This window comes from Rhineura floridana, chromosome 1, assembly GCF_030035675.1.
Source record: "Rhineura floridana isolate rRhiFlo1 chromosome 1, rRhiFlo1.hap2, whole genome shotgun sequence".
Classification (NCBI taxonomy): domain Eukaryota; kingdom Metazoa; phylum Chordata; class Lepidosauria; order Squamata; family Rhineuridae; genus Rhineura; species Rhineura floridana.
In genome coordinates, this window is record NC_084480.1 from 44632516 (window position 1) to 44754411 (window position 121896).

The window sequence follows — 121896 nt, forward strand, 5'->3', positions numbered from 1 at the left end:
TAGGCTGTGGTCAGAAGGCACATAAGGCCAGCTCCCTGCTGAAGCTAAGCAGGGTCAGGTCTGGTCAGTGCCTGGATGGGACACTGCCTGGGAACCATATATAAGCTGCCTTTCACCTATCATGAAAAGAAAGGCGGGGTACAAATGTAATAAATAAATAAAAATAAAATAAGAAACCTGCAAGTAGGGTAGAAGGAACATAAGAACCTGCCTTGTATCGAGTCAGAGCTTTGGTCCATCTAGCTCAGCACTGTCTACACTGACTGGCAGCAGCTCTCCAGGATAAGACAGTCCCAGCTGGAGAGGCCAGGGATTGAGCCTGGGACCCTCTGCATGAAAACAGTGCAGGACCTGAGTGCAATAGCTAATTGGTTAGTGTCACCAGGGACCTTTGCTGATGTCCACACACAAGTTATAACCCCAGTGAAGTTCAAGATGCTGGCTTGGTGTATAAAGCTTGGGAGCAGGATATCTGAAAGATCATCTCACCATTTATATGTACCCAACTGATCTCTGAATTCTGCAGGGGAGAGCCTCCTGCAGATGCCATCTCATCAGGAGGTCCGTTCCATGCAACATAGGAACTGGACCTTGAGTGTGGTGGTACCTACCCTTTGGAATTCCCTCCCCTTAAATATTAGACAGGCTCTATTATCTTTTCAGTACCTACTGAAGACCTACCTCTTCCAAAAAGCTTTTTAAGTAGAAACCTCTATCCCAGGCTGCCTCTGTATTGGAATTGTTTTTAAGATATTTTAAAAATGCTTTTATTGTTTTTATCGCTTGCTGTTTGCCACCCTGAGCACCCTTTGGGAGGAAGGGCAGGATATAAATTAAATAAATGAATAAATAAATTAATCAGAGGGGGAGTTACTCACATGTTGCTCAACAAACAAAGGGAAGGATGGTTCCTCCAACTGCATTCCTATCATCATCATCATCATCATGAATCCCATCCCATGGAGTATCCCAAAGAGATCTGCAATATAATAAAATATATATGAAAATGTTGGGTTGTATCCGACTCATATTTACTTAGAGTAGACTCATTGAAATTGATGTACATAAATTTGTCATGACCATCAGTGTCAATGAGTCTACTCTGAATAGAACTAGCATTGCATACACTCCAGGTAAAACAATTAAAAAACAATTATAAATATAAAAACAGTTGAAAACAACAACAGCACATATATAAAATCAATTTAGATGCAAGGCAGATGCCAACTGGGATAAAGATTGCGGAAGAGGGCCTTTTCAGCCATGGTCCCCAGGCTTTGGAATACCTCTCCCCAAGAAGCCAGCTCTGCTCCCTCCCTGATGGCATTTCAGAGACTTCTGAAAGCCATCTTGTTCCGGAGAGCCTTTGGGAGAGACTGAAGGTACAGCCTGAAACTGATTTCATTTTTCCCCCTTTTGAGATTTACTTCTTTTTAGTCCCCTTTTAATATAACTCCCCTTAAATTATTAACTGTATTTTATGTATTTTTGTCTATTTTAATGTTTTATTGTGTTTTTATTTACTGTGTATGATTGCATTGTGAGCCACCCTGAGTGCCCCATTGTGGGGTAGAAGGGCAGGATAGAAATATTTTAAATAAATAAAGAATTCAGAAGGCTTGTTGAATGAGAAACGTCTTTGGCAGGTGCTGAAAAGACAATAGAGATTGGCGCCAGTCTGATATGCGATGGCAGGGAGTCCCAAAGGGCAAGTGTCGCCAGACGGAAGGCCTGATTCCAAAATTGTGCACAGCGGACCTCCTGATAGGATTGTATCTGCAGGATGCCCTCTTCTGAAGAATTCAGTGATCAGCTGAATATGTAGGAGATGAGATTATCTTGATTGCCAACCTTTTATATTTTAGACACATTAATTACCATGTAAGAGAGCCAGTGTGGTGTAGTGGTTAAGGTGTTGGATTATGACCTGGGAGACCAGGGTTCGAATCCTCACAGAGCCATGAAGCTCACTGGGTGACCTTGGGCCAGTCATTGCCTCTCAGCCTCAGAGGAAGGCAATGGTAAACCACCTCTGAACACCGCTTACCATGAAAACCCTATTCATAGGGTCGCCATAAGTCGGAATCGACTTGAAGGCAGTCCATGTCATGTGTCAATTACCATGTAGAGAACCCAACATGAGCACCTTTCTGCTCATCTCTGTGCAGCATTTTGTGCAGCACCATGTCTCTTTAAATAAGGCATTCAAACATTGGTACTCTGCTCTTCAGCCAAAAAGGCTCCCAGATTGGCTCACATACAATCAACTAAGCAGATTTACAATCCAAGAAAACCACGACACACAAGGGAAAAGGGGGTGGGGTGGGCAAACTAAGGCACCAAATCTAAAATAGTTGTTCTTTTAATGGCCAGCAGTTCAAGGACCGGCAGTGCCTGATGAAGCTGGTCTTTCAGCAGAAATGATGGGATGACCCCTGCTTCCCATCTCTCCCACGGAGGTAGCCTGATGGGATAGCTGGTGCCATCTTGATTCATGTGCATCAGTGCACTCGGCAAACTTTGCAGCAATGGTGTGATGGCAACAGGTACAGAGTAGTGACTCACATCTCCTGACAGCATGAACCCTGAAAAAAATGATGCAGGGTGTGTAGAATGCAGAAAGAGAGAAGATTTCTCCCTCTCTCGTAGTATGAGTCATCCAATGAAGCTGATTATTAGATGACTCAAGACAGACCACATAGTTAAACTGTAGAATTTGCTGCCACAGGATGTAACAATAGGTACCAACTTGCATGGCTTTGAAAGCAAGTTAGACAAATTCATGGAGGATAAAGCTGTCAATGGCTACTAGCCACAATGGCTGTGTACTACCTCCAGTAGTGGTGGCATGCCTCTGAAATCCAGTGACTGGGGAAAGAGTGTGGCCCTCATGTCCTGCTTGTAGGCTTTCCAGAGATATCTAGATGGCCATTGAGAAGGTGGGGGATATCCTTCCTGAAGGCATGGAGGACAGCTGTCTAGTAGACTTCCGTCTCCTGGACAATGGGAGAGTCCAAGAGTGTGCCAGCTCTATTGTGCCAGGGAAAGAGAGAGAGAGAGAGAGAGAGAGAGAGAGATGAATGGTCCTGCCCACTTTTCAGCTCTACTCCCTCTCCCCGCGATAGAATGCAACCCTAGACAGAAAAAAGATGAACACTGCTGGATCAGACCAAAGGCCATAATCCCCTTCTCACAGTGGCCAGCCAGATGCCAATGGGAAGCCTGCACACAGAACCTGAGCGCAATAGCACTCTCCCTACCTGTGATTCCCAGCAACTGGGAATCCAACAGTGCCTCCAACTGTGGAGGTAGAGCATTAGAACATGATGGATCAGGCCAGGGGCCCATCTAGTCCACCATCTTGTTCTCACAGTAGCCAACCAGGTGGCTGAGCAAGCAGGACATGAGCGCAACAGCACTCTCCCATCCTGCGATTTCCAGCAACTGGCATTCTGAAGCATACTGCCTCTGACAGTGGAAGTAGAACATATCCATCGGGGTTAGTAGCCATTGATAGCCTTATCCTCCATGAGCAATGCTTGCTTTACTTTACAAGTAAGCAGGTGTCAGATCTGGTAATTTATGAACCTGCTAGGCTGGGCCAAGATCTTCTCGAAAGTGAAAAATGATGTTGGCAAATAATATGACATTCCCATAGATCCAGCTCTCTAATAATGCAGCTTAACAAAAGGTTTCCTTTCCTTAATATCCTATGACTTTGCAGGTATCAATTAACACACTGAACTCTTACCAAAGGTGGTTCAAGTGGCATTCTGAAGTCTTCATATATTTGATTCTTCTTCCTTTTAATAAGAAGTGGGGGGGGGGGAATTGGCACTTCCAGCCATCTGGCTTGCAAAAAGTTGCTCTGACCTCATTGACCCAAGGAAAACAGCGAATGGTTCAGTGCTTTAATAAAAAGAAAACTGTTGTGCCCAGAAGGTGGAGTAATCCATTTTTTTTCTTCAGTTGAGAATATTATTGTAATAAAGGAGGAAGATATGAAATCAGATATGAACTGTGGTAAGACAAATCAGCAGCGACTGCAAGGCACATCCTGAGGGGAAAGGACAGAAATAGCCTTCTGTTTCAGAGCTACCTTGTCATTCAAATCACATTACTCAGTCGCCCCCTCCAACACTTTGCAGATAAAAACAAAGGCACACTTGACAACCATATATTTGTGACAAAGATTGCTTCCTGAGATCCCTCCCATTATTAACACACTGCTGGAAGCTCCACTCTGCTCTCTTTACTGAGGCCACATCCGCACCACACATTTAAAGCACTATTATACCACTTAAACAGTCATGACTCCCCCACCCAAAGAATCCTGGGAACTGTTGTCTGTTAAGGGCACTGGCAGTTGTTAAGAGACTCCTTTTCCTCTGACAGAATGATTCCGAGAGTGGTTTAACTGTCAATTCCTCTTCCCAGGGAACTCTGGGAATTGTAACTCTGTGAGGGGAATAGGGTCTCCTAACATCTCTCAGCATCCTTAACAAACTATAGTTCTCAGTATGCTTTGAGGGAAGCCATGGCTGTTTTAAGTGGTATAATTGTACTTTAAATGTATGGTACAGATGTGGTCTGACTGGAGAAGAGCTTATCCTCCACTAGGGATGGGTGAGAATTTTGATTGTTTGCATTTCAAGCAGAATTTATCAAATTTGCACTTTCCAAAACAACATGAGAACCAAAACACAGCCATTGTTTGAACTTTGCATGTATTAGAATTTTGGGATGCAGTTCGCCAACTAAACAACATTTACAAAAATGCATAAGTTAGGGGAAATTGTGCATAAAAATGAATATATGAGTGAAAATAACATGCAAAAAGGCATGAAATTATGAGAAATGGCTTGCAAAAATGTGTACCTTTGTCACAACTGCCTACAAAAATGTGTATATTTGGAGAAATTTGCACTAAAATGGTGGAGAATTTTCATAAGGATTCTTTTAAAAAATTCGCAGATCAGTGTAGAAATGTAAAGAACTGAAGTTAACACTGGAAAAATGAGAAACTGAGAGAATCGAAACAGACAGATCTTTCCATCCCTATCCTCAGGCTGGGTGAATCTGTCAATTTTGTTTTCTCCCATTTTCTCATTTTTCCAGTCTCAAGTTCAGTTCTCCACATCAATTTGTGATTTTTTGTCCTCATGAAAATTTGTTGGCATTTTAGTGGGAATTTCTCATAATACACACAATTTGTATACAATTTTGCCTAACATACACATTTTTGCAAAGCCATTTCCCCTAATATAATGCATTTTGGTATGTCATTTCCCCCTGGAGAACTGCATTGAAAAATTCAGAGAAGTGTGAACGTGGAAGGATAGCTGCATTTCAGTTTGTACATTGTTTTAGAAAGTGCCAATTAGGCAGCTTCACTTTTAAATGTGATCTCAGTTAAATTCCCCTTTCATCCCTAGTGTTAACTAGCTGATTGTCTATGTGTTCCTGGATAGCCAAGAAGGGTTCATCCATTCATGCCTTAATGAACACTGAACATTTCATGTACTTGATGCCCATTGAGCCTCTCCTGTGAGTTGCCATTAATATTACTGGAAAGGCCCAGCTTGGAAAAGAAACCTGTTGCTGTGTGTATCCAACTGTGAACCAGAGCTCACTTCATCCCTGGAGCCTTTTTTATTCACAAGTTTCATTTATGACCCTTCAGCTGCATTTCCGAATGGCCAGTTATTAATGACCTTTGACAATGTGCTTCAGATCTTTCCTGAGAAATATACCACAGTAATGAACAGACTGTCATGACAAGACTTGAAAGATGCTGCTGTGCCCTGGAATTAAAATGACTCAGTCCATCATCACAAGCTTAAGATACCCTTCCATCATCTAATGAATACAATGAGGAAATGCTCAAAGCATCTCAACATACCTCCTGGGAATGTCCATAGGGTTTAGGGATGGGGGAGAAATTTGATCCAGTTCACATTTCAAGCTGAAATGCGCACTTTCTAAAACAAAATGATAAGTGAAACACAATCCATCCTTTGAACGCTGCACGTATCTGAATTTTGGGATGCAGTTCTCCAGCCAAAGAATGTTCACAAAAATGCATGAGGAAAGTGCGTATGAATATATTAGTGAAAAACAGCATAAAAAATGCATTATATTAAGAGAAATTGCTTGCCGGGATGTGTACATTCATCAAAACTGCATACAAAAATGTGTTTACAAGAAGACATTTACACTAAAATGCTGAAGAATTTTCATGAGGTTTTTTTTTTTTTTAAAGTAGTAATTGCAAAATCAGGGCCGGCTCCAGGAATGCGGGGGCCCTTGGGCATTAGCCTGCCCCGGGCCCCTCTGCTTCTCTTCCGCGATCCCGTGGATGGCAAGACGAGCTTCTGAACCGCCCGCCATCCCCCGCCATCCCCAGCGCTTCACCTACCTTTCTCTGCTGTTCGTGCAGGGTTGCCATCAATAAAGATGGCGGCTGAGGTTTCCGTAAGGGACTGAAGCCTTTGCTGCCATCCTGGTTGATGGGATGCAGCGCACGCATTGCTGCCATCAACCAAGATGGCGTCAGAGGCGTCAGTCCCTTACGGAAACCTCAGCAGCCATCTTTATTGATGGCAACCCAGCGCGAACAGCAGAGAACAGTAGGTGAAGCGCGGGGGATGGCGGGCGGCTCGGAAGCTCATCTTGCGATCCGTGGGATCATGGAAGGGGAGTGGAGGGCCCCTCAGGGGCCCCCCAGGGGCTCCTAGAGCTGCGGGGCCCTCAGGCCAGTGCCCAACCTGGCCACCCTTTGGAACCGGCCCTGTGCAAAATGCATTAGAAATGTGGAGAACTAAATTCAAGAATGGGAAAATGAGAAACGAAGATACCTGAAATGTACAGGTCCTTCCATCCCCAGTAGGGATCGGAAGGCATTCTGTGGTGAGAGACTCCTAGGCCGGGTGTGGCTACTTGTTTATGGGATTCCAATATCCAGTTAATAAGAAGACCCCTCCTGGATCAGGTTAAAGGCTGATCTAGTCCAGCATCATGTTCTCACAGTGGCCAACCAGATGCCCCAACAGGAAGCCCTCAAGCAGGACCTGAGTGCAACAGCCCTCTTCCCATTGGCAATTCCCAGTAGCTGGCATTCAGAGGTATACTGCTTCCAGCAGTGGATGTAGAACATGTCCATCATAGCAAGAAGCTGGTGATAGCTTTATCCTCCGTGCCCTTTTAATTTTCCACAATCCCCCAGAGTGATGCTATGCTAGGGTTGCCATATTCCAGTTCCACAAATCCGGGCAGGTTAATTTGCATATCATGCAAATTATTTGCAAATTATTTGCATATTATTTGCATATTATGCAAATATTTGCAGATTAATATTTGGATTGTCCAGTTGTTTTGTTTTTGTACCTAGGAATTACCACCAAAAACTGGGGAAAGATGTGAGAAATCTTTTTTTTAAGCAACATTTTCAGCCTTAAATGCCTAGACTCTAGTTTCCAACACTATGGAGTATTTATTGATTGATTAAGAGAATTTATATCCTGCCCTTTCGCTGTTAAAAACAGAGCTCAGCACAGCTTACAAATATAATAAAAACAATAAAAATACACAATCAATATAAAAACATAATAAAAACACAAAATAGTAACAAACATAAAGTAAGTCAGGGCAGCAGCACAGTTAACCATAACATATACAATATATTTCAGAGATGTGGTGGGTGGAGAAAAACAAGCCAAAATGTTAGGAAAAGGAGTCTTTCACACCACATGCTCAGTTCTAAATACTGTTGCAGCAAGTTTTACAAGTTCCTCCAGTATTCCACTGGTGCAGGCACTCAGACATTCAAAGTATCTGTATGTTTCTTAGGTTTTATAAAAGCAGAGCTTTGCTTAACTCAAAATTTTTCAACCACATCTACACAGGTTCCACCTCCATACTCAAAATGAAACTGGGCCTGGAAGTGTGCAACAACCCCACACATACCTTGCTAATTAGATTACCAATGCCAGGATGTCTGTCTTATCGACTACTCTCCTGCTCCCTGGGCACCATGAAAGACCCAGTCCTGGGCTCAGAAAGAAAATAAATATCTGGTCCTCTTCAAAGTATTGAGAAGCCTCTTGTTTTAATTGAAATAATAATTATAAATTCTTGTTCTTATCACTAATGGGACATCTTGCATATGCTGCTGTTGCTTCTATGGCTGTAACGGAGTGAGGTTAAAGATAAGTGAAATGCAAATAGGGGAAAAAAACACAGAAGGCAGTAACACTTTCCTAAATGTAATACCATACCAACCACAACAAGATTCCTATGAGTAAGGCAAAAAACTAAGCATCTCACAACCAGTCAGGATTCCTAACCAAAAACCAAAAATATGATAAATGAAGAAATATTTATATAAGCATGACTATCAAATATATTTATTATTTACACAAACTGTAAAGATATTTATAGTACAATCCTAAGTTTATTTATTCAGAAGCAAGTCCCAGCGTATTCAGTGGGGCTTACTCAAACAGGGACAGAACTGCAACCTCAAGTGATAAGCAACTTCATTCACACAACCCAAAATTCCGAATCATGCCACTTTACGCTGTTTTGCAACTGTTTATACTTGTTTTATGGTCATTGGATTTTAAATGGCTTTATTTCTTGTTGTGAGCTGCATTGGTTTCCAACCCTACCTCACAGGGGTGTTGGAAAGACTCCATACACGCACACGCACACACAGCAGATGTATAAATACATACAGCCCATATAATAGTTTATTGTCAAACCAGTTGGTCATTGCAGAAAAATCAGTATTAGTTTTTTAAAAATCAGTATTACTTTCCTACAGAATAAAAACTGTAATACCTAAGTAAGCCCTGCCTACTTGCTTTAAAATTGGACTGGAGACAGAAAGAGTTAGAACACAAACATAATTCTTTTTTACATTCACTCCAAAGTCCCATTGATTTTCAGCACATTCATAACCATGTCTACTCAAAGTAAGTCCTATTGAATTAAATGGGATTTACTTTGGGCATATGGGATTAGCATTGCTTTTACAAAAAGCAAGTACTATTGGGAAGGTTTTCAAAACACTGCCCAAGCTCTGACTCCTGCACACAAGAGGAAAAAAAACTGAAATGTATATACTTACCCAATTTATGAGATTTTCAGATAAACGGGGGGGGGGTTGAAACCACCATTTTGTTTTCTAGACACTGCCTGAGGTCAATGAAACTGAAACACAATCCCTGATTGGCTGCAATGCTGAATGGGCGGGGTTAAAGCTACAAAGTGCTATAGTACAGTACTGTTTAAAGAAAGATTTAACAGTCGAGGGGGGTGGCTGACGTTTTTATGTATATCTCGAGAACCAGACCACCTAGAAACTTAATTTTTTTTAAAATTAAAGCTGAGAATCCGGGCCACGTAAGGGGCTAGCCGGGTGCCGGGTGGCATGCATAGAATCCGGGTAAAACCCGGCTATCTGGGCAATATGGCAACCCTACCCACCTCAGGGTTGGTGTTGGACTAGCACCAGGGACATCCAGGTTCAAATCCCTGCTTAGCCACTTAGCTCACTGTGTGGAGACTTTGAGCCAATTGCTATCTCTCTGCCAAAACTCCCTCACAGGGTTGTTGTGCAGATCAAGAGTGCGTGCGTGCGTGCGTGAGTGGGCATGTGTATGTGCGCGCAGGTCCATATGCACTAACTTCAGTGCCTGGGAGGAAAGACAGAATAGAAATATAATTTAAAAATACAATAAACAAATTAAATAGAATTCATATTCAGAAAAGGGCCATTATTGCCTGCGTGGAAAATAAGACGAGCATGGCAGTAGCCACAGCTGCAAGGGGGGAGGAGTTTGTGGGGAACATTTTAAATCCACAGCCACATTCAGAGACAGAACAGTTCTTTCTTATTGTCTGATGTAAATTAGGTCACCTTACGGCTAGCATGTCACCGCCAGATTGAGAATGAGGACAATTGTTATCTACAATTTCAGATCTGAATTAGGTCATTTTATGGCTGAGAATTGTTACCTCCTCAGATCAAAGTAGGCCAGCCTGTACCTGTCCTGCCTTTGAACTAGAAGAAGAACTATAGGAGGGTAACGTTCTTATAGAAGCCAGAATGGGATAGAAAAAAATTCCCTATTCCCAGGGCCAGTCCCAAAGGGCGGCCAGGTCAGGCCCTGGCTGAAGGCCCCTGGAGCCACAGAGGCCCCTGAGGGGCTTCTCAATATGATAGGGGAGGAGTAGCGCTTCTTTTTCACAATCCGAGAGCAGGACTGCCATTAACCAAGATGGTGGCCGAGGTTTCCCTAAGGGGCTGAAGCCTCTGGCACCATCTTGGTTGATGGTAGCAATGAGCACGTGTAGCAGCCCATGCAGCTGCAAATGACAGGAGAGACGGAGCCAGGGAACAGGCGGGCAGAAGAAGCTCCCTCCCTGCGAGAGACAGGTAGGCGTGCATGTGTGTGTGTGTGAATGCGCACACACGCGCCGGCACCCAGGGCAAGCTGATGCCTAAGGGACCCAGCATGTCTGACCCTGGCCCTGCCTATTCCCCTCACAGAGCTACAGTTGCCTGAATGGTTTAACAGTCAGTCCCTCTTCCCAGGGAACTCTGGGAACTGTAGCCCTGAGATGGAAATAGGGGCCTCCTAACAGTTCTTAGCATTGTCAACAAACTACAGTTCCCAGAATTCTTTCGGAGAAGTCATGACTCTTCAAAGTGGTATGGTACTACTTTAAATGTCTACTCATCAGAGATGCAGGGGCCCTTGAGCCTGGGCCCCACATAGAATTACCAGATCTCCAGTTTTTGGCCAGAGTCTCCAGCTTTGGGGGTGTTTTCTGGCTCCCCGGCCAGACCACACCCCCTGTCCCTGGATCTCCGGTTTTTGGCGTGGTGTGGCATGTCCACCCAGCAGGGCTGGCCGCAGGGCAGGAGATCCCAAGCCCCCTGCCATTCCCCCGCTCTACTTACCTTTCTCTTTGCTGTTTTTTGTAGCACGCACAGGTTTGCCATCAATCAAGATGGTGGCTGAGGTTTCCCTAAGGGACTGAAGCCTTTGCTGCCATCTTAGTTGATGGCATGCATGTGTGCTACACGCTCGTATTGCTGCCATCAACCAAGATGGCGGCAGAGGCTTCAGCCCCTTAGGGAAACCTTGGCTGCCATCTTAATTGATGGCAAACCTGTGCGCGCTGCAAAAAACAGCAGAGAGAAAGGTAGGTGAAGCGGGAGAATGGTGGGCAGCTATGAAGCTTCTGCTCTGCTTTCCTGCTGCGGACTGTGGAAGGGGAGTGCAGGGGCCCCGCAGCTGGTCAGCCACTGTGAGAAGAGGATGTGCTGGACTGGATGAGCCCACGTTGGCCTGATCCCACACTGCAGGGTTCTTCTTAGGTTCTTAACCCACCATCCTCCATGAGGACTAGAGAGCCACCCTTGATCCCTGGTGCTGCTCCCTCCCCAGGACTGATAGGGCGCTGCCTGGATTAACCACCCTCTAATAGTCTTCCGGCCCCCCATCCCAAAAAACAAAACTGAACCAAACCCTACTCGCACACTTGGGTCAATGCAGGTGGGCACCCCTTCATGCCACACCTTCTTGCAGGTTGACTTCAGTTTGGGCTCCTGCCAAAAGAGCCCCCCTTTCCCCAGTTTCCCTTCTCCCTCAAACATGCCTTGAGCCACCCCTGGCATCCTCTCCCCCCTCCGGAACTCCCCACACTCCCTGGGGAAGGACTGTGGCTGAATGGACAGAGCACCTGCTTCGCATGTAGAAGGTCCCAGGTTCATCTCCAGGTAGGGCTTGGGAAGACACCCTGCCTGAAACGCAGGACAGCTGCTGCCAGTCAGTGTAGGCAGTACAGAGATAGATGTACCCAATGGTTTGACTTGGTGGCAGGCAGCTCCCTACGCCCCCCCTTCATTGACTGCACCTCATACACTGCATTGACTGCACCTCATACATGGCCCCTCCTTTTGCCTTAAGATGCCACTGGTGATGTGCACACACTAATTAATTAATTTCACATGGCATTGAGCTTGTTTTTATTTTTCCCATGTGGTGAACCACACTGTCGGGTACCAAATTTCTAGTAAATTTGTGTGTGATGTTTTCCAGTTTCTAGTTGTTATTCTGATAGCCAGTGGTGGCTGGTACCTATTGGGAAAGGTAGAGAGGAAGACAGAGAGCCCAAGAGTAGATAGAGCCAATGACAGAGCCAATTAATTTTTGTTCTGTCCCCATCCTCTTCCCTGCTACATTGGCAATGCTGACACTCAGGAGGAGTGGATGGACAGACAATGCCACCCCCTGGACTGGTTGTGGGTAAGAAAGGAGGCAGGCAGAAGCTGGCTGAGAGCAGATTGAGGTCGGTGCAGTAGTGTCCCTCTTCTCCAATAGAACCACTGCTTCTAGCCATCAACAGCATGGTCACCAAGTCCTGAAACATAATATTTCTACAGGTTTAATCTGGAATCATTAATAATGCTAATTGTAGACTTGGTTGTTGGGATTGTTTGGTGATCTTACTCATTTCAGGAGAGGTCCAGAATGAGAAGGTTTCAGGAGATGTTTTATTGCTATTTTTAATGAATATTTTATACCATTTTATGCAAAGCACTTAGTGATTTAGTAATGAAAGTATAAACTACATTTTCATCCCCCCAGCCCCAAGAACACGCATTTCAAGACAGCAAATACAGCTTTCGAGATCTACAGCGCTATATGCCACCAGGATAAAATATGCAGCAACAACTTAATAAAGTTTAAAAGGATAAGAGTTATCAGCCATCTGAAAAAACATTAATTTAAAATGCTGGGTCAAATAAAAATGGTATTATCCTGGTACCAAAAGGGATACAGCAGGAGCATCAGGCATATCTCCCTTGGCTACCACAGAGAAGGCCCATTCGTTTGTACATGGTGCATAATGTCAATAGATGGAACAGAGAGAAGGCCCTCCTTTGACTATCTTAATGCCCAGGCAGATTGATTTAGGACAGGAGAGGGGCCACATTCCCTTATAGGAAGCCTTCCAGGGGCCACATGCTATGGTGGGCAAGGTCAGAGGCAAAAGCAAGCAATGGGTGCAACTCCAGCCTTGGTATAGTGGCCAAGCAAGAGGGATTACCACAGTTCACAGACACATGACAGCTAGGAAAGCAGTGCTGGGGAAAGAGATGTCCTGAGGTGGCAACATGACCTGGGGGAGAGTCCCAAAGGTGGGCTTTAAAAGGCAAGTTTTCCTACTGTGCTGAAAGGAGAGCACAGCAAATGGTACCAAACAAATCTCTCTAGGGTAGCATTGGGGATCTTCCAGACTGCCACGTCACTCAACTCAGCTTGCCAAGTCTGTCCCAGTGAGCCCTGCCCACCTCCCAAGCATCATGCATAATTTTTTGGAGATTGGAGGTAAGACAATCTTATCTTGAATCTTAGCGTTAAACAGCACACTGCTAAGATTGGAGGTAAGGTCTCTGACTGCTCTTTAAGAGTAAAAGACAGAATTTCTACCCGCCTCATCTCTGGAGTGGGGCAAAAAGCAGCATTTTACTCTGAACTTAGCTCTGTGGTGCTTGCTGCTAAGCTTGGGAGATTGGGAGAGAAGAACAGGCCGAGCGATCTAAAGAGCAGGCAGAGCGATCTTTCCAATCACCCACCTCCCCCAAAGGAGAGGGCTGGAATTGCTGAATGTATGTATAACTATATGTGCTTGTGTACCTGCACATCTGGTGTGCAAGTCTATGTATAATGTAGGACTGCATGCGTGGGGGGAGGGGAAGGAGGGCTGTGTGCCTCCATATCTGGTGCGTGCATGTTTGTGAGAATGGGGGAGGAGGGAATAGGGGTATGTGCTTTTTTATTTTGTTTTTTTTATTTTGTTTTGCTCTGTTCATCATTTATAACTGAGCAAGTTCAAATCCAGCCCTTGGACTGAAATAAGTTTCTCACCCCTGCTCTATATACTGAGAAAGCTCAGTCACCACTCACCTTACCTGGGTTCTTTTGGGAGGAAGGACAGGATATGATGATGATGATGATACCTCCGTTGCTGAAGGGTCCAGAAATGAGGCCTCTGAAGCGGATCTTAATGGATACCCTTGTTCATGGAGGAGAAGGTACTCCTTAAGGTATCATAGTCCAGGGGTGAGGAACTCTGCCTTCAAGATGTTGTTGGACTACTACTCCCATCATCTCTGACCCATTGGCTATGATGTTTGGGGCTGATGGGAATTGGAGTCCACCAACAACTGGAGGACCACAGGTTTCCTCATTCCTGGATGAGTCTCAAAATTTTAAATTGCGCTTTTAGTCACTTTGAAGACTTTAAATCACAACGATTTAAAGGTGGGGTTAAAAATGAGGACACATAGTGGTGCTGGAAGAGAGAAGATTTAGTCTTTACCTAAGTTCCGGTTCTAATTTGTACACCTTTCCACACAAAGATCCAGCTGTCACTCAATTTTTTTTTAAAGTGATTTCTCCATTTGAAAGTCATTATTTCAGAGATTGTTTTCAAGGAGGATACATGCTATGTAAATACTATGGGAAATGGAACGCTTTGTTGGTTGGAAGGTCAACCTTCTGACTCCATCTGCTAAAGTTTGCATTCACAGTACCAATCCTCACAGCTGTTCTGAAAGAAAATCTGCATGCCATATGTTCTTCTCACACTTGGATGCAAAATGGAAGATTTGCAGGTTGTGTGGTCCTGGAAGGCCTTTGAGTCCTTTAAACTCAAAACTCTCAAAGGCCAAGGTCGCCACATTTAACATAGCAAGAGCTTAACAGTTTTGTACACAAATCCTCACAAGCCAATGGGTATTGTATCTGGAAGAGTATCTGCTCAGGCTCAACTCCAGATTTTCTTCAGCAAATGTCCACCATGCTGGGACCAGCCCTACCCTTAGGTATAATAAGGCAGGTGCTGTGGGTTGGGAATGATGGTGAGATGTTGGAGGACAGAACTGTGTGTATGATGTGGTCTGTGACGCGTCCTTCCCTGGCTCTCCCTGTCAGGTTCCTACCTGCGCATGGTTACTACCTGTCTCTAGGCACCACCAGGGACTCCACCAGTCCGGACCGCACTCTCTTATGGTTTACCTATCCGCTCTAGCACAGATCTCAACAGATCCCCCTGCTAGGCAACCACCAGTAACGTCCCAATACTAGTATTCCCAGAGACTCTGAATACTGGTATTGTTATTCTCTTCACCGCTGCCACCATTTGTTACAGTTCCCCTTCAGCCTTGGTCATTACCTTACCCTCCCTTCTGGTCTGTGAAACCCCAGCCAAGGATCAGGCCTTTGGTAAACCAAATTAAGTATTTATTAAAGATAACAAAGCTAACAAGATTAACAAGATTTCTTCTTAAGGCCCATAAGCATATGGTTTTACTCAATACTAATCCGAACTCCACCTCCCTCCTGGCAAACAACTCTCTCAAACCCCACCAAGCAACCCACTCTTTCTCTTCTCCCCCCCCGATTCCACTCTCACTCTTCCTTTTATACATTCAGCCATTTTAAACACTCAGCCAATCATCTCACATTCTACTGCCCATTCACTCCCCCTCTTTCACTCCACTTACCATGTATCTTCTAAAACAACAACACTTACCATATATACATTAATATAGGAACATCACATGGTCCTAAGCTAGCTTGCTGTCCTCAGTTATGACAGAGGGCCCTGTCCCATTGCCAGTGCTGAAAATTCAGCTGCCACTCCAGTCAGTTTCTGTATGTCAGGAACAGGAAATCTGAGGCCCAAAAGCTGAGTGTGGCTCTCCTGGCTTCTCTATTTGGCCCCTGAGACTGTCTCCAGGCCTTCTGAATAATGAGGGAGGCAGATGCACATTGCCAGGGAGTAGGGATGGAAAGATCTGTCATTTTCGGTTTTCTCCGTTTCTCATTTTTCCGATCTTAAATTCAGTTCTCCACATTTCTGCAGCAATTTGTGAATTTACTTTTTTAAATTCCTCTTGAAAATTCTCCAGTATTTTAGTGTGAATGTCTCCTAATAAACACATTTGTGTAGGCAGTTCTAACTAATGTACACATTCTTGCAAGCAATTTCTTGTCATATAATTCATTTGTACATGTTATTTTCATTCATATATTCCTTTTTGTACATACTTTTGGCTAACATATACATTTCTGTAAGCATTGGTTGGCGAACTGCATTGCAAAATTCAAAAAAGTTATAAACTTAAAATGTGAAGGCTGGCTGTGTTTCGGTTCTCGTATCGTTTCAGAAAGTGTGGATTTGATGCGTTCAGCTTGAAATGCTAACTGAATCAAATTTCTCACCCAGCCCTAAAGGGGGCATTTCACAAATGGGGAACCACCAGCAAAAAGGCCCTATCATGGGGCATCATCAGCGGGGCAGCACCCAGCGGCAGCACCACCGATAGAGCGTCCCCTACTGACTGTAGGGCCTGGGATGGTTTATATTGGGGGAGGTGCTCTTTTAGGTACTTGGGTCCCAAGCTGTGTAGGGCTTTGTACAGTGGTGCGTTGAATATTGACCTTGTCACGTATCTGATGCAGTGTCACATATCTGATGTTGGCTCTGGATCACTCTGACAATCTCGAAAATCATTACTTTAGGAATGCACAAGCTAAATTATTCTGAGAAACTGAGCTATTGTGAGGGAGTCAGACACATGTACCACCAGTTTCTATGCCATTTCGCTGATTTCCCATCTACTTCCTCTACTTTTTGCAAGAAAGTTCAGGGGATTGTTGCGCATACTTCAGCTTGCATGCCTGACTTCATTTGCATGCATTTCCAAGAATGTTTTGCCTTTTCAGAGTCGGCAGACTCATGATATCATCAGGCCCAGCCTCATGACATCATACCTTCACTTGGCCATCAAGTCAGTTGTCTGAGGGAAGAACTATGTGGCAGGGAATGCCCTGTCTTCTTGGCTGGGATGCTAGCACCAATGACACTCCTGGATCCGATCTGGGGGGGGGGAAGAGTTCTTTGAGGAAAGGAGTGCTCTTTATCAAGGGCAAGATGGCCAGAGCCACCACTGACACTGACTGTCACTTTAAGGACTATAACTTTAAGGCCTTGCACTTCCGCTTGCTTTCCCTCCTCTTCGCTTGACCTTGTCTGTCGTGTCTTTTTTAGATTGTGAGCCTGAGGAGAGGCGCTGACTTAGAACTGATTTTTATAAGCTGCTCTGAGAGCATTTTTGGCTAACTGACAACGTATAAATGCTGTAAGCAAGCAGGTAAATAGCGTCAGACTCTCATCTTCAGTTAGCGTACTGGTCTTCCACTGGGGAAGGGGATTAAGAACCTCGGGGGGAAGCTCTCATTTTCTTTCCAATAGAAAGATCAAGAGAGATTTATTTATTTATTATTTAATGTGTATCCTGCCCTTCCTCCCAGCAGGAGCCCAGGGTGACAAACAAGGCACTAAAAACACTTTAAAACATCATAAAACACAGATCTGAAAATACATTAAGACAAAACAGAGTTAAAAACATTTTAAAAACTTTTTTAAAAGGTTAAAAACATTATTAAAAACATATTAAGCAAATCTGACACAGAGACAGACTGGGATAGCTCTCAACTTAAAAGGCTTGTTGAAAAAGAAAAGTCTTCAAAAGGCACCGAAAAGATAGCAGAGATGGCGCCTGCCTAATATTCAAAGGGAGTGAGTTCCACAGGGTAGGTACTGCCACACTAAAGGTCCATTTCCTATATTGTACAGAATGAACCTCCTGATAAGATGGTATCTGCAGGAGGCCCTCACCTGCAGAGCGCAGTGATTGTAGATTAAATGCAAAGGAGGATAGGAGTCGTAACAGATAGCAGGGCTGGCATCAGCACCTGGTAGCCTTCTTTGACTGCTAGGGCCCTAATGCCCTGGCAGGGCCCACTGGTGATGCTTGCCTTGAACCCTCCCCTTTTAAAAAAAACTGGCTCAGTGCTGCACGTTGCTAGCTCTTGTATCTCCTATGATGTCCCCAGCATAGCATAGGGTTGCCATATTGCCCGGATAGCCGGGTTTTACCCGGATTCTACGCATGCCACCCGGCGCCCGGCTAGCCCCTTACGTGGCCCGGATTCTCAGCTTTAATTTAAAAAAAAATTAAGTTTCTAGGTGGTCTGGTTCTCGAGATATACATAAAAACGTCAGCCACCCCCCTCGACTGTTAAATCTTTCTTTAAACAGTACTGTACTATAGCACTTTGTAGCTTTAACCCTGCCCGTTCAGCATTGCAGCCAATCAGGGATTGTGTTTCAGTTTCATTGACCTCAGGCAGTGTCTAGAAAACAAAATGGTGGTTTCAACCCCCCCCTCCCGTTTATCTGAAAATCTCATAAATTGGGTAAGTATATACATTTCAGTTTTTTTTCCTCTTGTGTGCAGGAGTCAGAGCTTGGGCAGTGTTTTGAAAACCTTCCCAATACTTGCTTTTTGTAAAAGCAATACTAATCCCATATGCCCAAAGTAAATCCCATTTAATTCAATAGGACTTACTTTGAGTAGACATGGTTATGAATGTGCTGAAAATCAATGGGACTTTGGAGTGAATGTAAAAAAGAATTATGTTTGTGTTCTAACTCTTTCTGTCTCCAATCCAATTTTAAAGCAAGTAGGCAGGGCTTACTTAGGTATTACAGTTTTTATTCTGTAGGAAAGTAATACTGATTTTTTAAAAACTAATACTGATTTTTCTGCAATGACCAACTGGTTTGACAATAAACTATTATATGGGCTGTATGTATTTATACATCTGCTGTGTGTGCGTGTGCGTGTATGGAGTCTTTCCAACACCCCTGTGAGGTAGGGTTGGAAACCAATGCAGCTCACAACAAGAAATAAAGCCATTTAAAATCCAATGACCATAAAACAAGTATAAACAGTTGCAAAACAGCGTAAAGTGGCATGATTCGGAATTTTGGGTTGTGTGAATGAAGTTGCTTATCACTTGAGGTTGCAGTTCTGTCCCTGTTTGAGTAAGCCCCACTGAATACGCTGGGACTTGCTTCTGAATAAATAAACTTAGGATTGTACTATAAATATCTTTACAGTTTGTGTAAATAATAAATATATTTGATAGTCATGCTTATATAAATATTTCTTCATTTATCATATTTTTGGTTTTTGGTTAGGAATCCTGACTGGTTGTGAGATGCTTAGTTTTTTGCCTTACTCATAGGAATCTTGTTGTGGTTGGTATGGTATTACATTTAGGAAAGTGTTACTGCCTTCTGTGTTTTTTTTCCCTATTTGCATTTCACTTATCTTTAACCTCACTCCGTTACAGCCATAGAAGCAACAGCAGCATATGCAAGATGTCCCATTAGTGATAAGAACAAGAATTTATAATTATTATTTCAATTAAAACAAGAGGCTTCTCAATACTTTGAAGAGGACCAGATATTTATTTTCTTTCTGAGCCCAGGACTGGGTCTTTCATGATGCCCAGGGAGCAGGAGAGTAGTCGATAAGACAGACATCCTGGCATTGGTAATCTAATTAGCAAGGTATGTGTGGGGTTGTTGCACACTTCCAGGCCCAGTTTCATTTTGAGTATGGAGGTGGAACCTGTGTAGATGTGGTTGAAAAATTTTGAGTTAAGCAAAGCTCTGCTTTTATAAAACCTAAGAAACATACAGATACTTTGAATGTCTGAGTGCCTGCACCAGTGGAATACTGGAGGAACTTGTAAAACTTGCTGCAACAGTATTTAGAACTGAGCATGTGGTGTGAAAGACTCCTTTTCCTAACATTTTGGCTTGTTTTTCTCCACCCACCACATCTCTGAAATATATTGTATATGTTATGGTTAACCGTGCTGCTGCCCTGACTTACTTTATGTTTGTTACTATTTTGTGTTTTTATTATGTTTTTATATTGATTGTGTATTTTTATTGTTTTTATTATATTTGTAAGCTGTGCTGAGCTCTGTTTTTAACAGCGAAAGGGCAGGATATAAATTCTCTTAATCAATCAATAAATACTCCATAGTGTTGGAAACTAGAGTCTAGGCATTTAAGGCTGAAAATGTTGCTTAAAAAAAAAGATTTCTCACATCTTTCCCCAGTTTTTGGTGGTAATTCCTAGGCACAAAAACAAAACAACTGGACAATCCAAATATTAATCTGCAAATATTTGCATAATATGCAAATAATATGCAAATAATTTGCAAATAATTTGCATGATATGCAAATTAACCTGCCCGGATTTGTGGAACTGGAATATGGCAACCCTAGAGGTGGGGAACCTTCCAGATGATGCCGGACTATAACTCCCATCATCCCTAAGCATTAGCCATACTGGCTGAGCCTGGTGGGAGGAGCTGCAGTCCAACAGCATCTGGAAGGCCACAGGTTCCCCATCCCAGCTCAAACCGCTCTGACGTCGTATTGGCTGTCTTTTGGAAAGAAGGTTGATGACCGGCCCAAGGCCGCACGGCACAGTGAGGTTAGTTGTTGAATGGGAAAGCGGGTCTGGGTCTCCCCAGTCTTAGTCCCAACACTCTTCTACTAAGGATGGAAGAAGCTCAGTTTTAGTTTCTGTTTCTCATTTTTCCAGTCTTAAATTCAGTTCTCCACGTTTCTGCAGCAATCCGTGGATTTTTTTTCTCTTTCAAAATCCCCATGAAAATCCATTAGCCTTTGAGTGCTGATATCCAGCAGTATAGTGGCAAATTCAGAAGTGCAGGGTCCCTTCATGATAGTTACAGCCACCACCCTTTTTTTTTTTTTTTTTGCTACTGGGTTGATAATGAGATCCTTGTTAATGCATTGTCCCACAACATCCCTAGGAGCCCAATCAGCATGAGAGTGTTAGCTACTAAAAAGAGTCTTCTTAATGGCCGACTCACCTCCTTTCACTCTGATTGGCTCCAATCAGCAGGAAAGGACAAGGAAACATGTTAGAAGACTCTTCTCAGTGGCTAACACACTCTTTTTTCATGTTGATTGGCTCATAGGATGCTGGAGACAGGGGGACCCTGCTGGGACCCTGCTTACAAAAACATAAGGGGACTAAGACTCCCTGAGACCCTGGACAACTACACCCCTGCTAATATTGCCTTTAAAAGCACATTTTTGTATGCAGTTTTGGTTGATATACACGAGAGGTAGGGAACCTTTTTGGCCCGGTGGGCCAGATCTTTACCTCTCCACACCCCCACAGACTAACTTTGGCAGGTGGGCAGGGCCACCCATCTGTTAATCATCCAATGTTGCGGGGAGAGGTCACCCAATGACAGCTGATGGACAGGTGGGTGTGGTTCGGAGAAAATGGTCATGGGTCAAGACTGGCCCATAGGTTGGAGGTTTCCCACCCTTGACATACACATTTCCCCTAATATAATGTATTTTTTGTATCACATTTTCACTAATATATGCATTTTTGTACACATTGGTTGGAGAACTGCATTACAAAATTTGATGAAGTGAAAAGTTCAAAGGATAGCTGTGCTTTAAGAACATAAGAACATAAGAAGAGCCTGCTGGATCAGGCCAGTGGCCCATCTAGTCCAGCATCCTGTTCTCACAGTGGCCAACTAGGTGCCTGGGGGAAGCCCGCAAGCAGGACCCAAGTGCAAGAACACTCTCCCCTCCTGAGGCTTCCGGCAACTGGTTTTCAGAAGCATGCTGCCTCTGACTAGGGTGGCACAGCACAGCCATCAAGGCTAGTAGCCATTGATAGCCCCGTCCTCCATGAATTTGTCTAATCTTCTTTTAAAGCCATCCAAGCTGGTGGCCATTACTGCATCTTGTGGGAGCAAATTCCATAGTTTAACTATGCGCTGAGTAAAGAAGTACTTCCTTTTGTCTGTCCTGAATCTTCCAACATTCAGCTTCTTTGAATGTCCACGAGTTCTAGTATTATGAGAGAGGGAGAAGAACTTTTCTCTATCCACTTTCTCAATGCCATGCATAATTTTATACACTTCTATCATGTCTCCTCTGACCCGCCTTTTCTCTAAACTAAAAAGCCCCAAATGCTGCAACCTTTCCTCGTAAGGGAGTCGCTCCATCCCCTTGATCATTCTGGTTGCCCTCTTCTGAACCTTTTCCAACTCTAGAATATCCTTTTTGAGATGAGGCGACCAGAACTGTACACAGTATTCCAAATGCGGCCGCACCATAGATTTATACAACGGCATGATGATATCGGCTGTTTTATTTTCAATACCTTTCCTAATTATCGCTAGCATGGAATTTGCCTTTTTCACAGCTGCCGCACACTGGGTCGACATTTTCATCGTGCTGTCCACTACAACCCCGAGGTCTCTCTCCTGGTCGGTCACCGCCAGTTCAGACCCCATGAGCGTATATGTGAAATTCAGATTTTTTGCTCCAATATGCATAATTTTACACTTGTTTATATTGAATTGCATTTGCCATTTTTCCGCCCATTCACTCAGTTTGGAGAGGTCTTTTTGGAGCTCTTCGCAATCCCTTTTTGTTTTAACAACCCTGAACAATTTAGTGTCATCAGCAAACTTGGCCACTTCACTGCTCACTCCTAATTCTAGGTCATTAATGAACAAGTTGAAAAGTACAGGTCCCAATACCGATCCTTGAGGGACTCCACTTTCTACAGCCCTCCATTGGGAGAACTGTCCATTTATTCCTACTCTCTGCTTTCTGCTTCTTAACCAATTCCTTATCCACAAGAGGACCTCTCCTCTTATTCCATGACTGCTAAGCTTCCTCAGAAGCCTTTGGTGAGGTACCTTGTCAAACGCTTTTTGAAAGTCTAAGTACACTATGTCCACTGGATCACCTCTATCTATACGCTTGTTGACACTCTCAAAGAATTCTAATAGGTTACTGAGACAGGACTTTCCCTTGCAGAAGCCATGCTGGCTCTGCTTCAGCAAGGCTTGTTCTTCTATGTGCTTAGTTAATCTAGCTTTAATCATACTTTCTACCAGTTTTCCAGGGACAGAAGTTAAGCTAACTGGCCTGTAATTTCCGGGATCCCCTCTGGATCCCGTTTTGAAGATTGGCGTTACATTTGCCACTTTCCAGTCCTCAGGCACGGAGGAGGACCCAAGGGACAAGTTACATATTTTAGTTAGCAGATCAGCAATTTCACATTTGAGTTCTTTGAGAACTCTCGGGTGGATGCCATCCGGGCCCGGTGATTTGTCAGTTTTTATATTGTCCATTAAGCTTAGAACTTCCTCTCTCGTTACCACTATTTGTCTCAGTTCCTCAGAATCCCTTCCTGCAAATGTTAGTTCAGGTTCAGGGATCTGCCCTATATCTTCCACTGTGAAGACAGATGCAAAGAATTCATTTAGCTTCTCTGCAATCTCCTTATCGTTCTTTAGGACACCTTTGACTCCCTTATCATCCAAGGGTCCAATCGTCTCCCTAGATGGTCTCCTGCTTTGAATGTATTTATAGAATTTTTTGTTGTTGGTTTTTATGTTCTTAGCAATGTGCTCCTCAAATTCTTTTTTAGCATCCCTTATTGTCTTCTTGCATTTCTTTTGCCAGAGTTTGTGTTCTTTTTTATTTTCTTCATTCGGACAAGACTTCCATTTTTTGAAGGAAGACTTTTTGCCTCTAAGAGCTTCCTTGACTTTGCTCGTTAACCATGCTGGCATCTTCTTGGCCCTGGCGGTACCTTTTCTGATCTGCGGTATGCACTCCAGTTGAGCTTCTAATATAGTGTTTTTAAACAACTTCCAAGCATTTTCGAGTGATGTGACCCTCTGGACTTTGTTTTTCAGCTTTCTTTTGACCAATCCCCTCATTTTTGTGAAGTTTCCTCTTTTGAAGTCAAATGTGACCGTGTTGGATTTTCTTGGCAATTGGCCAGTTACATGTATGTTTAATTTAATAGCACTGTGGTCACTGCTCCCAATCGGTTCAACAACACTTACATCTCACACCAGGTCCCGGTCCCCACTGAGGATTAAGTCCAGGGTTGCCGTCCCTCTGGTCGGTTCCATGACCAACTGGTCTAGGGAATAGTCATTTAGAATATCTAGAAACTTTGCTTCTTTGTCATGACTGGAACACATATGCAGCCAGTCTATGTCCGGGTAGTTGAAGTCACCCATTACTACCACATTTCCTAGTTTGGATGCTTCCTCAATTTCATATCTCATCTCCAGGTCTCCCTGAGCATTTTGATCAGGGGGACGATAGATCGTTCCCAGTATTAAGTCCCTCCTGGGGCATGGTATCACCACCCACAACGATTCTGTGGAGGAGTCCACCTCTTTTGGGGTTTTGAGTTTGCTGGATTCAATGCCTTCTTTCACGTATAGAGCGACTCCGCCACCAATACGTCCTTCCCTGTCCTTCCGATATAGTTTATATGGGATAAACTATACCGTATCCCACTGGTTTTCTCCATTCCACCAGGTCTCCGTTATGCTCACTATATCAATGCTCTCCTCTAAGACCAAGCACTCCAGTTCTCCCATCTTGGTTCGCAGGCTCCTAGCATTAGGGTACAGGCACTTGTAAGCAGTGTCTCTCTTCAAGTGTCTTTGGCACTTGTGGTTAGGCCTGTGGTAATTTTGCTCTTCTGAATTTATATCCTGTGCCCCTGCTCTCACAATGCCTACTTCTAGGCCTACCCCTTTTAAAATTTCATCATTTCTTTGGTTTTTATCCCAGGGGGGAGGTTTATTCCGATCTGGACCTTCCTCAGCTCCTGTCGGGTTTCCCCCCTCAGTCAGTTTAAAAGCTGCTCTGCCACCTTTTTAATTTTAAGTGCCAGCAGTCTGGTTCCATTCTGGTTCAAAGTGGAGCCCGTCCCTTTTGTACAGGCCCGGCTTGTCCCAAAATGTTCCCCAGTGCCTAACAAATCCAAACCCTTCCACCCGACACCATCGTCTCATCCACGCATTGAGACTGCGAAGCTGGGCCTGTCTGGCTGGTCCTGCGCGTGGAACCGGTAGCATTTCAGAGAAAGCCACCTTGGAGGTCCTGGCTTTCAGCATCCTACCTAGCAACCTAAATTTTGCTTCCAGGACCTCACGGCTGCATTTCCCCATGTCGTTGGTGCCAACGTGCACCACGACCACTGACTCCTTCCCAGCACTGTCTACCAAACTATCTAAATGACGGGCGATATCCGCAACCTTCGCACCAGGCAGGCAAAACACCTTGCGGTCTACACGCCCATCACACACCCCACTGTCTATGTTCCTAATGATCGAATCACCCACTACAAGGATCCCTCCACCCCCTGGAGATATATCCTCGGCACGAGAGGATAGCTGCTCATGCCCCAAGGAATGGGTCCCTTCTAAGGGATCGTTTCCCTCTTCCTCAGCTGGATGCTCTCCTTCCCCGAGACCATCGTTGTCCATGATAGCAGGAGAGCTATCATCGTTGGAGTGGGACACAGCTATAACGTCCCTGAAGGCCTCCTCCACACACCTCTCTGCCTCTCTCAGCTTTTCCAGGTCCGCCACCTTGGCCTCAAGGAAATGAAGTCGTTCCCGGAGAGCCAGGAGCTCATTGCACCGAGAGCACACCCACGACTTCTGTCCAACAGGCAGATAGTCGTACATGCTGCAGGCGGTGCAAAACACTGGAAAGCCCCCACACCCCTGCTGGCTTCTTACCTGCATAGTTTTGTTTAAGGTTTATTACGTCAATGGGTTGGAGACTGCGGTTTAGTTGAGGTCAGGGAACCGACGGGCAGAGTGGGGGCCCTGGCCTCCTCGCCCTGCTGCCGAACTCGCTCTGCTGCTTAACTCGCCTTGACACTTTGTCAGCTGGGGCCTTGACGCTTCGTCAGCTGGGGCTCCCTCTAGCTCGTGGAGCAGGCTTGAGTTTGCATGTTGGTTTGGAAAGTGCAAATTTGGTTGTTTCTCATTAAAAGGCAGCCAAAACTCCTCCCCCATCTTTATACTCTACTGCAGCATGGTGGCTGTCTCCTCCTCTTCAGACACCAGCTGAAAGAGCAAGACCAGGGGTGCTCTGAACAGTGTCACAAAGGGCAGGGCAGGTGTTCCCAGGCCTGTATAACAACTGGCCTGTCCGCCAGAGCATACCATCTGTGGTCTGCCAAGTGCAGGACACGGAATAATGGGCTCAAGTCGCAGGAAGCCAGATTTTGACTGGACATCAGGAAAAACTTCCTGTTAGAGCCATACGACGATGGAACCAATTACCTAGAGAGTAAGTGGGCTCTCCGATACTGGAGGCATTCAAGAGGCAGCTGGACAGGCATCTGTCGGGAATGCTTTGATTTGGATTCCTGCATTGAGCAGGGGGTTGGACTCGCTGGCCTTATAGGCCCCTTCCACCTCTACTATTCTATGACTCTATGCTGGGCAATCCCCGAGTTTACATCCAGACAAGCGGCAAACCCCTTGTACCTTCCACATGTAGTGAGATGGACAGGCCAGCAGAACAGAAAAATTAGCACAGAAATGTCAGTTTCCCCCTCACGTGAAGCCCTTCCTTTATTTGTCTTTCCCAGCCATTTCCTGGTCTGAACCAGAGTTCTGATCAACCAACGTCTGCTTGGCTGGTGGGCCACAAGTTGTGCAGGCCAGCACTATCTGAGTGTCCATGTCCAGAAAAGGCAATGCAACACTTCTGGATGCGTTTTGCAACCAGTCCCTAGAGCTGAAGCCTTAGCGGTGGCCGCTGGGTTGATAAGCAGGAATGTAGGAAAAGGACCCTCTGGCCACATCTTCACCAAAAGGAAATGCATTACCTAGAGAGAGAGAGAGAGGGAGAGAGAGAGAGAGAGAGAGAGAGGAGGAGGACATAGATTTGCATAACATCTGCACACGCTATTTAGAAAGAATTACTACAATTTAAATAGAAATACATAGTGAGGAAAACTGTCCCCAGGTGCCCGCTCCATCCGTTGTCCAGGTGCGAACTGTCGATGGGTAACACAAGGCTGGTGAAGGCAGGTAAAAGCAAATGACTGTAGGTTATATATTGCTCATATAGACCAGAATACTTTCTTCAGTACCTTTCATTACATATTCAGGGGGGGGGGCTGGTTTCTTGAAGGCATTTCAGATAAGTAGCAGCCTACAGCCAAAGAATTTAATTTAATTAACTTTAATTTAATTTATTGGATTTCTTAGTTGCCCATCTGGCTGGCCATCCAGTCACTCTGGGCGACGTACAAAATGAACAAAATAACACAAAATGACACACCAATACAATAACTTTAAAATCTAAAAGCGATAATGGTAAAATCTAGCCCACCCCAAAGGCCTGCCTGAAGAGCCAGGTCTTCATGGCCTGGCGGAAACTCATTGTAGAGAGGGCCTGGCGGAGATCATTTGGAAGGGAGTTCCATAGGGTGGGGGCCACAATTGAAAAAGCCCTCTCTCTGGTCCTCACCAGTCTAGCTGTTTTGACTGGTGGGATAGAGAGAAGGTCCTTTGAGGCCGATCTTGTTAGGCGGCATAGCTGATGATGCTGGAGGCGCTCCTTCAGATAGACTGGGCCAAAACCATGTAGGGATTTAAAGGTCAAAACCAACACCTTGAATTGGGCCCGGCAAGCAACTGGTAGCCAGTGCAACTCTTTGAGCACTGGAGTTATGTGATCTCACCGGCTGCTGCCTTTAATCAGGCACGCCGCCGCGTTCTGAACCAGTTGCAGCTTCCGGACCATTTTCAAGGGTAACCCCACGTAGAGCGCATTACAGTAGTCAAGGCGAGAGGAGACCAGGGCATGTACCACAGATGGAAGCAGATGATTGGGAAGGTAAGGCATAGCCATATCAGATGGAGTTGATACAATGCTGCTAGGCTCACAGCCAAAACCTGAGCTTCCATGGACAGCTGGGAGTCAAGAATGACCCCGAGGCTGCAGACCTGGTCTTTTAGGGGCACATGTACCCCATTGAGCACCAGGTCCAAATCCCCTAACCTTCCCTAGTCTCCCACGAACAGTACCTCGGTTTTGTCAGGGTTCAGTTTCAGCTTATTCCTTCCCATCCAAGCACTCACCGACTCCAGGCACTTGGACATGGTTTCTACAGCCAACCTCGGTGAAGATTTAAATGAGAGATAGAGCTGTGTGTCATCCGCATATTGGTGACACTGCAGCCCAAATCTCCCGATGATAGCCCCCAGCGGCTTTATATAGATGTTAAATAGCATTGGGGAGAGGATGGAGCCCTGCGGCACCCCACAAGTGAGAGGCCAAGGATCCGAAACCTCATCCCCCAATGCCACTCTCTGGTACCTATCAGAGAGGAAGGAACAGAACCACTGCAGAACAGTGCCCCCTATGCCTAACCCCTCCAATCGGTACAAAAGGATACCGTGGTCAACGGTGTCAAAAGCCGCTGAGAGATCCAGGAGGACAAGGAAGGTGCCTTCACCCCTATCCAACGCTCTCCTCATATCATCCACCAAGGCGAACAAGGCTGTTTCAGTCCCATGTCCAGGCCTGAAGCCCGACTGAAATGGATCCAGATAATCCGCTTCCTCCAAGTGCGCTTGCAACTGCTTCGCCACCACCCGCTCAACCGCCTTGCCCAAGAATGGTAAGTTTGAGATTGGGCGAAAGTTGTTTAAATCTTGGGGATCCAAGGAGGGCTTCTTTAAAATTGGTTTTATTACTGCCTCCTTGAGAGCTGATGGCATCACGCCCTCTTCCAAGGACGCATTTACCACCGCCTTGACCCCCTCACCCAGTCTATTCTTGCAGTTCATGATGAACCATGATGGGCAGGGATCGAGTAAGCAGGTGGTTGGCCTTAAGGTTGCATGCACCTTGTCTACTTCATCAGAAGGAAGAAGCTGGAACCGATCCCACATCACCGGAAAACCACTGGCTGACTCTGGCTCACTCACTGTATCCACAGCGTGCGGAATTGCACTCTTTAGACGATCGATTTTATCTGCAAAGTGCTTTGCAAACTCATCACAGGAGGTTTTAGAATGTCCCATCGATTCCAAAGCAACTGGACCGACCATGCTTCAGTCCACTTGGAACAGCCTTCTGGGACAGCACTCTGCGGACACAATAGAGGCAGCATAGAAATCCTTCTTTGCTGCCCTTATCGCCACACGGTAGGCTGCTGCAGCTGCTCTAACCCGTGTCCTATCGTCCTTGGAGTGAGATTTCTGCCACCGGCGTTCTAGCCGTCTCACCTCCCGCCTCAGAATTCGCAGCTGTGGAGTATACCACGGTGCTGTCTGAGTCCTATTCTGGGGGAGAGGGCATTTTGGAGCCACCCGGTCTAATGCCCTGGTGATCGCCTCATTCCACTCCTTCACCAGGGAGTCGACCGAGTGCTCGTCTGCAGGCTCCATAAAATCCCCAAGCGCATTCAGGAATCCATCTGGATCCATCAAATGCCTGGGGCGGACCATCCTAATGGGTCCTTTACCTCCACGGAGGGTGTGTGGCATCGAAAGGTCTACTCTCACCAAATAGTGATCTGACCATGACAAGGGGGTAAGAGATGTAGCCCCCATTTTCAGATCACTCCCCTCCTCTCCCGAGGCAAATACAAGGTCAAGTGCATGACCAGCTACATGGGTGGGACCCATGGAAATAAGGCGCAGTTCCCAGGAAGCCATGGCTTCCATGAAATCCCGAGGTGCCCCTGTGAATTTAGACAACTATTGGTGTCCGTATGTGGAAGCCAGCACCTAGATACCTGATCTCAGCGGCTTCATGCTATGCGCCTTTCTTTTCTCTGCCCATTTCCTCCCTGCCCCTGGGTCCCTCATCACCTTAAGACCTCCCCTTGCTCATCTCCTCCATTTTTTCAGGGTCACCCCACACTTTCCCATCACTCACTTTCAGCTTCCTACCCAGCCTCTGGGTTTAATTTCTTCCTTTGCTTTTGTTTGTAAATAAATCATCAGGAAACATCAAGGTGGTGGTATTGCTCCATATACTACTTCTCTGTGCCATTTTTAAACGTCTGGCGTAACTTCAGCAAAACTGTCTGCAAGAGACAAAAGCACAATGCTCAGGCCATTTGGGCTGGTGCAGCTTGGTTTGAAACTCCTCATCCTCCTTTTTGCTGTCATGCTCTGTTGCAACTGGTGAACTGAATTCAGTATCTGTCATGCAGTGTGGTCCTGTGGAAATGCAAACATAACATACCAGGCCAGACTCTGTTCAGCTAGCCCACTGTTGTGCACCGCTCTGGCTGGCAGCTAGGGATGGATGGCTCTGTAAATTTCAGTGTCTCTCACTTTCTAATTTTTCCAATCTTAAATTCAGTTCATTCTTCTGCAGCAATCTGCAATTTTTTAAAACAAAAAATCCTCATGAAAATCCATCAGCATTTTAATGTGAATTATTGGTAAACCACCTCTGAATACCACTTACCATGAAAATCCTATGAATATATATGTAAAAAAACATTCATAGGGTCACCATAAGTCATAATCGACTTGAAGGCATATAACATTGTTGTGATCATTATTTTTATTTATTTATTATCCACTCTTTACCAAAAGGCCCCAGGGTGGGTTACAACAGTTTTAAAAGACATCATTAAAAACAGTTTCAAACGACCTAAAATCATATTTGGAATTACTCCTAATAAACAATTTTCCCTAATACAATGCATTTTGTATGGTATTTTCACAAATATATGTATTTTGATTTAACTCAGTATTGTCTACACTGACCGGCAGCAGCTCTCCAGGATTTCAAACAGGGAGTCTCTCCCAGCCCCACCTGGAGATGCCAGGGATTGAACCTGGTACCTTCTGCATGTAAGGCAGATGTTTTACCACTGCGCTATGGCCCTTCCCCAAGGAAGAAAAGCCTACAGCAACTGGTATTCTCAGGTGGGGTCCCATCCAAGTACTAACCAGGCTTGACCCTGCTTAGCTTCCGAGATCAGACAAGATCAGGTGTGCTCAGGATGGTGTTCAGGGCAGTACGACCAGTGACGTCGTAGCATTGCAGGAGCATCACAGAACAACAGATAAAGCAGAATAAATCCACCACTAGTGCACTATTATTGTGTCAAGAAAATGTCGCAGAATGCACCCGCGATAAAACATGTCTGGAAAGGCCCTAGGGTAAATGGAATCTTGCCTTGTTTCTTGGGGGATGGGGGGTGGGCTCCTCTGCCAGTTTCAAATCACTGATTGAGAGATGTTCCCAGTAATGACAGCTTCAGATGAGCATTTACCACTTTCATTTTCCTGTGCTTCCCTGGGCACCCATATTAAAACAGCAACGAATGTGGGGGAAATGATGCCAGTCTAGATGTATTGCCATACTGAGAGCTCCACACATTTAAAAAAAAAACCTCACCCACCAACAACTGGCATGGTGAATGGGCATCGAAAATTACCTAATGCAGCTGACTTGAGAGATGTTCCCTTTGGAACTTCCCCCATCTTTGTGTGACACCAGTGACCGCTTCTTACACACCCGCACTGAGGTTTTGGTTTCTTAGAATTCCCAGGCAATGCTGGTTGCGAAGCTGCTACTATGTTGCGCTGCAGCCAACTCAAAAGGGACAGGAAGGGGGGAGGCATGAGTTTCAGGCGCCTCCGCAGCCAGAAGAAGGAGAGTTGGGGATTGTTGTGTCTAAGCAGGATTGTGCGGGAGGGGGGCAGCCTGCTCTCCAGCCAGTTCCCACGAGTAACGCCCTTTCCGAGGAGCCGAGCGCACCGCCCCCAGTTGATGCAGAGGACTTGTGGAGGGAAGCTTCAGAGACAGTGCCAGCTCCTCCCTTGTCAAGCAGTTCCCAGGAGGATTCCAGTGTGGCACCGCCCCCTGACCTCTAGCCCGTCGCTCGGGAGCAGGTGTCTTCAGATGAGCCGTTGGATGTGCGTCCCCTGTCTCCTCGTTCCCGTCGCCGCGAGAAACGGACAGGGCAAAGACAGGAATTACGAAGGAGTCAGAGATTATGTTCGAAAACATTTCCTATATAAGCCTGCCGCTCCCAGTGGGGGGTCGTTGAGTCAACTTCCTTCACACACTGCAGAGCATGTCTAGAGTATAGTTAGGGACTCTAGTGAGTTAGCGTAGGGTTTCCTATGAAGCGCAATGCCTTTGATGTATCCATTACTCTAATAAAACGAGATTTACTTGCACACACACTCCAGCCTCATTCTTTCGGCTCTGGATGGGACATACTAACAAATAGAAAACAAATGTAGTGATACTGGAAATTTTTTGTTTGTTTCTTTGTTAATTTGAGCATAAAATTTGAGCTTTCACACGACATAACAGGTAGCTCTGGAATTCTGGTGGAATGTAGTGGAAGTTTTGCGCTAAATTCCGCAATAAATGATACCGGGAAAATTCCGATAGCAAGGCCGGGGACACAGAAGATTGCGGGAGTTTTGTGCTAGCTGCCGCTGCTCAGGTGACAGCCATCCCAGCAGGCAGTGCGTTCCGGCCCTTACCAACAGCCCTCCCAGCATGCAGTGCGTTCCCGCCCTTACCAACGGCCCTCGTCGTGCCTTCCAGCCGATCCCAGCTTCTCCTGAGAGAGGAGCCTGTGCTGCAGAGCCTGTGCTGCTGCACTGCTGCCCCTGTCAGCTGATCGTGTTCGTGCCTCTTTCAACCCCCACACGCACCGAAAGAACAGGCCTCAAACCAGTTCATCCGGTGTCACGTGAGGCCGAATGAGGGGGGGGGGGAGAAAAACTGTGCTCTGTGTGAACGACTGTTGCGCAAAATGCCGGTATAACAGGTACTGTAGTGTGAAAGGGATTTTTTAAATATGGAACGAAGTGCTACCTTCTTAATCTGAAAAACTAGCGCTATTAGCCCCATGTGTGAAAGCACTCAGAGTCACACTTCCCCTATCTCTCTCCTGACAAAGGTCATCATACAGGGCGACCGAGGCTGTTTCTGTGCCAAAACCAGGCCTGAACCCTGACTGAAATGGATCCAGATTATCGGTCTCATCCAAGAGTGTCTGGAGCTGGCCTGCAACCACTCGTTCCAGGACCTTGCCCAGGAATTATCATTTCAGACAGATTTAGTGGGCTAGGTCTGGAGCTCCTGAGTAATTTGTTGGTATTGCATTGGACTAGACTCCTCTCTTACTGGTCTAAGGCTGTAGTCCTATGCACACTTCCCTGGGATTAAGTCCCATTGAGTTCTGTGTATACTTCAGACTTGGATAGACACTGGATTGCACTGTGCACTATAATGCAGCACAGAAATGAAACATGGAAATTCACTGTCTTATCAGTGACTGCACTGACTGCATTGGGTCCTTTTTTGAATATAAGGTTTCTTATCAGTGCAAGGAGCTAGCACAGTGATGGGAAGACCTGTGGCCTTCCAGATGTTGCTGAACTACAGCTCCCATCATCCCTGTCCATTGGCCATACTGGCTGGGGGCCATGGCATACAATTCAACCCTGTCATAAGGTACTGTCGGCCACGGTGTTCCGCCCCCGCCAGCCGTACTTGCAATATGGGGCTATTGGACTTCATTGGCAAAGCACTTTCAAATGTTCACAAACTTTTGAAAACATTTCCCAGAAGAAATTAAAGCAGAAATTCCTCTTTTTGCGGCTGTTTCTGTTGGCGTGAGGGGGCCGGAAGAGAGAGGGGAGGAAGAAACATGCAGCAGCCCAATATAATTATATTAAAATCTCGGATTTCTCCATTGTATTTAGCTCTCACTTGCGCCCCAAAGGCATTGTACATTGTTTTCTATTCCGCACCTCTGCGATGGCATTTATTTACTCTACAATTTCTTATCTCTACGTTAGAGATTGTTGTCAGGGCAAGCGGAAGCCTTAGGAACAAGCGTCACTTGCTAGCGTATGGCGCATGCGTAGGAGGCCGCTGTAACGCTGGTGACGGGGTGGAGTTCCGCGGGGAGGGGGAAAGCAGGAAGCGGGGAGAGGGAAGTGGGAAGAGTTGTGTTGCCGGGGGTGCGGTGAGGTTTTAAAACTGCAGGACGGTTTAAATCGCCCTTTGTCGGGATGGACGCGCGAGCGCGTGCTAAGCGCTACGAAAAACTGGCTTTCTTGGGTGAAGGACAGGTAAGCAGGACCCGACTGAGGGAAGGTAAACGGGAATGACCAGCAGCTTCTGCAGGACTCGGGCAATGGATCATTTAATAAGGCGGAGGCGATGTGCTGCCTCTGAAAGTTTTCAGGGTGAACTGGTGGAGGAACTATTGATGCTGTTGTTCCCGTTGAATGATTTCTTGTGTCAGTTTAATTTGTGTGTGTGTTGAAACCACCCGATTAGGTATCTTCTGGACGCTTCACATTTTAAGATCAATAAAATACGCATACAAAACTAGTAATAAAACAATATTTCATTTATTTCTTTATAGGACGTCTTACTTGCCTTTCACCATAAGGTCCCACGGTGGGTTACAACAGAACAGTGAAACAGTTTAAAATACACTAATACTTAATTTGTTGTTGTCATGTGCCTCCAAGTCGACTACGACTTATGGCGACCCTATGAATCAGTGACCTCCAAGAGCATCTGTCATGAACCACCCTGTTCAGATCTTGTAAGTTCAGGTCTGTGGCTTCCTTTATGGAATCAATCCATCTCTTGTTTGCCCTTCCTCTCTTTCTACTTCCTTCTGTTTTTCCAAGCATTATTATATTTTCTAATGAATCATGTCTTCTCATTATGTGTCCAAAATATGATAACCTCAGTTTCATCATTTTAGCTTCTAGTGATAGTTCTGGTTTAATTTGTTCTAACACCCAATTATTTGTCTTTTTTGCAGGCGATGGTATCCGCAAAGCTCTCCTCCAACACCACATTTCAAATGTATTGATTTTCTCTTATCAGCTTTTTTCACTGTCCAACTTTCACATCCATACATAGAGATCGGGAATACCATGGTCTGAATGATCCTGACTTTAGTGTTCAGTGATACATCTTTACATTTGAGGACCTTTCCTAGTTCTCATAGCTGCCCTCCCCAGTCCTAGCCTTCTTCTGATTTCTTGACTATTGTCTCCATTTTGGTTAATTATTGTGCCAAGGTATTGATAATCCTTGACAAGTTCAATGTCCTCATTGTCAACTGTAAAGTTACATAAATCTTCTGCTGTCATTACTTTAGTCTTTTTGACGTTCAGCTGTAGTCCTGCTTTTGTGATTTCCTCTTTAACTTTCATCAGCATTCGTTTCAAATCATTACTGGTTTCTGCTAGTAGTATGGTATCATCTTAATATCTTAAATTATTTATATTTCTCCCTCCAATTTTCGTACCTCCTTCATCTTGGTCCAATCCTGCTTTCCGTATGATATGTTCTGCGTATAGATTAAATAAGGTGATAAAATACACCCCTGTCTCACACCCTTTCTGATGGGGAACCAATCGGTTTCTCTATATTCTGTCCTTACAGTAGCCTGTTGTGCAGAGTATAGGTTGCGCATCAGGACAATCAGATGCTGTGGCACCCCCATTTCTTTTAAAGCATTCCATAGTTTTTCATGATCTACACAGTCAAAGGCTGTGCTGTAATCTATAAAGCACAGGGTGATTTTCTTCTGAAATTCCTTGGTCCGTTCCATTATTCAGCGTATGTTTGCGATTGATCTCTGGTGCCTCTTCCCTTTCTAAATCCAGCTTGGACGTCTGGCATTTCTCGCTCCATATATGGCAACAGCCTTTGTTGTAGAATCTTGAGCATTACTTTACTTAATACAGCACCAAAAATACAGTTTAAAACAGAAAATAAAGGGCAAGTCTTATATCTCAGCTGTCAAAGGGTGAGTTAAAAGGTGTGACTTCAGCATACGATGAAAGCTATACAATGAAGTTGTGAGATGCATCTCTGTTGGGAAGGGAATTCCACCTTTTGAGGGCTGCCACAGATAATGTCCTCTCCTGGGCTCCCCCCCCCCCCACTGAGGGCAGTGGAACTACAAGGGGCACACCTCTGGGGATCTTAACATATGCTTAAAGCTGCAATTTAATTCCACTTGCCTGAGAGTAAGCCCCACTGAATTCAATAGAACTGAGCAGACATGGTAAGGCTAGTGCTGGAAGCATAATTTTTTAATAGGCAATAGAGGAAGTCTGGCACTGAGGGGAATAGATATTTTTTCAGAGACTTGAAGGCTGTGAGAGAGATTATGTTCATTGTGTGTATGCTCGTCTCAGTTTTCAGGTTTGTATTTTGAAAAGTAAAGCACCTGTTTGACCAGAGATGGTGATTGTTCAAAAGAAATATATCTTTACCATGAGAAGCCTCTGTCAAAACATTTTCAACCTGGGGTCAAGCGACATGTTTTCATGGTAGTTAAAGGTAGTTAAGGTGCTCTGTAAATAATGTAGTAATGGGTAGTTGGAGACTGCTCACAAATCTGTTTTTTGGGTATAATATAGGGTTTATGTTTTTTGGTATCTGACCTGTCCGTTGTTGTCATGAAACCTTAGGACAACCTCTTGAGAATCAGTAGCAAAATGTTCTTTTTAAAAGATCATGCTAGATATTTTTGTGTAAGCAGTTTGTTCTAACTGAAACTGCTTACAGTCAGACCTTTTTCTCGTCCAGCTTTGAACAAAGGAAATTGTTTTCCGTTGGTCAAACAAAATGCAACTGTCCATTGCTCATTTGTTATCCATTGGTCAAACCTGACTTGTAATGGAGAAAAAACTTTTTAAGGGCAAGCTGGTCACATATTTGGACTGTTACAGGATTGCAGGGTTGGACTAGATGATATCTGTGAGACCACTCCCAGCCTATAGTTCTGTAGTGGTGAAGTTTGCAATAGAAAGGACTGCTGAACTGATTGAGCCAGTTTCCTTTCATAAGCTAATAGGGCCACCCAAATCTGTCAAGTGCCCCCATTAACACATCTAGCCAAGAAAAGATGTGTTGCCATAATAGCCCCCCTGCACCTGTCTGGGGCAGAAGGTAGATTTGGGGTTAGTCTGGAGTGGAGCTGGGAGCTGGAAAGACCCTGAGGTTTGCTCTGTGTGCTGAACTCCAAGCAATAGCTTTGGGGATTTCCCTACAAACCTAATGGAGAAGCAAGATCTGTTAAGAGTGTTAAGGCTGAGAATCCCTTCATCCTATGCTCAGGTTGTATATATGTTCAAATAAACCATATATCATAAAGACACCACAGTCTCTGCTGACTTTCATTCCAAGGAAACCGAACCCTGGATAAGTGTAGGAACTTCTCACTGCTTGGAGATTGGGGTACGCACAACAATACTTTAGCAAGAAAATAGCATACTTTTGCAATTCATTTTGTCAGCTGAAATACTAGCCACCTCAGCTAATACAATTGCTCGCTGGTTAGGAAACTTTTCCAAAATGGAGTTCAGTGTTTGGTGGCTAGGGAAACAGTTGACAATTGCTAAGCAACCAAAAAGGAAGCAGCAGGTCTGCATTTTGCAGCTAGCTGGAAGGAGAAGTTGGTGGGGAGAGAGAGGCTCCAAGTAGTGGCTGCTTTTGTGGCTGCTGATGCTACAGGCTAGTGCAGACTGTGTGGATGGTTCCCTGCTCCCTCATACTCACAAGGTTAAATTTGAAATGAAATAGCTCCTGTAAGGCAACATAAAGTCTCCAGTCTCATTGCATCCAAATGGAAATTAAAATTCTATAGTTAAGCCCCTGGAACTTCTGATTGATCAGAAATATAATCATGCATTACTTTCCTGTATGTAGAAAGCCTTTCTTGTATGAAATGCACAATATGTGGATAGATTATTACATGTATGTCGGTCACTATTTGTGCTAATGTTTGAAACAGCTTTGCATTAGCAATTATGCTGTATCTCTTAAATTAATTGTTTAATTTGCCTTAGTTGCTAGTACTGACCAACTTAAAGAACAGCATTAGAAAGAATGCATAACACTTCATGAGATAAAACTTCAAAATTGTTTAATTATTTTACTGCTTTTATTATTGTATTGATAGTATACCCAGCATCAGAAACATTTTATAGAAAGTAAAGCTAAACGCTTTCTAAACAAATAGCAGAGATGCTACTATATTGTTAGAAAACTGACTTTTTAATATGAAGATGTTTTTTTTCTCTTTAGTTTGCTACAGTTTATAAAGCAAGAGACAAGAATACAAATCAAATAGTTGCTATTAAAAAGGTGAGTGTGTTACTTCGGCTCAATTGTGAAATCACACCGACCCATAATTTGTGCTTGCCATAGATTGGAACCCAAGCACTGTAACATATTCTAGAGAATATGTTTTATTAAGCAATTCATACATTGTTCATTTATTTATATTATTCAGGCATATTAACCATAGTCTAGAGTTGCTTATCTGCTTCCGTTCCCCATCCCTTCAGCATTTGTCCTAAGATACTGTGAATTTTGGAGGTCAAGCAACATAACTGTGGTTTTCAATACAGAAATCATGCCAAATCATATTTGGCAAAAATCAGGAGCCTCTCTGGACCAATTATGGCCTCCCATGGGGTCCAAAGAAGCAATTTTCCTCCAAACCACACCCATCAGCTGATGTCACTAGTGGTGTCAGCTGATGGGCAGGGGGGACAGGGCTTATTAGACAGCCAAGGAGGTAGGATTTAATCCCTGCTCATCAGAAGATGAGCAGGAATTAAAGCCCTGTGCAAAAAAACCCTTTTGAAGTAGCTTGCTACTTCAAAGAGGCATTTGCAAAGGCTTTAAAACTGTTCCTGGATCCCTTTGCTCGAATGGGGATGCAGGGACTAAAGGTTTACTGCAAGTCTCCCTAACACTCTGTCCCCAATCACTGAGACTTAAAAGGGAAAGACAAGTGATCCCGCCCATCTGTCAAATTTGGCCCTTGAAGTAGATCCTGATAAGGATCTGGCCTGTAGAGCCAAAAAGATTCCTCATCCCTGGCATAAATCATGGTATGCAAACCCACTTCAAACCATGGTTCTGATTTGCTGGTTGATGGCAAACCATGGTTTATCAGTTGGATTGGTCTGATGTCCAAACTGAGCCAGTTGTTTCATTCCTGTGCTATCATGGTATCTGACTAATAATTTCTGTTACCTTGAAACTCCAGAGCAGAGGCTTTCAAACTTGGTTTTAGAAAAATGCTGAGCTTCTTTATAAGTTTATTGGAGATTTCTCAGTGATGTCATTGGTAATGATGTATAGTCTTCCTCAGAAGACAGCTTGTCCACTGCTCCTGAACTTCTGCTATGCTCAAATTCTAAGTCACACCGCTGGTTCCACTGAGACCCAGTCAGCCTCAACTGTGCACACCCTTGGAACATACTTTAGAATTTTCTCTGACAGAAGTCCACAACTCCTCTACATTACTGCAGGCAAAGTAGATGTGAAATGGGTTCATTGAAAACATCCTGAAAACCACTACAGTAATGATGCATCTTCAGCCTGTATGTCTTGTTTTCTTCATAATGACAATAGCAATTTAATCAAACCTAGAACTTGGTGCTCTCCAGATGTTTTGGACTACCATTATCCCTGATGATTGCCTCCTCTGGTTGAGGCTGATGGGAGTTGGTGTCCATGAACATCTGAAAGGCACCAGATTTGGGAAGGCTGTTCAAGGCAAATCTCATTGTGCACCTTGGGTGATATTCAATTGTGCCCATCCGCTAGTGTAATGGACTTTCCCTTGTGCAGTGGGACTCCCCCTTCCTCTCCTCCCCTCTGCAGCCCTCACATTCCCATAAAATCATATTTGGAATGTTGGGCGACCCTCTGGAGCAGATGTGGGGGCTTCAGGGGAGAGGAAAAGAAGAAAATCTGCTGTACTGAATACCTTAAATAAGTTTTCAAGATATACCAGGTTTTTCTTAGCACTGCACAAGTGCAACAAGTCTTAAGTTCAGCAACATGCCAGATAAATGTTTATCTCCTCTGTGAAATTGTTATGGAAATATGCAGAGATACTCAGCATCTGAGCTGCGTATGTGCCAGTGTGTGTATTTACCTAAGTAGTACCTGCTGGGAGGAAGGGCGGGATATAAATCAAATGATAGCTAGCTAGCAAGCAAGCAAGTGAGTGAGCAAGCAAGCAAGCAGACTTTTACCCTGCATTTAGATCATGGAGACTTAAGACTTAGTAAAATAAGAAAAGCTATTTTACAGGAATACCCCGCTATACGGACCTGCACTTTAAGGACACTTGCGAGTACAGACATACTTACAGTAGCACCATTCCCGTTTACGTATGCTCGCTTCGCAAGAACGGACACTTAACCTTTGGTTGTGGCCTGTTCTTTTGGTGTGTGGGTGGTGGAAAGAGATGCGACCACGCGACCGTGGATCAGCTGAGAGGCGCAATCGCGATCAGCTGAGAGGCATGGCGGCGCAGCCGCAGAGGCTTTAGCGCGGGGCTTTGAGGCTCTGCGTGAAGGAGAGGTGGCACAGTGGCGGCGCAAGGAGAAAAGGTAGTGCTTCACTTTAAGTACATTTTCGGTTTATGTACTCGCTATGGACCCATTGCGTACGTTACTGCAGGGTATTCCTGTATTTATAGAAATACATAGTAGATAGAAAGCAGAGCTTGGAAAAGTTACTTTTTTGAACTACAACTCCCATCAGCCCCAGCCAACATGGCCACTGGATTGGGATGATGGGAGTTGTAGTTCAAAAAAGTAACTTTTCCAAGCTCTGAAAAGGCATACCTAGTTCTGACTAACTAAGTTGGAGGCGCAGTGCCCAAACTTTGGCATTGCCCTTATGGCTCAGGAGAGAGAGAGCAGAGACAAAGGTGTCTCCTCTCTCTCAGACAGTCAAAGAAGACGAAGGAGGGGCAAGTCAGCTTCTGTGAGCATATCAGCTTACAACGGAAGGAAGTTAGGTAGAGAACAGCACAGGTAAAGGTAGGCAAGCCTAGCTAGCTGGAGGACCCTAACTCGTATCTTTCTTCTGGAATACAAACAAAAGAACCCAAACAAGAGTTGCTCTTCCCCCACTTCCAACAGAAATTGGGGCTCAACCTACGCATCTGTTCTATGGGATATTTAAAATACTTCCAGGCCACAATGATTCCTGTGTGCTGATAAGTACCATATAAATAAAATGTAATAATAATTTCATGTGTTTGTGTATTGGGTTTGACCATATTTATGTAATTGTGCAGATTTTTTGTAACCTACTGAAGTTTTTAAAGCAACAAAGGCTGCAGTCCATAAACAAATCTGTCTGAAATTACTTTCAAGTAAAGATGCATTGACTGAATTGTTAATCTGTTGTTGTTGTTGTTGTTGTTTATAACGCACCCTTCCTCCCAAAGGAGCCCAAGATGGCAAACATGTCAACAAAACAATTTAACAACAACAATGCTTATAGAACTACTGAGGTCTGACCTGCATTTGGTAATGAGAGCTGTTGTCTTAATTAAACAAGATTCTTTTTTTAGATCAAACTTGGACATCGATCAGAAGCTAAAGATGGTAAGTACCAGAAATACACAGATATCAGCAAACTACTTTGCATATGGTAGAATATTGCTACCACAGAGGCAAATGAGTTGATGTTCTTTTCAGTTTTGAGTGGAAGAGATAACAACAGGTGCCTTCTGTACTAACTTTCAAATGTTTGCTGAAAATTTTTCTTTGCTGCCACGCTTATGCAGACAATTAAGAAAAATATTTTCCATAATAGGCTGGCGGTGATCTGTTTTAATATTTGTGTTTATTGTATTATAATTGTTGTAAATCACTTTGATATTTTTTGTGAAATTGTAGTATCCGAATATTTTTATAATAACGAATGAGATGCATGTAATTCCATTTCTTTTGTAGTAGACTAGTGGCATAATATCCTTACTCCACTGTTCCTTTGGTGATGTAGATAAAATTTACATTTATTTCTTTTTTATGCTCTGTTTCTTTGTGTGTGTTTTTTATAATTTTGAGCAGTAATATGGGTTTTCTGAAATATTTTGAATTGGAAAATTTTCTGATGTCTTAGTGAGGGATCTAATTTAGCATATTTATGTTACTTTTATTTAATTGACAGAAGTAAACATTTTGAAACTGCCAAGCTTGCCTAATATTTTATTTGCAGTTGGCATCCGTTCATTGTTACTAATGAAATGGATTTTTTTCTGCAGAAAAATAAAGCACTGAAAAATTTTCTGTGCTTCATCACTGATTTGAATGCACTTCTTCATGTGAATTGTGCATTCCATCAGTTAAACAAGCCTGTATTGAGTTTAATTTATTGTTTATAGCCTGCATTTTTATTACAATAACTAAGAATTAAAAATATTTATGTCCCTCCCTTGCTCCCATAGGAGCCAATATAATAAACAATAATAAAATAATACATCATTACAAGAACAATATGACCTCAATAGTAAAGTATCAGTTGCAAAAACATTAAGATAGCAGTACTATGATTTCATCATAAGAAACAGGTTACTGTTTAAAAGCTATCCTATTTTTAAAAAACTGCTTACAATCATGGAAAGACAGGAAGAGAGGGAGAATGACAATCTACACTGGGAAGGAGTTTCACAGTCAGCACTACTGCTGAGAAGCCTCTGTCTATTATTCCCATCCACCTGATCCCATGGATGGATGGAACAAAAAGCAGGGCTTCTGAGGTTGATCTCAAGGCTAGGTAGATTCATAGGAGAGTCAGCAGTTACTGAGGTAACCTGATACTAAACTGTTTAGGACTTTAAACATGAATACCAGCACTTTACATTGAGCCTGGAAATAAATAGGAAGCATGCTGAAATGAAATAAGATGGTAGTTATGTGCTCCAATCTTCGGATGCCAGACAGTAGTCTGGAAGCAGTATTTTGCGCTAGTTGAAGTTTCTGGACTTTCTGTTTAAAGGCTGATCCATGTAGAGAACATTGCAGTAATCTAGCAGCAAGTAGGGCAGGCACAACTGAAGCCTAGTCCATCTTTTCCAAGAGGAGTTGCAGCGGACAAACAACTGCATCTAGGAAGGCTAACAATCACTCCTACCACTCCTCATCACTCCTACCACCTGTATATCCAAGAAAAGCAAGGGATCAAGGAGTTCCCCAAGCTGCACTTCAAAAACAGCTTAGGCATGCAAAACTGTTAGATTATAGTAAGATGTTTGTGTAACTGTGGTGATACATAATGAGGAACAGTACATCCAATACATCACGGATTTAATCCAAAATAAACTCTTGCATATCTATTATTCAAGCAAGAAAGATGTGAATTAATCTTTTCTTCGTGCCACTGTTTCCCTCCCTATTATAGAAACATTGGTTTTAGGAAAAGTATGACTTCACAGGACACCTGCAAAGGCACCTTGATTTTGTTTGAACGGCAGCAGACTTATTGCAGGATGCAGGGAATGGAAATTATAGTGGCTTGGAATGCTTATCTTGACTACAATATTTGAAGCTTGGTCATGGAGCTAGGCTCTAATTAGAAATGTATATCAGAAATATTCATAAATTTGAAATAAACTTATCCACAAAAGGTACAGAGACCTGCTCACCTGAGTTAGGGGACTTCAGGATTTGAATCTATAATCTCATGGGTTTAAAACTAGCAAAGATATGTTGCATAAATCATTGGGGCAAAAGTACCAACCTTTGCTCCCTCTTATCCAGGATGGCTTTGAGACACTTAAAAGTACCACAGGCATTGTACATTGCTGAGGGTAGTTTACCTTCGTTGTTGTTTTCATGTGTTTTCTTTCAATTCAGGTATAAATAGAACAGCCCTTAGAGAAATAAAACTACTGCAGGAACTTAGCCATCCAAATATTATAGGGGTAAGTATGAAGCATTTCTTTATTAACAATATTTACACACCACCCAATAACAAAATTTTCTTAGCAGGTTACAATAAGTAAAGCAGAGAATAAAATCAATATACAAACTCTCAGCAATACCAAGATATAAATAAAAAGGATTTTAGATTTAAAAAAAATAAAATTATGGGTGGTATTCAGTGCTAGTCCTACTCAGATAAGACCCACTTAAGTTAATGGACATGGTAACTTAGGTTTATTCATTTCAGTGGATCTACTCTGGATAGGACTTAGTCGAAAACAACCCTATGAATATAAAGGGCCTGGGAAAAGAAAAAGGCTTTCGCATTGTCTCTGAGGATGATTTTGGGATCCATGTAGGTACAGGTGGGAGGAGGCGATCTTCAAGTAACCATGTCCTAAACTTGTTAGGGCTTTGTTAGTCAAAACCAAATTACACCTGAAAACAGACTGAAACCCAGTTCAGATGCCTAAGCGCTTCTGTAATATGATCAAACTTCCCAGTCCCAGTTAACTGTTTTGCATCTCTTCTCTGCGCTAACTATAATTTCCAGTCACAGTTTTCAAAGGAGCCCCATGTACAATGCATTGCAATAATCCAAACACTAGGTTTCCAGAGTATGGATAACTGAAGCAAGGTTAACTCCATCCAGATGGGGCTGCTGCTGGTATATCAGCTGAAGCAGATAAAAGACGCTCCAGGCCACAGAGGCCACTTGTGCCTCCAGCAACAATGCTGAATCAGTTGTCAATTTTTTGTTATCCAGTGTACTATTATGATTAAAATCAATTGGGAATAGCTTTCCTGAAAGCAAAGGTTCATAAAGGGTTCTTTTTACAGGGGTTTGCACTGAAAGTTCAAGCTGGGGCTGCAAAAGAAAAATCTTCCTTTCCAGCCCCAGCTCTTTCTTTGCAGCCAAGAAGATGCAAGGTGAGTTTTGAATTTGGTCCCTTTTTCTGTCACCATGCAGGATGATGAAAAAAAGTTGCCAAATTCAAAAAGTGCCAAATTTTCCCTGCAAAGGAAGGATCAGGAGCACAATTAGAGTGCACTTCTGATTTTTCCTCCTTTGCAGGGATGGGTTGAAGTTTCAAGCTATGACTTGAACTTTCCTGCACCTGACATCATATGATTTCAGGCTCAGAAAATGTGGGTGTGGTTTGCCCCCAAACGGCCTTGTGGACCTATTTAGGATATTGTAGGAAATCAAATGGATGGTGAGACTCAGTCACAGCATTGCTTGGAGTGCTGCCGCCGTAGCCAGGTAAGTCTGCCAGGGACCACCAGAGCGGATACTTTGCCCAGCACATACACACAGATCAGATTCAACCAGAGCTTGGAAAAGTTACTTTTTTGAACTACAACTACCATCAGCCCAATCCAGTGGCCATGCTGGCTGGGGCTGATGGGAGTTGTAGTTTAAAAAAGTAACTTTTCTAAGCTCTGGATTCAACTGTACTGTCACTTAAATAATTTGAGTATATTTTTCTTTCAGCTTCTTGATGCATTTGGACACAAATCTAACATTAGTCTAGTGTTTGATTTTATGGAAACTGATCTAGAGGTAAGATTGCCATAAACTGGCCACTGACTTAATTTATTTTCCCCCTGAGGCAAACTTGGTCTATAATTAAGCATTTACTTTATTATATATTGAAGGCAAAGGTCCTGCGGAAAAGTCATTGAGAGTTGAAGAAAAGACATGGGGAGGGCAATAGAGAAGGTAGAACAGTATTTCTCTCCAAAATCTGCAGTCATTGGCTCCCACATAAAATATTTGGGGGCAGTATTATGCCTGGAACTGCCTGTGTGGTAGTCTCCATGAAGACATCTCTTACACCCTTTAATTCCACATTCTTCTGTGAAGCCTTTAGAACAACTCCTAGTCCCAGTATTCTACTGTAGTAAGCCCAAGTACAGTATATGCAACTGAAATAATTACATACCCTTGTCTTCATTTGCCTCCCCTTCCTTCCATTGCCTGTTTTTAGTCTGTGAGCCCCTTGTGGTCAGGGTCTGTCCTCATTCTTGCCAAGGTGCCATGCACATAGATTGTGCTGTATCAATACTTGGTATTTTTTAACACAAGCAGACTGTATTACAGAGACCCAACTGGCCACCACTAGAAGTTGGGCATTTAGTGTTGCCGGTCCCATACTGTGGAACTCTCTTTCAGAACAGATTTGGCAGGCACCCCTGTATTTCTCAGTATACCAAATACATGACAATTTTTTCTCTTTGTTCATTACAAAGCCTGTTTGATAGGCCTGGATCAAAGAGAATGAATGTTCTGTTGTTGGACAATGTGCTAAAACATACATACATCTGTGTAATTTATCTGTATTTTAAAACCTTAACAATTTGTAAAATGCATTTTATATTTTACAGGTTATAATAAAGGACACTAGTCTTGTGTTGACACCTTCTCACATCAAAGCATACATGCTAATGACACTTCAAGGTTTGGAATATTTACATGAACATTGGATCCTTCATAGGGTAAGGGAGTCTAGAATGGTCTCTGAGCAAACAAGAAATTTCTCCCATTAAGGTTTTTGGGATTAAAATGTGATGATGCTCCACGTAAATGATCTTAGTCTTTAAAAAGCTTCTGGGTTTTTTTTTGTTGATTAGAAAAGTGCCTAAATCCTGAAATATCACATTGTTCTAAAAAAATAGAACAGTAAGCATGTAGGGATATTTTAGCTGTTAAAAATTCTTGTCAGTTTGTAGTGTAACATTTTAAAAGAAATCTAATCCATCTTTGTTAATAATTTGTAACTGGTCACAACGATAATAGTAAAAATTGAATCTTTTTGAAGGATAAAACCCAATGTTCTCCAAGGACCTATGTGTATAACAACTTGATCCTATGATTGTCTACTTAGAAGCAAATCCTGTTACATTTAATAGGACTTTTCTTCCAACAAAATGTATGTAGGATTGCATCCTAAACTGCTTAAATTGCATTGTATCACCTCATCATTGTGTTTAAGTAAACTCTAAATCCTAAACAGTAGTCTCAATCTGGTCACCTGTTGTAGTAAAAAACTTTATTGTGTTGCCAGCATATATAGGGCATGACATATTGATCAAGTGATAAAGTTTCTTCATCCTAAGCTCTTATTTGCTGACAGAGCAAATCTGAGGCCTTGCTTATTTTCAGAAGCACAAACAAGTATTAAGGGCACAGTCTAATTTGGCGTAGTCTGGTTTGCCATTGTTGTTTCTATTTAGCTTTATATGCTTTCAGAGGCATAGTAATCTTTGATCCCAAAGCTTGCTTCCTTTAAAAAAATATTTATTCTCAGTGATGACACATCCATATTTTCCCCTTTAAGGATCTTAAGCCAAACAACTTGCTGCTAGATGAAAATGGAGTTTTGAAGCTGGCTGACTTTGGTCTGGCAAAATCTTTTGGAAGTCCAAACAGAGTTTACACACACCAAGTAGTAACAAGGTAAGAGAGAGATCCCTCCTGGAATACATGTGGCCAGCTGCTTTGACAACTTCAGCTACTTGCCCAATCTCTAATTGCATACAGGGAGGCGAACTTGAATAAGAGAGTTGGTGTGGTATAGCATTTGGAATATCGGACTAGGACTGGGGAGGCTCAGGTTGAAATCTCCACTTTATCATGAAGCTCAGTGGTTCTAGGCCAGTCACCATCTCTACACTTACCTCACCTATCTATCTCATAGAGGAGTTGTGAGGATAAAGTGGGGAAGACTATGTATGCCTCCTTGAGCTCTTGAGAAGAAAGGCAACATATAAATGTGTTAAATAAATGTTCTGCAAGCAGTACCCATTTTAATCCCCTGGAACCAATTAACAAATATTAAAGATGACACACTACTGTATTTTAAAGAGCATGAATGCATATATACTGAAGCACAAGTCATGAAAGTATCTTGCTGCTTTAGAACTATCCCACATGTATGGGAATTTGAAGCTTATAGATGAGGCCACTCTTATGTAGGTTTTGTGATAGGTTTTCTGTATCATGTAATCTGCACAATGCATGATCTGAGGCCAAGAGCTGAGACTTGGAATGCTATCTCATTTCCCAGGAATGGGATATTGATAAATATTAGTATAGTCAACAAACAAAAATACACTGTCAAAATGCTATTATCCTTCAAAAGTATATGCTTTAGATTTGTGGGTTCTGGAACAGATAGGCATTCCAACTGTCATTTTGCCCCCCACCCATCCCAGCAATACAATTATGCTCTCTCAGAACATGTTTTCAGTCTTCATTACTGCATTGGAAGGCTTAGCTATCTGCCACATTGATTACAAAGAGATAATAAGAGATCAGGACTGGCATGTAGCTCAGCAGTGGAAGCAGAGCAATCACTCATTTTTCTTTTCTTCCAGTTAATATGTGTGAAAGAGGAGGGAAGTTCTGCCAGCATATTAATGACCACAGAGCTTCATGCTCTACCTGACAACCAGTCACTAGATCCCAGGCTATGGTCTGAAGGCACATAAGGCCAGCTCCCTGCTGAAGCTATGCAAGGTCTGGTCTGGTCAGTGTCTGGATGGGACACCGCCTGGGAACCATATGTAAGCCGCCTTGGGTTTCTATTATGAAAAGAAAGGCGGGATATAAATGTAATAAATACATAAATAATAGTTAGGAACAGAGCTTGGAAAAGTTACTTTTTTAAAACTACAACTCCCATCAGCCCCAGCCAGCATGGCCACTGGATTGGGCTGATGGGAGTTGTAGTTCAAAAAAGTAACTTTTCCAAGCTCTGGTGAGGAATTGCACAATGCAAACAAACTTCAGTGGCATATGTGAAATCAGAGCTGCCCAATATATTGCATTAATAGCTATTACTAGGATTCATTCAGCTGAGCAGTAAGATTGCTTGACTTTTGAAAGCAGTCAATCCCCCCCATTTCAAATCTTTATTTCACCCACTTTTGAAAACCAGTAAATTGTGCAATACTAACTTAGACTCGTATTTGCTTGCCTTTTTATGGAGGAAGAACAGATTATTTTGCAAATTTGGACCATCTTCTTACAGGACAAACGAGACACGGTGTAAATCTTTAGGCACAAAATAGGATAGAGTTTGTATTGAATGTACTGTGCACGTCTCATAAATGTAGCATATCTCCATTTGTTTTTCAGGTGGTATCGAGCTCCTGAGCTACTATTTGGTGCTAGAATGTATGGCGTAGGTGTAGATATGTGGGCAGTGGGCTGCATATTGGCTGAATTGCTTCTCAGGGTAAGAACTAAGTGCAGCTGACATATGAAATTATCTTCTGCTCTTGCACAAATGGTTAATCTTCTGGTATTTTACAAGTAACACCAATTTGATACCAGCAACCTCTGTCATCAGTTTTAAGATGAGGAACTTCCTTAGGACATACAAGCGTTAAACGTGGAGGATATATTGACCAGATTTGCACATAACCATGGCTTAGCACAAACAAACAAAAGTGTGGGTTCCCGGAGTGAAGGTCATGGTTACAGCATTCTTCCCCCAGTCCTGTTGCTGCCACACTTCCCAGGGCTGAGCTTAGTGTTGCATCCAAAGCTGGAATCATAGTTTGTCTGACTCCAGACAAACAATGAGATGTAACCATGGGCTCCTCCTGGGAGGAAAGGCATGATATAAATTTAATAAATAAATAAATAATAACCAGGATTTGTTCTTGGTTTACTGCTCACAGTTTGTCTGGTGAGACTAACCGTGAGCCCTAGTTCAGATATAATGCTAAGCCAAACTATGGCTTAGCCCCAGGAAGCTTGGGAACAGAAGGACCAAGGAGGAGTGCTATCACTGCAATCCTTGCTCCAGGAACCCGCATGTTTGCTCATTCACATTAAGCCATTAGTATTATATGTGAAATGGGCTAGTGCCATTCGTAGAATTTACTTACCAGAAAAGTTCAAGGATTCTAGGGCTGAACTTGGTTAGTTCTGAACTCTTACAGAGAACAATATTGAAAGCCGCTCTATTCATCTTACTATAGGTGCCATTTTTGCCAGGAGACTCTGACCTGGATCAACTCACAAAGATATTTGAAACCCTGGGTACTCCAACAGAGGAACAGTGGCCTGTAAGTTCTTGAGTTAATAGCCTTATAATAAAAACTGGCAAAGAGAGTTGATAGAAACTTAATTGTTTTCACTAGCTTTATACTTAATGTGTATTTGTAGATGAGGACTGTTGTCGACTGTAAACTATTCATTCTGTAGCTGCTGAATACTATTTGCTGTATCTGTTTCCTTTTTTTCTCAACAGGGTATGACCACTCTTCCAGATTATGTTACTTTTAAAAGTTTTCCTGGAATGCTGCTTCATCACATCTTCAGTGCTGCTGGTGATGATTTGCTAGAACTTCTGCAAGGCTTATTTACATTTAATCCTTCTACTAGGGTCACAGCTACTCAGGTACTTAAATTTTTCCCCATAAACTGAAAACCGTTACTGCCAGTATTTATCAAAAGTAGTTTCCACACAAGTCTCAAGTAAAACTGCCATATTTAAAAGTGCTGCAAAATACATAGTTTCTCTTTCATGCACACTTTTAACAGATTTTCAATATAACATCTTAGCAATGAGCCCCTAAAAAGGTTGGTATCCACACAACCATTTCAGTTCTGTTTCTGATGTTAATGGATCTTTCATTTTGCATTCTGATACCTGCTTCGGCTGTAGGAAAATGGATGGTGTGATTTGAGACAAAAAATACACCTGTTAGGGCGATGCCTCGAAAAGTTTGCACTCAGCTGGGCTGCTGGCCAAACTGTATTGCCCAGCTTAAGAGGGGAAGAGAAGAGACATCCCAGCCAGCTGACCAGTACTGCCAACCCAATCACATCAGTAACAGGCCAACCAAAGCAACTGAGCAGTAAAAAAGGGAAGAGATGGGGATCTCTCTCCTACCCGAGTTGGGTCTGTGTATTTTATTAGGGGCAAGAAGAGGCAGCCTGTTTGACTTGTCAGCATTAAGTGGCCAGGAAGTATTCTCCCATGGCTCAGAGAGCAAGCAAAGAAGAGGAACAGGTGCTGGGCCAATAGCCTTCACTGCTCTGAGTCCAAGGAACCAATATATCAACCAGCAAGATTGCCTGTGGCAGAATGCAGATAATCCACAGCAATTTTATCATTCTGATTGCCTGAACCTGTGCAAATTTATTTGGTAATGCCAGTGAATTCAGTGAGACTTAATCCCAAGTACACTGCAACTTAAGAAAACATGTACTTTGAGCTCTTAGTGTTTTTTTTAAAAGTGTGTCACTAAAACAAAGGACTGAAGCAGTCCTCTTTCCTGAGCCACAGACTGACAGCTGCTTATTAGAAATGTGTGCTACAGTGACACTGCTTGTGTATACAGCAATGAGAATGGCTGTATACTATATAGTCAGCATATGTTACCAAATTCTTCCAAGATACACAGGAAGTAATTGTGTTTGCATTTTTACAAATTTGTAGGGCACTACAATATCTCAGAGAGGAGGTCAGGTCTCCTGCTCCCCTGATGCATTCACTATAGCAGCTAAATCTCCCTGCTTCTTAAAGTTTGATAGAAATATCTGTTTGCTATAGGTACATTCTTAAACTGCAAGGTTTTTTGCCTATTAGTGAATTATTATTATGCAGTTGTGGTTATTCATTGTGGCTGTTCTTTGTAGTCTTCATTTCTCCTAGTTACTTACTACAACTATTTCTTGGCATAGACCAGTGATGTGGAAACCTGTTCAACACTTGAAACCAAATCAAAAAGTTAACCAAAACTTGGATACTTGCATATTAGTTGTGCATAATTAATATCTTGGCTATAATTTTACGAGCCCAGCAAAGCTGGAAATGGTGATCATATTGCACATCTTACAATATATTACTCGCCCCATAAAGTTAATCCTTGAACATTTTTACAGTACTTTGAAAGCTATTTGCAAGCACAAATACTAATGGAAGAGAGTGGGAAGGAGCAGGATGAGATGTCAAGGCTGCAAAACTTTATTTTGGAATATACATACAATCCAGATATTCTAGTGTTGTACATGTTGCTTTGCCAAAATAGTTTATTTAAGCATTAACTACACTATAAAATGTGTTTGCCTACATGCAACACACTGAAGTATTTGAGGATAATTATAAGAGACCAAAAATCCATCAACTGCAGTCAAGTGAGATACAAACTACACAAATATTGATTATATAAAATAATGTTCTTAAGTAAAAAACACTTAGCCCAGGGATATGTGTACTCCACATTAAAATAAAAAATGTAAAAGTGCACATTCAATCTAAATTCTGTTCCTACATTATACAACTTGAGCCATTTTGCAGTTGCTATTTTCATAATTTATTCTGGTTTTTTAATCATGAAAGAGAAAGGACAATGCATTCTGTTCTCAATCACTGAATATGTTATTCAGCCGTCTCTCTGGCTTTTAGATTTCAACACAACCCTGGCTCTGCCAACTTGTAAGAAAAAGTGTCCTTTATAAGAACATAATGTCATGCCCTATGCCACCCTGTAGGTGCCAGGTGCATGTTTAGGATCCAATTCCCCACTCTGGGTAATTGATCCTGACCAACCAATCCCCCTTGCCAAGGCTGTGCAAACCAACACCAACCCTGCAAGGTAGAAGATAGGCTGCCACACCCCTCAATCTGAACAACTACTCTGACTCAGGGGAAACTCATAGCCCAGGTATAGTTCTACCAGGGATTTCCAAGGACAAGAGCCAGACAGGCTCTCCTCGTCCAGAAGCCCCAGGCAAAGCCAAAACACAGTAGTTTGTGGTCTGTGGCCAAGGTACCAGGTTCAGAGCCAAACACGCCCTCCAGCAATGAACACACATGGGTAAATAGAAGTAGCTTTATTGAATAAAATATAAGTGCCCAATTAATAGCAGCAAAACAGTTCCTTAAGGCCTATACCCAAACGGGTTAAGGTAACACACATAAGAGTTCAGACACAACCAAAAATAACAAAACTAACTAGCCTATTCTACTTACTTGAAGAGGTAGTTGTTGTAAATCTCACTTCTCCCGCGAGAGGCATAAGTTGGGTAGTGAAGGCAGTGGAACCCCACTCAGGTAACCACCCATCTAGATGGAACCCAAGGGGAACAAAGGCTATAGGTTTCACCCCCTACACTTAAAGAAAAATCCCTAGCAGCAGTTCACAGTAATTTAGCCAATCGGGGCTTTCTAATGAGGTAATGCTTCCCGGAGCTTCTTTGGTTTTTGCACCTAGCAGGCCCCCTCCTTCCCCCATGATCTCAACTCTTCTCAGGCCTGTTTGACCTTGAGTACCAGGCTCCCAGCTGATAACAGAGATAACCGAGTGCTGCTCTTCAAGCCCATCTCCTCCCAAGATGAAATCCCCCCAAATCTCTGCATCAGAGCCATGTTACAGTAACCATTCTGAACCATGCTACAATTTCATGACATATAATACATTGAAAAAATCACTTCACAGAAAGATTGTACAGAACTGAAATTATGAAGCACCATAGACTGTCTCATCAACCATACGCTCGTCACCACCACCCCCTCACCCTCTTCTCTTCCTCCAGCACACATGCAATATCCCTAATTAAATAAGCTAAATATCATAACATATTAAGCACAGATTTTATAAAAATGACATAGAATCTCAGCTGTATCTGATTCTTTTCTTTTTAAGGCGCTGAAACACAAGTATTTTAGTAATCGACCAGCACCAACACCTGGAAGCCAGTTGCCAAGACCCAACTGCCCTGCAGAAGCCTTGAAAGAGCAACAAAATCCAGTAACAAATTTAAAAAGAAAAAGAATGGATGGAGCAGATCAAGGTAGCAACATTAATTTAATAGGTTGGCACTTTTTATGTCAAATGTAAAATTCAGACATTATCTTACGATTTGTCTAGATACAATGCAACATTGAATTTGCTAGTTTGGGCCCAGAATATCAAAATGCATCCACAAGCTGACTTTTAAGACTTTTTTTTAACCAAAGGGTTGTATCATTGTGGACAAGCTCACACCTGCTAAGGCTGCATTGTTGCAATAATTTTTCAGGAAAATAATTCATGTGGATAACTCTAATCATTTTGAGATCAGGTATGCTTCTCAGGGAGAAGCATTTGCTTCCCTTCACTTTTGTGTAGATTTTAGTTCCCCCCCGCCTTTGAAACTGACTAAGAACGTAAGAACCACCTGCTGTATCAGGCCAGTGACCCATCTAGTTCAGCATACTGTTTTCACAGTGGCCAATCAGATGCCCATGGAAAGCCCACAAGCAGGACCTGAGTGCAACAGCACTCTCCTCTCCTGCAGTTTCCATCAACTGGTATTGAGAAGCATGCTACAACTAACTATGGTTGGTGTTGGTACACATGTAACACTGACAGTTGTTGGCTCTGTAAAGGTGGAGGAGAAGGAACTTTTAATGTGCTCTTGATTTGCGTATCATGGTTTAGAATAGGTGTGGGGAATCGTTGGCCCTCCAGATGTTGAACTACAACCCCCATCATCCCTGACCATTAGCGATACTTGCTAGGCCTGTAGTTCAGCAACATCTGGATGGAAGATCACACAATGTTACATCTGCTTTGGACCCAAAGAGTGCTGCTGTTGTCATTAAGGCCCTGGTTTATGAAGACCAGGCCCAGCAAATCCTTGTGTACTGGAGCCAACAAAACCTTCTGGGCAGATGTCTAATTTGAGAACGTTAACTATGCTCTGTTCAAACTGATTTTTTTATGAGTGACTCTTCAAGAACTTGGCAAAAAGCTAGAGATTTCTTTTTGCATCTTCCAATCCCAAACCCTACAACCATCGGCAGCAGATGGCTGCAGTACTCGGAAGAGCAGAGAAGTATCATGGGAAGGAAGCAGACTATATTGGAGTCACGGTAGGGACACTGGGGACACAGCTAGCCTGATTTTGTACTTGTTGAAGCATTATTATCACCACTGCTACCACCCCAATTAGATTGGGAATAGATAGTAGAATTTGTTAATTAATTAAAGGTATTTAAGTATAATAAAACTGAAATGGGTCGGGCACAAGCAATCTTACTTTTTATCTTGCAGCAATAATGACTTAAACTGACTTATATTAAATTTACGTCTCTCCCCAGGGTTGCCAAAAAAATTGGTGTTTTGACTACCGTGGAAACAGGGATATCGACTATTTCTGCTGCTATGAAGTCTGAAAAGACCAAATAATGTGAAATTTCCAGTGTCACAGTTTGGATTAAAACATAATCTATAAATGTAAAATGTGTGTAATATTCAACTCTAAAAACCATGTATTTTTTATTACTGCTTTTAAAAAAATAAAAAAGTGTTAAAAGACTTTGTGATTAGTAATATGTACTAGATGAGATACAGAAGCTCAGCACAGAGCAATGCCAAATGACATCTTATGCTAGAAGTTTCCAAGGGGCTGAGAAATTGCAAATAAACCGAGATGCAGAGATTTGCATTCTGGGTACAGATTAATCCTTGCTTTCCTAGTACCTGCATTAGACAGAGAGCAGACCAAAATGTATAGTAATCTTGTTCCAATTACATGTGCCAATGCAGTTATGGGAGAGGAGGTCATCTAATAGCAGACGTGTATTTGGAAAGGCTTCATTGAATTTCAGTTTGAACTACAGTATTACTGATAGCTTAACTTCCCTTTCTCCCTGCTACAGATGAATGTAGATGAAAATGGATGTTCTGTGGTAGAGAAAGGTAGGTGTATTTGTATTTGGGTTCAATCTAGACTTGTTAGGTGGACTAGGGCAAGGCATATCTCTCAGCCCCAATTCCCCATTTATAAAATGGGAATATGTTCTGCTTCACAAGGGTTTTGTGACAGCAAATATTGAAAGTGGATGTGACAGTTCTCCAGGGACACTCAAGTGGGAGGACCTCAGGGGGGAGTGTGATGTTCCTATATTAATGTATATATGGTAAGTGTTGGTTGTTTAGAAGATACATGGTAAGTGGAGTGAAAGAGGAGGGGGAGTGAATGGGCAGTAGAATGCTAGATGATTGGCTGAGTGTTTAAAATGGCTGAACGTATAAAAGGAAGAGTGAGAGTGGAATCTGGGGGGAGAAGAGAAAGAGTGGGTTGTTTGGTGGGTTTGAGAGAGTGGTTTGCCAGGAGAGAGTGGAGAAGGAGGGGGGTGGAGTTCGGATTAGTATTGAGTAAAACCATATGCTTATGTGCCTTAAGAAGAAATCTTGTTAATCTTGTTAGCTTTGTTATCTTTAATAAATACTTAATTTGGTTTACCAAAGGCCTGATCCTTGGCTGGGGTTTCACAGACCAGAAGGGAGGGTAAGGTAATGACCAAGGCTGAAGGGGAACTGTAACAAGTGGTGGCAGCGGTGAAGAGAATAACAATACCAGTATTCAGAGTCTCTGGGAATACTAGGACGTGACTGGTGGTTGCCTAGCAGGGGGATCTGTTGAGATCTGTGCCAGAGCGGGGAGAGAAACAATAAAAAAGGACAGTCCGGACTGGTGGAGTCCCTGGTGGTGCCTAGTGACAGGCAGTAGCCACGCGCAGGTAGGAACCTGACAGAGAGAGCCAGGGAAGGGCGTCAGAGGTGGTGGCAGTAGCGGTGGGATACGAACAACAGAGAATCCAGATACGAACAAAGGAGACTACGTCACAGGTGTTGGCTGTAGCAGTGGTACGAATACTAGAGAATCCTTAACAGTGGTGTGGCAGACAGAAATAACAAGATTATTTGTGAGAGTGACTGGCAAAGAGTGTGTGGCAAAGAGTGAGTGAACTCAAACACCATGGCTGAATACATAAAAATGAAAAGAGAGGAGCTGGTGGAGAAGTGCATAACATTCAATTTACCTCACGAGGGTAAAGGGGTAGATGAATTGAGGGTAGCACTTATAGGATTTGCAACTGCCCAGCAAAAACAACCTGTCAGAGAAGAGACCCCAGAAGGATATTTAAGCAATCCCGCTTATATAGAGTACTTGAGAGAGAAGTTAAGATGGGAGGCTGAGGAAAAAGACAAGCAGAGGGAGTTGGAAACTGAGAAGTTGAAGATGGAAACTGAGAGAATGAGAATGGTGTTTGAGGAGAGGGAGAAGCAACGAGCAGTGGATGCCGAATTACAAGTAGAAAAGTTAAAATTTGAAAGAGAGAAGTTTCATTCTGATGAAACAAGAAAGGACAGAGATGGAGCAAAAATAAAAATTATTCCAAAGGACTTTGCTGTCTATGAGCCTGGTCAAGATCCTCAAATTTACCTCAGCACCTTTGAAAAAGCAGCTCAGTTGTGGGGGCTACCTGAAGATAAATACATGCAGTATTTATCAAACCTGATTAAAGGGGAATTGGCTGAGGTATACCAATATTTCCCCTTAGACAGGCCCGTCACCTATGCTGAATTCAAAGAAGCAGTGTTTAAAAGATTCAGACTGGGGCCTGATTATTTTAGAAAGCTTTTCAGAAACTGCCAGATACAGACAGGGAGGTCTTTCTTGGAGCTGGGGGCAAAACTGATGGACATATTTGGGAAATGGCTGACAAGTGCAAAAGCTCAGTCTGTGGAGGAGGTGAAAAACCTCATGATATTGGATCAATTATACCATCAGTTACCACCAGAAATAAGGCTCCTGGTCAAAGACCGTTCCCCTACATCGGTGCAGGAGGCCGCAGAGATGGCGGATCACTTCGCCTCCAACAGAACTGGCTGGGTGGGGAAAACATCAAGAGATTTTAAACCCAGACCATATAACGCTGGCAGAAGGGATGTGGTACCACAGAGAGTGAGTCCTCCAGTAAAATCTGAAGGGCACAGGACACCCCAGAGTGGATCTGTGTACCCTAAAAGTGAGGAGAAATTATGCTACAAATGTGGTAGACCGGGGCACCTACGTTTTCAATGTGAGGTTGCCAACCCCATTAGTAATCCTGCTCAGACAAGGGCAGTGAAAACAGAGCCCAAGGCTTTAGAAACAGCAAAAAAGGTTCAGTTCTGCCAGATAAACTGGACAGAAGTAACAGACCTTGATTCAAGTCTGAGAGAGAAAGTGAGTGTACAAGGGGCAAATTATTGGGCATTGCTTGATACTGGTGCCGCTCAGACATTACTGAGGCCAGATTTAATAAAATCTGAGGTAATATTACCTCAGGAAACTGTGACTATCCAAGGAGTGAGGGGTCAACCAGAAAGTTTGCCTGTGGCCCTGGTGGAAATGACTTGGAGAGGCCGAGAGGGCCGATATAAAGTAGGCATTAATGCCCAGCAACAAGAACCAGTAATACTGGAAAGAGATGTAATGGGAGCCCAAGGAAAGATATATGTAGTGACCAGACAGCAAATTGGCAGAGAAAAAGAAGCCATATTAAGGGGGGCTGAAACAAACAGGGTGGAATCTGTTAACCAGCCTCAGGTCACCATAGCAACCACTAGCAGGCCTGCTGAAGGAGACAAACTGTATCAAGTGGTCTCTGATAAGAAAGAAGCAGAGCAATTCAGGGAAGAGCTGCATAAAGATATAAGTTTGAAGCAGATAAAGGAACAAGCTCTGACCCAACAGATTCCTTTCACTGACAAACTGTGGAATCAAGTTGTGTGTGAGAATGGGATTTTATATAGACTGTGGATGCCTGCTGAGAGAAAGGATGAATGTGAACCAGTGAAGCAATTGATAGTACCTAGCAAATACAGAACCAGATTGCTAGAGGTAGCCCACGATGTCCCATGTGCAGGACATCTGGGAATAAAAAAGACCAAGAGGAGATTGGCTGCACACTATTATTGGCCAAACATCTCCAAAGATGTAAAACAACATTGTCTATCTTGTGGAATATGCCAAAAGGTGGGAAAAAGTGGAGTAAAGACTAAGGCACCCTTAAAGCCCCTTCCTATAATTGGACAACCCTTTTATAGAGTGGGAATAGATTTGGTGGGCCCTTTTTCCAAACCCACAAGGCATGGCAAGAAATATCTATTGGTGGTGGTGGATTTTGCCACCAGGTACCCAGACGCAGAAGCACTAAGATCTGTAGAAGCCCCTGTAGTGGCAGAGGCTTTATTAAAAATCTTTATGAGGCTGGGTTTCCCTCATGAAGTGCTGACGGATCAAGGCAGTGTATTCATGGGAGAAGTGATGCAATGTATGTGGAAATGTTGTGGTCTAAAACATCTAAAGACCACTACTTACCATCCCGCCACTAATGGGTTAACAGAGAGATTCAATGGCGTTTTGAAGGGCATGATCAGAAGCTATGTTCAAGATCACCCACAAGACTGGGATGAACGTTTGGGATGCTTCTTATTTGCATATAGAGAAGTCCCTCAAGAGTCAACAGGCTTCTCACCCTTTGAACTCATGTTCACTAGAAAAGTGAGGGGACCTTTGGAACTATTAAAAAATTCATGGGAAGGAACCCTGGGAGAGTACAAAACTTCTGTAGTAGATTTTGTATTGGAATTCCGCAATAAATTAACATCAATGATGGAAGTGGTGAAAGAGAATCTCAGTCAAGCTCAGCAGAAGCAAAGTTACTGGTACGACAGAACAGCCAGGGAACGTGTGTATAATGTGGGAGATATGGTTATGGCGTTCATACCCAGGAAACATGACAAATTACAGGCTAACTGGGAAGGACCATATACCATCAGAGAAAGGCTTGACACAGTGATGTATGTAATCACCACAGACCAATTAAACAAAAGCAAAGTGGTTCATGTAAATATGTTGAAGCCTTACCATACCAGGGATGTACAGGTGTTGCAAGTTACCTTATTCCCTGAGGGAAGTGCCTGAACTTCCAGATTTGGTACAGGAAAGCAAAGACAAAGGAGGGGTAGATCAAGTGGAATGGAATGGTCAGAGGAGGTGAAGGAGGAAGTAAAAGAAGAGATTCTGAGAGTTTTGAAAACCTATAGGAATCTCTTTAGCAACAAACCTGGCCGAACCAGTATAGTTATACATTCCATTGATACTGGAAATCATGCCCCAATCAGATCTGTTCTGTACCGTGTGAATGGGAAAGTTTTGAATGAGATCAAAAAGGAGGTGGAAGATATGCTGGAATTAGGAGTGATCAGGGAATCCATCAGTCCCTGGGCCTCAAGTATTGTCCTGGTTCCGAAAAAAGATGGAACGACCAGGTTTTGCATTGATTATCGGCTAATCAATAAAATTACTGTCCCAGATGCGTATCCTATGCCTAGGGTAGACGCAATGTTAGAGTTATTGGGGGCAGCAACCATTATCTCTACACTAGATCTCTGTAAAGGATTTTGGCAAATGGAACTAGACGAGCAATCCAGAGCCAAAACTGCCTTCAGTACACCAGATGGGTTATATGAGTTTGTGACCTTACCCATGGGACTAAGGAACTCACCAAGTTCATTTCAGAGGCTAATCAATACTGTGTTGCGAGGCATGTCAGATTTTGCAGTGGCCTATATCGATGACGTGGCCATTTTTAGCAAGTCGGTGCCTGAGCATGTCCAACACCTGACAACAGTATTGGAGGCCTTAAGAAAAGCAGGCCTCACAATAAAAGCTAAGAAATGCCAGTTTGGACTAAAGGAAGTAATCTATTTAGGACATAAGGTGGGGAGTGAGAAAATCACCCCCTTATGGAGCAAGGTGGAGGCAATACAAGCGTGGCCTATCCCCTTAACAAAAAAACAAGTAAGGGCATTTCTGGGTGTGGCTGGATTTTATAGGAAGTTTGTGAGAAATTTTGGGGAAATAGCAACCCCCTTGCATGAATTAACAAAGAAGAAGTGTTCTGAGCGTGTGGTATGGACGGATGAATGTCAGAAGGCTTTTGATCTACTGAAGCAAGCCTTGTGCCAAGGACCCATATTAATAGCACCAGACTATGAGAAACCATTCATCGTGGCTACAGATGCGTCGGACCTGGCGCTGGGAGTCGTCTTGCTACAGGAGAGAGAAGGCACCAGACATCCAGTGGCGTACCTGAGTCGCAAGCTGATGCCGAGGGAGAAAAACTATTCATCGGTCCAGAAGGAGTGCCTAGCGGTCGTGTGGGGACTGAACAAGTTGCGCCCATACGTGTGGGGACGAAGATTCACAGTGACTACGGATCATCGGGCCTTGTTATGGTTGCAGACTATGAAAAACCATAACACTATGCTGCAGAGGTGGTCCTGGGCCCTACAGGACTATCAAGTGGACTTCCAGTTCATAAAAGGCAAGGACAATGTACTGGCCGATGGACTTTCCAGGCAAGTGGCCGGGACTGCAGTGACGTGACCAGACGGAGGGACAAAGAAAGACATTTTCCCCATAGAGACTTGTTTATATTGTTAATGCGACGTATAAATCCTGGAACAGGAATAATACTCTGCCGTTGTTTAAGGGGGGGGGGAAATGTGATGTTCCTATATTAATGTATATATGGTAAGTGTTGGTTGTTTAGAAGATACATGGTAAGTGGAGTGAAAGAGGAGGGGGAGTGAATGGGCAGTAGAATGCTAGATGATTGGCTGAGTGTTTAAAATGGCTGAACGTATAAAAGGAAGAGTGAGAGTGGAATCAGGGGGGAGAAGAGAAAGAGTGGGTTGTTTGGTGGGTTTGAGAGAGTGGTTTGCCAGGAGAGAGTGGAGAAGGAGGGGGGTGGAGTTCGGATTAGTACTGAGTAAAACCATATGCTTATGTGCGTTAAGAAGAAATCTTGTTAATCTTGTTAGCTTTGTTATCTTTAATAAATACTTAATTTGGTTTACCAAAGGCCTGATCCTTGGCTGGGGTTTCACAGACCAGAAGGGAGGGTAAGGTAATGACCAAGGCTGAAGGGAAACTGTAACAAATGGTGGCAGCGGTGAAGAGAATAACAATACCAATATTCAGAGTCTCTCGGAATACTAGTATTAGGACGTGACTGGTGGTTGCCTAGCAGGGGGATCTGTTGAGATCTGTGCTAGAGCGGGGAGAGAAACAATAAAAAAGGACAGTCCAGACTGGTGGAGTCCCTGGTGGTGCCTAGTGACAGGCAGTAGCCACGCGCAGGTAGGAACCTGACAGGGAGAGCCAGGGAAGGGCGTCAGAGGGAGCTCTTAACCTGCATTGTTGAGGCAACTGGAGTAATAGAGTGGATGCAGAATTGAACAAGAGACCTCAGTGTGCCACTATGGCACAACCCCCCTCCAATTCCAGTCATACCAATGGGGAGGTTCTATACTCAAAATGGGTTAGATAATACCATGTTAACAGGTGGGGGGGGTGTATATCTGAAGGAACAATTCCAACGCTATTTCTGCAAAGGATAAATCTTCAGTTCCCAGTAGTAAAGTGAGTGAGTGGTATAGAATTGTTTGCATCTTGAGTATTAGTTGGTCTTCTTTAAATTATTATTGGCCAATTGGATTAGAATATTTGCTTTGTGGCCCTGCCTTTGCATATAATTCACTTCAATAATTATATGGCTCTGTTACTAGAGCAAAAAGAGAGGTTCCTGCCCTGAAGAGCTTAAAATCTAAATTTTGGCTGAAGAGATAGTAAAAGGAAGATAAAGAAGGCTCAGTTTCTTCAGTAGATGATAAAAAAAAATCATGGTATCCAAGTTTCATACTTTGAAATTGCACATTGACTTCCATTGCCAAAATAAAAGGTACTGTGCTTAAGTACTCAAGTTTTGAAATTGCAGATTCAAGATAAAAATTACTATGGATGCATTCGATAATTTACTTGTTATACTGTGTTCTATCCTGTCAATAAGTGACACTAGTCTATCTTACTATTTTGAGTATTTTGCTACCTAATAAACCATTGGGTTTAGAGCAACATGGCAGTTCTTTCTATTGGCTTGATTTTTTATAACCTTACCATATGGAGTCTGAGAAGTGTCCTGTATTAAACTATTTTCTAAGAAGAGTGTTTCATTGCTCCCATGGGATTAGATGGTCCATCTTTTCATTCTGGAATGGGGAGAAGCAGACTATTGCTATGCAGTGTGTGTGTGGCTCTTTAAAAATGATCTGGAAACTTGTTAAATGCCTTCAAGTCGATTACAACTTATGGCGACCCTATGAATCAGCAACCTCCAATAGCATCTGTTGTGAACCACGTTGTTCAGATCTTGTAAGTTCAGGTCTGTGGCTTCCTTTGTGGAATCGATCTATCACTTGTTTGGACTTCCTCTTTTTCTACTCCCTTCTGTTTTTAAAAAAACTTTTCTGTATTTGTTTGTCTTTTCTAGTGAATCATGTCTTCTCATGATGTGTCCAAAGTATGATAGAATCATCATTTTAGCTTCTAGTGATAGTTCTGGTTTAATTTGTTCTAACACCCAATTATTTGTCTTTTTCACAGTCCATGGTATACGCAAAGCTCTCCTCCAACACCACCTTTCAAATGAGTTTATTTTTCTCTTATCTGCTTTTTTCACTGTCCAGCTTTCACATCCATACATAGAGATCAGGAATACCATGGTCTGAATGATCCTGAATTTAATGTTCTTTTATACATCTTCGCATTTGAGGATCTTTTCCAGTTCTTTCATAGCTGCCCTCCCCAGTCCTAGCCTTGTTCTAATTTCTTGACTATTGTCTCCATTTTGGTTAATGACTGTGCCAAGCTATTGATAATCCTTGACAAGTTCAATGTCCTCGTTGTCAACTTTAAAGTTACATAACTCTTCTGTTGTCATTACTTTAGTCTTCTTGACGTCCAGCTGTAGTCCTGCTTTTGTGCTTTCCTCTCACTTTCATCAGCATTTGTTTCAAATCATTACTGGTTTCACTAGTAGTATGGAATCGTCTGCATATCTTATAGATATTTCTCCCTCCAATTTTCACACCTCCATCTTGGTCCAATCCCTCTTTCCAAATGATATGTTCTGCATATAGATTAAACAAATAGGGTGATAAAATACACCCGTCTCACACCCTTTCTGATGGGGAACCAATCAGTTTCTCCATATTCTGTCCTTACAGTAGCCTCTTCAGAGTATAGGTTATGCATCAGGACAATCGGATGCTATGGCACCCCCATTTCTTTTAAAGCATTCCATAGTTTTTAATCTATAAAGCACAGGGTGATTTTCTTCTGAAATTCCTTGGTCCATTCTATTATCCAATGCATGTTTGCAATATGATCTCTGGTACCTCTTCCCTTTCTAAATCCAGCTTAGACATCAGGCATTTCTTGATCCATATATAGCAAGACCTTTGTTGAAGAATCTTGAGCATTACTTTACTTGCATGGGATATTAAGGCAATAGTTCGATAATTAATGCATTCCCTGGGATCTCCTTTCTTTGGAATTGGTATGTATTTTGAACACTTCCAGTCTGTGGACCATTGTTTTCTTTTCCATATTTGTTGACAATTTTTGTCAAACTTTGGACAGATTCAGTCTCAGTAGCTTGTAGCAACTCTGTTGGTATGCCATCTGTTCCTGGTGATTTGTTTCTTCCAAGTATTTGAGCAGCTTTCACCTCCCATTCTAAAATTTCTGGTTCTTCATCATATGGTTCCTCCGTGAATGAATCTGTCATCCTTGCATCTCTTTTATAGGGTTCTTCAGTGTATTGCTTCCATCTTCCTTTTATTTCATCTCGGTCAGTCAGTGTGCCCCGTTGATTATTCAACATCCCTACTCTTGGTTTAAATTTCCCTCTAATTTCTCTAATCTTTTGGAACAGGGCTCTTGTTTCTACCCTTTTTTGTTGTCCTATTTCTATGCAATAACAGTTCTTTGTCCTTACGTACTAGTCACTGTACAGTTGCATTTAGGGTTCTAACCGTGTTTCTATCTCCTTTTGCTTTTGCTTTTGCTTTCTCTCTTTAACCATTTTAAGAATTTCTTCAGTCATCCCTAGTTGGCCCAGAACAGAGCAAGATTTTTAACCGTGACTGGATGATTTGACCTTATTACACCTGTGCTTTGTTAGCTGCACTGGCTTACTATCCATTTCCGTGCCCAATTTACATTGGTGGTTCTTTTAAGACTTGGGACAGCTTTCTCCTCACCCTGATCCAGGTTCACCAAGTGACCTGAGGTTGGTCACCAGTGGGGGTGCCTTCCCAGGAAGTCTCATCTAATACCATGTTTTTGGTGCCAGGTGAAGACCTTTTTGTGCACCCAAGCCTTTTAAATGGTTTAGGTACTGTGGGCATCTGGTTTTAATTTGTGGGGGGTGCATCAAGGTCTTATTTTGTTGTATAGGCTTTTTAAATGGCTTTATGTTTATTTTGTATTTCAATTGCTTGTTATTTACTGAAAGCTTGCCCAGATAACTTTGTTATGGGATGGCATAGAAATGTCATAAACCAATAAAATAGTTAGTGTCTGTAGAATGTGTAGCATACTCATGGGCATCACCGAAGTAAGATGATTTTGGTCTTTTTGCCTTGATACTTTAGTACCATTTTTGTAGTAGATCAGAGGAAGCCAAGGCTATCAAATACAGCTTCGTAAATTGATGAGGGATCTTCTATACCCATAATGTTGTTATTCCCAATGATGGATGAAATTTGCAGTTATTGTGTTCTGTGGGGTCATATGATTTTAGTGGCAGTGTTGTTTGGGATATTCTTATTCTCCCACGTCCACAAAGTTGAATGGGCCAGTCCCAACCCATGTAAGCCTAAGGCCCTAACCTTTCTCACAGGGTTATGCAGGATAAAATGAGGGAGGAAATGCCACATGTGCCATCCCAAGTTTATCAGTGTGAAATGTGGTCTTAGAAAAAGTTTTAATGTTAAGCCTGGGAAGCCAAACTTATGTCAGACCCTTTCACACTATATTGCTATTATAAAAGGCCCATTTGATAAAGAGGTTGGTTACTAAGTTCTGGTAATCTTTGGGTCAAACTATGCCCTAAATTGTGGGCTTCCTAAGAAGTATCTGGTTGGCCACTGTGTGAAATAGGATGCTGGACTAGATGGATTTCTTGATTTGATTAAACAAGGCTGCTTTTGTAAATCCTAAGCATTTATTTTGTGATAGCATGGGGAATCTTAATGGTTTTGATTACTAATATTTTAACTGATACTCTCCACCAAGCAGATTGTGACAGTGCCTTTCTCCTTAACCTTTGGTACCTTTTCACTATAAAGATGTAGCAGGTGCACTGCTAGTTCATGCAGTTTTAATCGGTAGGTCCCAATGCTGGAGCAATTCCTTTGACTGCTGCTGTAATGATGAACTTTGCTGCTTCCCAGATAAGCGATCTCCTGGTTCTCGATGAGTGCTGTATGGACTCGTTGCTACAAGCTGTGATGATGGGACATACGGCTTTATAAAAGATTTGAGCGGGGGGGGGGGAGTTAGCTCTTCCAGATCTAGCCGTCAACTTCCTGTGCAGCATAATCTGCCTCTAACCAGGAACTTGGGTACTTCGCGTCCCACTCGTGGGCTTTCAAAAGGCATCCTGTTGGCCACTGGAAAACGGGATACTGGACTAGAATGACTCTTCCTTCTGATCCAGCAGAATTTGTTTTAAGGCTTAGAAGAAAGCGTAGTATGTGAAACAGGTTACCTTCAAAGCAAATTCCACTGAAACGGAATTTACTTTGATGATGATGGATGAAGGGTGCAAGTAACGCGACCCTTGGAGAAGCCGCTGAACCTCTCTCCCCGATTGCCCAGGAGACGAGTCCGTACGAGACAGCAGCGAGTAGGAGAGATTATCCTGGGAAACTTTCATCTCGTCCCCAAGCGCTCGCCCCGCCCCAATCCCAGGTGCCCTCGCCCCGCCCCAATCCCAGGTGCCCTCGCCCCGCCCCAATCCCAGGTGCCCTCGCGCTGCGTTTCACTTTGGAGACGGAGGAGGGGGGAGCGTGAGAACGAGGACAGGTGGGCTCACTTCCACGCCTGCTTACGGATTGTGTCCTCATTCTCCCTCCCCGTTCTTTTACTTAGTAGGGCCGGCTATTCCCAACCTTCTGCACCGGAAAGCCATTTATCGCCTTCTAAGCAAAAACCTGACGACAGCGGAAGCTTATAAGGCTTTTGGGCTGGACTCGAGCTGCCTACGCAGCCCAGAAGCGAGCTTGGGGAAACAGCAATACACGAGCCTCCGTGTTTGTGTCATGTGGGTGGGTGAGCGCGCGCGCGCTCTGTGCCTCGGGCCCCGCCAGCTGCCCTAGGGGGCGCGTGTGCGCTCTTTTCGCGTCTAGGCAACGAGCAGAGGGCTCGGCTCGGCGGAGGAAGCTTCAGCTGCGCCTTGCCTGCCAGTGCGCGAGGCCGCTGCCTGAACCGAGGCGCAGGGCAGGTGCTGAGAGGATTTGCGCGGCCAGCCCCGTTGCCGCCGCCTGTGGGGCGAGCATGTCCGCGCCCTGTTGCGCGGGCCAGGTAAGGAGAATTTGGGGGGCAGCGGGGTCCCCCTCTATGGGGAGCAGGGGAGCCTCCCAATTTCGTGGCCACCCGTCTCCCCTCCCCAGGCGGATACAGTGGAACGCCCACTCTGGTTGCGTGGCAGGGTGTTTTGGGACTGCGCCAGCGCTTGCTTTGACGACGCCGTTGCGCGGTGTCAGTCTTTCTCCTCACCCTGAGATTCTTCAGTTAGCAGCGCTAGATGGCTCATGCCGAGTGAGGGTCTGTCCGTGCCAAGCTCTTGATTCACTGCTGGGAACTGGGTCTGTCGATGGCCACGATTAGCTGCTCATGGGAGCCAACTGGAAACCTGGGCATTATGTGGTAAAATCAAGGCCAAATTGGTGGTGATGGTACCACGTTGGCCTGCCACGTTGAGTTCGGATGCTGCACAGACGCAAGCCTACTGTATCTGTCACCTAAGATTTCACTCTATTCATCTATGCATAGTTTAGTTTTTGATTCATTGGTTGGTTTATGTGCCACTTCGATTTACAATCAGAAGCTGTCAAAAGTAGGTTGCCCAAAATTTAAAAAAAATAAATCCATGCCTTACAGCAAAACCATGTATGGATTGTTTTCCTTTGCTGTTATAGTGGTTTCCAATAAAAGATTGATGCAAAAGTATACCCACCATTAAAAGCTTGGATTTCTCAAGAGTATCCATCCGTCCATAACATCTAATGTAGTAATCTGTTTCAATAAGAATAACAAAATGTTTTGTGCCATATTTAAAGACTAACAAATATATTTTGTTACAAGCTGTTGTAGGCACCAGTTTATGAAACCTTATGCCGCTGACTCCTTAAAACACGCAACCATGGGATTTTCTATCTTTTAAAATTATTATTCAATGTTTTGCCTATCTTAAAACCAAACAGGCTCAGAAATATGGAGGCTTTAGATATGAGTTCATGGTCAGGTAGGTTTTTGAAGCAGCTTAATGCAAGATAGTCGTTGATAAGTATAGCAAGTCAAGACTGATCAAATCCACCTTTTTGAGTAAAGTTGGGAAACTTTAGTTGCTGATAACCTGGAGGGTTTGTTGGTTTTGTGTGTTGATGCTACATGGAAAGGGAGACTGGCATCCAGCTGCCAATGTATCCTAGAGTGGAGGAGAATGAGCATTTCACTGAGGAAGGAGTTATTGCTAATGACTTGTGTGTGTTAGTAACAAAGCATCATTAGGTGTGTTCTTACTCATTACGAAAATGACCTCAATTAGTCATACAGCCTAACCCTAAATGTGTTTGCTTGGAAATATGTCCCATTAAGATCATTGGGAACCACTTCTGGTTAGCATACTTTGATTATAATAAAATCCATTCCCAAAGCAATGTTTCCTGCGTGAATATTGTGTTTAATTATGTAACAAGTACTTTTCAAACTTTGGGCTGAGAATTGTAAAATTTTGACAAAATAGCTGCAGTTGCTAATCAGTGAGGAGAAAACCTTGTTTCATTCCAGACTGGCAGTGCTTTTGTCTTGCCAAGTAAGTCTAATTTTTTTAAATTCCAAAAGAGCCTTTGATCCTCCCTTTTGCTATTTGTTTGAGAATGTGTCTAATGCAGTAGTAAAGCACACTGAATGGGTGTTCTCTAGTTACTATAGAGGTTACATCTAATGACAGAATGGAAAACACTGCATACAAATATGCTGCTTTTAAACAGTCTCTTTGTGCTGTTAATAATTTGAAACTCTCTCCCTACTTGTATGCAATTAGAACAAGGTAAGTGAAAATTGTCCTCCAATTTGAGCAACAACAATCTGCTTTTCTGCCATTTCAGGTAACCTGCGTACAGGTTAAAAATTATGGATTTATACTTCATTTTTGTGAACTGATACATACACACCTCTCCACTCCACATACATACTGAATTAATTCAAATGCCATGATGAGCAATGGTTTATTATGATGGAAGTGAGCCATGGGCTCACATGCTTTCCCTACTCACTTCTTTAGTATGGCTGCAAGGAGGAGATTGGAAGTTTTCCCTTCCGTTTTTGATTAAGTGCAGCTTATTTCATCAGAACTTTACAAACTGTAGTTAATCTTAAATATGGTTTGTTTGAAACAAGCCAACTTCAAACCATGGTTATAAAGTGGGTTTCATTTCAACAAACCATACTTAAAATTAACCACAGTTTAGAGTTTGGACAAAATACTACACTGTGGTTAATTAAAAATGGAAGGACGAGGGTAAGGAGGAGCACATAAGTCAGAGGCTTGCTTTTATGTCAACAAACCATGATTTACTGATGATCAAACTGTCTAGCAGTAGCAGTAATACTAATATATGTTCTGATCAAACTGCCTCTCTAATAGGAGTAGTAGTATGCTCTAAGAAGCTCAAGAAATCGAATGTTCTAGTACTGTGCCAGGAAATGTTCTAGACACCATTTTGTGCACAGAGAAGGTAGGAGTTGCCAGAAGAGCAATATACTTGGCTGCCTGGTCACACTCCTTAATGCAGCTAATGAGCAAAACTGCTTTTCAGCCTGTTCAGGAAACAATGACCCTACTTCTATAGCAGGAAAGGGATAATAGCATTTCCTGTTGCAATGTACAAAGATAGAGGCATGCAGTTTTTCATCTGCTAAGCTTCTGAGGACCACATGCCAGTGGTGGGTGGGGCTAGAAGCAAAAGTGAGTGGAGCAATGAATGCTAATTTTACCTCTACACAGTAGGCTAGCTTCTGCACACACTCGCACACCTTCTCTGTCCTCCATCTAGATAAGCAAGAGGCATTATCAGAGTTCAAGCACATATTCCAGCTAGGCAAAACACTCTGGGTCTGGCCTGGAGAGAGCTCCAAGAGCCAAACTGAGGGGCCTGGAGGTTCCCCGTGCCTGTTAGACACTTTTAAGCCGTACTGATTTCAGTGGGAGAGTTAAGTTTATTTCTGAGTTAATTGCATTGATGTGACATAAGTGTTGAATGGGTTGTCCCATTAGTTAGGAACTGTGCTGCTGTGTTGAAAAAAGTTCTGACTGCCTCACTAGAGTTCCTGCAGCAATTGAACAAGTGAAGGACAATGGGCTGCCGATCTCTGAAATATAATTTTATAGTGTATTTTAGTCCAGATGTGCCCCATAATTTTGATCCCTGTGGTGCACATATATGGGGGCAGCTACATTCTGGGATGAAGAAATAATGTTTTATCCTAAGTTGAATAGATCCATTGTGCATCCTGCTGAGGCACAATTCTTGGTTGCATCCTGCGTTCTTGACACCACATAGAATACGGATACTCCATGGATTGCTAGCAATCCCATGGTAGATGGCCTCATTCCAGTAAACAATGCCTACAGGTTGTAGACTGGAGGTTCTAAATGTGCATTTTTGATCAGGACCAAAATTTGTGTACAGAATTTGCACCAACAGAAAATCACTCACAAATTGTAGACTCACTACTAATAACATGCTATGCATTTTCTTAAAACATGAGCAAATTTAAGACTTAGGACTTGTTTAAATCCTCTACATTCAGAAAGGAAACTGGCAAATCTATATGCAGTAATAAGTGACACCATTTTGTACTTGCAATAACATAATTTCTGACTATTAGTAATTTTAAATTTATTGTATAAAGCTTCTAAGTAACTTCTCCCCTCCCCATCAATGTTATCAGCAGGAAGTTGGTCTCTAAAGGCAGTAGCAAATTGTGGCATACTTAAAATCACCAATATACAATTTTGAAACACATTATACCAGTAGACAATTCAGTCGAGAGTCCGAAATGTTATTTTAAAAGTTCCATTTGTATGTGAAGACATAACTATCTCTGAAATTAATAAGTGATTGAAATTTGATAACATCTTAGTTCACAGATAGCTATTGTATGTAGGAATGCCATGTATGGGGGGTTTGCAACTGTATTCTTGATAACTGGCCATGCATCATCATCAGTACATACACATGTATTGTATCTGTAAAATCTCACCACATGCAACATGTGGTTCCCTGGTAAGATGTGTCTGTCTTCTGCATTATTGACTCTCAGGATTCCTGTTTACCTAGGTATTTGTTGCATGAAATTTACTGTTTCTGGCAATCCTGAAATCATTGGCTGAGAGAATGTGAATGTATTTAACTGTTTTTATAATGTTTTTATTGATATTAATGTGTTTGCCACCTTAGGCTCCTTTGTAGAAAAGGCAGGATATAAACTGAACAAATAATAGCAACAACATATTTTTCATACTGTGGATAAGTATCAGTTGCACATCTGTTAAGTCATTTGCACTAGAGAGTAAATTTATTATTTCTTACATGTGTATCCCACCTTTCCTCCAAGGAATTCAAGGTGGTGTGTACGTGGTTCTCCTTGTTTTATCCTCACAACAACCCTGTGATGTAGGTTATGCTGAGAGACAGTGACTGGTCTGTGGTCACCCAACGAGCTTCATGGCTGAGTGGAGATTCAAACCCTGGTCTTCCAAGTCATAGTCCAGCATCTTAACCATTACATCACACCGGCTCTCAAATATGTCACAATCTCCATCTAGGGTTCACAAATCCAGTACCCAGATCACCAGGGACAACTACATTTTATTTCGGTGATGAGCAGGAAAAGCTTCTACTTATATTCCATCACAAATGTAATATGTTGCTCATTTTTTTTAAAGCGACAAGTACCAAGATGGATGCAGACAAAATGGGGCTAGACCACATCTTGTGCTAGGATGTAACATTGGTGCCATGTTTTGAAGCAGAGGGCTTGCTGCAAACACACACACACCCTTTCTTTCCTGTAAAAATAACAAAAAAATAATTAAAAAGAATCTTTGCTGGCCATAAGTATGACAGGGATAAAAAGAAAAAAGGAGAGGAGCTGATTATAAGGAGAAAAGGAGAGACTGAGTATCTCAGGAGCAAAACAACAAAAGTGAGATAGGGAACACGTTCCCCTCCAAATGTTGTTGGACTGTTTGTTTGTTTGTTTATTACACTTTTATCCTGCCCTTTCTCCAAAGGATCCCAAATGTTTAGTCAAATGTTTTTAGGGTGGTATCCGTGCAAGGACTTTCAGCTGTGCAGTGGAACTTATGTGCCTTCTCCTATCCCTGCTCACCCCTCAGATCTCTTCTAGGGGTTCCCCAACCCTCCAGAGCAGATTTACGAGGCACACAGGGAGCATGCAGTGAGAAGAGAGGGCAGGGAAGTTCCATGGCACAGTTAAAAGTCCTTGAGCTAGCAGAACTCTTTGTGCGTGTTGTTAAAACTTTTTCAGTTTTAGGATGTCATTCCAGCTTTCCCCTCTTCAAAAGTGTACAATTTCTGAATAACTTTTTTATGAGTCATTGTCGTGCACATCTATTGTTGCTTAAAGAAGAAAAACCTTTGCTTTCATTATGCTGTGGGCCCTGAAAATAAATCTTCATAGGTATGAACAGGGTTGCCTGTGCATTTTAGGAACCAGTCATCCTTGTGTTTCGTAGGAGTAGTCTGGTTAATCTTGAAGTGTTTTTTTATATTGATCATGCAAATGTTACTTTGGGGCTCTCATTCAGAAAACAGCTGCTTAAATTACTTTGGGTAGCCATCTCTATGCCTATGGCCATACTACCCTGAACACGCCCAATCTCATCTGATCTTGGAACCTAAGCAGGGTCAGGCCTGGTTAGTACTTGGGTGGGAGACCTCTTGGGAATACTGGGTGCCGTAGGCTTAGAGGAAGGCAATGGTAAACCACCTCTGAATATCTCTTACCATGAAAACCCTATGAATATATCCAAAAAAGATTCATAGGGTTGCCATAAATCGTATTCGACTTGAAGGCATATAACAGGCCATCTCTATGCAGCATGTTATTTATGTTCCATAATTCACTGTGTGAACTGGAGAAACTTCTTTCAACTGTTTGTTTTCACACATGGTTTATAAATATATTTATATATTTGCTGCACAGCAGGGATGGCTAACCTATGGCCTAGGCCTGTAACTGGGGGAGGGGCTGATTCCTCTAATCCTCCCCCCATTTTTACAAATAAATACATTTGTTACAGTTATCTTTTCTGGTCCTTTTTACTTTTTTTTGTTCCCCCCCCCCTCAACATTTAGGCTGACTATGGGCCTTCTATAGTTCTCTAGATGTTGCTGGACTACAACCCCCATCATCCCTGACCATTGGCCTTACTGGTTGGGCTTATAGGAGTTGAAGTCCAACAACATCTAGAGGGTCACATCGGTAAGCTACCCCTGGCTATACAATATATAGCTTTCCACCTAGGTATCTTTCCGGACCCCATAGTTTTGATAGATGTGCAGCAAACAAAGCTGGAACTATCCTTGCATAATGCAAAATTAGTCACTGCAAGTGATCCAACCTTAATGAACTTGGCTATATCCTTGGGCATTGACACCTAATCTCAAAATAGTTGTCAATTTCAGATTCTGCAGCTGGTGCAATCATATGTTTTCTTAGCTTGTCTGTCTTCCAAAGACACAAAACAACTCAGAGCTAGTTGTACTGATTGCTAACTTCTCTTTGTGTATACTCACCCATCATATAGGTTATATCCTGTCCTGTGCTAAACTTGCACAGTTGTAATTTCCTTTTGCTTACATAAAAACATCTGTCCCATTTCTCAGGAAACAGGACATATGGTTTTTCTGTGGCATTCTCTTGAAACTAGAAAGTTGACCTCTGTTTTAAATGACACAGCTGCAGTGGAAAACTTTAGTTTCTTTTCAGAATGCATTGTATATAAATTAAACGCTGACACGCTTTCACAGTCATGCTGCGATAAGGTTGTTGGTGAGACTGTATGTCATCTTGTCAAACCCCTTAATATCACATTGAACAATGTTTACATTACATTCTGATTTATATAGTTTTTAAAAGTAAACTTTAAAAGGCCTGTCAGTTTCTGGGCCCTGTTTTTCTGTTACTGCTGCTCTGTGTTTAGAAACAATGCATTATGATGAAATGTAACTATTTTTTTCTTAGGTCAAAATATTGTACTTAGTTCTGGGGTGGAAGGACTTGTTAATGTGACTTGAAAATGTTTCCAGAAGGGTAGCCATGTTAGTCTCTTTCAGCAAAGCCAACAAACAATCCTATGCTCCTTAAATATTAACATATTTATTATGACATAAACATCTGATAAAATGGACCCTGGTCCATGGAATCCTATGTCTTAATAAATGTGTTTGTTTTTAACACAATTGTTTTTTGTTTTTGAAATGTTTGTTCTGGGCTTATGGTACACAAAGAGAAACAGTCTAATACTAGTGCATTGCACATGTCATGTGATTTTAGGGGCCATCCATGCTAGCAGCAACAAGAAAAGTTCCCCTCCCCCTGCAATTTTTCAGGGGTTTTCTAAATCTGGTAATTGTGATAATTGTTTACACTCCCTAAAATAGCTACATCTTCCCTTCCAGCTTAAGGACAGAATAATTTACAGCATAACCTGAACTGTTCTTAAAAATAATCCAGTATTAAGATTAATCATATGTTATTCCAGAAGATCTTATCTCAGTACATTGCAGTTAAAGAGTTAGGGCTACTAAGTAAAGAGCAAAACAGGTTCTTAAGTGCTGAAGTTTTTATGTATTTCTTTTTGTCAGAAAGGTTGTATTGGCAGTTCCTTTATTCTTTTGTTGCTGCTTGAATGAACCTTATGAAGGAAAAAAATTCATCCAGTAAAATTAGTATTAAATTAGAATATACCAAGACAAGTAACAGGAACAAAAATGAACAAAATGCATTCAGATTGCATTACAGAGCCTCTCTATTCACATTTCACCATTAAAGGTTGCAATGTTGCAGGAAATAGGGCTTCATCTAATTCCAGATTAAAAATTGGCTGTGTTTTTATAAGAACTTGGCTGTAAAATTGAAGCAGGAACATAATCTGTTTTAGGGATGGTTTCTTGAGTTAGGTTATAGTCTGGGCTTGTCCTAGTCATTGCATATAAACCAATATCAACAAGTGATGACTATGTGAGACCCTGTCACTTAGAACTGAAGACAGATTGGTTCATTTGAATGTAGACAAATAAGATTGTATTTAATCTATAGTTACATTACTAACTCTTAATTGGCAGCTGATATATTTCAACTACTTGTATGAAGGACATTATTTCAAAAGATAAATCCCTTCAGAGATTAAGCCACATATCTGAAAAAATAGTTTCTAAGAAGAGGTATTGTGTGGGTAAATATTATTTATTTAAAATATTTCTATCCCGTCCTTCTACCCTATAATAGGGCACTCAGGGAGGCTTACGATAAAATCGCACACATACATAATAAAATTGTACACAATAAAGATCACAAAGACATTAAAATAAATTAAAATACATAAAATACAATATATATATATATACACACTCATGCACATATATATGCATATACACACACATATAACTATAGGGCAGCTGTACTGAAGGGACTAAAAAGGTAAAAATTAAAATAAAAGGCATAAAAACAGTTTCAGGCTCTACCTTCAGTCCCTCCCAAAGGCTGTCAGGAACAAGATGATTTTCAAAAGTCTCTGGAAAACCATCAGGGAGAGAGCAGAGCGGGCTTCTTGGGTCAGGGTATTCCAAAGCTTGGGGGCCACAGCTGAAAAGGCTCTCTCCCGCATGCCTGTCAGTCTAACATCTTTCTTTCCAGGCACACAGAGGAGACCAGAGGCAGATGATCTTAAATCCCGGGCAGGTACATATGGGCGTAAGTGGTTCCTCAGGTACATTGGTCCAAGGCTCTTTAGGGCTTTAAAAGTCAAAACCAGTACTTTGAACTGGGCCCAGAAACAAATTGGGAGCCAGTGGAGTCAATAAAGCATGGGGGTGATATGCTCCCTGTACCATGCTCCAGTTAACATTCTGGCTGCCGCATTTTGAACTGGAACTGGACTGCCTTCAAGTCGATCCCGACTTATGGGCGACCCTATGAATAGGGTTTTCATGGTAAACGGCATTCAGAGGGGGTTTACCATTGCCTTCCTCTGAGGCTGAGGAGGCAGTGACTGGCCCAAGGTCATCCAGTGAGTTTCATGGCTGTGTGGGGATTCAAACCCTGGTCTCCCAGGTCATAGTCTGACACCTTAACCACTACACCACACTGAACCAACTGTAATTTCCGAATCGTTTTCAAAGGCAGCCCCACATAGAGTGCGTTACAGTAGTCAAGCCTCAATGTCACCAGTCCATGTGTCACTGTGGCTAAGTCAACTGCCTCCAGGAACAGACGCAGCTGGTAGACCAGTTTGAGTTGTCCAAAAGCACTCCTGCCTACTGCAGCCACTTGATATTCAAGCAGCAGGGCAGGATCCAGGAGTACTCCCAAACTGCGGACCTGCTCCTTCATGGGGAGTGCAACCCCATCCAGAACAGGTTGCAACCCCATCCCTGATGCAGTTTTTCCCTTGACCAGCAGTACTTCTGTCTTGTCTGGATTAAGTTTCAGTTTGTTAGCCCACATCCAGCCCTTCACAGCCTCCAGGCACCGGTTTAGGATGAGCACTCATCTGCAAGGGAAAGTCCTGTCTCAGTAACCTATTAGAATTCTTTGAGAGTGTCAACAAGCATATAGATAGAGGTGATCCAGTGGACATAGTGTACTTAGACTTTCAAAAAGCGTTTGACAAGGTACCTCACCAAAGGCTTCTGAGGAAGCTTAGCAGTCATGGAATAAGAGGAGAGGTCCTCTTGTGGATAAGGAATTAGTTAAGAAGCAGAAAGCAGAGAGTAGGAATAAACGGACAGTTCTCCCGGTGGAGGGCTGTAGAAAGTGGAGTCCCTCAAGGATCGGTATTGGGACCTGTACTTTTCAACTTGTTCATTAATGACCTAGAATTAGGAGTGAGCAGTGAAGTGGCCAAGTTTGCTGATGACACTAAATTGTTCAGGGTTGTTAAAACAAAAAGGGATTGCGAAGAGCTCCAAAAAGACCTCTCCAAACTGAGTGAATGGGCGGAAAAATGGCAAATGCAATTCAATATAAACAAGTGTAAAATTATGCATATTGGAGCAAAAAATCTTAATTTCACATATACACTCATGGGGTCTGAACTGGCGGTGACCGACCAGGAGAGAGACCTCGGGGTTGTAGTGGACAGCACGATGAAAATGTCGACCCAGTGTGCGGCAGCTGTGAAAAAGGCAAATTCCATGCTAGGGATAATTAGGAAAGGTATTGAAAATAAAACAGCCGATATCATCATGCCGTTGTATAAATCTATGGTGCGGCCGCATTTGGAATACTGTGTACAGTTCTGGTCACCTCATCTCAAAAAGGATATTCTAGAGTTGGAAAAGGTTCAGAAGAGGGCAACCAGAATGATCAAGGGGATGGAGTGACTCCCTTACGAGGAAAGGTTGCAGCATTTGGGGCTTTTTAGTTTAGAGAAAAGGCGGGTCAGAGGAGACATGATAGAAGTGTATAAAATTATGCATGGCATTGAGAAAGTGGATAGAGAAAAGTTCTTCTCCCTCTCTCATAATACTAGAACTCGTGGACATTCAAAGAAGCTGAATGTTGGAAGATTCAGGACAGACAAAAGGAAGTACTTCTTTACTCAGCGCATAGTTAAACTATGGAATTTGCTCCCACAAGATGCAGTAATGGCCACCAGCTTGGATGGCTTTAAAAGAAGATTAGACAAATTCATGGAGGACAGGGCTATCAATGGCTACTAGCCATGATGGCTGTGCTCTGCCACCCTAGTCAGAGGCAGCATGCTTCTGAAAACCAGTTGCCGGAAGCCTCAGGAGGGGAGAGTGTTCTTGCACCCGGGTCCTGCTTGCGGGCTTCCCCCAGGCACCTGGTTGGCCACTGTGAGAACAGGATGCTGGACTAGATGGGCCACTGGCCTGATCCAGCAGGCTCTTCTTATGTTCTTATGTTCACTCCCTCCCTGCAATCAGGTGATAAGGAGAGATAGAATTGAATGTCATCAGCATATTGGTGACATTGTACTCCAAGTCTCTGGATGACCTCTCCCAGTGGTTTGAATTGCAGTTTCAAATATTTGAATTGCCTTAGTTTTGGTGAAATTATACTGTGCTATAGGGGCAGGGGCAGGATTTTGCCAACTGTGGTATAACTCAAATTCCTGTGACCGCCTCCTAAAACTATGGATCAAAGGCTATAAAATTCCCTCTAAAACTTTAAAATCTGGCATTGTTCAGATAAGGTAGATAATTGCTCAGCTGTTGGTTTCCTGGGAGTCCTTCACAGCCCTGGCTGGACCAGCCAATCACTAGTGCTCCAACAAGCACTCCAGTAAAAGAGCATTGTCTGAATTGCAGAGTATATGAAATTGCTTTCACAATTATACCAAGGGTTTAAGGCAGCAAATGTAAGCATGTTTGAAGTCAGTGAGACTTGCAAGGAAATATGGTTAGGATTAGGGTGTCAGTTTTTACTTTTACTGTTTAGTTAGTTGTCTGGCTTTTCTCAGCTTGTATGAAACAATTTTTTAAAAGAAACAGAGTGAGCAAATAAAATTTTAAAAACCCAAATCCTTCAATTGAAATGTTTTTATATTTAAATCGTTACGCTCCTTATGTGAACATAAACCAGCCATTTCAACTGTGTGCTGAAAACTACATGCCAGTAACTTATTAGTAGTTCTTTCATGTTTCTGTATTTAATACTTTTTTCTCAAGGAATTCTTGTTGCATCTGCATCCGCCCTTTCCCCATGGAGCTCAGATAGATTACTTCAGATGTGAACAGAAAGCCAGTGTGGTGGTTAGAATGTCGGACTTGAATATGGGAGACTAGGGTTCAAAATACCCACTCATTCATGAAGCTCACTGGGTGACCTTGGACCAGTCACCAATTCTCAGCCCAACCTATCTCACAGGGTTGTGGGGAGGACAATATGGACAGGGGAGAACCAATTATACCACCTTGAGCTCCTTAGAGGAAGGTTGGGTTTTAAATGCAATAATACAATAAAATATTTCGGACTCTTATTTTTTTTCCTGGAATATTTGGGATGATGGGCCTGGGTTTAAGCTAAAATGTGTTGCTTTCCCCTTTAGTGGCTGTCAGTTGCCATCAAATAGAAAGCTTGTCATTCATTTTGTTTTTGCATATAAATTCTGTGTAGTGTTCCCTCTGCTTAGTTTCTCTCTGTCTGTGTCCCTTGCATCTGAAGTCTTCATATGATGACAGAAGCAAGTGAGAAGGTTCACTGTGGGTGGAACATGGCTGAAAAAGCTGCCTGGGAGATGTTAGTAGCATCTCATATTTTGCCCTTTCCTAAGTCTTATTGCAGTAAACTTCAAGAAGTTGGTACTCAACAGAAAAATAATGGATACAGCAGAGAAATATAATTCTGAAAGCATGATGTGTTTTGCTACATAAGCACGTTGATACTTGCAGTATTTCAGTCCAAGTCAATTTAACTGGTTCAACTAGTTATTAAATTAAATGCTTAGAAGTAGTAGAGCAGCTTTCTTTGTATCTTAAGAAGGGAACAGCCTGTTCTTCTCTCAGTCTAGATTGCCAGATGAAAGAAAAGTTGCCTACATTTTATAGCCCCTTCTGCTTTTAGGCCAATCTTTTTTTTTCTAGCTTCCTTGCAGATCGTATGGCCTAGATAGCAGCTTCTGCAAAAGGGAGCTGTCAGAGGCCTTCCTGAATTGCTAGCTATCACAATGAATATTGCTTTGGTCTTTGAATGGCGAAAGGTTTCCATTTTATCTTTTCAAATATTTGAAACAAGTAACCAACATTTTTTGTAAGGACAGGAATGTGAAATGTGTTACATCAAGCTTTAGCCAACTTTTCTAAAAACAGGATAGGTTTATACTTCAGTTAATGCACCTGCCTGCAAGATTAGAATTTTATAAACCAAGGAATGAAGGAAATTGCAATATGATTCACTAGGAAACAAAAGTTTTTATTCTGGGATGATTATTGATTCTCAGTAGAAAAGAGCTGAAGTCAACTTTAGCAAAGATAGAAATATCCTGCTGTTGAAAGAGTTGTTGAGAAGCCTTGGGGCAAAATCCTAGTTTCTCTGTTCATGTGATAAAAGAGTGAAACTGTTGAGTATGACTTTCTTCTTGTACTGCAAAATTTCTATTTTAGCAATGAGTTTCTCCTGTACTAGTACTCAGAAGTGAGCTCCACAAAATAATGCCAAATAGAATAAGGCTGTTTCTTGCTCAAAACTACTTTTTTGAGTCAAAAAAGTCAAATAAGAATATTGTATACTATTCCATTGATACTGTCCTACTGAGAATTCAGTTAACTTGCTTCTATTGGTCGATAAGAAAAAAACCTCCCAAGTACACAGTTCGGTAATACTTTTATTCAGACCAACCATAAAGTCACGGAAATGTGGCAAACATTTCCAGAACCCTTCATCAAGCCAGCTGCAGCATTAGGGGACTGAAGAAGACCTGCCCTGGGAGTGAGTATCTCAGCATCTGGGTGCTTGCTGCTTGCTCCTTTGGGGTGCTGTCTCTCAAGACAGCAAAGTCCCTGGCAAGTGCTGCAAGGACTGGGACCCCCTGTCTGACCCTGGCTCCAGAGAAAGGCTGCACTTAATCTTGCAGCCTCTTGCATCAGCTGCTGGCTGGGTCAGGAGGCATAAAAGCACGGCTGCCCTTGGGGAGCCCTGAGGGCACTATCCCCCTTCTATTACCGTCCTTTTTTGTTTGTTTTAATTGTCTGTTAAACCAGTCTAGAGGACACTGGTGATGGGGAGGGCGTGTGGAGCATCTGTAGTTCCTGCACAGGATGAGATCCTGTGCAGTGAACTGAATGGTAGGAGAAAGTTGCCAGATGCCTTCAGAGTGAGAGTCTGTAACTGACAGAAGGCTGGCCCTCCGTGGGTGTGAGACAGGAGGGGGAGTAGATGGGCCCTGTGTGAAAAAGTTTAAATGGGCATGACTATTCCCAATTCTCGCAGAGGCCTTCTGGGATAATTGGCTCCAGCAGGCTTTGTTGGTGAGCTTGTGTTGGGTCCATATCAGCTGTTTAGGAGGAGTCTTAGTATGGAGAAACATGGGTGATGCCACCCCAATTTCAGTGATCATGGGTAGAGGGGACGTGGTGAATTACCGTAGAAGACAAGGGCAAGGCTATCTGCACCTTGTTCCTTGCTGCCGCTCCTCTCATGGATGGGTTCCCCGTTGCTCATCTGCTGTGCCCACTGGCCTGTGTGTGTTGTTTAACGCCAGATCGGTACACAATAGGACCACTCTCATCCATGATTTGATTGTGGATGAAGGTGCCGACTTGGTGTGCATTACTGAGACCTGAGTGGGTGAGCTTGGAGGAGTTGATCTAACCAAGCTTTGCCCACCTCGATACTCGGTGCAACACCAGCACAGGCTACAGGGAAGGGGGGGGGAGTTGCTGTGGTCTACAGAACTTCCATTTCTGTCCCCAGGAAACCACTCTGTCTTGGAGCTGGGTGTGAGGGCCTGCACCTGGTGTCAGGCTGAGGAGACAGTAAACTAGGGTTGCTGCTTGTGTACCATCCACCCTGCTGCCCAGCAGCTTCTCTGACTGAGCTGGTGGAGGTCGTCTCGGCTGCAGTGTTGGAGGAGCCCAGAACGATAGTCCATGCTGAGGCTGCCTCTAGTGTTCCGGCTCGGGACTTCATGGCCTCCATGACGACCATGGGGTTGTCTCAAGTTGTCACTGGCTCGACGCATAGGGCAGGACACACCCTTGACTTGGTTTTTGCTCCAGATGAAGGGATGGTCTGGAGATGGGGGGGTGGATGTCACCCCATTGTCATGGTCAGATCACTTCCTGGTGAAGTTCAGACTTATGGCACCGATCCTTCCCTGCAGGGGTGGTGGACAGATTAAGATGTTCCGCCCCCGAAGCCTAATGGAATCCACTGGATTCCTGAATGCCCTGGGGAAGTTCCCAGTAGATAGAGCAGGTGACCCTGTTGAAGCCCTTGTCACCCTGTGGAACAGTGAGGCACGTCGGGCTCTTGACACGGTTGCCCCTGAGCACCCTCTCCGGCATTGTGGAGCCCAGTCTGCACCTTGGTACACCAGTGAGCTAAGGGCAATGAAACAGGCTAGATGACGGCTAGAATGCAAGTGGCGAAAGATGTGCTGTGAGGCTGATCGGGCAAGAGTAAAACATCATAACTGTGCCTACTGTGTGGCGGTGAGGGCGGCGAAGAAGGCCCTCTTCTCTGCCTCCATCGCATCCAGAAGTAGCCGTCCAGTGGAGCTTTTCTGTATTGTCAGGAGTCTGTTGACATCAATTCCAGGAAATGGTGTTTTAGACCCTTCAGAGGCCCACTGTGAATTGTTTGCTAGGCACTCTGAGGGTAAAGTTGCTCACCTCTGTAGCAGTTTTGATGCCCCATCCACATCTACTGTAGTCCCCAATGAGGTGTCCAGTGCAACATCTGCTGCAACCTCTTGGGAACCGTTTCAGTTGATGCAGCCTGATGATGTAGACAAGGTGCTTGCAGTGATGCGGCCAGCAATGTGTCCTCTCGACCCTTGTCTTTCTTGGCTTATTAAAGCTTGCCGAGGGGGTTTGACCAAGCGGATCCAGAGTGTGATCAATGCATCATTGCGGGAGGGAGTGGTTCCAGCCACTTTGAAAGAGGCGGTGATCCGACCACTTCTGAAGAAGCCCACCCTGGACCCATTGGTTTATGACAACTACCGACCGGTTGCAAATACCCCCTTTTTAGGGAAGGTGATTGAGAGGGTTGTGGTGCAGCAATTGCAAGTACTCTTGGATGAAACAGATTATCTTGACCCATCCCAGTCTGGGTTCAGGCCTGGATATGGGACTGAATCGGCCTTGGTTGCCCTGATGGATGACATTTATCGGGAGGACAGGGGGAGTGCGACCCTGTTATTCTTACTTGATCTCTCAGTGGCTTTTGATACCATTGACCATGGTATCCTTCTGGGCTGACTTGGTGAGATGGGTATCGGAGGAACTGTTTTACAGTGGTTCCGATCCTATCTCCAGGGTCGCTCTCAGAGAATAGCATTGGGTGACTGTCTTTCAGCCCCCTGGCAGTTGTGCTGTGGGGTGCTGCAGGGTACCATCTTGTCCCCCATGCTGTTTAACATTTATATGAAGCCCTTGGGAGCAGTCATCAGGAGATTTGGGGCGAGGTGTCAGCAGTATGCTGAAGATACCCAGCTCTATTTCTCATAACATCTGAATTGGGAGAGGCCGTGCAAGCCCTGGACCGGTGCCTGGACGAGGGCCAATAAACTGAGTCTGAATCCTAGCAAGACGGAGGTGCTGTGGGTTGGTGGTTCCCGAGTTCGGATAATTGGTCAGTTGCCTGATTTTGATGGGGTTGTACTCCCTCTGAAAGAGCAAGTCCATTGTCTGGGGGTGCTCCTGGATCCATCTTTGTTGCTAGAAGCACAGGTGACCTCTATGGCTAGGAGTACGTTTTACCAGCTTTGGCTGGTAAGATAGCTGCGGCCATTTCTGGACTGGGATAGCCTGACCATTGTTGTCCATGCACTGGTAACCTCCAGGCTGCATTACTGTAATGTGCTCTATGTAAGGTTACCCTTGAAGTTGGTCCAGAAGCTGCAGCTGGTGCAAAATGCAGCAGTGAGACTGCTCACTGGGGCTGAGTATTGCCAACATGTCACCCCACTGCTGAAATAATTGCACTGGCTGCCCATTTGCTACCAGGCCAAGTTCAAGGTTCTAGTTTTGGTGTACAAAGCCCTATACAGCTCGGGACCAGGATACCTGAAAGTCCATCTTATCCCTTATATACCCAGCCGATCACTGCACTCTGCTGGTGAGGGCCTCCTGCAGATACCATCTTATCAGGAGGTTCGTTCTGCACAATATAGGAAATGGACCTTTAGTGTGGTAACCACCTTCACTACCACATGACCATTAGGGCAGTGAGGGGGGATCAGAGGCTTTCTGGGTGCCACGGGGACCTCAAGGGTACATCCATGGTCATGATATTGGTGACACTGTAGTGCCTAGTTAGGCCCATCTGTTTAGAACTTGTAGAGATACCAGTTACACCTTTCCCTGGGAAACATCAGATACACCAAGAGGGTAGAAAAGGTTGTTTCCATCTCTAATCAGTGTTAAAACCTGAGAAGAAACCTGGGGGGGACCCTATGGCAGCAGCAGTTTGCTGTCTATTTTCCCCAAGTGTCAAAATCCTTCTTAGCTTTTGGTGCACCTAAAATGTCTCTCTGTGTCGTAGAAATTACCAATAAACTGTGTTAGCTGATTTAAAAATTACAATGATGTTGACCATTTAATTTTTTTAAATTTCCTCTAGTTGGCCTGCTGCTGTGGTACTGCTCCATGTTCGCTCTGCTGTAAATGTTGTCCAAAGATAAAGCAGTCCACTAGTGCCCGCTTTATGTATGCGCTGTACTTCATCTTAGTGACTGTCATCTGTTGCATCATGATGTCAAAGACAGTAGCAAAAGAAATGAAAGAGCATGTAAGTAACTGGTATTTTATGGAAGGAGAGGGGAGATGCTGATAACAATTGTTAAATGGTATGAGTATTATTAACTTCATCATTTACAGGGAAAAAACAACACATAATATTAAGCTTGGAAGGAGGTTTGGAAGAAGAAAGTGTTAATATTAAATTGCTGAAACCAATCATTGACATGATCTATGTCCCACTCTAACATTATAGTATTTTAACAGATTAAACACTTTTTTAAAAAAAGTTTTATTTTAAAAAGTTTCTACCAAAATACAACAAACTGTCCCAAGAATATTAAAGACCCAGTATTTGTAGGTTTAATCCACTGTTTTGCTTTGAAAACTGAGGAGTAGGGCCAGTACAAAGGGTAATTGTTTGCACAAAGACAATACTGCTCTTGAAACTTGAGCGTTTGGCAGATTTAAATGAGATTTAAATGACTCAGATCCTTTGTTGGCACTCTTAGCTGCTTTCTAGCTCTCTAACTTTTTGCAGCAACTTATTAAAAAGGGCCTGTCACAATTTTGTAATGGAATAGAATGTATCCAGAAGTAATAATTGCTCTTCTGCAGAGAGATGCACTTAATTGTGGTTTTCTCACTTCTTTTCCATCCCCATGCATCTGCTGTTCCCATTCATTCAGTTGGAAAATGAACACATTATTAGATTGCTTGCCAGTTATGGACCACTCTAACACATGCACCATGCGTATGAAGGGCTGACATAATCATTGGGAGAATCTTCAGTCTTTAGATGATGCAGTTTATATAAATATTACAGCTGCAGTCTTCCTCACACTTGTCTGGAAGAAAGGCCCACAGGTACACTTGATACCAATTCAAACTTCATTGTCAGAAGCATGATCAAACCTTCCTGTGGCTGCTTGGGGGCACTATTGCTATCAAACTTTCCTGTGGCTGTGTAGGAGTGCTATTGCTATTGTTCTGTTGTTTTTTATTGTTATGTTTTATAGTGTGTTTTATTTGTTTTTGTTTTAACATTGTGTACGTCGTTTGGGGACCTTCCGGTGTCAAGTGACTAATAAATCTAATAATACGAATAATAATCAATGGCCATGAGGTGGCTCTGGAGTGGGTGGGGTGAGAAAATCCTGAAAACTTTGCAGTCGTTTGCTTTTGATGTCCACTAACTGCAGAAGAAACAAATATTGCTGCAGTTGCTGTTCTGTACAGAGAAACTCTACAGAAACTCTGACCTGATTACATAAGAAACCCTATTTGTAGGTGTGGTTGTGAAGCAGCATGCAGTCCAAGAAGTATACCCCAGCTTGTTTAGTGTGTTGCCACTTTGTCAGAATATTTGAGCTGGCCCTCAGCAGGGGACCACAAGTAGAACAAAGAACCCCACTTTGACTCTTCAAAATAAGGTATGAGTATACCTGCTTCTCACTCGATGCTCTGCTTGCTGGAAATCTTCCTGTCTTGATTTTGTTTTGCTTTGTTTTTGCAGTCTCTAGACTTCATAAATCAGGGCTGGTTAACCCCCAGTTTTGGAGCTTGATCTAGCCTCCATAAGCATTTTTTCTGCCCACATCACCAATATGCAAAAAGTTTTAAAAAGTGAAAGTATATATAACTTTGTAAACTGCGCCCTTCCCAGTCATCAAATCAATCATTTGAGCGAAGAGGGGGTAATTAATTCCCCCCTCTTTAGCTGATTTGCACAGAACATCTTGCTAAGGAGCAGGGCTGGAAAGTGGGCTGCCTCTCTCTCTCTCTCTCTCTCTCTCTCTCTCTCTCTCACTCACTCACTGGTGGCCACATACACAGCTGCCATGCAGTCCTAGGAGGGTTTGCCAAGGATAGGTGCAACCAAAAAAAGATTAGCCACTCCTGGCATAAGCAGTTCTTTCTTTGGAAAATGTTCAGTAGTAGTGTTCAACACTACATATTTGCTTCTCAGTCTGCATCTGTTTTTACATATATTTTTACTGTTTTATCATTTGTTGTTTGCTGCCCTGTGTTCCTTGGAGAGAAAGAGCGGAATATCAAACCAGTAAACAAATAAATAATGTGAAAGAATACTTGTGAAAGATCAAGCTAGCGGAGTTATAGAATTCTGGTCTCCTTTTATATCTGAAAGTGCCTGCTGTTTGATCAAGATTGTTCTAGAAAATGTTTAATAATTGCTTCCAGGCATTATCAAAACAGTTTGGAGCAGTGTGCTTTCACAGCTATTTAGCCAAGGATTGCTAACACAGACCAAGATACCTGAAAGTACATATCGACTTTGTTCTTCATTTGCCAAACTGCCAACTCCTTATAGGCTCTCCTCTTCAGTTTTTAATTACTTTAATTAAGCCCTTATACAAAGTGGCCTTAAGGCTGTCATCAGTCAAAGTAGTCCTTTGATGGTGGTACATGATTTCCAGATTTTTCCTTTGTACCCTGTTAATTCTATATACAAAGGCAAGAATTCAAATTTCTACTTTTGTTAGCCCTATAGAATTTTTGGATTGAGTGGAGATTTGAACCTGGCTCTTCCTAGTCTGGTGTAACCATTATATCTCACTTGCTCTGGGCTCACAGAGCTTCTCTTACAGTTCTTTGGATCATGGTCAAAGTTTTGTTCTGTTGCCATAAGCAAAGGGAACTATCTTCTACACCTTGGAATAATTACATTTTGTTCCTATCAGGGATAGTCTACATCTTCCACATTTTTGCTTATCCAGAGCCAGTTTAAGTAAAATATTTTTCTGTATGTTGTTTTCTCTGGAATGCTGCAAACTCTGTTTAGCTTTGGAAAAAGTTCTTTTGAGACTTGGAAAGTTGGCTCTGTTTTTAGGCAAAAAAGGTATATTAACAATGTTCTACTGAGCTGTGATAAAAAGTTTAGTTAGTCCACATGCATGAGGATATAGAGAGCCCTTTATTTTATGGTAAATGTTTGTCTTTGTATATGTCATTGCTTCTATTTTCAGACTGTCCTAGTGCAAGTCTTCATAGGGAACATAGCTGAAGGACACAGGTTCACATCAGAAACTTATTTTATAAGATGTGTTTCCTTAGTGTGGTGAACTTGAGGCCAGAATCTATGGCTGGCTGTTCTTTTTCCATGAGCAAAATCACGGCCTCAAAAACAAATATTTAGCAAGTGAGGAGAGAGCTGGAATTGTCCCCACCTTTCTAGCATTTTATTTCTGTAACAATTTTGTAAGTAATAAGCATTTCACACTGTTGGGAGTTTGAGGAAAGATCCTTTTTTTGTTTTTCAATATATTTTAATGTTTATTTTTCATTACTTCCTAAAAAATACAGTACATCAGCAAAATATCACTGTAAATGAACTCATGGATAAATAAACAAGGCATGTACCCAAATAGATCGACCTAAAGGGAGCAATCAATAGAAGTTCAATTTTTATATTTTTCAAATACCCAATTTTTATCTTGGTTTTTAAAGATTGCTTTTTGTGAGCCACTCATGAAGTTAACTGAATAAACCACAACAGGCGATAAAATATGGCCCAACAACTAAAAGTGCAACTCTAATTAATGGTTGCATTCATACATAATTTTCCCAATAGAGGTAATATTTCAGAGTGACCTGACATAAGTCAAAAATGATGGCCGTCAACTTGGGTGGCTTTAAAAGAGGATTAGACAAATACATGGAGAATAAGGCTATCCATAGCTACTAGCCATGACACCTATGTTCTGCCTTCATGGTCAGAAGTAGTATGCTTCTGAATACCAGTTGCTGGAAATTGCAAGAGGGTAGAGTGCTGTTGCACTCAAGCTTGCAGTGTTCCCATATGCATCTGGTTGGCCACTGTGAGAACAGGATGCTGGATTAGATGGGCCTTTGGTCTTATTTAGCAGGCTCTTATGTTCTTGAGTGACTCATCTCCATGGCGATTTGGATGCCATTGTTGTGACAGGTCTGAATAAGGTGTCCAACACACCATCTAGTCTGCTATTAAGTTTTTGACACATTAGGGCTCCTACTGGGAGAAAGGGCTGGATATAAATCAAATAAATAAATAAGACCTTTTTATTCCCCCATGTATTTGCTGGTTGTTAATGCTATACTTTTAGTAGAATTGGCTGTTTTTACTGTGACTTTTGTATTTTGTTGTATTTTAATGTGTTGTTTTTATGAGAAATGCACTTATAATGTTGGGAACTCTCCGGGTATTACCAATGAAGTGTGATAGAAATGTGTTAAATAAATAACACTTAATTAACAGTGAGGAGCCTGTGGCTCTCCAAATGTCATTGGACATCGTCAGCCCATGGAGAATGGTCAGAGATTATGGGCGTCACAGTCTAGCATTATCTGGAAGGCCACAGTTTCGTTACCTGGGCTCATACAGGATCGTAGCACTAAAATATGGTTTAATATTTCAAGTGAACATGGCAAATCTTTCTGACATGCCTTTAATGAACACCTTATTGGAAAAGACAGTTATTCCAGAAAAGAATATATAATTTGATTTCCAAACAAAAACGTCTCAATATTTTATTGCGAAGTCATCTTACAGAACCATAATACACGGATTAAGAACATAAGAACATAAGAAGAGCCTGCTGGATCAGGCCAGTGGCCCATCTAGTCCAGCATCCTGTTCTCACAGTGGCCAACCAGGTGCCTGGGGGAAGCCCGCAAGCAGGACCCGAGTGCAAGAACACTCTCCCCTCCTGAGGCTTCCGGCAACTGGTTTTCAGAAGCATGCTGCCTCTGACTAGGGTGGCAGAGCACAGCCATCATGGCTAGTAGCCATTGATAGCCCTGTCCTCCATGAATTTGTCTAATCTTCTTTTAAAGCCATCCAAGCTGGTGGCCATTACTGCATCTTGTGGGAGCAAATTCCATAGTTTAACTATGCGCTGAGTAAAGAAGTACTTCCTTTTGTCTGTCCTGAATCTTCCAACATCCAGCTTCTTTGAATGTCCACGAGTTCTAGTATTATGAGAGAGGGAGAAGAACTTTTCTCTATCCACTTTCTCAATGCCATGCATAATTTTATACACTTCTATCATGTCTCCTCTGACCCGCCTTTTCTCTAAACTATAAAGCCCCAAATGCTGCAACCTTTCCTCGTAAGGGAGTCGCTCCATCCCCTTGATCATTCTGGTTGCCCTCTTCTGAACCTTTTCCAACTCTATAATATCCTTTTTGAGATGAGGCGACCAGAACTGTACACAGTATTCCAAATGCGGCCGCACCATAGATTTATACAATGGCATTATGATATTATGTTTTATTTTCAATACCTTTCCTAATTATTGCTAGCATGGAATTTGCCTTTTTCACAGCTGCCGCACACTGGGTCGACATTTTCATCGTGCTGTCCACTACAACCCCGAGGTCTCTCTCTGGTCGGTCACCGCCAGTTCAGACCCCATGAGCGTATATGTGAAATTAAGATTTTTTGCTCCAATATGCATAATTTTACACTTGTTTATATTGAATTGCATTTGCCATTTTTCCGCCCATTCACTCAGTTTGGAGAGGTCTTTTTGGAGCTCTTCGCAATCCCTTTTTGTTTTAACAACCCTGAACAATTTAGTGTCGTCAGCAAACTTGGCCACTTCACTGCTCACTCCTAATTCTAGGTCATTAATGAACAAGTTGAAAAGTACATGTCCCAATACCGATCCTTGAGGGACTCCACTTTCTACAGCCCTCCATTGGGAGAACTGTCCGGATTGGCTTCTTGTTTTGAATTCTGATCCTCTGGCAAATGCCTGAAGATGAATTTAAGCAGAACTGTGGGTCGGCAATTCCGACAGTATCCCTTAACAACCTGCAAGTCTCTTAAACTGGTTGACTTCGTGTATCTTAATATGCCTTATTGTGTGTTTCAGATTCAATTTTATGACACAATATGCCAACGTATTCAGGCAGGTGACTCCTGTGAGAAGCTGGTGGGCTACTCTGCAGTTTATCGAGTGTGTTTTGGAATGGCCTGTTTCTTCTTCATTTTCTTCTTACTCACAATCAAAATTAACAATAGCAAAAGTTGCCGTGCATATATTCACAATGGGTAAGCTGGATGGCTGCCTTTGTTTTTCCCTATTTTAAGTGTTCACTATGCGAAGCAGCTGCATTTGTTCACAATGTTAATATGTAGTTCTCTCTTCTTTACATTCCATGCTGTTTTCCCCTGTTACCTAGTTTGGGAATGGAAAGCTTTATGGAACTTTGCCATCTCTTAAGGGGACTCGGGCTTATTCATACCACTGAACAAACAATAATAGCAAAAGTCCCCTTTCTAGTGCTATATTTACCCACCCCTTCCTCCTATGTTTGCATGAATTTCTTTGCTGACATCTTCTCTCTCTCATTAGATCACACACACACCCGCTGGAAAATTAGTAGTTTTTTTAAAAGCACATTTAAAGTACTTACAAGGTGAATTTTCAAGGGCTCGCTCAGGATTGACCGACATGAATAACATTGTTCAAAGTGATGGTGACTCTGCTTATTTTATTTTGCCCTCCTGTGTAATTTATATTCTGGCTTCTACAGTGTAATAGCTGTGGTGTCTTTTGGTCCTAATTATGCTTATTTGGGATCCTCTGGTATATGGCAAAAGTAAAAGCCACACAATTAAATTAGGAATGCACTGTTTTTCCTCTCTGTTTCTAAAGCCCATCTTGATGGAGCTTGTGGCTTCTCTCTCTTCCTACACATCTCCAGGCAAATAGTTTGAATGGGGAGTGTGGCAGAAGCAGAGCTTGGAAAAGTTACTTTTTTGAACTACAGCTCCCATCAGCCCAATCCAGTGGCTATGCTGGCTGGGGCTGATGGGAGTTGTAGTTCAAAAAAGTAACTTTTCCAAGCTCTGGCGCAGAAGAGAGACAAGAACAAATGAGAAATCTGATTTCTTGTCTCTCTCTTTCTCTTTGTATATAAGAGTGGTGGTGGACAGATTAAGATGGTCAGCCCCTGAAGACTAATGGAATTCACTGGATTCCTGAATGCCCTGGGGGAGTTCCCAGTAGATAGAGCAGGTGACCCTGTTGCAACCCGTGTCACTCTGTGGAATTGCGAGGCTTGCCGGGCTCTTAACGTGGTTGTCCCTGAGCACCCTCATTGGCATTGTGGAACGCAGTTTGCACCTTGGTACACCAGTGAACTAAGGGCAATGAAACAAGCTGGACGATGGCTAGAGTGCAAGTGGCGAAAGATGTGCTGTGTGGCTGATTGGGCACAACTAAAACATCATAACCATGCCTACTGTGTGGCAGTGAGGGCAGCGAAGAAGACCCACTTCTCTGCCACCATCACATCCTCAAGTAGCTGCCCTTTTCCATATTGTCAGGAGTCTGTTAACATCAACTCCAGGAAATGGAGTTTTAGACCCTTCAGAGGCCCACTGTGAATTGTTTGCAAGGCACTTTGAGGGTAACGTTGCTCACTTCCATAACTATCTTGATGCCCCATCCACATCTATTGTAGTCCCCAATGAGGTGTCCAGTGCAATATCTGCTGCAACTTCTTGGGATTGGTTTCAGTTGATGCGGACTGATGATGTGGACGAGGTGGTTTGTGACAACTACCACCTGGTTGCAGATCCCGCCCCCCCTTTTATGGAAGGTGATTGAGAGGGTTGTGGCGCAGCAATTGCAAATACTCTTGGATGAAACACATTATCTTGACCCATTCCAATCTGGGTTCAGGCCTGGTTATGGGACTGAATTGTCCTTGGTTGCCCTGATAGATAATCTTTATCGGGAGAAGGACAGGGGGAGTGCAACCCTGTTATTCTTATTTGATCTCTCGGTAGCTTTTGATACTATTGACTGGACCCACTTGGTGAGATGGGTATCAGAGGCACTGTTTTACAGTGGTTCTGATCCTACCTCCAGGGTCATTTTCAGAGAATAGCATCAGGTGGTTGTCTTTCACCCTCCTGGCAGTTGTGCTGTGGGGTGCTGCAGGGTACCAACTTGTCCCCCATGCTGTTTAGCATCTATATGAAGCCCTTGGGAGCAGTCATCAAGAGATGGGGGGCAAAGTGTCAGCAGTATGCTGATGATACTCAGCTCTACTTGTCTGTAACATCCGAATCAGGAGAGGCCGTGCAAGCCCTGGACCGCTGCCTGGCCTCAGTGGTCAGCTGGATGAGGGCCAATAAACTGAGTCTGAATCCTAGCAAGACGGAGGCACTGTGGGGGGTTCCTGAGTTTAGATAATTGGTCAGCTGCCTGCTTTGGTTGGGGTTGTACTCCCTCTGAAAGAGCAGGTTCGTAGCCTGGGGGTGCTCCTGGATCCATCTTTGCCACTAGATGCCCAGATGTCCTCCGTGGCTAGGAGTGCCTTTTACCAGCTTCAGCTGGTAAGACAGCTGCAGTCGTTTTTGGACCGGGATAGCCTGATCACTGTTGTCCATGCACTGGTAACCTCCAGGCTGGATAATTGTAATGCCATTGAGGTTGGTCCAGAAGCTTCAACTGATGCAAAATGGCAAAATGTGGTGGCGCGACCACTCACTGGGGCAGGGTATCGGCAACATGTCGCTCCGCTGCTGAAAGAATTGTACTGGCTGCCTATTACATGCCAGGCTAAGTTCAAGGTTTTTGTGTACAAAACCCTATACAGCTTGGGGCCAGGATACCTGAAAGATCTTCTTACCCTTTATATACCCAGTTGATCTCTATGCTCTGTAGGTGAGGGCCTTCTGCAGATACCATCTTATCAGGAGGTCCGTTCTGCATGAAGCAGACTTTTAGTGTAGTGAAACCTACCCTTTGGAATTCCCTCCCCTTAAATATTAGACAGGCGCCATCTCTGTTACCTTTTCAGTCTACTGAAGACCTTCCTCTTTCAACAAGCCTTTTAAGTAGAGACTTTATCTCAGTCTGCGTCTGCGTTGGAATTGCTTTTTAAGACATTTTAAAGCTTTTTTAAAAAAAGGTGTTAAAGATGTTTTGTTTTAATATGTTTTTAAAGATGTTTTGTTTTAATATATTTTAAAGTCTGTTTTTATGAGATTTTAGAGGGTTTTCAGTGTTTTTGTTTGCCACCCTGGGCTCCTACTGGGAAGAAGGGTGGGATATAAATTAAATAAATAAACAGTAAAAAATAAATAAGGATGTTTTGGGGAGGAATGATATCTCTGTGTTTCTCCACCCTGCCCCTCTGATCAACAAACTATGAACCCATAGTTTGGGTATCTCTGATTGTTACAGTTATATAAATACTGTTCTCTGTGATTGTTTTTCCCTCCCCAGATTTTGGTTTATTAAACTTCTAATCTTGGCAGCCATGTGCTCAGGAGCCTTTTTCATTCCAGACCAGGATAACTTTCTTAAAGGTACAAACTTTAAAAGAACGGTGTGTGTGTATGTGTGTTCTTCATACTTGCCAATCTGGGGTCCTTTGGGAGGGATGATGATGGTAATTTACTACAGGGATGCAGAAGCTGTAGCTCTCCCTAATGATGTTGGATTCCAGCTCCCATCAGCCCCAGACAGCATAGGCAATGGTCAGGAATGATGGGAGTTGGAATCCAACAACATCTAGAAGGCCACAGATTCCCTATCTCAGTTTACAGCAGATAACCAGGGATACTGATTATAGATGAAGTCTTTCATAGCCCTTTCTCTGACAGACAGACAGACATAGTATGGTGCTGTGTTTTCCCACCTAGTTCACCTTTGGGGAAGATAAGCAGGAGTAGAGTCACCAGCGCAGGGAATGGGTGTCTATGCCCTAGATGATGGAGGATTGTGAAACATAAGAGCATAGGAAGAAGCAGATAAAATTAGGTTTGTGCATTATTACAAAGTTAAAGCCATGAACAATGTAACCTGGAAAGCCTGCAATGCAATTACAACTTCCTATAGAGTTTTTACTGGGGTAAATTAGTTATGCAAACAATTACGAATACCCTTTGGATTGTGCTGCCAGTCACTGCAGTTTGCCACAGGAGGGAAGCTGCAATTGATGCCAATGCTTCTTTCCTCTCAGAGAAGTTGAAGTGGGGATTTTCATTGGCACTGCAGCAAAGAGGGAGGAGGTCAGCCCCACTCTAACCCTTGCCATATGGTCCCTTCAGCTCCTTGAAAACTATGAGTGCAAACCACATATTTAGCATAGCAGATAAGTTTAGCACACATAAACACCCCTATTGAGCACCTGCAGCTGCAGGATGCTCCTTCTCTGAACTTAAAGGGCCATACACTAGGACCACACAAATTTCTTCCCCTATTCATTATACAGCCATGAAAGTGGCTGCATACTATAACCAGCATGGATTTTTCACATTCCGCAATGTTAAATTGAAAATACCCCCCTGCCATTCTGATGCTTCCCATAAGCTCATTTCAAAACAAAACCTTACAAAACGTATAGTCCTGAACTCAGAAACACTTGCTTAACAACCCTCTCAATTTTCATGGTGATACACAAAACAGTCAGAGAGAATAAACAGTTCAAAGTGTAAAAAGAGAGAGAAAAACCTCAGATCCCTTTTGGTCTTTTTTCTCTGAGAGTTCTCATAATCTGTTGAAATTCATTAAAAATCAGCCATGTCCACAGAGTACCTGTAATCCTATTACTGACCTTGCCCCATACTCTGACCTTCATCTTCTGCAGTTTAAAAGTTTAAAAAAATGCCTGGCTGATTTTTAATTAATTTAAGAAATATTGGCTTGAACTGAATGATAGTGTCGGGCATGCTCAGTAAGAACCAACTGTCAGTGTTCTGAAAGCCAGACTCCCAGCTGCTTGGCTTGCCTAATCACAGAAACAGCCTTGGTTGCCCTGTATGATGACCTTTGTCGGGAGGGAGACAGGGGGAGTGTGACTCTGTTGATTCTCCTTGATCTCTCAGCGGCTTTTGATACCATCGACCATGGTATCCTTCTGGGACGACTGGCTGAGTTGGGAGTGGGAGGGACTGCATGGCAGTGGTTCCGCTCCTACCTGGTGGGTTGGCTCCAGAAGGTGGTGCTTGGGGAACATTGCTCGGCACCGTGGACTCTCCAGTATGTGGTTCCGCAGGGGTCAGTTCTGTTCCCCATGCTGTTCAGCATCTACATGAAACCGTTGGGTGCAGTCATCCGGAGCTTTGGAGTGCGCTGCCATCAGTATGCTGATGACACGCAGCTCTATTTCTCCTTTTCATCTTCTTCAGGTGAGGCTGTCAGTGTGCTCAACCAGTGTCTGGCTGCAACAATGGACTGGATGAGGGCTAATAAACTGAGGCTCAATCCAGACAAGACTGAGAAGCTGCTAGTGTGTGGTTCTTCTGACCGGATGGTGGATGTCCAACCTGTCCTGGATGGGGTTGCACTCCCCCTGAAGGAGCAGGTTCATATCTTAGGGGTTCTCCTAGAACCATCTCTGTCACTTGAGGCTCAGGTAGTCTCGATGGCATGGAGTGCCTTCTACCAACTTCGGTTGGTGGCCGAGCTACGCCCCTATCTCGACAGGGATAACCTGGCTTCAGTTGTCCATGCTCTGGTAACCTCCAAGTTAGATTACTGCAATGTACTCTATGTGGGGCTGCCTTTGAAGATGGTTCAAAAACTGCAATTTGTGCAAAATGCAGCAGCCAGATTGGAAACAGGTACCAGACGGTTTGAACATATAAAACTGATTCTGGCCCACTTGCATTGGCTGCCTGTATGTTTCCAAGCTCAATTCATAGTGCTGGTTTTAACCTATAAAGCCTTATACGGCTTGGGACCACAATACCTGATGGAACACCTCTCCTGACATGAACCCAGCCGTACACTATGCTCAACATCAAAGACCCTCCTCCTGGTGCCTACTCAGAGGGAAGCTTGGAGGCTGGCAACAAGGGAGAGGGCCTTCTCAGTGGTGGCCCCCAAATTATGGAATGATCTCTCTGACAAGGTGCTCCTGGCACCAACACTGTTACCTTTCGGCGCCAGGTCAAGACCTCTTCTCCCAGGCATTTTAGCATGTGTTTTTAAATTGTTTTTTTAAAAACATGTTTTTAAATTTGTATATTTGTTTTTAATGTTTTTAATTGTTGTAAACTACCCAGAGAGCTTCGGCTATGGGGCGGTATACAAATGTAATAAATAATAATAATAATAATCAGGGGGCTGCACCCACACCAGACTTTGATTTCACTTGAGACAGTCATGGCTTCCCCCAAAGAATCCTGGGAAGTGTAGTTTGTGAAGGGTGTTGAGAGGAGACTACTATTCCACTGACAGAGCTCCAGTGGCCAGATTGGTTTAACAGTCAGCCACTCTGGTTAAAGCTCTGTGAGTGGAACAGGGCATATCCTGGCAACTCTCAGCATCCTTCACTAACTACACTTCCCAGGATTCTTTGAGAGAAGCCATGACTGACCAAAGTGAAATAAAGGCCTGGTGTGGATGTGGCCAGGCACAGCTTTGATTTAAATTTGGGTAGGAGGCTACATGTGCCTGCTGTAGAATAAAAAGGTGGGAGAAATGCTGAAAAGCAATGATATTGTTCACAATGTTTTCCTTTTGGAAAGGGAAGGGGCTTCCCCTCTGCCCAGTGCCCACCCACCCAAACTCTTCCCCTCACCCTCCTTCTACCCTCCCTGCCCCTCCCTCGGGTTAATTTTGGACTACAACCTGGGAGACCAGGGTTCGAATCCCCACACAGCCATGAAGCTCACTGGGTGACCTTGGGCCAGTCACTGCCTCTCAGCCTCAGAGGAAGGTAATGGTAAAACCACGTCTGAATACCTTTTACCATGAAAACCCTATTCATAGGGTCACCATAAGTGGGGATTGACTTGAAGGCAATCCATTTCCATTTTCAAACATGATTGCACAGAAATAATAATTGAACTCAAAAAGTATGCAAATGATCAAACCCAACCTCCCTTCTCCTCCCTCCTATTCCCTTCCTTTGCCCCTCCATCCCCAGCCCCTTCCAATCTCCTCCTTCCCCTTCCCCCATCCCCTTCCTCTTCCCCACGGTCAGTTTTACCTATCTTAAGCATGATTGCACAGGAGTAAATACCATTGAACTCTATAAGTATGCAAATGATCAAACCTGCCCTCCCTCCTCCTTCCTTTGCCCCTCTCCAATCCGCTCCTTCCCCCTCCTCCTCTCTCATGGTCAGTTTTACCTATCTTAACCATGATTGCATAGGAGTAAATCCCATTTAACTCAATAAGCATGCAAATGATCAGACCTGCCTTTTCCCTCCTTCCCCTCTCTCCCTTCCTCCTCCCCTCTACTCTTTCTTCTTCCTCGTCCCCTGCCCACTCCAGCCCTCCCCCCCCCAGTCAGTTTCAGTTATCCTAAGCATGATTGCAGGGGAGTAAATCCCACTGAACTCTATAAGCATGCAAATGATCAATTCATGCTCAGCAAACTTGCACAGGATCCCACTCCCGGATTAAAAAGCAGAGAAATTCACTAATAGGCCATGTTACCAAATTCTTCCAAGCTACACAGGAAGTGGATTGGACTGTGAAAGACCAACCCAAATTGTGTTTGCATTTTTACAAATTTGTAGGGCAGTCCAATACCTCAGAGAGGAGGTCAGGTCTCCTGTTCCCCTGGTGCATTCACTATAGCTGCCCAATTTCCCTGCTTCTTAAAGTTTGATAGAAATATCTGTGGGCTATAGGTACGTTCTTAGCCTGCAAGGTTTTTTGCCTATTAGTGAATAATGTATGATTTATTTATTTATTTATTTATTTATTGAATTTCTTAGTCGCCCATCTGGCTGGCTATCCAGCCACTCTGGGCGATGTACAAAATAAACATACAGATATAATAAACATTAAAAATCTGAACACAAGATAATAAAATCTAGCCCACCTCAAAAGCCTGCCTGAAGAGCCAGGTCTTCATGGCCCGGCAGAAACTCATTTTAGAGGGGCATGGCGGAGATCATTTGGGAGAGAGTTCCACAGGGTGGGGGCCATAATTGAAAAAGCCCTCTCTCTAGCCCTCACCAGTCTGGCTGTTTTGACTGATGGGATAGAGAGAAGGTCTTTTGAGGCTGATCTTGTTGGACAGCATAGCTGATGATGCTGGAGTTGCTCCTTCAGATAGACTGGGCCGAAACCGTATAGGGATTTAAAGGTCAAAACCAACACCTTGAATTGGGCCCGGCAATCAACTGGTAGCCAGTGCAACTCTTTTAGCACTGGAGTTATGTGATCTTGCCGGCGGCTGCCTTTAATCTGCATTCTGTTTGCTTGTTGTGTGTTGCACAAAGCTCTTCCCCACTTTATTGCTGTATTAGAAAGTATTGTAGGTTTTTTTCTGTGTACAGTACATACTTTCAAACAATAACACTGTAATGAGTCACTGTGGAATGTGGAAAAACCTTGTTGGTATGTCACGCTTGATATGATTAGCTCAGTCTAATCGTATTAGTACAGCTGGACTACATTGCTTGCAGGAGTCAGTGTTTGTTCTGTTCCTCATGTGCAACAATTAAACCAAACTGCATTTGATCTAGTGCTGGTAAAGGTCAACAGCAATTGCAGTTAAAGGATCCTACAATTCCATTGGTTTCCAAATTGATACCATCTAGTAGCGCAAAATTAGATTTCTTGCAGAGCTTTCATTTAATTATTATAAGAACCTGTATCTGAACAGCAGTTCCTACAAATTAAGAAAATTTGTTGCTGTCATAAATGTTGGCAGATGGCAATGCCCAAACCCTGTAGGAAAAAGAAAATACATGATTACCTAGGATATATGCAGCACAATCCTAAGCCTTAGATATGAAGGTTCTTCTATTAAATAGTTTAGATTCTGAACGTAGAGACCATAAACACTTTTTAATCTCTCTCACTTTCTAAGTTAAGCAATTTTAAAGCAGTTGCAAGATTCCCTTGCCCTTATCTCAAAAAATAAATACACGAAAAAGGACAACTTCTTCAAAGTCTGAGAGCTGCAACTTCAGTACCATTGAGATGAAACTTAGTTATTCCCTTGCTTATTCAGTCCACTAGCTGAGGATGGACCAATCATGTTGGCATAGCACACATTACCAGGCCTCATAATGAACCTTAGCTACAGTGACCATTCTCTGTTGAGTAATCAGTCATGATTTAGCCTGGTTAAGGCTTGCAGCCACTCCCTACTTTTGCATGTGCCTATAATTTAATTGGCACCTTCTGAATACCTTTTAAAATGTGGGGATGTAAGCTGCATTGCTGATATTTTGCGCATGCTTCTCCCAAGAAACAGGTGCTGGTTAGAATGGCTAAATTGTCTATTTCTATAATTTCTGTCTTGAACAAAATTTTAATAAAGGTATTGGATATCTTTCATTAAAATATATCGTGGGTGTTTTTGGAGTACCATAAAACAGTGTGAATACAAATATGAATCTGCTGTTTTGGTGGGAATGTAGTAAATGCATCTAAATTTGAATCGGGGGATAAATATCCAGTTTCAACAAACTGCAGTTTGGGTTTATCTTATAAACGCCTTTTGGGGCAATTATCCTTCACTTTCTTTCAGTTCTAACTATAGAAAGTCTAAACAAACACTCTTAAGTATACAGTTGTGTATCTTCTAACCAAGATAGTTTTAATTCTGGCCCGCTCTGCAAAAGAAATATTTTCCTGTTGGTTTACCTGTGTTTTAAGTAATATTTGTATCCTCCTTTATGTTATATGGAATTTAATATAACTTTCTAATGCAATATTTATTTATTTATTTAAAAACATTTCTAGATTGCTTAATATTTTAAAAAATCTATAAGCAGTTTACAAAAATACAATGTAAAAACAATAAAACAATATTAAAAAGATACAATATACAAACCAATAAAATAACATTTATTTCCTCCTTTGTGTTATATGGCTTTTAATGCAACTTATTCAATCTCCTTTTCAAGGATAAATTGCTAAGATGTTTAAAAGTCCCAAGAATTTTAGTCTCCTACTGCTTTATCCAACCAAGGATGCACATGTTTCCCAACAGAAAGTAGAGTCTGCTATCATTTTGCAGTGTTAAAAATGTGAGATGAGCTAGTTTAGGGATGTGGAACCTCTGGCCCTCAGATATTGCTGGTCTCTAACTCCCATCATCCCTGGTCGTTGGCCATGCTGACTGAGGCTGATGGAAGTTGAGTCTAACAACATCAGGGATGGCCAAAGGTTTCCCATCCTTTGACCAGTAGACAGGATGATGGACCAGCACAAATTTGCCAAATATTATTGAGTGTGTGTTCTTTTTGGTAAACCAGTTTCATGTGGATTTTCACTATGATTTAATTGCTAAAAAAAGAATCTCTATAGTGAATAAAATAATTCATTTATAAGAGTCCAAACTGACAAAGCAACTCTTTTGTCTCCTATAGCATGGCGCTATGTAGGTGCTGTGGGAGGGTTCGTCTTCATCCTCATTCAACTTATTCTGCTAGTAGAATTTGCCCACAAATGGAATAAGAACTGGTATGTGTCTTCCACATATATGTATATGTGTGTGTGTGAGAGAGAGAGAGACAGACAGACAGACAGACATCTCCCTTGTGTAGCAACTGTCTTCTAATTAGGAAAAAGTAACATTTGTATTGGGCATTTTCATTCTCTATCTCAGGTGTGGGAACCTTTGCCCCTCCAGATGTTGTTGAACTATATCATCAATCTGAACAAGCATGGCCAATGGCTTAAGGATGTAGTTCAGCAACATTCAGAGTTCCAAAGGTTCCCCACACCTGCTGTATCTCTTATCCATGATCCATTATCTCTTATCTATCTTCTTGTCCATGCTGCTCCCTTTATTCTTGGCTTTGGGTATCTCATTTTGTGGAGTTTCACTTCTCACTTGATTGTCATAGTTTTTATTACTGGCAAAATGCTTTTGATATGTATGGTGCAGCAGTGCCTTCATTAGTCTTCTTAATTCCACAAACATTAGAAATACATGAACTTGGGAAGAGAAATAAATGTAAACCTCATGAAGTTTCAGCATGATAGTCAAATGCTGGGGAGCAGTGCTACCTTTCTTTGTGTATCCTTCTGTGCAGAAGTTCTCAGACCTTGTTGTACCTGGCATCCTTATGTCAAAAAGAAATAGTTCTAGTCTTCCCTGATATAACCTGTTGTGTATCATTATGTTGGACGTGAATTCATTTTCATGGAACCCAGCACTTTCTTTATCTAGCCTTGAAGGCTCATTTTGCTGCTGATCACAAACTGTTATACTGTAATTCCTCTAGGCATGCATAGACCATATCAGTTTGTGAATCCTGTACAAAGCAAGCCATGCTTGCTTCAAATAATCAAGACATGACATCTTCCATTTTAGAAATATCCAGTTGTATTAAACAATGTAAATATTGCAAATTTGTCCTATAATGAACTAGTGTTATTAGGATATATTTTGATAATGAATCCATATCATTAATTTGTTTTTCTTCCAGCTAAATACATAATCTTTTCTTTCCCCTACAGGACATCTGGCACAAGGCACAATAAGCTCTGGTATGGCTCCTTAGCTCTTGTGACTCTCATTTTGTACTCCGTCGCTGTTGGAGCTCTGATTGTGATGGGTGTCTTTTACACTCGTGCTGATGGCTGCACTTTTAACAAGATCCTGCTTGGCGTCAATGGTGGCTTGTGCTTGCTTATTTCAATGGTAGCCATCTCACCCTGGGTCCAGAACCGTAAGGAAGCTTTTTTGGTCTGCTTTTTACTTTAGCTAGAACTACTGTTGATTTCCTGAGCATAACTGAGCCTCAATACATTTAAAAGTAGGATCTTGTATGTGTTTGGAACTTGTATGTTTGTCCTAGTCCCCAACCCAGTAGCTAACTTTTGTTGTGTAATATAATCTATCAGTACCCACTGTCAGTTCTGAAAGCTCATCCACATGAGGCTGCTGTATGGCCATCAGGTCACAGCACTGTTGTGACAGTGGTATGCCTCGATTTGCCATGTGAGGGATTGTAGCTCAGTGGTAGAGAATGTGCTCTGCATGCATAGGGTCCCAACATCAGTCCCTGGCATTTCCAGTTAAAAAAGGATCAGGTAGCACATGTTGTGAAAGGCATCTTCCTGAGAGCCACCACTAGGCAAAGTAGACCTGGCTCAGCTAGAGGATTGAATGATGTCACCTGGTACAAGGCAGCCTTCTATGGGAATCTTTGCATTATCATTATTACTACTACTACTTATGGTTGGGTCCAGTCTTAGTGATGCTTACAACAGACACATTGAAATCAGTGAGACTTAAGATAGTTATGGCTAACAAATAACATTGATTTCAATGGTTCTGTGCTAAGTCTGGATTCATTCTAATGTTGGAGGGAGCTGTAGTTCAGTAGGAGAACATCTCCTTTGCATACAGAAGGCCCCAGATTCAATCCCTGGCATTTCCAGGTAGGGCCAAGAGAAATCCTGGACAGCTGCTGGCAGTCACTGTAGACAATACTAAGCTACATGAACCAATGGTGTGACTCAGTGTAAGATAGTTTCCCATGTTCCTATGTTTTTACCTTACTTTCCCAGCAATATTGGCTCCCAAAGTATTTACAATTAAGATAATGCTAAGACATAGCTTATAATTAGAGATATGTTAAATGAATATATTGCTGCTCATGGATCTCTATTGGCCCCTGGCAATTTGTGGCACAGTCTGGTTCTGGACTTTTCTTTCCAGAGGGAGCAGAAAAAGCTGAATATGGATTAAGGAGCTGTGGAATGATAAAGATACCAACTCACATAATCCAACTCTTCCCCATATTGTGTCTTGTATATCCATGTCTAATCACCCCCCCCCAGTGGCACTGGCCTGGCTCTCATGTTATGTTACGTTTTATTTCTAGGCCGCCTTTCGGCCAAATAGGCCCCCAAGGCGGCTTACACACAAATAAAAATACAAATACAAAATGCAAATAAAAACAATACAATTTACAAAAAAAAAAATCAAACTAACAAAGTCCTAACATCTCTAAAAAAAACAGGAGCAGCAAACCAAAAGCATTAATCTTCCTGGTAAAGGGCAGTCCCCAGAAAAATGTCACTAAGAGCAGGGGTGGGGGGCAAAGCAGGTGGAAAAGCATGCCCCTTGATGGTCCCAGCACAGTCTCATCCCTGCAGCAGCACGTCTTAGTCTGCAGCTCTTCCTGATAAGGCCCAGGCAGAGGGGTGGGGCAAGGCAGATGGAAATGCTTGCCCCTTGATGGTCCCAGCAGTCTCACCCCAGCAGCAGTACCTCTCAGCCTGCAGCTCCTCCTGATATGGCCCAGGTAGAGGGGTGGGGCAAGGCAGATGGAAATGCTTGCCCCTTGATGGTCCCAGCAGTCTCACCCTAGCAGCAGCACGTCTCAGCCTGCAGCTCCTCCTGATAAGGCTCAGGCAGGGGGGTGGGGCAAGACAGATAGAAATGCTTGCCCCTTGATGGTCCCAGCACAGTCTCATCCCTGCAGCATCTGGATCAAAACATCTCATGACGCAGTTAGGCAAATTACAGCCAACCAAGAATGTGAAGACTCCCAGAGAGACTCTCACACCTACTTTGCTCCTCCGTAGCCCTTTTTACTGCCATGCTATGTCATGGTTTGGCTTAGCATGCTGTCTGAACTGGGCTATCTGAACTGGGGCAAGTGCTCTTGCACTCAGGTCCTTTTTGCGGGCATTCCATAGGCATCTAGTTGGTCACTGTGAGAACAGGATACTGGACTAGATGGCCCTTTGTTTTGATCCAGCAGGGCTCTTCTTATGTTAAAAGTCCTCACTAACTATGAGCTGTTCCCAAGGTTTGTTCTTGGTTATAGCTCATGGTTAGTGAGGAGAGACTTTAACCATGAGTCACGAGTCCTATTCAGATGACATACTACAGCTAACCTTGGCTTAACTTAGCACAAAGCAGCAATAAAAAGGACCAATGAGAATCAAAGTAGGTGTAAGCTCTTCTCTGGAAGCCAGACATTCATGCAGTTGTGGTAAACTATAGTTTGGCTTACCATGTCATGCAATCCAGGTCACTGTCCTTGGACAAAAGCTACATATTAGCATGTCAAACTGAGGTTTTAAGCTCAGTGGTCCTCTTGGCAGTTTACGTCTCCTAAGACTTGTTTATCCACTTGAACTTTTAATATTAAGTCTTTGATGACAGATTTTTTTAAAAAACAAATCAGAGATGGAAGTGAGTTGGGGTAATTTTTTCCCTGTTTGATGATCTGTCAGACCAACAGTGAGATGTGAATTGAAGTATTGTTTACTTACAGTTTTCAGAGAAATCTAATTCTCATAAATTTTGCATTATGAATAAGTTGGTTAGATATATAGATTCCCATTCTTCAACTGGAGAACGGGACTTTTGGATCCAGCCCAATGAATATATTTCTTTTGTAAAAAGAAACATTTTCAGTCTACAAAAGCTTTCCAATAATTAATAACAACAATAATAATACAATTTTTTTAAAAAAAATTGTAGGTCAGCCACATTCTGGCTTGCTGCAGTCAGGCATTATCAGCTGCTATGTCATGTACCTCACCTTCTCATCTCTTTCAAGCAAACCACCAGAAACTAGTAAGTTTATCTCGGATCAGCAATTATGTGTATGTGAACATTTATGGCACAATGTGAATAAGAAAGAATTGAAGCTGGTCTCACATTCCCGAGGTTGGCAATGTTCAGATTGCAAATATATGGATATGTGGTGTTACTATTGGTATATAAAGCCTTTAATGGTTTGGGACCTGTTTACTTGTGGGATCACCTTACTCCATATTTTTATTCTTTCTTTGTTTGTTTATTATTTGATTTATATCCTGCCCTTCCTCCAGCAGGAGCCCACTGCTCCAATCTGCAGTCCAATCATATGTGCCCACTTCACTGCTCCAATCTGCAAAACTGATACTGTTAGAGGTGCCACATAGTACTCATTCTGCACTTGTAAGAAGTCGTTTTTTTAGTGTGGCAGCACCTACACTTTGGAACTCTCTCCCTGTTAACAGCAGGCAGGCACTTTCACTGTATTCTTTTTGGGGCCTGCTTAAAACATTTTTGTTTAACCGTGGCTATCCAAAGATGTAGATGTTACATGTACTTTAATTTCTTTTTAGTTTTCTGCTGATTTTAATTGTCTCTTAAATGTTTCTAATTGCTTGTTTTCAACGGTTTCATTGATAATTTTCATATTTCTCGTAAACTGCTTAGAGATTTTATTACAATCAAGTGGTATATTACTTTTGTTAAATAAATGAATAATGTAGATCTCTGCTTCATTTAAACTGGTATTCTGTTGAAGTGTTCATTTCAGGACATGTATCTGACTATGATGTTCAATCTTTACCAGCCTTCCCTAGCCTGGCCTAGTAAGTTTTGGCCTAATGTTTTGGCCTATAACTCCTATCATCCCTGAACATTGGCTATGCTATCTAGGGCTGATAGGAGCTGTAGGCCAAAATATCTGGAAGGCATCAGGTTGGGAAAGGCTAATTTGTATTCTTAGCTTTAGCTGACCCATAGTACAGTATATGGAGTTTTCTTCTGTTTGAGTATTTTAGCAATTATAATACAATATAAGTTACTTTGATTTTTTTTTTGGAAGATGTTATATGATTACTAATAGGATTATATTATTTTGGAAGATGATTGGAAAATGATTTTTAAAAATTCAGTGTGGAGGTGGGGTGGTTACCTTGTAGTCCTCCAGATGCTGTTGGACTCCAGCTCTCAACAGCCCCAGCCAACATGGCCAGTGGTCAGGTATGATGAGAACTGTGGTCCAGCAAGGTCTGGAGCACCACAGGATCCTCACCCCTAGTGCATAATGTAATGGCTGGGTAAATTGGGGGGCTAGGAGTGATGAATGAATACAAATGATGAGTGAAGGAAGGAAGGAAAACAACAGCAGCAAATTTCATTTTTTCAGTTACTTCTTTACATACTTAGTAGGCTCTGTTCCAGTATGAAGCATATGGGGTGGTATCCAACTATCTCATTCTATCAGTGCAAGGATTTCCACTTCCAGGATGGAAACTCCTCCCTCTGCATGCCTCCTGCATCTGTTCTAGGGCTTCCCCCGAGCCTCCAGAGCAGATTTAGAAAGGCAGCAAAGAGTGTAGGGGTAAGTTCTGTTGCGCAAGTGAACACCTTTGTGCTGAAAGAAAAAGATAATGGGATGCCGCCCATTGATTTTCTTTATACAGTGTTAGCATGTGAATAAGAAAACATATAACCGAAACATAAAATGAGCCTTACTAAATGTGGGCTGGTGTGTTTTTTTAAGTCCTAGATGAGAATCAGAAGAACATCACAATCTGTGCGCCTGATTTTAACCATGGGCTTCAAACAGATGACAACTTGGTGACGGGACTGGGTACTGCCATCCTGTTCTGTTGCATTTTGTATTCTTGGTACGTCTTGAGTTGCAGTTGTAAGAAGTGTTCAAGTAATTGAGTAGAATTACAACAAATATATTACATTACTGTATTAGGCTCTATAATCGGGGGGCTAGTGGTAATACTGCCCCTGGGTGCTGCCCCATGACAGGGCCTTCCCATTGGCAGTTCCCCATTTGTCAAATGCCCTCTCTGGTGAGGTGCATATGTCTCCCTCATTATTGACATTCAGGAGGAATTTTAAACAGTCCTGTTCACCCAGACTTTTAGTGGCTGAAAGGTAACATTCCTAGTAGCCTTAGATGTGAGGTTAGATGGTTATAAATATTTTTGGATGTTCTTAATGGGTTTAAACACTTTAATTTTATTTTTAAATTGTATTGTTTTGCAGCTTTGTTGTTTGCTGCCCTGGGCTCCTTTGGGGGAAGGGTGGGACAGAAATTTAATAAAGAAAGAAATACTTTTGAGGGAGATAGTAATTACTAAATTTAAATTGGAGAGTGTAGCATTCCTTTTCAAAAATTGGTAAATGGTTCAGTTATAAAGCTACTGAATGAACAGTAAGATAGGGAGTATGCTTAGGTCAGTGCAGAGGTGTCATCCCAAAGGAATGATGATACTGTATTGGTAATAACTGCAGTATGATAAGAGACCATATTGGTATTCTAATGAAAATAACTAGGGTGAAAATGTTTACAGATCACACAGAGAGGGCAACTTCCATGAAGCAAGCCACTTGGAGCTACAGTATCAGGCCCCCTCTGTTCCACTGAATTAATTTGGAACTGGTGCCTTCCAGAAATTATTTGACCTATTGTTGTTAGAAAAGATGTCTTTTCAGCAAGGCAGCTTCAAAGAATAATTCATTCCTGCTGATTAATTTCTACTTTCCTGTTTGTTTCTAGTTTGACCTCAACAACGCGTGCAAGTTCTGAAGCATTGAGAGGAATCTATGCAACGCCGGAAACTGAAGTGAGCCAACATTTTCCTTTGTTCTGTAGAATGTCCACTTCTGCCAAGAGCACACACACACTCTTTTGGAGAATTCCATGTGTGCCCCCACACACACTTGCACTCTTTCTGCTTTATCTTGTTAGCATTTGCAAGATACCAAGTTCAAGCATAGCATATTCCTGTTCTGTTCAAAAACTCAAGGCTAACTAAATATTTCTTTAGAACCTGATAAAATGTTGGCACTTGTGGTGATCCAGTTCTCTACAGCAGCCACCTTGAAGTAACTGCAAACTACACCAACCTTTTCACTGCAAGATGTTTTCAAGCTTTAGGCTTTAATACTTGAGCTTTCACCTCATAAGTCACTGGTATTGAATTCCTGTTACCCTGTAAGGGTTGTAGCCTGCATGAAGCAGTTATAACCTGGTGTCCAAGTTCTCTGCTATGGCTAAAGCTCCAGTGCTTACTTTGGCTGGATCTCACTGGAAAAGTGCATCTGGTGAAACTCACTGTTCTCACCTTACCTAGGTGGCATGATATCCCTCCCCCTAAAGAAAAAAAACTTCCACTTAGCCGGGTTTCCACATTACAGTGGTAATGCATGTATGCAAATGCCAATCATGTTGTTTGGCTGGATTTGATGGTTAGTTCCTATGCCAGCAGCTCCTGGTTGATTATCTTTCTAGGAGTTTCTCATATACAGCTGAAAAGATGTTCTGGCAGTGCTGATCTCATGTGCATCAAGCATTTATATGCATGCTTAAGGAAAGAGTCATCTACACACAAAGTTGTATATCTGCAGTGTTTTTAAATAAGCGTTTTGTGCATTTACTCAGTTATTATCTATTCAGCAGGGGTGTAGTCATCCAGGGTTGTGGGGGGTTGTAGACCCACTTTTTGGGAGCAGGGTCCCATCCAGGTCCCTATGTATGAGCCAATCAGTATGACAATGGAGTGTGTTAGCCACTGAGAAGAGTCCTTGTGCGCTGATTGGAGCCAATTGCAGAAGACTTCTCTCAGTAACTAAAACACAGCCTCCCCTTTCATGCTGATTGGCTTCTAGGGACATCTGTTGTAGTGGAGTGTGGACAGGGAGAGCAAGGGAGATGAGGGAAAGTGGAAAAGGGTGTGTAGCTATGATGTGGTGTGGTGTGACTATCGTGAAGCGTCCCTGCATGTCTGAATTTGCCACTACATTACTGCTATTCATAAAACTGAGGCTCATCTGGTAAATGAACAGAGCTTCAGAAAGTAAAAACAATGAAAGGGAAAACTTAAAATCTTGTGTGTGTTGATTTGAAGCAGACTAGCTGTCTAGTCCCACCCACTGGTGGGGTAGAGAGAGAGAACATATATTTTATAGTTGGATATGGTTACAGGCACAAGATGCATTACATAATTTACAGGATCTATGCACAACCACATTTTTACTGTGTGCTCCAGAAACACTAGTGGAGAAGCAATTAATACATGTAGCAAATAAATGGAATAATCTAAAGAGCAACAAAATTGGTGCAGTGTTAGTTGTGGCAATGTCATGCCTATGCAGTAAGCTGATTCACATTTCACATGATGTGTGTGTGTGTGTTATGTGCCTTCTAGTCGATTATGACTTAGGGCAGCCCTATGAATCAGCAACCTCCAATAGTATCTGTTGTAAACCACTCTGTGTAAGTGTCAGATCTTGTAAGTTCAGATCTGTGGCTTCCTTTATGGAATCAATCTATCTCGTCTGGTCTTCCTCTTTTTCTACTCCCTTCTGTTTTTCCCAGCATTATAGTCTTTTCTAGTGAAACATGTCTTCTCATTATGTATCCAAAGTATAATAACCTCAGTTTCATCATTTTAGCTTCTAGTGATAGTTCTGGTGTAATTTGTTCTAACATCCAATTATTTGTCTTTTTTTGCAGTCCATGGTATCAGCAAAACTCTGCTCCATCACCACATTTCAAATTAGTTGATACCATCCCATGGTACCATCATTTATTTAAAACTATGGTTCAGCACAAACAAGCAGTGTGGTCATGCACTCTGCTCAAACATTCCGGAGTCACTCCTTTCCTACACTGTGGAGGAAACAAACTGGTTACATGCAAAGTATCACTTGTGATTTGTTTCCCTCAAACAAACCATGATTGAGAAGCCAAGGTTGTTTTAAAATTACATAACTATGGTTTAATGTGACATGTGGACCAGCTCATTGTCTCAGTTGTTCCCAGTGTATGTCAAATATGTTTCAGGTATCCAACCTGCTCTGATCCATATTAAATATTAGTATGCAAAAAGTTCATTTTTATTGTGTGCTGGCTGCCTACATCTCAGTTTTGCATTTGAAGTTAGGATAATTACAGATGGTGGCTCCTCCAGCCATTGTAATTGTGCCATTGGCTGCAAAGAAATTACTTTAAAGTGGTGACACTTCCTAGGGTGGGGTTTTGGCACAAATATAGCAGTCCTTGCCATCACCATGCTGCCAGTAATTATTCAGCTAGTTCATTTGGACCAGCAGCAGCCTGCAATGTTGGACATGTGATTTAGCACACCTGTCACTTGCAGGCAGCGCTGTCAGGAAGCATTCTTGAGTGTGTTGATTATTCTTTTGCCGATCGAGAGACAACACAGATGGATTCTGTCTGGAAAGAGATTCTGAGTTGCATGAGAGAGCTCTGAACTGCTGTACCATAGTGTGCTACAATAGAATTACTTTTAGATCATTTGCTCTTAAAGAATACTACACAAACCATTGCATAGAAACATAAAGAAAAGGGTAATAGCAGGCAGCTAATTGTGTGCCTCATTCTTCCCCATGACAGAGGGGCTTTTGTCTCCTGATTAGAAATGTAAACATAATTCTCCAGCTGCATCTGTTAAATAGGAAGCCTTTCTTACATCTGAACTAGACTGTTACCCACATTATGGAGAGCTGTTGGCCTGCATGGCAACATTGCTAATTGGATCTCTCAAGGATTTGCAGGGCTTGAATGTCTGATAAATGTAACCATGTAAGTTACTGTCTTGAAGAATTGGAAGGCAAAAACCTAAAGCAATTGTCACAAGTTTTAAAATTTGAAGACACAAAGAAACAGTTATGCATAACTATGCACAGAATTCACTTTCCTGCCTCGATAAAATTAGTTGAAAACATTTTATATCTGTCAGATTGCGTTCAACAATGTGGTCCAAAGAAAATCAGTTTTTAATGTAGGTTAATAGTAAATAAAACAACAGTCATGTGTTACATATAAAAACTAATAATTTATGCTTAGAAAATGGCAACATGGATTTTTTTGTATCTTTAAATAAATGTACTTCTCAATTTATTTTGTTCACTTAATCTCAGGAGGAATCGAAAATACTTGATCAGTTTTTAACTATTTCATTGTACTGTGTTTCCCTGATAATCTGTGAGTTTAAAATTAGCATGTGCAGTACTTTTTCTCTATAAATTCCTATATTCCTGCCATAATTATTATAAACTCAACTAAATCCCTAATCGTATAAATTTGAGGTTTTTTTAAAAAATGGAAAGCTCATATTCATGCTGCAAAACAATTTTTTTGTTAAAGTTTTTCCTTTTGGGTTGTTCATACTTGTGTTCATTTCTGTCCTGGTAAATTATCTTATTTCTGTATTTGTGCTGTAGGTAGCTCGCTGCTGTTTCTGCTGTACTCCAGATGCAGATGGTAAGAATTCATTCCATCATACAACTTTACTTCCATACTGATATGCATTACTTTGAAAAACAAAGTTGGTTGCTTGTATCTGTAGAGCACTTTTTACTTTTTTATCTACTTTTGTGACATTAGAGTAGAGTTTTCTCTCTATGCAGTACGTGCCTTCTACGATGAGGTGAGGGATACAAGTCTAGATAGGAAGGCTGGCTGACACTTCTGAGTGTGTGTGCGGGAATCCAGTTCTTCACTTCTCTTTGATGGATAGAGACAGTATGAGGTAGTTGAATTGTTTCTACCCAGATTTGCTCAGAGAACTTCCTACATTTTGTAAATGGCAGCAGCTGAATGATCCCAGGACTAGAAAGAGTGAGTGAGTAAACCTAAGACTGTGTGTAATACAAATAGTTGTGTGACATATTCTGCTCTCAGAGCTAAAGCAGGTGTTGGGAACCCTGACCCACAGGCCAAACGTCCATCAGGCCTCCCCATTGGGCCACCAAGCTATTTTGGGCATGGTACAGCCACCTGCCTTATACCTGATGTCATTGAAAACCCTTTTGCAAACAGCCCTGCACTGCACTTTGAAGTCCCAAGAACTGGGTCTTCAAAGTGCAGCATCATCTGATGTCATAGTGATGTCAGGTGATTGTCAGGTGGGTGGACCCAGCCATCTGTCAGATTTGTTCTACCGGAGTGAGGAGAAATTCTGTCCCTCTGGCCAGAAAAGTTTCCCCACGCCTAAGCTAAAGACTCCATGCTCCAAATGAGAGCATATGGCAGCATTTTGAAATGGAAATGGACTACCTTCAAGTCGATCCCGACTTATGGCGACCCTATGAATAGGATTTTCATGGCAAGCGGTATTCAGAGGGGGTTTACCATTGCCTTCCTCTGAGGCTGAGAGGCAGTGGCTGGCCCAAGGTCACCCAGTACCACACTGGCTCTCAGGAAGCATTTTAAGAAACCTTGAATGTAAAACACTCTTAAAACCAAAGGTGCATAGATATTATGGAAAACATTTTCTTGAAACTTGTAATTTTATTCCATTTTCTCAAAGTATGGCTATTTTTATTTTTTAGATTTGCTGTGATGTGGGTAAAGTATATATATAACTACACAGAAGAGAGACATGCAATGTAAAATAAAAGTTATAACCGCAGGGATGTTAATTACAGGCATTGCTTGTAAAAGAGAGCATATCTGTGGATGGAAAATGGCATGGATTTTATTTTTCATGCTAGATGTTGGTGTGGTATATTTCCCCCCAGAAATAATAGTAATAGATTATATTCCTCTGGCAACAGAACAGAACTCATTCTGTTTATATCATACCCATTTTCATTTTGATGTTGTGTTCTTCACTCTCAGTAGTTTTATCTTCCAGTAACTCATGCTGGAGAGTGGAAAGAGTGTGAGCGCATTACAGCTGCTCCATCCAGTGTTGTCATGAATTTCCCTATTTTTGTTTTGTGATATTTATAGTATGCAAGTGCTCCTTAATGGAGAACTATGTGTGGTATGAATGTGTAAAGTTTCATGACAACTGTCATATTTATGCAGAACTTCAACTGTATGAGAAATTTCCAACCTTGGATTGCTGAGCTGTGTTCTCAGTGTATTAGAAAAGGTTGCTTTTGTGGATTGAGCCATAACTAGAGAGTCTTTGATAGGCACTCACGTAATCATAGCATCTCTTCATACAGTGCCAGGCAATGGTTTCCATAAGTCCAGATAGTGGAGTACAAAATGTGTGAATGGCACCATTCTACAAACGGCATGCACATGAATCAGTTGCAGGTTTTGCTGGGAAGGAAGGGAATGACCTATATTGGGTCACAGATCATAAACATTTTCCTGGCAAAAACTACAATTCATACATATTCTATCCATTAACTATGCTGTTTGCTTATATTCTCTTCTCTGAAATCTGTTCCTGAGTACAAACAGTAACTTAGGGTGCAGCATTGAGCCCAGGAAGATGAGTTGAGTGCTAGACACTGGGAGTTCTTGTTACTGTAACATGGACAAATGCTTCAAGCAGAGAAGGGCTGTAGCTCAGTAGAAGAGCACACACTTTGTATACAAAAGGTCCCAGGTTTAATCTTTGCCAGTTCAGTTCAGGCTGACAAAGATCCCTATCTGAAACTCTAAAGCAGAGGTGGGGAATCTGTGGCCCTCCAGATGTTACTGAACTCCAACTCCCATCAACCCTGGCTGAACATCTGGAGAGCTCTATGTTCCCCACCCGGCCCTAGAGAGCTCTTGCCAGTCAATGTAGACCATACTAGCTAGACAGACCAATAGTCTGACTTAATATGACAGCTTCCTACATTCCAGAGGGCAAGAGCAAATTAATAATGGGAAGCTCAGGAACCTGCTGGTACAATAAAACTATGATAACCCTAGATAACTGCAGATAAATAAGGTTTCACTGGATACCAGTGGATACCATCCCGCTGACAATAAGGCTTCTGTCAGTGGAATAGGGAGGGAAGCAGTTTTCAGCAGTTCCTCTTCCTCCCTGCTCCCCCCCCCATATCTGCTTTGGAGGATCCCCCAACCCTCTGCAGCAAGTTTGGGCAAGGGGAGTTGCCAAAAATTGCTTCCCTCCCCATGACACTGCTAGATAAACACCAGTATAATCTTGGATTTATTATTTTATTTTAAGAGCCTTTACTGCTTTTCCAGATAAAAACTGACCAAAACAGTGTACAACCAATATTAAAGTAATAAACCATCAGCAATAATTAAAGACAATATTTAATAAGTACAGCAATGAATATCACAAAAGACCAAGACAGAGTGGCAGATAAAATACACCAGTTACCCTCAGTGAGCAAAACTAAACTCACATATTCAGTGGGCCAAAGCCCTGCCAGAATGGGAAGATCTTCACTTTTGTCTATTGCTATCAAGAAGGAGCCAAACAGATATTGTGGGGCAGAACATTTCACAGTCACAGCAACAAGAAAAGGTCCTGTCTTATCTTGTTTTTCTCTGTAACAAAGAGCAAGAGCAAGAATCCTTCTAAATTAAAGGTGATCTTTCCCTAGACTCCATTCAGTATCTTAATTCTTAGTCCAGAATATCTAGGCCAGTGCAGCTTTGCCTACCTTCCTTAGGAATGTCCATTTTGAGTATAACTAATTTCCCAAGACTTCACTAAGTGGTTATTGAAAGTTTGTGTTCTGGTTTGGTTCGAAAGACTAGTACATTTCCTGAAGTGGCATGCCGATTATACAGCAACGAGAGTGGCTGTACACTATAGCTGGGATGGATTTTTCACATTCCACCACGTTAAATTGAAAATATGTCCCATGCCATTCTGCTGCTTCCCATAAGCTCATTTCAGAACAAAATCTTACAAAATGTATAGTCCTGAACTCAGAAATGCTTGGCAATACACAAAACATATTGTTTATATATTTTACTTTGTAAATTAATTTGATATGTTTTTATTGTACCTTGTGTATTCTACTGTAAACCGCTTTGAGATCTTTTAGATAGTAAGCGGTCTATAAATGGAAATAATAATAACAACAATAACAATAATAATACAACACTCAAGAGAGAATCTAGAGTTCAAATCATAAAACAAGAGTAAAAACATCCAGACCCAGTTGGACTTTTAGAAATCAGCCATGTTCACAGATTACCTGACCTGAAATGCCATTACTGACCTTGCACCATACTCTGACCTTCATCTTTTGCAGTTTAAAAGCTTTAAAAAATGTATGATTTTTTGCATGAATTTCAATTTTGAAATTCAAAACTGGAGTCTATGACTGGAGTCCAACTGTCAGTGTTCTAAAAACCAGACTCACAGCTGTTTGGCTTGGCTAATCAGGAAGCCACACACATGCCAGACATTTATTCTACCCTAAACAGTCATGGCTTTCCCCAAAGAATACAGGGAAGTGTAGTTTGTGAAGGGAGTTGAGACACCTTTACCCCTGACAGAGCTCCAGTGGGGTTTAACTGTCAGCCCCTTTTCTACCTCTGGGAGGGAAATACTATAGGATATCTCCTAACAATTCCCAGTAGCCTTCACAAAATACACTTCCCTGAATTCTTTGGAGGAAGCAGTGCCTGTTTAAAGTGGAATACATGTCTGCTTTGGATGTAGCAAGGGACAGCTTTGGTTTAAATTTGGATGGGAGACTATATGTGTCTGCTATAAAATAAAAAGGTCAGGGAAACCTTGAAAAATAATGATACTGTTAATAATGTTTTCCTTTTGGAAAGGAAAAGGCCTTTCCCTCAGGTTAGTGCCCACCTACCCAACCATTCACCATATGCTCAGAGGCACGTTACCAAATGCTTCCAAGCTATACAGGAAGTGGATTGGACTGTGAAAGACCAACCCAAATTGTGTTTGCATTTTTACAAATTTGTAGAGCAGTACAATATCTCAGAGAGGAGGTCAGGTCCCCTGCTCCCCTGGTGCATTCACTATAGCTGCCAAATTTCCCTGCTCTTTAAAGTTTGATAGAAATATCGTGGGCTATAAGTGCATTCTTAAAGTTCAAGGTTTTTTGCCTATTAACGAATTGTTAACTTTGTTCAAAGTGAGTGAGTGGTGTTAGCAAGTTAGGCCTAAATATTTTAATATTTAATATATCTTAATATTTCTCTTTTGTGTTTGGTTTACACAGCTGATGTTGAAGAACCTGTTGGCAGAAAGGGTGGCCAGAGAGTAATTTATGATGAAAAGAAAGGAACTGTGTACAGCTATGCCTACTTCCACTTTGTTTTCTTCTTGGCTTCTCTCTATGTGATGATGACTGTTACCCACTGGTTTCAGTAAGTCACCTTCTCAGAATAAAGGGCTTTAGCACCAAGCTGGTGTAGCATACTGGCTTACAAAGCAATCCAAATGATGGGAAGCTAGTGGAAAGTTCCATGGCATCCACTTGTTGCTTGGGAGCTGCTGGCCCAGCTGAGCACCAGCTCTGTCAGGAGCTGTTCATGGGAGCCAGATGGGAAGAGCTGGCTCCCATGAAGAGGCCTACCAGGGAATAAGCAGTGCTTAGAGGTCATAATTGTAATTTTTTTTACTGCACCAGTCTATTAGATGGTGGAACTATCATGGGAATTGGGACCCAGGGGAGCACTCCATTCGCTGGACTGGCCATCCCCAGCAGTGCTGGCAGGGTTCTGGCATCGCTGTGTCTCAGCTGGGCTACTGCTAGTGGAGAACTCATCTGTGATGAAGTTGACTTGCCTTGATTTGGATAATGATAAATCTGGCATGCATCTGAACATGTCAAAACACTGCAGCATTTGAACTATGGTTTTGGGGATTGTGGTCTGAGGACCTATGTCACATACAGCCAACAGTGGGTAAAGTGCTGGAGCTAATTGTTGTACAACAAATTAACAAATCAGTGGCATTGGATGGTGTTCATTATCAGAATAAAAATAAACAACTTATTAAAAACAGATTCCTTACCAGAGGACTGAAGGTTAGCCAATGTAACACCATTTAAAAAAAAAGATTTCAGGGGCAGTAGGGGTGGGGGTGGAAATTACAAAACTCATCAGCCTAATTCCTGGTCCAGGTAAATTGATATAAAGCATGATTAACAGTGCAAGCCTGTTCACCCTTACCTGAAGCAAGCCTCACTGACCACAGAAAATTTACTTCTGGGTATATATGCATAGGGTTGCACTGCTTAGCTAGAATGATTAAATACAGAAAAACAAGCCTGGCTGAAGAGGAATTTATTTATTTAGAATTGTACCTCTTCCCTTTTCTCAGCATGGCTTCTGCAAAATGAAGTCTTGTCTTACCAGCCTTTTAGAACGAGTATCACCAAAGTGCCAGCAAGCCCATTAACCTCCATTTATTACTTTCATCTTTTTAGTTATGAAAATGCTGCAATTGAAAAATTCTTTGCTGGAACATGGTCAATATTCTGGATTAAGATGGCTTCCTGTTGGGTGTGTGTCCTCCTGTACCTGTTGACTCTTCTGGCTCCTTTCTGCTGTCCAACTAGAGAATTCTCGGTGTGAAGCAGCTTCTGTTACAAGTCCAGCAGTTTAGGGAATGGCAAAATAAATCTGTGTACTACCTATCCTAACAGTGATGGTTAGGATACTACTTACTCTCATATGAAACTGTATGTTTAAAGATTTTTTTAAATTTTTTAATTTACATTATCTGAATTAAGACAGCCTGGAGGAAGACATTAAGTCAGAACTGGTACCTTACTCTGGAACTCAAGTTATGGATAACTGTTAAACATAATTGGTTTTTTAAAAAAGGTTAAATTATGAACGGTCTATCGTGCAGATATTTTGTATTCTCTCTGTAAAATGCAAAATACCTCTTTGTACAAGGCAAAAAGCCTTTTTTCTATTTTCCTTATGCGGTTCTTGCAGTAAGACTGATGCTGACATGTTACAGTCCTCACAGACATTGATCCCCATTTTTTGTTCGCAAATAAACCAAATGCATAGATAGAATTACAAAATGGAACTTTAAACTTGACTAGGATGAAGATGTTGTCATGGATGGGAATGACATCAGGTCAAGAGTTTCTTTTTCTATATTATATCCTCATAGTAAATTATTGCAAATGTAGATTGTGGATGAAAAGGATTTGTGAGTATAGAAATATTTATTTATGCTATTAATGAAAGGCACCTTTATGAATCACTGGGTCACATGATGTGGAATCTGAAAATTTGACTGGGATGCGAGACACTGTAAGCGCTGGTGCAATTAGCAGTTATGAGCCACTCTGGGAGTGAATGCATCTAATAAAATATTCAGAACAGTGCAAGTCTGCCTATAGGTATCCTAATAAGTCTGAAAAGTTTTCTTTTTTTGCAAGAGCTGTAAAATAAATACAGGCATACCCCGCTTAACGTCGCTTCACTTAACGTCGCCTCGCTATAACATACATGCTTCATATGCCACCATACTCCGCTTAACGTACGCGCGCTTCACAATACGGACACTTAATGGCATGACGCCGCTGCCATCTAGTGGCAATTGCAGTGCAGTACATGCATAGATAATTGCTTCACTTTAAGTACATTTTCACTTTACATACACGTTCTGGTCCCATTGCATACGTTAAAGCGGGGTATGCCTGTACAACTTGTAATCTATTTAAAACTGTGATCTAATGAAGTAAAAAGCAGGATTTAAGAAATTAATTAATGATGTGTATTGTAAAGTAACCTTATCCTGAAAAAAATGGGAATGTTCAGCATTTATTTACAACTTTTTTTGATCCATCACTTCTTAGATCACAGACTTCATCCCTAAATATGTTTTGATGTAATTATTTTTAAATGTAATTATGGGTAGAAATTACAAGGGGACAAAGCATTTTTTACTCATTGTAATATCTGGGTTCTTGAAAACTGCATTTTTAACTCCTAACTAAACTTAAGCGTGAAGACCATGTCTTTCCCATGCGTGCCAAAGTCCACTTTAGAGATTCCTTCATCACCATAATCAGAACTAGCTTTTTAAAAGCTCCTCATATATGAGAGGACTAATGTTCCAAGAGGAAACTGTTGGGTCATAACTCCTGAGTCACACAAAGCATGCAATCCTATGCACTCTTACCTTGATGTAAGGCCCATAGAATAAAATGGGATTCAATTCTGAGTAAATATGCCTAGAATTGCACAATTTTTAATCACTTATCCAAGGGCAAGCATGCTTCAGATGGCTTCTTAGGTGGATAGACACGTTCACTTCCTTTTAAAGTTAATACATGCAAATGTCTCAGATTAAAATTAATTACTGGAAATCATTTAAGTAAAAACATCCTGCTAAGTTAGCTATGGTATCTAGATGGATATGTTGCAGTAAAAAAAAATTCAAGGTAACTTAATAGGTAAAATAAAAGATGCATTTGTAGTGACAGTGTTGCCTTCCTTGGAAATGCTCTCATGCTTTGGCTATTGTATTAACGGCAACAGCTGCTTTCATTTAACGTTTCCTGATAATTGGAGATGGCAGTGACAGAAGAATTCCAACTTTCAGAGCAATAAAGTTCTTGCAGTTCTCTCCACTACCAAGGTTTGAACCAACAGATATCACCTTTCCTGTTTTATCTCACTCAGATTATTTAGTTCCTTATTTATTCCTTTCCCTAGTAATTTTTGTAGGCCTTGGTGAGCTGTATAGTGCTGGTTGCTGTACTTACATATATTGGAGCTGCACATACCAGTGTTAGTAAGGTTGAGTGTTCTGAGGCAGAAAGCATCACTGACGTCCCAAGCAGCTTAATAAGAGAAATTGGCTAAATATAGCCAATTAGGAGAAGCCCACTTTTTTTTCACACCAGAGCTTAGTGACACCTGGCTTTAGTATAATGAATTCAGCTTCTGTGTTTAAAGCTGGGGTGGCTATCCTATTGGACTCCAGTCCCCATCAGGTCCAGCTAGCTTGGCCAATAGTGAGGGATGATGGGAGTTGTGGTCCAGCCACATCTGGAGGGCTGGAGGGTAGCAACCTTTGGTTTAAAGAGGGGGACAAAACCTTCTTTTGAACATCTGTCTCAATGTTTTCCCAAATTTCCTGGGAATTTGTATGTGTCTAATCACATAGAAAAACCTTCGCTGTGTCAAGCACGCCTTTTCTAATTCATGCTACCTTAATTATATTCTGGGCATTGGACTACTGTGATTCTGTGAACCCCTAGATCTCAATAGTGTCTTAATAGTAAATGTGATTGAAAATGTATGGGGCTGTCATTTGCTCAAACATTTGAGAGCGGTACACACATTGGAAGAGCTTTAAGGCTTATTAGTAGGATAATATCTTGCCTCTTGAGTGTGCTCAAAAAGGCAGCTGGAATAAGCTCAGGAAGAGAAAATGGTGCTACTGTTTAAAAGTGACCTTTATCATCTCCAGTTCTTACTAAAATTATTATTTGGAGACTTCACTAGTCTCTGTATTCTGATGTTTGGAGAGAGAAAAGTGAATCCTTTAATGCAACAAATTGTAAATACAAATGGCAAAGAGAGATAAAAAATGCTGGTGCTGTTATGACCCTGCCAAAGGGAATCCCAGGGACCATTTTAAAATGTACTGAATTTCTTACGCTACTGACACCCTTCCCTTCTTAGTAATTTGTCTTTGTACTTTATAATCTGAGGGACAGAATTCTGCAAGTAATAAGGCCTCATTCATGTAGAGGAGTCAAAAGGTGGCAAAGATATGTCTAATTATTTACTGCCCATTTATTGAGTGATAATTGAGGTGGGTATTGGGTTATTCATTTTACCACATACCTTTTAAAGGCCTTAAATCCACTGACCTTACTAATATTTGTGGCCGATAATGCAGCATACACTGTTGTGCTAGTTAGTGCATTATCAAGAAATTATATTCTGAATTCTTAAATCCTATACAATTAGTTTTTCCTTTAAAGTTGATATGAGTATATTAACTGCTGTAGTTCATAAGTCATGTAAACAAGATGTGTAAAACATGTACATTGTCAAATTTTAAATCTTTCCAGCATTGAATTGCCTGCTTTAGATCAACTTTAGTTGAAGGTTTGAGCTACAGCAGCACTGAAACTGCCTGTTTTTGCCAAAGAATGATGCTACAGAAATCAACAATATTGTGAAAAAGGTAGAGTCAAATTTATGTAATGTTGCACATAAATCTTAAATTTTATTTTACTCTTCATGAAATAAATGTTAAACTATTAAATGTTTCATGGCAGTGTTTGAGATCATGCTGTATAGTAAAGGAAGTATGGTACACAATTGATTAGGAAGTTCTTTTGAACAAGCTCTGTTTGCATGAATGGCAGCTATGCAAGAGCTCAGATTCCATTCCATACCCATTCATTTCAATGGAGCTTGCACAAAACTTCCTGGTGGGTTGTAGCTAGTCTTATAAGCAGCCCTTTCTCTCTTCAAATGTACTACCAACTTTTAATATAACTACATAAATAATTGTTCCTTTTTATTTACAATGTTTTTTCATACTAGTTTTAAAGAATAGATACAGAAAAGACATACTTCACAATGAGTATTTTTAATGTTTTCCATTTTTAAAAAAAAAAAAACACCTTTTGATACAATCTTGGTCTTTTTGGTCTTTTTTCAATTTCAGGCAGAGAGGGTTCAGAATTGTAGCTGAAAGAGGTTATAATTTGAGTCTTGTGACTTGTAGCAGTTTCAAGACCATATATATAATGTCTTGAGAGTTTGAGAGAAATCTTAAGTGTACAAGCATTGCATATGGTTTTTAAAGCATTCTGTTGGGTTTTCTAGGAATCCTTGCATATTGAGAAAGCATTATAGACATAATTGTTTAACTTATCAATAAACATCTGTTTGTTAAAAATTGAAGCTGGTATTTTTTGATGTATTCTGTGGTCTCCTCAACACTGTCAGTATCTTGTGGGAGAGACTCAAGTGCATACTGAAAATTTAGGTTTGTACCATGAAAGTGGATTAAAGTGCACTGCTGCCCTGGTGCAACAAATCCACACACACAAAAAGATTAACATGAAGACATAAAAACTTTCCTCAAGCGAATCAGGATGAATGCTTATTGTCATATAACTGCCCCACAAACAAATCAGGAGAAATACTCAAATTCTGGACAAAGTCTAACATCCTCATAAGCTTTGTGCTAGCAAATCAGTATGAATGCTCAATGATCAGGCCATCTGGAAGAGCCCTGTAGCTGGCAAAGCTAGTTCCAGATTTAGCAAGGGC

General features: G+C 42.3%; 2 protein-coding genes and 1 non-coding gene across 5 annotated transcripts; all 3 read left to right on the forward strand.

Moving 5' to 3' along the window:
- The first annotated feature begins 33761 nt into the window (after nt 1–33761).
- On the forward strand, nt 33762–54917 carry CDK7 (cyclin dependent kinase 7). The gene is made up of 12 exons (XM_061607458.1): nt 33762–33938; nt 37933–37992; nt 41237–41270; nt 43524–43591; nt 45088–45156; nt 45981–46091; nt 46934–47052; nt 48736–48835; nt 49587–49673; nt 49859–50008; nt 53262–53409; nt 54701–54917. Exons 1-12 carry the CDS (start codon nt 33879–33881, stop codon nt 54724–54726), a joined length of 1032 nt encoding a protein of 343 aa, XP_061463442.1. The 5' UTR covers nt 33762–33878; the 3' UTR covers nt 54727–54917.
- An 11393-nt stretch (nt 54918–66310) lies between these two features.
- On the forward strand, nt 66311–121524 carry SERINC5 (serine incorporator 5). 3 transcript variants are annotated; one of them, XM_061619756.1, is made up of 12 exons: nt 66311–66375; nt 84139–84306; nt 90131–90309; nt 93503–93585; nt 100567–100660; nt 101663–101874; nt 104649–104744; nt 106450–106576; nt 107467–107533; nt 111159–111198; nt 115845–115992; nt 117057–121524. In XM_061619756.1, exons 2-12 carry the CDS (start codon nt 84223–84225, stop codon nt 117202–117204), a joined length of 1278 nt encoding a protein of 425 aa, XP_061475740.1. In that variant the 5' UTR covers nt 66311–66375; nt 84139–84222; the 3' UTR covers nt 117205–121524. The 3 variants fall into 3 exon arrangements, with proteins under 3 accessions (XP_061475740.1, XP_061475748.1, XP_061475729.1); XM_061619745.1 differs by having other exon boundaries at nt 66323–66873; XM_061619764.1 differs by lacking the exon at nt 84139–84306 and having other exon boundaries at nt 66322–66873.
- On the forward strand, nt 72449–72567 carry LOC133375759 (5S ribosomal RNA). Its single transcript, XR_009760315.1, has one exon. It is a non-coding gene; the product is annotated as a 5S ribosomal RNA (ribosomal RNA).
- Nucleotides 121525–121896: the final 372 nt, after the last annotated feature.

What these genes read in the sequence shown, in the direction of transcription:
- CDK7 (XM_061607458.1), top strand. Translation starts at nt 33,879, where the DNA reads ATGGACGCGCGAGCGCGTGCTAAGCGCTACGAAAAACTGGCTTTCTTG. An exon ending in GCCATCCAAATATTATAGGG is followed by an intron (nt 43,592 to 45,087) that starts GTAAGTATGAAG and finishes TTTTTCTTTCAG; the next exon opens with CTTCTTGATGCATTTGGACA. An exon ending in ACACACCAAGTAGTAACAAG is followed by an intron (nt 47,053 to 48,735) that starts GTAAGAGAGAGA and finishes TTTGTTTTTCAG; the next exon opens with GTGGTATCGAGCTCCTGAGC.
- SERINC5 (XM_061619745.1), top strand. Translation starts at nt 66,847, where the DNA reads ATGTCCGCGCCCTGTTGCGCGGGCCAG. An exon ending in CTCACCCTGGGTCCAGAACC is followed by an intron (nt 101,875 to 104,648) that starts GTAAGGAAGCTT and finishes AAAAAATTGTAG; the next exon opens with GTCAGCCACATTCTGGCTTG. An exon ending in ACTGTTACCCACTGGTTTCA is followed by an intron (nt 115,993 to 117,056) that starts GTAAGTCACCTT and finishes TCATCTTTTTAG; the next exon opens with TTATGAAAATGCTGCAATTG.